Source organism: Pseudorasbora parva, chromosome 14, assembly GCF_024679245.1.
Source record: "Pseudorasbora parva isolate DD20220531a chromosome 14, ASM2467924v1, whole genome shotgun sequence".
NCBI lineage: Eukaryota > Metazoa > Chordata > Actinopteri > Cypriniformes > Gobionidae > Pseudorasbora > Pseudorasbora parva.
This window is the reverse complement of record NC_090185.1, coordinates 13,303,819-13,447,997: the sequence shown is the minus strand read 5'-3', so window position 1 is coordinate 13,447,997 and position 144,179 is coordinate 13,303,819. Positions and strand designations below refer to the sequence as shown.

General features: G+C 38.9%; 2 protein-coding genes, 2 long non-coding RNA genes and 1 pseudogene across 9 annotated transcripts; 3 read left to right on the top strand and 2 right to left on the bottom strand.

Moving 5' to 3' along the window:
- The first annotated feature begins 81,442 nt into the window (after positions 1–81,442).
- On the top strand, positions 81,443–88,154 carry LOC137040131 (uncharacterized). Of its 3 annotated transcripts, XR_010897858.1 has the most exons (6): positions 81,456–81,494; positions 81,948–82,009; positions 82,340–82,363; positions 82,546–82,610; positions 83,893–83,974; positions 87,894–88,154. It is a non-coding gene; the product is annotated as an uncharacterized lncRNA (long non-coding RNA). The 3 variants fall into 3 exon arrangements; XR_010897856.1 differs by having other exon boundaries at positions 81,443–81,494; positions 81,948–82,610; XR_010897857.1 differs by having other exon boundaries at positions 81,443–81,494; positions 81,948–82,610; positions 83,893–84,046.
- Positions 88,155–89,154: 1,000 nt separating this feature from the next.
- Positions 89,155–92,680, top strand: LOC137040130 (uncharacterized). The gene is made up of 4 exons (XR_010897855.1): positions 89,155–89,430; positions 89,588–89,697; positions 91,404–91,473; positions 92,635–92,680. It is a non-coding gene; the product is annotated as an uncharacterized lncRNA (long non-coding RNA).
- Positions 92,681–118,138: 25,458 nt separating this feature from the next.
- LOC137040125 (FAS-associated factor 1-like) lies at positions 118,139–122,414 on the top strand. Of its 4 annotated transcripts, none has more exons than XM_067415535.1 (10): positions 118,139–118,383; positions 118,534–118,587; positions 118,691–118,768; positions 118,851–118,898; positions 119,406–119,528; positions 119,842–120,015; positions 120,690–121,162; positions 121,239–121,551; positions 121,736–121,810; positions 122,248–122,414. In XM_067415535.1, exons 1-8 carry the CDS (start codon positions 118,153–118,155, stop codon positions 121,534–121,536), a joined length of 1,479 nt encoding a protein of 492 aa, XP_067271636.1. In that variant the 5' UTR covers positions 118,139–118,152; the 3' UTR covers positions 121,537–121,551; positions 121,736–121,810; positions 122,248–122,414. The 4 variants fall into 4 exon arrangements, with proteins under 4 accessions (XP_067271636.1, XP_067271635.1, XP_067271637.1 ...); XM_067415534.1 differs by having other exon boundaries at positions 121,632–121,810; XM_067415536.1 differs by lacking the exons at positions 121,736–121,810; positions 122,248–122,414 and having other exon boundaries at positions 120,991–121,162; positions 121,239–121,376.
- A 2,342-nt stretch (positions 122,415–124,756) lies between these two features.
- On the bottom strand, positions 124,757–130,988 carry LOC137040127 (uncharacterized). Its single transcript, XM_067415538.1, has 4 exons — positions 130,699–130,988; positions 130,113–130,348; positions 128,318–128,502; positions 124,757–126,403 (listed from the first exon to the last, which is right to left on the bottom strand). Exons 1-4 carry the CDS (start codon positions 130,946–130,948, stop codon positions 125,635–125,637), a joined length of 1,440 nt encoding a protein of 479 aa, XP_067271639.1. The 5' UTR covers positions 130,949–130,988; the 3' UTR covers positions 124,757–125,634.
- A 9,084-nt stretch (positions 130,989–140,072) lies between these two features.
- LOC137040819 (5S ribosomal RNA) lies at positions 140,073–140,189 on the bottom strand (annotated as a pseudogene).
- Between the last annotated feature and the right edge of the window lie 3,990 nt (positions 140,190–144,179).

Here is a 144,179-nt window from a genome sequence, read left to right as displayed (position 1 = left end):
GTCGTCAAGCTCAGTCTGAGCCTGCGCAGTTCGCTCAGCCATCAGGAAGTGAGTGCCTCTAGGTTGACTTCATTATTTCGCCGTTGACGTCAATGGGATCGCTCAGTCCATTTCTTTTACTGTCTATGGTGAAACCTGGGGACACGACTAAAATGTGTATTTTATGTAACACATTATGGATTTCTTTTTAAAAAAAATATGGAGTCACACAATGTCAAGAAAAAAAAGATTTCTGAAAGATTTTAATGATTATTTCATGATAACGTTTAGGTTTAGAAACCAGGAAATGTAACAAATCCTATTTTTTTGTGTGTGTGTTCTCAGTAGTTTATATTAATGTCTTAAATTATATTTAAAATTTGCAGTTAGATTAATGTTCAGGACACTTTGCTTAATAATAAAATGTATTTTAGGGTTAATTTTCATGCATATTTACATAGAATGTACTGGCGACAGAAATGTTACCCATTCAGGGAATGGATTATTTATATTCATTTATTTAGCATTTTCTCTTAAATCTAGTGAACAATACATATAACAATATCATATGTTAATAATAATAATAATAATAATATACAATATAATAGAGCCACTGTTTAAAATCTGTATTATTGCACACTGCACTTTAAATACTGCCAAATATGTTTAACAAGTTTGTTAAAATGGTATACAGTATGCAGTTATTCCATTATTAATATATCATGCTTCCTGTGCTAAATGTCTGAATGTTTGTATTTGCTCGTGTCCTGATATTGAACGTTTTTTGTCCACAGTCCACTTGCTTTTATTTTGTCACTGTTATGAAGGCTGCTCGGCTTCTAAAATTTCATAATAAAAGTCCTAGGCCCATAAAACACAGACCCTCCATTACACACAAACACAAGACCATCATTCAGAAAATGAAACACAGACTCATAAACTGTGAAATCTATTGATGAATCTGAAGCAGATTTCTGGCATTTATTAACGTTGAGCTCCTGCAGGTTTTGCTTCTGAAACATCAGGTGTGTGTTTCTCCTTTGACCTTTTGTGTTTGTGTTTCTTCCAGAAATCTGAAATGACGACGGTGGTTTATACATGTTTCAGCACAGATCAATGATCAAACTCCGTCATTCTGTTTCTTTATAAATCATACTGATCACTGTCCTGACATTTATACTGTAAATAAATCTAATATATATTTGTTGAATTAAATCATGCTTCTGGATTCCTTTAGTTTAGACTGATATCAATTTACACTTTTGGCCACAACTAAATATTTTCTCTGTTCATTAAATCATGAGAAACTCAAAAACATGGAATGTGTAGCAGGCATTTATATTTGAGTGAATTGATTATTGATAAGTGCAATAATCAAATAAAAGAGTTTTAATGAATATAAATCTGTATGTTTAAATCTTTTAATCATTATTATGTGTCTAACTTGAGCACAAACATTCAACACAATTATGGCAAAACAAGCTTTTATTTTCATAACACTCATCCACAATGAGAACAGAAAAAACTGCTGCGATAAATGCCAGAATGTATATTATAAAAAAGCAAAAGCTGAATGAATGAAATGTTCAGACAGTAAATCTATAACTCCTGTATGAACACAGAATATCAGAGCGATGTTAAGAGCGTTTAACACTTCGGCCCTTCAGTCACTTCACATTTATGACAGAGAGATGGATTTACTTAAAAAATATTGCGTTGTCCATTCTTACATGGTTCATTTACATATTTAAGCATGAATAATTTAATAAAAAACCAAAATGTGAAATGTGCAAGAGCATCAAATAAAACAGGCACACATGAATAAAGCATTTACACAATTCAGTTTGAAAATATTTCTGCAATATTCTGCAAAAGTGTAACAATCAAACCTTCTTATTTAACGTAACATGATAAATTACACCAAATCAGTCAAACTGACTCTTAAAAACAAGAAAACATCATCATCATCATCATCATCATCATCAGCAGCAGCATCATCATCATCATCATCAGTATCAGTGCAAACGGCAAACTGTTACATCACCTTCATAATGAATGAAAGCATGTTTCTGTATTTAAGATACATCACACTAACGTCTTCACTTATTAGTTGCACATCTCAAAAGCAAACACCACTCGACTAACACTGTTAATGTGTGTATTGTTACAGTGACTATGAAGCATCACTGTTGGCAGTCTCAGCATTCAAAGGAACGTTTGTTCCGTTCTTTTCCACATCTGTGAGAAAACACAAAGAATCACAGAAGTTAAACACAAAGAATCACAGAAGTTAAACACAGAAACAGAAACAGTCTTCAGTCTTCAGATAACACTGATGCATTTTAATGTACTGTATTAATAAATGACCGAATGAAGCCATATTAATATAAAGATTGAATGCGGAGTGTTATCAGCACAGAGTCAGGGCTTCTGCTGTAACCACACAGATTACTAAAACAATGAAGCTTTCTGTTAATTGTTCAATAAGGAGTGGCAGTGAAAAAAAAGAAAGAATCAAACGATATTATAGTAAACATGCCTTTCTTTCAAATTATAGATATTATAGAATATATTACATAAAGAATAAGATTAGCTCTTGAGCATCTTGTTATTTGTTTCTCAAATATATTACGAGGTTAATATCTGAATGAAGGTCAGTGTCTCTCAGAGAAAGTATTTGTTAAGCTCTTGAAAAGTTAAATTAAAATGAGATCATCATGAGAAGTCGTGTCCGTCTTTATATTTGTATTAATGTTGTTAATATTGTAATGATCTCTAAATGAATCATATCACACATCTTACAGTGTTTGTCCAAACTGGCCTGTATTATGATTTCCTTGCTGGAAACAAACACATATTTTAATCTTTTGTAAAACTTTAATTCAACGGCAGACATGAATATGAGAATAATAATAAACCATCTGACTGACATCGGCCAATCACAGTTCTTCTTGTCTATAATTGCTATAATGTGCCTCAAACTGATCTCAGATGTGTCGTGACTATCTTTAATAACGAGTAAATCATTATTTCATACTTAAAGCTCTTCCTGTATGAGTCTGGTCTCCTGTGAACAGAAGTACTGATAAACACCTGTGAGCTCCTTTACTTTTAGAAGGCGAATCAAGCCAGCCAATCAGATCAGATCTTATTGGCTGGAGAAATGCTTCTGCCAGTAATTTTAGTCGGTGCCGACACTGCTAAATAATCACAACAGACAAATATCTACATGATCTAACTTTAAACATTTGCTTTGTACCGTTCTGCTGTGTGAACTGTGTGTATCATGTTGCATTTAATTCATTATACAGTAATTTTATTATTCATATTTATTATTCTTGGCTAAAAGCTTATTTTATATTTAGTTGTAAGAAATGCATGACCTCTCTATCTCAGGATATGTCCAGAATATGAGACTATTTGCTCTTCAGTCTAAAGTTAAACAGCTCAAGATTATTGTTGTTTTTATTATATCTGTATTAATGTTGTCTTCATTATATCTGTATTAATGTTGTTTCTTTGTAATGTGTTCAATATATATTTAAAATATTTAATATCTTAATTGTAAATGAAGGAGGGCTCGTCATACAGAGACACAACACCTGGTGCTCATGCTGAGATCAGACTCTCATATCTGCAGTAACTGAGAGTTTTCTACAGACACAGAGATTCGGCTCACAGTAGATCAGTGTCTGCACTTCATCTGTCATTGTTCGACAGTATTCAGACTTCTCTCAGGTCTATTTCCATATTGTGTGAACTGTGGCAGATACTTACCCTTACGTCTTTCTAGATCAGAGATCTTGTGGCGATGGTAAATCACACCAGCAACTATAACTGCAGCAAACACCAGCAGCAGCAGACCAACAACAATCCCTGCTACAGCACCTGAAGACAGACCTGAGACTGGAGCTGGTTTATCTGGAACTGTAATGAAAAAGATAGACATTAGTGAGTGTGTGTGTGTGTCTGATCTATAACACACACTTATAAACATCAGCTCTATATAACCTGAGTGAAGAAGTTGTTAATGGTTAAAAGTTAACCCAGACATTTATTTTTCTGTTATGATCTGTTTCTTATCAAAATGTAACACAGATGCTGATACTGAAATATTTGATGTACTCACTCATGACAGTCACACTGATGCTCCTCTGAATGGAGTGTGTGCTACTGCTCATGTCCAGATGATAAACTCCAGAGTCTGTGGATCTGGAGCCACGGATGATGAGATCTCCAGATTCCCGATACAGCCACAGTCTGCCTTTGAATCTCTCATGACTGCTGTCATGTGTTAAGAGCTGATTGGCAATGGGACGATCTCCAAACTTCCACAGTATCAGATCATATCCCTGTTTTTCATTAAGACCAGTGCGTAAAATGATAGGTTCTCCCTCCCTCACTGACACTGTCTTCATTTCACCTGTCACAGCAACAAACACATATAAAGAACATATAATTAAACATATGAATAATTATTTTTTAAATCACAGTGTTCAGTGGTCAAATTAAAAAAATATCTTGCTTGGCAAACCATATGTTTGGATAAGAGTTGGCCTTGGTGGCAGAAAAATAGTGGTATGATGTGTAGGAAAAGGGGAACAAAATGATGTGTGTCAGCATCAATATTGATGCCATTGAGGCCTATTGATGCCTCATGCCTTGAACTTTTCTTGAGTATAGACTTGAGTAAAAGGTATACGAAGATGTCCGGCTACAGTAATTTTGGCCATTTACAGGAGTTCAATCCTTGACCAGTAACAGACCTGACAGTGAGTACGGGTCAGGAAACCTCACCACATTGCTAAAGGTTCGTTTATTTAGTGTATGTCAGTCTCTCTTCTGATGGCAAACCATTACAATTATCACAGAAGGCAACCGGATGATCCATGGTGTTAATATTTTGGTGCTCACATCTGACTGCTATAGAAGCTTGCGCGATACCCACAATTTTGAATATTCCTATCTAATATGATTTATGACCTGCAAGGTTGCCAGAATAATAATCATACATGGTGTGTTAATAGGCCAGAGGAGAACTGGCACCTCGACTGAGTCTGGTTTCTCTCAAGGTTTATTTTTCTCCATCATGCCCTGATGGAGTTTTGGTTCCTTGCCACTGTCGCCTTTGGCTTGGCTTGCTCAGGTGGGGACACTAAAAATATGATCAAAGTTATTCAACTAAATATACAAATTAAATCTATTAATTAGGACTTATTTAATTCTATAAACTAGCCAAATCAAAAAAAATTGTGCAATATTGTCCTGTTTAACACTGTGAAGCTGCTTTGAAACAATCATCATTGTAAAAGTGCTATATAAATCAAGTTGATTGATTGATTGAAGCTTGTTCCTGCCACAGAACTAAATAAATAAATAAATAATTGTGAGACATTAACTCACAATAACCTTTTTTATTATTCCATGACAGGAGCAGGCTTCTGACTTATAAACACCATCTGACTGTCACTGTCACTTTTGGTCACGATAGGCTCCGCCCACTGAACACATCATCTGTTCACTAACACCCGATGGCCTACAGAGCCACATTACAATATGAGATCAGTATTAGTTTACATTTGTACATTAAAAGAACAATCATTTTAAAGTAATAATTCCAAGGATCGGCATCTGATAAACAAATGGAACTGTTCGCTCTACAAAGCTTTTCTTAACCAATCTTTACCAGTCAATTTACAGCACAACAACTTCAAACACTGAAGAAAACATAAGAACTGATCAGAGACTTTAACGGTGTGTGTATTTTCTTTGAGTAGACTATGGTCCAGAGTATAGTGTCATTTCTATCATTTTTTATTTATGATTGATACATAAATATGATAATTATAGAATCAAAGAGAATCTTACAAATTTATAGAAAGTTTGAGCTACTCACCACTAACAGTAATATTGAGTTTCCTGTGTAAGATCATACTGCTGGTCTTGATCTCCACTTTATAATCTCCAGTCTGATTTCTTCGGATATTTCTGATGGTGAGATCTCGGGTCTCTTTATTCAGATCAATGTTACTCCAGCTCTCGTCATCAGAGCCATTTAACCCATCAGTGCGGAAGACCACATCTTTAAACTTCCACTGCATCACATCATCACTCTGTTTATCAGTAACACCAGTGTGAAGAGTGACAGAATCTCCCTCAGTCACTGACACTGACTTCGCTCCATCTGTCTCAACAACAAACACATGAAGAAAAGAAACAGAAACAGTTTAACAGAGTTCAAGCTTATAATGCTGCAAGGTCTAGAAGTCTGAGACCACAATAAAAATCTGTCATTCAAAACCTTTAGATGGCTGATGGCACACAATTGACCAATTTCAACAACACTCTGTCAAAATAATGTATAATATAATATAATATAATACTTTGACTGTGAAGTGTATTAATTTGGAGTGAGCGATGCAGGGGGACTGACTTTACTTGATTAGATATTGCTCACAGCTTTATTATTTATTTATAGTTTGTGATCTCTTACAGACATTTAAATTCTTTCATCATTTACTCACCCTCAAGTTGTTCCAAACCTGTATGTTTTTGTTGTTGTTGTTGTTGTTCTGCTGAACACTCAAGAAAATACTTTGAAGAATGTTGGTAATCAGACAGTTGATGATGGACCCCATTGACTTCTACAGTAGGAAAAATAAATACTACAGAAGTCAATGGCAATCAGCGACTGTTTGGTTACAAACATTCTTCAAAATATAATTGTGTGTGTGTGTGTGTGTGTGTGTGTGTGTGTGTGTGTGTGTGTGTGTGTGTGTGTGTGTGTGTGTGTGTGTTCAGCAGAAGAAATAAAGTCATGCGTCTTTGGAGGGCGAGTAAATTATGGATTTTTTTTTTTCATTTTGGGTGAACTATCCATTTAAGTGGATTTAGCCCTTACTATAAGGAACTAATGTTGTTCTATATGGATACTGCTAGTCTGAAATCATGTTCAATCTATTCAGTGATATCATTTGCAAGTGTGTGGCACCTGTAGACTGGGTTTTTGCAGTAACAGGTTTTATCATTTTTAGCCATGATATCAGCTGTAATTGATGTGATATAACACTGTTTTTCAAAACATAATCATGTTTATTTGGCACCATGTGCAGTTAATGTTGAATATATTTTCTTTATCAAGCTATCATTGAAGAATCTGCGTTCACCTCATGCTGCAGGAGTGTGGTGAGGTGTAAGGTCTGTATTGACCAATGGATGGAGAACTCAAGGCTGTGCCCTAATGCAGATCATCACAGAAGCTGCAGGCCTATCAGTGTGCTTGAAGCTATAAGAGTTTTCATTAAACAGTATTATTATTTTTTCTCCACTTCCTGCAGTAACATTTGTTCAGTTAGTAAGGTTCAAGCAGGGTAAAGACAAAAAAAATGGATAAGACATCTTCAAAAGTTCAAAAACATTTCAGTTTTGTTTGCATTTGCAGAACAGAATAACTTTTTTTGTAGATTCTGTAACAGACTACATTGTGTAACAGACTACATCTATTCTGTAACAGACTACATCTATCAGTTCCTCCACTACATCTATACATTATTATTGGCTCAACACACAAATATCTTGAAGGCACCTTTTATCGAAATGATGAAGAAGCTTACAAAGGTGCTTGGAACAAGCTTAGGCAAGGCAAGGCAAGGCAAGGCAAGGCAAGTTTATTTATATAGCACATTTCATACACAATGGCAATTCAAAGTGCTTTACATAGAAAGGAATTAAAATAGGGATAAAAAAATGCATAAGAAAAAGAATACAATGTAAAGAGAATTAAAAATAATAAAATGATGATAACCAAAGAAAAGAACAGGTAAACTAAAACAGTTATAAAAAATTATTTAAAAAATGATGCATAGATAAGGAGCAATCAGTCGGACGTACAGTGCTCAGAGCTCATTCAGTAAATGCACAGCTGAACAGATGTGTTTTGAGTCTGGATTTGAATGTGGCTACTGTTGGAGCAAATCTGATCTGTTCAGGAAGCTGGTTCCAACTACGGCTGGCATAATAGCTAAAGGCAGACTCTCCTTGCTTTGAGTGAACTCTTGGTATTTCTATCTGACTTGATCCTGCTGATCTGAGTGATCTGTTGGGTTTGTATTTAATCAGCATATCTGCGATGTATTGAGGTCCTAGGTAATTGAGAGATTTATAAACAAGTAGTAGTACTTTAAAATCGATCCTAGATGTAACTGGAAGCCAGTGCAAAGACCTGAGGACTGGTTTGATATGGTCATATTTTCTGGTTCTGCTCAGAGTCCTGGCAGCAGCGTTCTGTATGAGCTGCAGCTGTCTAATGGTCTTTTTTGGAAGGCCGGTGAGAAGGCCATTACAATAGTCCACTGGTGATACTGGTGATGAAAGCATGAACCAGTTTCTTTAAGTCTTGCCTGAAAACAAAGCATCTAATTCTTGCAATATTTTTCAGATGATAGTAAGCTGATTTAGTTATTGCTTTGACATGACTACTGAAACTCAGGTCTGACTCCAAAATCACTCCAAGATTCCTGACTTGATTTTTTGTTATCAGACCTTTCACCTCAAGATATACGTTCACCTTGAGAATGTCATCTTTGTTTCCAAATGTAGTGATTTCGGTTTTGTCTTTGTTTAACTGAAGATAGTTTCGGCACATCCAGTTGTTAACTTCATCAATGCATTTGCACAGGGAGTCAATGGGGCTGTAGTCATTAGGTGACAGTGCTAAGTAGAGCTGGGTGTCATCAGTATAGCTGTGGTAAGCAATATTGTTCTTTTTCATTATTTGGCTCAGTGGCAGCATATACAGGTTAAACAGGAGTGGTGCTAGAATTGACCCTTGTGGGACTCCGCATGTCATGGACGTCCACTCAGACTTATGGTCAACTATACTCACATAATAACCTCTCCCTTCTAAGTATGATCTGAACCATCTGAGGACCATCCCAGAAAGCCCGAACCAGTTTTCCAGCCTCTCAAGAAGTATGTTGTGGTCAACAGTGTCGAATGCAGCACTGAGATTGAGTAGAACCAGAATTGATGTTTTGCCTGTATCAGTATTTAAGCGAATATCATTTATAATCTTTATGAGCGCTGTCTCTGTGCTGTGATGCGGTCGGAAACCAGATTGAAAATTGTCAAAGAATCCGTTTGAGTTTAAGAATTTGTTTAGTTGATTGAAAACAACTTTTTCAATGATTTTGCCTATGAAGGGGAGATTTGAGATTGGTCTGTAGTTGCTCAGTATGGAGTTATCCAGATTTCTCTTTTTCAGAAGAGGCTTAACTATTGCAGTTTTAAGGGCGGTTGGAAAAGTCCCATAGAGAAGTGAGGAGTTCACCACTTCTAGGAGATCTGCTTCCAAACAGTTAAACACACTTTTGAAGAAAGAAGTGGGGAGTGCGTCAAGGGCGCAGGTTGATGTTTTAAGATGCTGTACTGTGTCTTCTAAAATTTTACCATCAATTGTTTTGAAATCAGACATAGTAATTTTCTGAGGTTTTGGTCTGATCTGTCTGACCCCAGAGCAACTCAAGGATGTGCCGATTGCCTTTCTGATATTTTTGATTTTCTCTGAGAAGAAGGAAGCAAACTCGCTGCATTTGCTGTCTGAGAGCATTTCTCTGGGAATGTGACTCGGGGGGTTTGTTAGTCTGTCTACAGTAGCAAAAAGAGTGTGCGTGTTGTTTATATTTGTTTATAATATTTGAGAAGAAGGTCTGTCTAGCTTTGCCTAGTTCAACATTGAAAGCATGAAGGCTGTCTTTATAGATGTTATAATGGACTACAAGTTTTGTCTTCCGCCACTTTCGTTCACATTTTCTGCATTGTCTTTTCATTATTTGAACTGCTGTTGAGTTTCTCCATGGTGCCTTTTGTTTGCCACTCTTTTTCCTGACTTTCAGAGGGGCAATATCATCTATTACACTCTTAACTTTTGAGTTAAAGGAGTCAAGGAGAAAATCAACAGAGTCTGCAGATATGCTTGGTTTTAAGGTCGGAACACACCAAGCCGACACTGACCAACTAGTGGCGACGAAAGCAAACTGCTGAGTTGGCTCACGTTGGCTCACGTCGGCAGCTTCTTGGGTCCAAAGTTGCCCTGACACACCAAGCCGACGCTCAACATCCGACGGCCAAGTAGCACGTCCGTTCTGCGCCTGCGTCAGATGTAATACCTTTCCGTACAGGCTGGGGGCAGTAGTCTGTTTTCGTTATTCAGAGCGTGAAACCGGAAGAGGTATAAAAAAATAAAGCAGCCTAGAATCTCGTTCACCACACAGACGGATCCGTGCACATTTCAGAAATGTCTGATACGTTGCAAATGGCATTGACGTTGTCAGCCCTTGGTCTTCTACGTGTGGAAGAGGAAAGGAAGAAGCGGATGCGAAAAATACGAAGAAAGCGCACTAGATGGGTGAAACCGTGGATACGCGTTAGATTTGAGGTGCTCTCCTTCCTTTTTGTGTGAGGCTCTAGAAACTGCAGGCGGGTCAGGATCCATAGCTGCCTGCCAGTCTTCTGAGCTCCAGAACTTCCTGAGGGTCCAGGTTTCTTGTAACGCATGTACTGGGTTCGCAGTGAATCTCACCGCTTCTTGAGCTCTTTCTCTGAGGGACAAAGTAAAACAATTTAAGCATTAAGCTGAGTTATGTTAACTTCATGGCTATTTGTAATTTTAATTTCTGTTCTATTGTTAACTGGATGTATTCTAGATGACAGCACATTTCATTTTTATACAGTCACTAGAACACATTGCTGAATACTTTTTAAGGTCACTTTTGCAAAACTCCACACAGTTAGTACAACAGAAATCTATGAGGGCTAAACTGTGGATCATTTATCAGTGCTTTTGGACATGAAGACATGAATTAAGTGTTTTGATATCTAGTGCGTTTTGAAGGTGAAATTAACCGCTGTGCAAAGATGGAAGTTGGTTAATTGAACTGTGTGAAGAATTTTGCAAAGGGACCCAAGTAGTGTCCAACAACTTATTTTGGTAGACACACAACCTAACACATGCAGTTCTTAAAAAAAATAGACTACTGAAGAAGAAAAGAAGAAAAAAACTATTGCGAAAAGGGAAATCTTACCTGATATGACAAGTTTATTTGCCATCTCACGCCACATTTCAGCTTTCGCCACACGGTTGACATAACATTTTTCTGTAATGTCATACAAAGCCGGCCTTTCCTGGATCATGTTGATCAATTCATCCTCACTTGCCTCGGTCCACACAGCAATATCTTTTAACAATATTCACGTGTATTGGAATGAGGAAAATAAACAAATGAGACAGGCGTTCTGTGTGTTCCGTCTTGACTCCGTTGTTTACTTGCTTCGTCACTTCCGTTTTTATTTTCTCGTGCTCTGGTTCGCTAGCTGAACAGCCAATCAGAACGATCATATGTCCCGACTGCCCGACATGCGGCGACGCCGATTTAACATGTCGAATCGACTGAAAAACAGCCGACGAGGACCAACGGCAGCCGACGATGTGGAACCATGTGGAACACACCGAGGAAACTTAGTTGGCCGACGCACAAAAACTGCCCGACGGCCGATCGTCGGCTTGGTGTGTTCCGGCCTTTAGAGATAAAGCCTACATAAACAGCACATTAGTGTTCTCATTTAAGCATCTCTTTTTGACAGAGACAGATCTAACTTCAATGGCAGGAGAGATGGATATGTCAAAGAAAATACAGAAATGATCAGACAGTGCCACATCCTTAATAACAATCGATGAAATGTTTAGACCCTTACTGATAAGTAAATCTAGAGTGTGTCCACGATTGTGTGTGGGTCCATTTACATGCTGTGTCAAATCAAAAGTGTTAAGAACAGTCATGAGCTCTTTTGTTGTACTGGATTCAATATTGTCTATGTGAATGTTAAAATCCCCACCAATAGCAAAACAGTCAAACTCTGAGGAAATGATTGATAACAGTTCTGTAAGTTCCTCAATAAAGGCTGGAGAGTACTTTGGAGGCCTGTAAACAATGATAAGCAGGATGCGTGGAGCACCTTTTAACACAATACCCAGATATTCTAGAGACAAATATTCACCAAATGACACTTGCTTACATTGAAAGACATCTTTAAAAAGAGCAGCAACACCCCCACCTCTCCTAACTGCTCTGCAAACACTCATAAAAGTAAAGTTAGGAGGGGCTGCTTCATTTAGGACTGTTGCACTACAGTTTTCTTCTAACCACGTTTCATTTAGAAGCAAAAAATCTAGGTTGTTTGTGGTTATTAAGTCACTGACTAGGAATGATTTGTTCTTAAGTGAACAGATGTTTAAAAGTGCTAACTTAACAGTATTCATTTTTTCACCCACATTAGTCTTAGTTTGAGAAGTGACAGGCAGCAGATTATATTGGTTTGTTAAACGGCCTGACAAGGCCTTAGACTTTCTTTCACGTAACAGAACAGAGATAGAGAAAGAGGCAGGCACACTGGGTTCCCACTTGTTTTGTAAACATTTGATAAAGGTACTGTTATCATAGCGGGGACCCAAAACACATCACTGAGAGCTGGAATCAGTTGTTTTTGGTTCACCTACAACAGATGGCGGAGGGTGTGGGCCCTGGCGTTGTGACCGAAGAAATCTCACAGGAGGAGGGGGAGCTGGGCCCACAGGCTTTGGTGGTTGTGGGGCTCGACGCTTTTTGGTTGATATCTGGGGGCTCGCAGCAATTGAGTGTGATAGCCTAGTTCCAACAAAAATCAGTTCCTCCATTTTCTCTGAGAAGCCCAGATACGGGGATGCTGGAGAGAGGAATGACATGTCCGGTGAGAGGGGCTGTTGCTTTGGTGTTATCGGAAGCTGAAGTATGTTGTCCTGGCTTTGCTGTCCATTTTCGAGAAAGTCATCTTTGGCTGCTGAATCCTGGAGCAGTTCTAATCCATCACAGTCAGTCTGTGGTGAGCTCTGTGGGCAGGGCTCAGCTGGGAGTGTGTCCATGAGCAATTGTTGTGGCTGCGTGGTGTTATCATTGTCCTTTTGGGATGTGTCAACCAAATGTCCATTCAGGAGCTGAAATGAAGTCCTGTGGTCCTCCATACTCTGTATCAGGTTGAGTGGGTTAATTTGAGTGGTGCTGCTGATGGATATTATGGGATGGCTTGATGCAGCGCAGGAGATGCAATTAACTTGATCTTGACCCTTAAAGGTAGGGTAGGTAGGAAAGATCTAAAACACTTTTGTCCAAATTGTTTAAACTTTCTTTATATGTCAATACATAATTCAAATGTAAGTACTCTGAAAAAGATAGTATAAAAATCAAGTGACTCTAGACTGTTTAATCTGCAATAAGCACCGCTCATTATTTTCATTCGGGATGAAACAAATGATTGGCTTGGGCTACTGTCACTCTCTCTCGCTACCATGGCAACCACCACTTTCGCTACAGGTTCTGCCCACACATGCACGCACCCCTAGGAAGAGCAAAAGCATTCAAATTGCACGATGCCGGGTTTGGCAGTCAGCAAAGGCCAACAATGCAAAAAAAAAAAGGAAGACAGTAGGCCTACATGTAAAGGCAATGCACAAGAAGTATGGGCTCAAATTCCCGCCCATTGAATTGCAGTCAAGCATAAAATAATAATAAGCATGAATCAAAATTTTAAAAACGCATTTAAAAATATAACGCACAAAACTGAAGAATCAATGCAGAATCACAAACAATGCAGTCATAGAAATACAATAAGCGTGAGTCAAACATTTAAACAAGTTTAAAATTATATTGCTCAAAACTGAATCATGAATTCAAAATGATTTGACTCGCACACAAAAACAGTTTTCTGCTCTTATTTTCATTTTTTGTATGTCTGTGCTCTTTTCTCCTTTGCTCTTGTTTCTGCATTCTGCGCTTGCGTTTCCAAATGTTGCAGTTCGAGTTTCATGTAAATCAGGGGCGGGTCTTAGCATCACCATTGGTCCACTAGTTCTAGATTGGCAGCTCATACCGTAGCCAATCAATGGAAGAGGGAAGTTGACGTCACAGAGACTCGTCTCGTGCCGCTCAGTTCAGCCAGCCGCTGTTTACTTCAGTTACGAGTATAACACGCTCTCTATCACTGTATCAGCAAGGAAATGCATTATTTTATTGTTAAGAATATAATCTAAAGAATCTATTATTTTGTATTATAGATGTTTTAGGGTTCTCACAATTAAAGCAGTCAAATGAACGTGATCATGACTGGGTTCTTATGCTGCCTTCACGTGCTCTCTGAGTTTCCTAGGTAAAAATTGCACATGAAATTGCAAATTTTGAAACTTGAATGCACTTCAGAAGTCAGAATTCTAAAAATGTTCAATAGCATATGAAGGCAGCATTACTGACGCTTGGCTGGCCGCTCAGTTCAACTATAGAAAGCATTCTCTTAAACCTATTTAAATAAAAGGGTTATTGAGCTGTTTACACTGTCCTATACAATAAATGAGTATGTACAGCGACATGAAATACAAATGAATGCAAAAAGTGAGAAAATTAATGAAGAACAAACAAGTTTAAACTCTGTTTTCATTTTGATATACACATTTAAATAGGCCTATTCCAGTTTCATTAATGGCATATGCACTGAAATTACATAAAGTCATTACTCAGAATTTAAAAAAAAAATATATGAATTCAGATGTAGATTTTGTACATTTTTCCCTGTGACGCTGTATAGGTGGTATTTCCTCCACCTCTGGCGTTAGAGAACTGAACTGAGCGGCCAAGTGTCCGTGAGCACCCAGTCATGATCACGTTCATTTGACTGCTTTAATTGTGAGAAATCCCCCTAAAACATCTATAATACAAAATGATAGATTCCTAAGATTATAATAAAATAATGCATTTCCTTGCCGATACAGTGATAGAGAGCGCGTTATATGATAGATAGCCCCTGATAGATTGCATTAACGTATTTTTGCCACCGTTGTGTGTTTTAGATATGCGAGTACTATCGAATGCTTTGTGTTTCGCCATCGGTTTGGGTACACAATAGAACAACGGATTGGTGGGACAACGTGGTTCCAACTTTCACCGAAGCCCAGTGGATAAAGAATTTCCGGATGTCTAAGGATACTTTTCTGTACCTCTGTCGTCGATTGCAACCTCAACTGGAGAGACATGACACAAACTACCGACATTGTGTACCCATTCAAAAAACAATTGCTATTACACTGTGGAAACTTGCAACCAACTCAGAGTACAGAAGTATTTCTCATTTATTTGGAGTTGGAATTGCTATACTGTGTGTCACTGTGTACATGACTTCTGCTCATCTGTTGAGAAGGTACTCATGCAATAAGTTATTCAGTTACAAAACACCGAAAAGCTTAAAGAAATGGCAACGTATTTTGAGCGGCAATGGGGGTTGCCACAGTGTGTATAGGTGCAATTGATGGGTCACACATCCCCATGGACTGGAGGAGTACCACACAGAGTAATTCAATCAACAGAAAGGGCTGGCATTCGATCATCCTGCTGGCTGTCGTGGATGGAAGGGGTCTCTTTTGCAGAGCTCTCAAGTCTCACGCTTTGGGCGTGAGACACACGCATTTCAACCCGTTCACACGCTCACACGCCACACCTTGTATTTCTCATGCAGTGAAATCGCCAGGGTAACACACACTAAGTTGCGCACTATTAGAGGAATCAAGCGAGTTCCCCATAGAGTTCTGACGGTTCTGCTACGCACCAGTTAATCTAATAAAAATAGAGACCGAACAGCCAATCATAAAATAGATTTGCTGTATCTGGGTAAGATATAGATATTCCCTCCACCCAAGAACGTTTACGTTCAGATTCCAGCATCACATTCTGTGATTCACGCCACGGGCTCGCTCACTGAATCAAATGCTCGCTGAAGTACCGTTAGTTGGCAACTAGAAGCAACGATGACAGACGCAGAGACACAAACATAACGGTCTTAAGTTAAGTTTCTGACAGCACTTTGTGTTTTCTGTTCTTAATCCCTCAACAAAACTTAAAGGAAGCCTTGTGTGCTGGACTTTAAAACTTTGGTTTATACAAGGACTTTTATTTTGATACTTATTTCTGAGTTTCCCTTAGTTTTCTTATGACTTCCTGTTTAAAAGAGGAAGTAGGCCATATTTCTTGAGTGCTTGAGTTGTGCAAGGTGCTCCATGTGGTTGCAGACATCCAGCTTCATCATGCCTATCAGAGCCCTTTGAAATGCAATATCTGTAAGTGACTTTGTTATATTTTGTTTAGTGAGCATTGAGTACTTTATTGTTGTTTTTGTAATTTGGTGTGTTTTGTAACTTTTCTAGTATAGCATTTAATTCAGCATGTTTGTTACCTTTTCTACTCAAGTTTGTAAAGTATGAATCTATGGTTTTGTATATACAAGTTGTATTGGTGTTGATTATTTGGCTTGTGTGATGATTTATCTATTTTGTAAAACTTATTCTTGTGTATTTTCTCTTCTTTGTAGTTTCACACTTTTCATGATTAAACTTCATAAAACGCACCTTCGTGGAGTTTATTGTGGAAGTGTTTAGTGGCTGGATAGCTGGAACAATTAAAAGAGTGAGGTCAGTGACACCTTGTCTCAATCATGATTTGCATTAAAAGCATTTTGCTATCGTACGTTATTGCGCACTTAGTGAACATCTGTACTCTTCTGCACTCGTGAATGCGGTGATAGACAGCTGTCCTCATTCGACTGGTGTTCGGATGTGATTTTTTTTTTTTTTTTTTTTTTTTTTTTACTCACTTTCATTAATTAGTTTATTAAAAGGAACTCCATTATGTAAGATCATTTTCATCTAAGTAATTCCAAACATCACGAGGCAGACGACATTATGATCAAATACAGTCGAGTTAACACACTCCAAAGCAACACCCAGTGGATTTAGTTATAACTGCGAGATTTAGAGGGATTTATAATGGATTCACTGCATTTACGGCCAGTGAAGCAATATAGTAAAATTTCAATATTATTTTTATTTTTCGAATATTAATTACAGATCGAATATATTCGAGCTCACCCCTATTTATGGAAGCTGAAGTGTAGCGATATAAAATTTGCAATGCAATATGCAAAATGGCAATGCATTTCAGTATTTAAATTTATATTTTCCATACCATGAGTAGCCTGGATGCCAGCCGAACTTAGCCCTGCCCACAACATTTTTAGCAATTCGGTCTGGCATCGCTCCATAGAAGAGTAATTATCCCCGAACAGAAACTGTTCGGACCAATGAAATCATCAGGGCAGGCTTTAGACGATGACGGACAGATGATAAACAGTAACGTAATCATCACGTCATCAAAGGAGCTTGGATTATATTTACTCGAATCCTAAACAGAGAGCTTGTTTGTATATTCACCTTCATAATTTCTCTCAAAGATGATGATCATGTTGGGTAAGTACTCTGTGTATCATTCAATTATTTTATTTTTTTACAACACCGGCAAAGATCGTTTATTCCAGCGCGTGTGCAGACAGGGTTGCCAAGTTTTTACAACAAAATCCGCCAACTACCAGCCCTATACTTCTCGGGGAGTTCTCCGGGGGAAAAATGGCGTTTGGGGGGTAAAAATGTGTGTTATTTTGGCAAGGTTGCTACTAAAATTCGCACTCATTGGGTCTATCTATATATCACATAATAGTCGATTCAACCCGCGGACATAGAAAACGACCGCGGAAAAAAACGAGGACTTGGCAACACAGTGCAGCTCTGTCTTTTGACATTTGACAATGCGTCGCTTTGTTGCTCTGATTGGTTTGCTCCATTGGGCTGTGATTATGAGGCGTGTTTTAACCGAACCAGGAAAGACATCAATTGGACAGACCTTTGTATGTCTATCCAATTGATGTCTTTCCTGGTTTGGTTGAAACAAGCCTCATAATCACAGCCCAATAGAGCAGTTTCAGACTCATATTCTGACTAGAATTGAGTATGACCACGTCAGGCTATACCAAGAGTGCAACATTTGGAACAAAATGATCATTCAAATTGAATAATATAATTTACATTTGCTATTTCCTACACTAGTTTTAACATATAATTTAAACATAAATTGTATATTAATACTTTATATACGTTGCAAAATTAAAATTAAAATGTATTACAGAAATAATTAGATGTTTAACATTTATTAACAAAAATTGTAGCAAAATGATCATTTAAATGTTATTTTTCTAAATCGCATTTAAACTCCCATTTAAGATTATATATCCCGCAATGAATGTAGCAGAATTCAATGTGGAATTGAAAATGCAATCCGAAAATGCAAAACTCCATCTTGCTTAGGGCAACCAAAGAGCTAGAGCCGGCCCTGACGCTGTCATAAAGAGAGGAAAAAATAAAACCATACTGATATAGCAAACAATAATCATAGGCAGTTTGTCTAAGATTATTTGAGAGTAAAATAATCTCTGTTGTAAACCACAGCTCACTTCAGCGCGACCGTGCTCATGTTAAGGTGCCACCAACCTCTGGGCTGAAGGCCTCAAAAACCTGCTACCAACACCAATAAACAACACTAACCATTCTCTCTTTCTCACTCACACTCACACTCACACTCAAACACACTAATTAAATGCATATTTTTTTATTTGTACGAATTTGTGTCATTTTTCATATCAGACCCCCGTACCCAGCCAAACCCCGTTGCTGCCGCCACGGCCGAAATCTCACTCTGAACTCTGAACTGAGTTCAAAACTAGAGAGCCCTGCTTTTGGAATGTTTTTGTTGGCGTGCCGGGGAGCCTGCATGATGCCAGAGTGCTGCGTTTGTCAGGCTTGTGGGACCTAGTGGACAGGGGTTTGTTACTACCAGATGTAACACAGAAAATTTTTGGACATGATGTGGGATACTATTAGCCTAGAAATCTAGACGCAGCTAGACCCTAGTGGCAGCAAATCTAATCTGCCTGCGAGTGTCGTCTAGCAACTCTACCCTTCTGAGCTGTAATCGCCTAACTCTTGCCGGGCCAATCACATTGTGTATAGTCGGTGGGCGGGGCCATAATGACGACGGCCGAGTTGCGTTTGCGTGCTTCTAGTAAACACAGAAACTGGCGAACGGAGGTCTTTCGAATCAGCTTTGACCGCGACTCTGGAAGCCTTGGAATTAAGCTTTTCTCTGAGAAAAGAACAACAAACGGCACTGAAGTCATTCTTAAAAAGGGAAGATGTGTTCGGAGTTTTGACGACCGGATACGGCGAATGTTTAATCTATCAACAAGCTCCACTTCACCTTCGTTGCTCTGGTTGGTGTAGCGATATCCTATCGTGTGCAGAGGGAGTTTGAAAGACAACTGTTTATCCCGCCCCTCGGATTGAGCCCTGTCAATGGTGAGTTTCCAGACCAAACATCTTGATGTGGGTCTGGCTTGTCATGCTAGGGTACTATGTCCTTGGTGATGCAGCCTATCCTTTAAAGCTTAAACCTTTTACAGACATCAGATGACTGACACCCCAACAGCTTGTGTACAATCAGAAAATAAGCAGAGGTTGGTGGTTGAGACTGTTTTTGGCAGACTAAAGGGCAGATAGAGGGCATTGCTAAAATGAAATGACTGCAGTGTAGTGACTGGACCACATATATTAATAAATTAAATTAGCTCAATAGGGAATTATGGGGATTAATATTTGAATATTTATTATTAATCATAACTGGTTATGATCAAACAATAAATCTTCAAATCACCCAATAGGACATACCTAACCTAGGTATTTAAGCAATATAAATTTGGTTAACAACAATGGATTGCAATTAACGAATATATATTAAATCATTACAGAATAACCTTTAAAGAATTAATTCAAAACTCATCTGATCCGTTCTTTTAACGAACGATCAGTACAATCTCTTATCAACTCTCAAAGCTTTTATTCTTTCTACCCAAGTCTTCGGGAAGGTTACTCTTCTGGCCACAAAGAATAAACTTTCCGCGCTATTGGGATATTAGTTAAAGTATTCAAAGATACTCAGGAGAGCTGTAGCTAGATCTGAACATTAAAGTGACTTATGTCTTGTGAGCAGTAACAATGACAACAAGCAGCCATTATCGGGGCCAAGCGCAAAGAAGAAGACAAGACATGCCAGCATGGCTGGAAGTCTCAAGCCAACTGCAACAATGAGCCATTAAGGACCTATTAAGTTGATTTTAGGCAAAATAGCAGTCAAATTTTAAATACAGTCAATAATAATGGTTTAATGGTTTATCACTTTCGACCAATAGGTGTCACTGTTACGAAACTGATGTGGTTTAGTCAGATTGAGATGACAATGACACATGCAAAGTTTGGTGTCAATATGTCAAAGCATTGCAGAGATACAGCCTCAAGAGTAATTTTTGCATCATGGCTCAACTCTGTTGCAGTGGTATATGAAAACTGTTTTGTCTATCAATCCGAAATCCATAAGTATTTGTCAGCATGGTCTGAAGACGATACGGATCAATTTTGGTGAAAATCGGACAAACGGTCTAGGATGAGTTTGAAAAAGTAGATTTTTAACAAATAACAAGACGGAGCACAGATATGTTTGCAAAATATGGCAAAATTGGTATCTATCTTCTCGGCATGAGCCAATGAATGTATTATGACCAGTCTCATTACAATAGGCTAATTTAATCAAAAGTTATTAGCATTTTTGTACATTTTATTACAACTTTTGACCACAAGGTGGCGCTGCCCCGAAACTTTTTGAATATCTTCGGGACATAGAGCGGAAGACACATACCGAGTTTTGTAACGATACACTAGTGCATTCTTAAATTATAGCATTAGCATTTTAAACCGTAATACTGCATTGAAGTCAATGGGAATTTCATGTTTTGTTTTATTATAGCGCCACCAAGAGGCACAATCCCACCAATTTTTTTATGTGTCCTCGTAGTGAGCCCATACATATGTGTGTCAAGTTTGGTGAAAATATTTCATTTTGTTTTGGAGTTATAGACATTTATATGAAAAAACACGTAAAAAATGACTGACACCTGACTTTGATTGGATTTTACTACCCCTTACTATCAATATTTTGAGATTTGGGCATTAGCGTATAGCTATCGACCTATGTTTCCGAACTTCTGAGGCTGGTTTCGTCTCGATCGGACTAGCGGTTTCGAAGATATCAGCAAATGTTTTTTAAGCACTAAATTACAACTCTGCGCAAACCATATGCCGAAACCTGGCAAGTCTGGTATCGTTGGAGTCGGCAAGGATTCAGGAGACCAAAAAACACACTCCCATCAAAATATGTCAACCACACCCAAAGTTATAAGCGTTTGAAAAAAAAAATTCTCCACTAGGTGGCGCTGTTTCGAAACTTCTCAGGCTACTTCAGGGCATCGTGGTGATGACCCATACCAAGTTTCATAACAATCTGTTCATGCGTTCATAAAATACAGCATTTTTGCACATAATTCAAAATGGCCGACATCCAAAATGGCCGACATGGTAAAATTGGATATCAGTCGACTCGGCATGACGCCCTGAATCTAATGAGACCAATTTTATGATTTTTGGATAAACGGTTCAGAAGTTATAAGCCAAAATAGGCATTTTTCGTATCTCCGGACAGGTAGGTGGCGCTGCGCCGAAACGCTGCATGTTGCTTCAAGTCATGCTTGTGATGACATGTACCAAGGTTGGTTTGAATACGATAAAGCGTTGCGGAGATATAGCCTTTAGTGTGTTTTTGCAACCTCCACGTAAAATTTGTTTGTGCGTTTATTGAAAACGATTGGACGAATCAACTTGAATTCCATAACTTTTTGTCAACATGCTCTGAAGATGATCTGTTTCAATTTTCGTGAAAATCGGAGCAACGGCCTAGGAGGAGTTCGAAAAAGTAGGTTTTTCAGAAAATTCAAAATGGCGGGAAAATTTGCATACCGGAAAATGACATCATAGGGTGAAATCGAATCGGCTTGAGCCAAGGAATCCGATGAAAAAAGAATTTTGTTTCTAGCCCTTAGGGGTCAAAAGTTATAAGCATAAATATGAGTGAAACTTTGGACAGGTGGTGGCGCTAGAGGGATTGAGTTAGAGGCACCAAATTTGCTATAGTGACAGCTCAGACTGGCCTCTATGAGTGTGCCAAATTTCACAACTTTTTACCATACGGTTCTATGGGCTGCCAGAGACTCCTATGGCGGAAGAAGAAGAAGAAGAAGAAGAAGAAGCAGAATAATAAATATAGCTGCAAGCAGCCATTATCGGGGCCAAGCGCAAAGAAGAAGACAAGACATGCCAGCATGGCTGGAAGTCTCAAGCCAACTGCAACAATGAGCCATTAAGGACCTATTAAGTTGATTTTAGGCAAAATAGCAGTCAAATTTTAAATACAGTCAATAATAATGGTTTAATGGTTTATCACTTTCGACCAATAGGTGTCACTGTTACGAAACTGATGTGGTTTAGTCAGATTGAGATGACAATGACACATGCAAAGTTTGGTGTCAATATGTCAAAGCATTGCAGAGATACAGCCTCAAGAGTAATTTTTGCATCATGGCTCAACTCTGTTGCAGTGGTATATGAAAACTGTTTTGTCTATCAATCCGAAATCCATAACTATTTGTCAGCATGGTCTGAAGACGATACGGATCAATTTTGGTGAAAATCGGACAAACGGTCTAGGATGAGTTTGAAAAAGTAGGTTTTTAACAAATAACAAGACGGAGGACAGATAGGTTTGCAAAATATGGCACAATTGGTATCCATGTTCTCGGCATGAGCCATTGACTGTATTATGACCAGTTTCATTACAATGGGTTAATTTAATCAAAAGTTATTCGCATTTCTGTACATTTTATTACAACTTTTGACCACAAGGTGGCGCTACCCCGAAACTTTTTGAGTATCTTCAGGACATGGAGCGGAAGACACATACCGAGTTTTGTAACGATACGCTAATGCATTCTTAAATTATAGCATTAGCATTTTAAACCATAATACTGCATTGAAGTCAATGGGAATTTCATGTTTTGTTTTATTATAGCGCCACCAAGAGGCACAATCCCACCAATTTTTTTATGTGTCCTCATAGTGAGCCCATACATATGTGTGTCAAGTTTGGTGAAAATATCTCATTTTGTTTTGGAGTTATAGACATTTATATGAAAAAACACGTAAAAAAGGACTGACACCTGACTTTGATTGGATTTTACTACCCCTTACTATCAATATTTTGAGATTTGGGCATTAGCGTATAGCTATCGACCTATGTTTCCGAACTTCTGAGGCTGGTTTCGTCTCGATCGGACTAGCGGTTTCGAAGATATCAGCAAATGTTTTTTAAGCACTAAATTACAACTCTGCGCAAACCATATGCCGAAACCTGGCAAGTCTGGTATCGTTGGAGTCGGCAAGGATTCAGGAGACCAAAAAACACACTCCCATCAAAATATGTCAACCACACCCAAAGTTATAAGCGTTTGAAAAAAAAAATTCTCCACTAGGTGGCGCTGTTTCGAAACTTCTCAGGCTACTTCAGGGCATCGTGGTGATGACCCATACCAAGTTTCATAACAATCTGTTCATGCGTTCATAAAATACAGCATTTTTGCACATAATTCAAAATGGCCGACATCCAAAATGGCCGACATGGTAAAATTGGATATCAGTCGACTCGGCATGACGCCCTGAATCTAATGAGACCAATTTTATGATTTTTGGATAAACGGTTCAGAAGTTATAAGCCAAAATAGGCATTTTTCGTATCTCCGGACAGGTAGGTGGCGCTGCGCCGAAACGCTGCATGTTGCTTCAAGTCATGCTTGTGATGACATGTACCAAGGTTGGTTTGAATACGATAAAGCGTTGCGGAGATATAGCCTTTAGTGTGTTTTTGCAACCTCCACGTAAAATTTGTTTGTGCGTTTATTGGAAACGATTGGACGAATCAACTTGAATTCCATAACTTTTTGTCAACATGCTCTGAAGATGATCTGTTTCAATTTTCGTGAAAATCGGAGCAACGGCCTAGGAGGAGTTCGAAAAAGTAGGTTTTTCAGAAAATTCAAAATGGCGGGAAAATTTGCATACCGGAAAATGACATCATAGGGTGAAATCGAATCGGCTTGAGCCAAGGAATCCGATGAAAAAAGAATTTTGTTTCTAGCCCTTAGGGGTCAAAAGTTATAAGCATAAATATGAGTGAAACTTTGGACAGGTGGTGGCGCTAGAGGGATTGAGTTAGAGGCACCAAATTTGCTATAGTGACAGCTCAGACTGGCCTCTATGAGTGTGCCAAATTTCACAACTTTTTACCATACGGTTCTATGGGCTGCCAGAGACTCCTATGGCGGAAGAAGAAAAAGAAGAAGAAGAAGAAGAAGAAGAAGAAGAAGCAGAATAATAATAATAGGAACACTAACAATTTCAATAGGTGCCTCCGCACCTTCGGTGCTTGGCCCCTAAATATAGCTGCAAGCAGCCATTATCGGGGCCAAGCGCAAAGAAGAAGACAAGACATGCCAGCATGGCTGGAAGTCTCAAGCCAACTGCAACAATGAGCCATTAAGGACCTATTAAGTTGATTTTAGGCAAAATAGCAGTCAAATTTTAAATACAGTCAATAATAATGGTTTAATGGTTTATCACTTTCGACCAATAGGTGTCACTGTTACGAAACTGATGTGGTTTAGTCAGATTGAGATGACAATGACACATGCAAAGTTTGGTGTCAATATGTCAAAGCATTGCAGAGATACAGCCTCAAGAGTAATTTTTGCATCATGGCTCAACTCTGTTGCAGTGGTATATGAAAACTGTTTTGTCTATCAATCCGAAATCCATAACTATTTGTCAGCATGGTCTGAAGACGATACGGATCAATTTTGGTGAAAATCGGACAAACGGTCTAGGATGAGTTTGAAAAAGTAGATTTTTAACAAATAACAAGATGGAGCACAGATATGTTTGCAAAATATGGCAAAATTGGTATCTATCTTCTCGGCATGAGCCAATGAATGTATTATGACCAGTCTCATTACAATAGGCTAATTTAATCAAAAGTTATTAGCATTTTTGTACATTTTATTACAACTTTTGACCACAAGGTGGCGCTGCCCCGAAACTTTTTGAATATCTTCGGGACATAGAGCGGAAGACACATACCGAGTTTTGTAATGATACACTAGTGCATTCTTAAATTATAGCATTAGCATTTTAAACCGTAATACTGCATTGAAGTCAATGGGAATTTCATGTTTTGTTTTATTATAGCGCCACCAAGAGGCACAATCCCACCAATTTTTTTATGTGTCCTCGTAGTGAGCCCATACATATGTGTGTCAAGTTTGGTGAAAATATTTCATTTTGTTTTGGAGTTATAGACATTTATATGAAAAAACACGTAAAAAATGACTGACACCTGACTTTGATTGGATTTTACTACCCCTTACTATCAATATTTTGAGATTTGGGCATTAGCGTATAGCTATCGACCTATGTTTCCGAACTTCTGAGGCTGGTTTCGTCTCGATCGGACTAGCGGTTTCGAAGATATCAGCAAATGTTTTTTAAGCACTAAATTACAACTCTGCGCAAACCATATGCCGAAACCTGGCAAGTCTGGTATCGTTGGAGTCGGCAAGGATTCAGGAGACCAAAAAACACACTCCCATCAAAATATGTCAACCACACCCAAAGTTATAAGCGTTTGAAAAAAAAAATTCTCCACTAGGTGGCGCTGTTTCGAAACTTCTCAGGCTACTTCAGGGCATCGTGGTGATGACCCATACCAAGTTTCATAACAATCTGTTCATGCGTTCATAAAATACAGCATTTTTGCACATAATTCAAAATGGCCGACATCCAAAATGGCCGACATGGTAAAATTGGATATCAGTCGACTCGGCATGACGCCCTGAATCTAATGAGACCAATTTTATGATTTTTGGATAAACGGTTCAGAAGTTATAAGCCAAAATAGGCATTTTTCATATCTCCGGACAGGTAGGTGGCGCTGCGCCGAAACGCTGCATGTTGCTTCAAGTCATGCTTGTGATGACATGTACCAAGTTTGGTTTGAATACGATAAAGCGTTGCGGAGATATAGCCTTTAGTGTGTTTTTGCAACCTCCACGTAAAATTTGTTTGTGCGTTTATTGAAAACGATTGGACGAATCAACTTGAATTCCATAACTTTTTGTCAACATGCTCTGAAGATGATCTGTTTCAATTTTCGTGAAAATCGGAGCAACGGCCTAGGAGGAGTTCGAAAAAGTAGGTTTTTCAGAAAATTCAAAATGGCGGGAAAATTTGCATACCGGAAAATGACATCATAGGGTGAAATCGAATCGGCTTGAGCCAAGGAATCCGATGAAAAAAGAATTTTGTTTCTAGCCCTTAGGGGTCAAAAGTTATAAGCATAAATATGAGTGAAACTTTGGACAGGTGGTGGCGCTAGAGGGATTGAGTTAGAGGCACCAAATTTGCTATAGTGACAGCTCAGACTGGCCTCTATGAGTGTGCCAAATTTCACAACTTTTTACCATACGGTTCTATGGGCTGCCAGAGACTCCTATGGCGGAAGAAAAAGAAAAAGAAGAAGAAGAAGAAGCAGAATAATAATAATAGGAACACTAACAATTTCAATAGGTGCCTCCGCACCTTCGGTGCTTGGCCCCTAATAATAGGAACACTAACGATTTCAATAGGTGCCTCCGCACCTTCGGTGCTTGGCCCCTAATTTTCCCGCTCAGAATTCACCCTCTGGATTGGGTAAACTAACCCAGAATGGGTGTGGATTAATTGTCTTAAAAGACAAGTGGAAACATTTCTTTGGTCTCTTTTCTACTTGTCCTCAGACCTTCCCTATTGTCCTCTGAAGCCGGCTCACCCCCTGCCATGAGGCTTCGGCCCTCGGCTAGGAGGTGAAGCCAACATTGGTTGTTTCCTTTGAAGTCAGCGCGCTCCGCTACTCAGTCCTTGGACAAAGGCGGACAGGCACTGAACACCATCAAGGAACTTCCATAACTTCGAAGGAAACCTTCCTCTCCTTTGGCAACATTCACTTTCAAACTACCTTCAAACTTCCCACTGATCGGAGACCCGATTACTTGGAAGAACAGAGAGAGAGCGCTCCAGCTCACCGAACACTCTGAGGGGACTCACACGCATTCTTTTATACTCAACACAAAGCAACACATGCAAATATAAATTCCATCGAAATTTAGATGCGTTTAAGACTAGTAACCCTGTTTAAGGTGATATTGTTCTTTGCTGGCTCTCTGTAGTAATGTTTGTGAAATGCCATTCTGAACCCTTCCTTTCTCTTCTTTCTCCTTTCCTATTTCGCTACCTGTCATTATTCTGTATATACATGTATTCTTTACATAGTCTGTATGTATTCGTAGTATCAATTATTAAAACCATTGTATCCATGTTTAATTAGGGGCCAAGCACCGAAGGTGCGGAGGCACCTATTGAAATTGTTAGTGTTCCTATTATTAGGGGCCAAGCACCGAAGGTGCGGAGGCACCTATTGAAATCGTTAGTGTTCCTATTATTAGGGGCCAAGCACCGAAGGTGCGGAGGCACCTATTGAAATTGTTAGTGTTCCTATTATTAGGGGCCAAGCACCGAAGGTGCGGAGGCACCTATTGAAATTGTTAGTGTTCCTATTATTATTCTGCTTCTTCTTCTTCTTCTTCTTCCGCCATAGGAGTCTCTGGCAGCCCATAGAACCGTATGGTAAAAAGTTGTGAAATTTGGCACACTCATAGAGGCCAGTCTGAGCTGTCACTATAGCAAATTTGGTGCCTCTAACTCAATCCCTCTAGCGCCACCACCTGTCCAAAGTTTCACTCATATTTATGCTTATAACTTTTGACCCCTAAGGGCTAGAAACAAAATTCTTTTTTCATCGGATTCCTTGGCTCAAGCCGATTCGATTTCACCCTATGATGTCATTTTCCGGTATGCAAATTTTCCCGCCATTTTGAATTTTCTGAAAAACCTACTTTTTCGAACTCCTCCTAGGCCGTTGCTCCGATTTTCACGAAAATTGAAACAGATCATCTTCAGAGCATGTTGACAAAAAGTTATGGAATTCAAGTTGATTCGTCCAATCGTTTTCAATAAACGCACAAACAAATTTTACGTGGAGGTTGCAAAAACACACTAAAGGCTATATCTCCGCAACGCTTTATCGTATTCAAACCAACCTTGGTACATGTCATCACAAGCATGACTTAAAGCAACATGCAGCGTTTCGGCGCAGCGCCACCTACCTGTCCGGAGATACGAAAAATGCCTATTTTGGCTTATAACTTCTGAACCGTTTATCCAAAAATCATAAAATTGGTCTCATTAGATTCAGGGCGTCATGCCGAGTCGACTGATATCCAATTTTACCATGTCGGCCATTTTGGATGTCGGCCATTTTGAATTATGTGCAAAAATGCTGTATTTTATGAACGCATGAACAGATTGTTATGAAACTTGGTATGGGTCATCACCACGATGCCCTGAAGTAGCCTGAGAAGTTTCGAAACAGCGCCACCTAGTGGAGAATTTTTTTTTTCAAACGCTTATAACTTTGGGTGTGGTTGACATATTTTGATGGGAGTGTGTTTTTTGGTCTCCTGAATCCTTGCCGACTCCAACGATACCAGACTTGCCAGGTTTCGGCATATGGTTTGCGCAGAGTTGTAATTTAGTGCTTAAAAAACATTTGCTGATATCTTCGAAACCGCTAGTCCGATCGAGACGAAACCAGCCTCAGAAGTTCGGAAACATAGGTCGATAGCTATACGCTAATGCCCAAATCTCAAAATATTGATAGTAAGGGGTAGTAAAATCCAATCAAAGTCAGGTGTCAGTCATTTTTTACGTGTTTTTTCATATAAATGTCTATAACTCCAAAACAAAATGAAATATTTTCACCAAACTTGACACACATATGTATGGGCTCACTACGAGGACACATAAAAAAATTGGTGGGATTGTGCCTCTTGGTGGCGCTATAATAAAACAAAACATGAAATTCCCATTGACTTCAATGCAGTATTACGGTTTAAAATGCTAATGCTATAATTTAAGAATGCACTAGTGTATCATTACAAAACTCGGTATGTGTCTTCCGCTCTATGTCCCGAAGATATTCAAAAAGTTTCGGGGCAGCGCCACCTTGTGGTCAAAAGTTGTAATAAAATGTACAAAAATGCTAATAACTTTTGATTAAATTAGCCTATTGTAATGAGACTGGTCATAATACATTCATTGGCTCATGCCGAGAAGATAGATACCAATTTTGCCATATTTTGCAAACATATCTGTGCTCCATCTTGTTATTTGTTAAAAATCTACTTTTTCAAACTCATCCTAGACCGTTTGTCCGATTTTCACCAAAATTGATCCGTATCGTCTTCAGACCATGCTGACAAATAGTTATGGATTTCGGATTGATAGACAAAACAGTTTTCATATACCACTGCAACAGAGTTGAGCCATGATGCAAAAATGACTCTTGAGGCTGTATCTCTGCAATGCTTTGACATATTGACACCAAACTTTGCATGTGTCATTGTCATCTCAATCTGACTAAACCACATCAGTTTCGTAACAGTGACACCTATTGGTCGAAAGTGATAAACCATTAAACCATTATTATTGACTGGATTTAAAATTTGACTGCTATTTTGCCTAAAATCAACTTAATAGGTCCTTAATGGCTCATTGTTGCAGTTGGCTTGAGACTTCCAGCCATGCTGGCATGTCTTGTCTTCTTCTTTGCGCTTGGCCCCGATAATGGCTGCTTGCAGCTATATTTCTGCTTCTTCTTCTTCTTCTTCTTCTTCTTCCGCCATAGAAGTCTCTGGCAGCCCATAGAACCGTATGGTAAAAAGTTGTGAAATTTGGCACACTCATAGAGGCCAGTCTGAGCTGTCACTATAGCAAATTTGGTGCCTCTAACTCAATCCCTCTAGCGCCACCACCTGTCCAAAGTTTCACTCATATTTATGCTTATAACTTTTGACCCCTAAGGGCTAGAAACAAAATTCTTTTTTCATCGGATTCCTTGGCTCAAGCCGATTCGATTTCACCCTATGATGTCATTTTCCGTTATGCAAATTTTCCCGCCATTTTGAATTTTCTGAAAACCTACTTTTTCGAACTCCTCCTAGGCCGTTGCTCCGATTTTCACGAAAATTGAAACAGATCATCTGCAGAGCATGTTGACAAAAAGTTATGGAATTCAAGTTGATTCGTCAAATCGTTTTCAATAAACGCACAAACAAATTTTACGTAGAGGTTGCAAAAACACACTAAAGGCTATATCTCCGCAACGCTTTATCGTATTCAAACCAATCTTGGTACATGTCATCACAAGCATGACTTGAAGCTACGTGCAGTGTTTCGGCGCAGCGCCACCTACTGGTCCGGAGATACGAAAAATGCCTATTTTGGAATATAACTTCTGAACCGTTTATCCAAAAATCATAAAATTGGTCTCATTAGATTCAGGGCGTCATGCCGAGTCGACTGATATCCAATTTTACCATTTCGGCCATTTTGGATGTCGGCCATTTTGAATTATGTGCTAAAAGGCTGTATTTTATGAACGCATGAACGGATTGTTATGAAACTTGGTATGGGTCATCACCAAGATGCCCTGAAGTAGCCAGAGAAGTTTCGAAACAGCGCCACCTAGTGTAGATTTTTTTTTTTCAAACGCTTATAACTTTGGGTGTGGTTGACATATTTTGATTGGAGTGTGTTTTTTGGTCTCCTGAATCCTTGCCGAGTCCAACGATACCAGACTTGCCAGGTTTTGGCATATGGTTTGCGCAGCGTTGTAATTTAGCGCTTAAAAAACATTTGCTGATATCTTCGAAACTGCTAGTCCGATCGAGACGAAACCAGCCTCAGAAGTTCGGAAACATAGGTCGATAGCTATACGCTAATGCCCAAATCTCTAAATATTGATAGTAAGGGGTAGTAAAATCCAATCAAAGTCAGGTGTCAGTCATTATTTACGTGTTTTTTCATATAAATGTCTATAACTCCAAAACAAAATGAGATATTTTCACCAAACTTGACACACATATGTATGGGCTCACTATGAGGGCACATAAAAAAATTGGTGGGATTGTGCCTCTTGGTGACGCTATAATAAAACAAAACATGAAATTCCCATTGACTTCAATGCAGTATTATGGTTTAAAATGCTAATGCTATAATTTACGAATGCATTAGCGTATCGTTACAAAACTCGGTATGTGTCTTCCGCTCTATGTCCCGAAGGTACTCAAAATGTTTTGGGGCAGCGCCACCTTGTGGTCAAAAGTTGTAATAAAATGTACAGAAATGCGAATAACTTTTTATTAAATTAGCCTATTGTAATGAAACTGGTCATAATACATTCATTGGCTCATGCCGAGAACATGGATACCAATTTTGCCATATTTTGCAAACATATTTGTGCTCCATCTTGTTATTTGTTAAAAACCTACTTTTTCAAACTCATCCTAGACCGTTTGTCCGATTTTCACCAAAATTGAACCGTATCGTCTTCAGACCATGCCGACAAATAGTTATGGATTTCGTGTTGATAGACAAAAAAGTTTTCATATACCACTGCAACAGAGTTGAGCCATGATGCAAAAATGACTCTTGAGGCTGTATCTCTGCAATGCTTTGACATATTGACACCAAACTTTGCATGTGTCATTGTCATCTCAATCTGACTAAACCACATCAGTTTCGTAACAGTGACACCTATTGGTCGAAAGTGATAAACCATTAAACCATTATTATTGACTGTATTTAAAATTTGACTGCTATTTTGCCTAAAATCAACTTAATAGGTCCTTAATGGCTCATTGTTGCAGTTGGCTTGAGACTTCCAGCCATGCTGGCATGTCTTGTCTTCTTCTTTGCGCTTGATGACTGTATTTAAAATTGTACTGCTATTTTGCCAAAAATCGACCTAATAGGTCTTTAATGGCTCATTGTTGCAGTTGGTTTGACACTTCCAGCCATGCTGGCATGTCTTGTCTTCTTATTTGCGCTTGGCCCCGATAATTGCTGCTTGCAGCTATATTTAGGGGCCAAGCACCGAAGGTGCGGAGGCACCTATTGAAATCGTTAGTGTTCCTATTATTATTATTCTGCTTCTTCTTCTTCTTCTTCTTCTTCCGCCATAGGAGTCTCTGGCAGCCCATAGAACCGTATGGTAAAAAGTTGTGAAATTTGGCACACTCATAGAGGCCAGTCTGAGCTGTCACTATAGCAAATTTGGTGCCTCTAACTCAATCCCTCTAGCGCCACCACCTGTCCAAAGTTTCACTCATATTTATGCTTATAACTTTTGACCCCTAAGGGCTAGAAACAAAATTCTTTTTTCATCGGATTCCTTGGCTCAAGCCGATTCGATTTCACCCTATGATGTCATTTTCCGGTATGCAAATTTTCCCGCCATTTTGAATTTTCTGAAAAACCTACTTTTTCGAACTCCTCCTAGGCCGTTGCTCCGATTTTCACGAAAATTGAAACAGATCATCTTCAGAGCATGTTGACAAAAAGTTATGGAATTCAAGTTGATTCGTCCAATCGTTTTCAATAAACGCACAAACAAATTTTACGTGGAGGTTGCAAAAACACACTAAAGGCTATATCTCCGCAACGCTTTATCGTATTCAAACCAACCTTGGTACATGTCATCACAAGCATGACTTGAAGCAACATGCAGCGTTTCGGCGCAGCGCCACCTACCTGTCCGGAGATACGAAAAATGCCTTTTTTGGCTTATAACTTCTGAACCGTTTATCCAAAAATCATAAAATTGGTCTCATTAGATTCAGGGCGTCATGCCGAGTCGACTGATATCCAATTTTACCATGTCGGCCATTTTGGATGTCGGCCATTTTGAATTATGTGCAAAAATGCTGTATTTTATGAACGCATGAACAGATTGTTATGAAACTTGGTATGGGTCATCACCACGATGCCCTGAAGTAGCCTGAGAAGTTTCGAAACAGCGCCACCTAGTGGAGAATTTTTTTTTTCAAACGCTTATAACTTTGGGTGTGGTTGACATATTTTGATGGGAGTGTGTTTTTTGGTCTCCTGAATCCTTGCCGACTCCAACGATACCAGACTTGCCAGGTTTCGGCATATGGTTTGCGCAGAGTTGTAATTTAGTGCTTAAAAAACATTTGCTGATATCTTCGAAACCGCTAGTCCGATCGAGACGAAACCAGCCTCAGAAGTTCGGAAACATAGGTCGATAGCTATACGCTAATGCCCAAATCTCAAAATATTGATAGTAAGGGGTAGTAAAATCCAATCAAAGTCAGGTGTCAGTCATTTTTTACGTGTTTTTTCATATAAATGTCTATAACTCCAAAACAAAATGAAATATTTTCACCAAACTTGACACACATATGTATGGGCTCACTACGAGGACACATAAAAAAATTGGTGGGATTGTGCCTCTTGGTGGCGCTATAATAAAACAAAACATGAAATTCCCATTGACTTCAATGCAGTATTACGGTTTAAAATGCTAATGCTATAATTTAAGAATGCACTAGTGTATCATTACAAAACTCGGTATGTGTCTTCCGCTCTATGTCCCGAAGATATTCAAAAAGTTTCGGGGCAGCGCCACCTTGTGGTCAAAAGTTGTAATAAAATGTACAAAAATGCTAATAACTTTTGATTAAATTAGCCTATTGTAATGAGACTGGTCATAATACATTCATTGGCTCATGCCGAGAAGATAGATACCAATTTTGCCATATTTTGCAAACATATCTGTGCTCCATCTTGTTATTTGTTAAAAATCTACTTTTTCAAACTCATCCTAGACCGTTTGTCCGATTTTCACCAAAATTGATCCGTATCGTCTTCAGACCATGCTGACAAATAGTTATGGATTTCGGATTGATAGACAAAACAGTTTTCATATACCACTGCAACAGAGTTGAGCCATGATGCAAAAATTACTCTTGAGGCTGTATCTCTGCAATGCTTTGACATATTGACACCAAACTTTGCATGTGTCATTGTCATCTCAATCTGACTAAACCACATCAGTTTCGTAACAGTGACACCTATTGGTCGAAAGTGATAAACCATTAAACCATTATTATTGACTGTATTTAAAATTTGACTGCTATTTTGCCTAAAATCAACTTAATAGGTCCTTAATGGCTCATTGTTGCAGTTGGCTTGAGACTTCCAGCCATGCTGGCATGTCTTGTCTTCTTCTTTGCGCTTGGCCCCGATAATGGCTGCTTGCAGCTATATTTAGGGGCCAAGCACCGAAGGTGCGGAGGCACCTATTGAAATCGTTAGTGTTCCTATTATTAGGGGCCAAGCACCGAAGGTGCGGAGGCACCTATTGAAATCGTTAGTGTTCCTATTATTATTCTGCTTCTTCTTCTTCTTCTTCTTCCGCCATAGGAGTCTCTGGCAGCCCATAGAACCGTATGGTAAAAAGTTGTGAAATTTGGCACACTCATAGAGGCCAGTCTGACCTGTCACTATAGCAAATTTGGTGCCTCTAACTCAATCCCTCTAGCGCCACCACCTGTCCAAAGTTTCACTCATATTTATGCTTATAACTTTTGACCCCTAAGGGCTAGAAACAAAATTCTTTTTTCATCGGATTCCTTGGCTCAAGCCGATTCGATTTCACCCTATGATGTCATTTTCCGGTATGCAAATTTTCCCGCCATTTTGAATTTTCTGAAAAACCTACTTTTTCGAACTCCTCCTAGGCCGTTGCTCCGATTTTCACGAAAATTGAAACAGATCATCTTCAGAGCATGTTGACAAAAAGTTATGGAATTCAAGTTGATTCGTCCAATCGTTTTCAATAAACGCACAAACAAATTTTACGTGGAGGTTGCAAAAACACACTAAAGGCTATATCTCCGCAACGCTTTATCGTATTCAAACCAACCTTGGTACATGTCATCACAAGCATGACTTGAAGCAACATGCAGCGTTTCGGCGCAGCGCCACCTACCTGTCCGGAGATACGAAAAATGCCTATTTTGGCTTATAACTTCTGAACCGTTTATCCAAAAATCATAAAATTGGTCTCATTAGATTCAGGGCGTCATGCCGAGTCGACTGATATCCAATTTTACCATGTCGGCCATTTTGGATGTCGGCCATTTTGAATTATGTGCAAAAATGCTGTATTTTATGAACGCATGAACAGATTGTTATGAAACTTGGTATGGGTCATCACCACGATGCCCTGAAGTAGCCTGAGAAGTTTCGAAACAGCGCCACCTAGTGGAGAATTTTTTTTTTCAAACGCTTATAACTTTGGGTGTGGTTGACATATTTTGATGGGAGTGTGTTTTTTGGTCTCCTGAATCCTTGCCGACTCCAACGATACCAGACTTGCCAGGTTTCGGCATATGGTTTGCGCAGAGTTGTAATTTAGTGCTTAAAAAACATTTGCTGATATCTTCGAAACCGCTAGTCCGATCGAGACGAAACCAGCCTCAGAAGTTCGGAAACATAGGTCGATAGCTATACGCTAATGCCCAAATCTCAAAATATTGATAGTAAGGGGTAGTAAAATCCAATCAAAGTCAGGTGTCAGTCCTTTTTTACGTGTTTTTTCATATAAATGTCTATAACTCCAAAACAAAATGAGATATTTTCACCAAACTTGACACACATATGTATGGGCTCACTATGAGGACACATAAAAAAATTGGTGGGATTGTGCCTCTTGGTGGCGCTATAATAAAACAAAACATGAAATTCCCATTGACTTCAATGCAGTATTATGGTTTAAAATGCTAATGCTATAATTTACGAATGCATTAGCGTATCGTTACAAAACTCGGTATGTGTCTTCCGCTCCATGTCCTGAAGATACTCAAAAAGTTTCGGGGTAGCGCCACCTTGTGGTCAAAAGTTGTAATAAAATGTACAGAAATGCGAATAACTTTTGATTAAATTAACCCATTGTAATGAAACTGGTCATAATACAGTCAATGGCTCATGCCGAGAACATGGATACCAATTGTGCCATATTTTGCAAACCTATCTGTCCTCCGTCTTGTTATTTGTTAAAAACCTACTTTTTCAAACTCATCCTAGACCGTTTGTCCGATTTTCACCAAAATTGAACCGTATCGTCTTCAGACCATGCCGACAAATAGTTATGGATTTCATGTTGATAGACAAAACAGTTTTCATATACCACTGCAACAGAGTTGAGCCATGATGCAAAAATGACTCTTGAGGCTGTATCTCTGCAATGCTTTGACATATTGACACCAAACTTTGCATGTGTCATTGTCATCTCAATCTGACTAAACCACATCAGTTTCGTAACAGTGACACCTATTGGTCGAAAGTGATAAACCATTAAACCATTATTATTGACTGTATTTAAAATTTGACTGCTATTTTGCCTAAAATCAACTTAATAGGTCCTTAATGGCTCATTGTTGCAGTTGGCTTGAGACTTCCAGCCATGCTGGCATGTCTTGTCTTCTTCTTTGCGCTTGGCCCCGATAATGGCTGCTTGTTATTATTCTTCTTCTTTTTCCGCCATAGGAGTCTCTGGCAGCCCATAGAACCGTATGGTAAAAAGTTGTGAAATTTGGCACACTCATAGAGGCCAGTCTGAGCTGTCACTATAGCAAATTTGGTGCCTCTAACTCAATCCCTCTAGCGCCACCACCTGTCCAAAGTTTCACTCATATTTATGCTTATAACTTTTGACCCCTAAGGGCTAGAAACAAAATTCTTTTTTCATCGGATTCCTTGGCTCAAGCCGATTCGATTTCACCCTATGATGTCATTTTCCGGTATGCAAATTTTCCCGCCATTTTGAATTTTCTGAAAAACCTACTTTTTCGAACTCCTCCTAGGCCGTTGCTCCGATTTTCACGAAAATTGAAACAGATCATCTTCAGAGCATGTTGACAAAAAGTTATGGAATTCAAGTTGATTCGTCCAATCGTTTTCAATAAACGCACAAACAAATTTTACGTGGAGGTTGCAAAAACACACTAAAGGCTATATCTCCGCAACGCTTTATCGTATTCAAACCAACCTTGGTACATGTCATCACAAGCATGACTTGAAGCAACATGCAGCGTTTCGGCGCAGCGCCACCTACCTGTCCGGAGATACGAAAAATGCCTATTTTGGCTTATAACTTCTGAACCGTTTATCCAAAAATCATAAAATTGGTCTCATTAGATTCAGGGCGTCATGCCGAGTCGACTGATATCCAATTTTACCATGTCGGCCATTTTGGATGTCGGCCATTTTGAATTATGTGCAAAAATGCTGTATTTTATGAACGCATGAACAGATTGTTATGAAACTTGGTATGGGTCATCACCACGATGCCCTGAAGTAGCCTGAGAAGTTTCGAAACAGCGCCACCTAGTGGAGAATTTTTTTTTTCAAACGCTTATAACTTTGGGTGTGGTTGACATATTTTGATGGGAGTGTGTTTTTTGGTCTCCTGAATCCTTGCCGACTCCAACGATACCAGACTTGCCAGGTTTCGGCATATGGTTTGCGCAGAGTTGTAATTTAGTGCTTAAAAAACATTTGCTGATATCTTCGAAACCGCTAGTCCGATCGAGACGAAACCAGCCTCAGAAGTTCGGAAACATAGGTCCATAGCTATACGCTAATGCCCAAATCTCAAAATATTGATAGTAAGGGGTAGTAAAATCCAATCAAAGTCAGGTGTCAGTCCTTTTTTACGTGTTTTTTCATATAAATGTCTATAACTCCAAAACAAAATGAGATATTTTCACCAAACTTGACACACATATGTATGGGCTCACTATGAGGACACATAAAAAAATTGGTGGGATTGTGCCTCTTGGTGGCGCTATAATAAAACAAAACATGAAATTCCCATTGACTTCAATGCAGTATTATGGTTTAAAATGCTAATGCTATAATTTAAGAATGCATTAGCGTATCGTTACAAAACTCGGTATGTGTCTTCCGCTCCATGTCCTGAAGATACTCAAAAAGTTTCGGGGTAGCGCCACCTTGTGGTCAAAAGTTGTAATAAAATGTACAGAAATGCGAATAACTTTTGATTAAATTAACCCATTGTAATGAAACTGGTCATAATACAGTCAATGGCTCATGCCGAGAACATGGATACCAATTGTGCCATATTTTGCAAACCTATCTGTCCTCCGTCTTGTTATTTGTTAAAAACCTACTTTTTCAAACTCATCCTAGACCGTTTGTCCGATTTTCACCAAAATTGATCCGTATCGTCTTCAGACCATGCTGACAAATAGTTATGGATTTCGGATTGATAGACAAAACAGTTTTCATATACCACTGCAACAGAGTTGAGCCATGATGCAAAAATTACTCTTGAGGCTGTATCTCTGCAATGCTTTGACATATTGACACCAAACTTTGCATGTGTCATTGTCATCTCAATCTGACTAAACCACATCAGTTTCGTAACAGTGACACCTATTGGTCGAAAGTGATAAACCATTAAACCATTATTATTGACTGTATTTAAAATTTGACTGCTATTTTGCCTAAAATCAACTTAATAGGTCCTTAATGGCTCATTGTTGCAGTTGGCTTGAGACTTCCAGCCATGCTGGCATGTCTTGTCTTCTTCTTTGCGCTTGGCCCCGATAATGGCTGCTTGCAGCTATATTTAGGGGCCAAGCACCGAAGGTGCGGAGGCACCTATTGAAATCGTTAGTGTTCCTATTATTAGGGGCCAAGCACCGAAGGTGCGGAGGCACCTATTGAAATTGTTAGTGTTCCTATTATTATTATTCTGCTTCTTCTTCTTCTTTTTCTTTTTCTTCCGCCATAGGAGTCTCTGGCAGCCCATAGAACCGTATGGTAAAAAGTTGTGAAATTTGGCACACTCATAGAGGCCAGTCTGAGCTGTCACTATAGCAAATTTGGTGCCTCTAACTCAATCCCTCTAGCGCCACCACCTGTCCAAAGTTTCACTCATATTTATGCTTATAACTTTTGACCCCTAAGGGCTAGAAACAAAATTCTTTTTTCATCGGATTCCTTGGCTCAAGCCGATTCGATTTCACCCTATGATGTCATTTTCCGGTATGCAAATTTTCCCGCCATTTTGAATTTTCTGAAAAACCTACTTTTTCGAACTCCTCCTAGGCCGTTGCTCCGATTTTCACGAAAATTGAAACAGATCATCTTCAGAGCATGTTGACAAAAAGTTATGGAATTCAAGTTGATTCGTCCAATCGTTTTCAATAAACGCACAAACAAATTTTACGTGGAGGTTGCAAAAACACACTAAAGGCTATATCTCCGCAACGCTTTATCGTATTCAAACCAAACTTGGTACATGTCATCACAAGCATGACCTGAAGCAACATGCAGCGTTTCGGCGCAGCGCCACCTACTGGTCCGGAGATACGAAAAATGCATATTTTGGCTTATAACTTCTGAACCGTTTATCCAAAAATCATAAAATTGGTCTCATTAGATTCAGGGCGTCATGCCGAGTCGACTGATATCCAATTTTACCATGTCGGCCATTTTGGATGTCGGCCATTTTGAATTATGTGCAAAAATGCTGTATTTTATGAACGCATGAACAGATTGTTATGAAACTTGGTATGGGTCATCACCACGATGCCCTGAAGTAGCCTGAGAAGTTTCGAAACAGCGCCACCTAGTGGAGAATTTTTTTTTTCAAACGCTTATAACTTTGGGTGTGGTTGACATATTTTGATGGGAGTGTGTTTTTTGGTCTCCTGAATCCTTGCCGACTCCAACGATACCAGACTTGCCAGGTTTCGGCATATGGTTTGCGCAGAGTTGTAATTTAGTGCTTAAAAAACATTTGCTGATATCTTCGAAACCGCTAGTCCGATCGAGACGAAACCAGCCTCAGAAGTTCGGAAACATAGGTCGATAGCTATACGCTAATGCCCAAATCTCAAAATATTGATAGTAAGGGGTAGTAAAATCCAATCAAAGTCAGGTGTCAGTCCTTTTTTACGTGTTTTTTCATATAAATGTCTATAACTCCAAAACAAAATGAGATATTTTCACCAAACTTGACACACATATGTATGGGCTCACTATGAGGACACATAAAAAAATTGGTGGGATTGTGCCTCTTGGTGGCGCTATAATAAAACAAAACATGAAATTCCCATTGACTTCAATGCAGTATTATGGTTTAAAATGCTAATGCTATAATTTACGAATGCATTAGCGTATCGTTACAAAACTCGGTATGTGTCTTCCGCTCCATGTCCTGAAGATACTCAAAAAGTTTCGGGGTAGCGCCACCTTGTGGTCAAAAGTTGTAATAAAATGTACAGAAATGCGAATAACTTTTGATTAAATTAACCCATTGTAATGAAACTGGTCATAATACAGTCAATGGCTCATGCCGAGAACATGGATACCAATTGTGCCATATTTTGCAAACCTATCTGTCCTCCGTCTTGTTATTTGTTAAAAACCTACTTTTTCAAACTCATCCTAGACCGTTTGTCCGATTTTCACCAAAATTGAACCGTATCGTCTTTAGACCATGCCGACAAATAGTTATGGATTTCATGTTGATAGACAAAACAGTTTTCATATACCACTGCAACAGAGTTGAGCCATGATGCAAAAATTACTCTTGAGGCTGTATCTCTGCAATGCTTTGACATATTGACACCAAACTTTGCATGTGTCATTGTCATCTCAATCTGACTAAACCACATCAGTTTCGTAACAGTGACACCTATTGGTCGAAAGTGATAAACCATTAAACCATTATTATTGACTGTATTTAAAATTTGACTGCTATTTTGCCTAAAATCAACTTAATAGGTCCTTAATGGCTCATTGTTGCAGTTGGCTTGAGACTTCCAGCCATGCTGGCATGTCTTGTCTTCTTCTTTGCGCTTGGCCCCGATAATGGCTGCTTGCAGCTATATTTAGGGGCCAAGCACCGAAGGTGCGGAGGCACCTATTGAAATCGTTAGTGTTCCTATTATTATTATTCTTCTTCTTTTTCCGCCATAGGAGTCTCTGGCAGCCCATAGAACCGTATGGTAAAAAGTTGTGAAATTTGGCACACTCATAGAGGCCAGTCTGAGCTGTCACTATAGCAAATTTGGTGCCTCTAACTCAATCCCTCTAGCGCCACCACCTGTCCAAAGTTTCACTCATATTTATGCTTATAACTTTTGACCCCTAAGGGCTAGAAACAAAATTCTTTTTTCATCGGATTCCTTGGCTCAAGCCGATTCGATTTCACCCTATGATGTCATTTTCCGGTATGCAAATTTTCCCGCCATTTTGAATTTTCTGAAAAACCTACTTTTTCGAACTCCTCCTAGGCCGTTGCTCCGATTTTCACGAAAATTGAAACGGATCATCTTCAGAGCATGTTGACAAAAAGTTATGGAATTCAAGTTGATTCGTCCAATCGTTTTCAATAAACGCACAAACAAATTTTACGTGGAGGTTGCAAAAACACACTAAAGGCTATATCTCCGCAACGCTTTATCGTATTCAAACCAACCTTGGTACATGTCATCACAAGCATGACTTGAAGCAACATGCAGCGTTTCGGCGCAGCGCCACCTACCTGTCCGGAGATACGAAAAATGCCTATTTTGGCTTATAACTTCTGAACCGTTTATCCAAAAATCATAAAATTGGTCTCATTAGATTCAGGGCGTCATGCCGAGTCGACTGATATCCAATTTTACCATGTCGGCCATTTTGGATGTCGGCCATTTTGAATTATGTGCAAAAATGCTGTATTTTATGAACGCATGAACAGATTGTTATGAAACTTGGTATGGGTCATCACCACGATGCCCTGAAGTAGCCTGAGAAGTTTCGAAACAGCGCCACCTAGTGGAGAATTTTTTTTTTCAAACGCTTATAACTTTGGGTGTGGTTGACATATTTTGATGGGAGTGTGTTTTTTGGTCTCCTGAATCCTTGCCGACTCCAACGATACCAGACTTGCCAGGTTTCGGCATATGGTTTGCGCAGAGTTGTAATTTAGTGCTTAAAAAACATTTGCTGATATCTTCGAAACCGCTAGTCCGATCGAGACGAAACCAGCCTCAGAAGTTCGGAAACATAGGTCGATAGCTATACGCTAATGCCCAAATCTCAAAATATTGATAGTAAGGGGTAGTAAAATCCAATCAAAGTCAGGTGTCAGTCCTTTTTTACGTGTTTTTTCATATAAATGTCTATAACTCCAAAACAAAATGAGATATTTTCACCAAACTTGACACACATATGTATGGGCTCACTATGAGGACACATAAAAAAATTGGTGGGATTGTGCCTCTTGGTGGCGCTATAATAAAACAAAACATGAAATTCCCATTGACTTCAATGCAGTATTATGGTTTAAAATGCTAATGCTATAATTTAAGAATGCATTAGCGTATCGTTACAAAACTCGGTATGTGTCTTCCGCTCCATGTCCTGAAGATACTCAAAAAGTTTCGGGGTAGCGCCACCTTGTGGTCAAAAGTTGTAATAAAATGTACAGAAATGCGAATAACTTTTGATTAAATTAACCCATTGTAATGAAACTGGTCATAATACAGTCAATGGCTCATGCCGAGAACATGGATACCAATTGTGCCATATTTTGCAAACCTATCTGTCCTCCGTCTTGTTATTTGTTAAAAACCTACTTTTTCAAACTCATCCTAGACCGTTTGTCCGATTTTCACCAAAATTGATCCGTATCGTCTTCAGACCATGCTGACAAATAGTTATGGATTTCGGATTGATAGACAAAACAGTTTTCATATACCACTGCAACAGAGTTGAGCCATGATGCAAAAATTACTCTTGAGGCTGTATCTCTGCAATGCTTTGACATATTGACACCAAACTTTGCATGTGTCATTGTCATCTCAATCTGACTAAACCACATCAGTTTCGTAACAGTGACACCTATTGGTCGAAAGTGATAAACCATTAAACCATTATTATTGACTGTATTTAAAATTTGACTGCTATTTTGCCTAAAATCAACTTAATAGGTCCTTAATGGCTCATTGTTGCAGTTGGCTTGAGACTTCCAGCCATGCTGGCATGTCTTGTCTTCTTCTTTGCGCTTGGCCCCGATAATGGCTGCTTGTTATTATTAGGGGCCAAGCACCGAAGGTGCGGAGGCACCTATTGAAATCGTTAGTGTTCCTATTATTATTATTCTTCTTCTTTTTCCGCCATAGGAGTCTCTGGCAGCCCATAGAACCGTATGGTAAAAAGTTGTGAAATTTGGCACACTCATAGAGGCCAGTCTGAGCTGTCACTATAGCAAATTTGGTGCCTCTAACTCAATCCCTCTAGCGCCACCACCTGTCCAAAGTTTCACTCATATTTATGCTTATAACTTTTGACCCCTAAGGGCTAGAAACAAAATTCTTTTTTCATCGGATTCCTTGGCTCAAGCCGATTCGATTTCACCCTATGATGTCATTTTCCGGTATGCAAATTTTCCCGCCATTTTGAATTTTCTGAAAAACCTACTTTTTCGAACTCCTCCTAGGCCGTTGCTCCGATTTTCACGAAAATTGAAACAGATCATCTTCAGAGCATGTTGACAAAAAGTTATGGAATTCAAGTTGATTCGTCCAATCGTTTTCAATAAACGCACAAACAAATTTTACGTGGAGGTTGCAAAAACACACTAAAGGCTATATCTCCGCAACGCTTTATCGTATTCAAACCAACCTTGGTACATGTCATCACAAGCATGACTTGAAGCAACATGCAGCGTTTCGGCGCAGCGCCACCTACCTGTCCGGAGATACGAAAAATGCCTATTTTGGCTTATAACTTCTGAACCGTTTATCCAAAAATCATAAAATTGGTCTCATTAGATTCAGGGCATCATGCCGAGTCGACTGATATCCAATTTTACCATGTCGGCCATTTTGGATGTCGGCCATTTTGAATTATGTGCAAAAATGCTGTATTTTATGAACGCATGAACAGATTGTTATGAAACTTGGTATGGGTCATCACCACGATGCCCTGAAGTAGCCTGAGAAGTTTCGAAACAGCGCCACCTAGTGGAGAATTTTTTTTTTCAAACGCTTATAACTTTGGGTGTGGTTGACATATTTTGATGGGAGTGTGTTTTTTGGTCTCCTGAATCCTTGCCGACTCCAACGATACCAGACTTGCCAGGTTTCGGCATATGGTTTGCGCAGAGTTGTAATTTAGTGCTTAAAAAACATTTGCTGATATCTTCGAAACCGCTAGTCCGATCGAGACGAAACCAGCCTCAGAAGTTCGGAAACATAGGTCGATAGCTATACGCTAATGCCCAAATCTCAAAATATTGATAGTAAGGGGTAGTAAAATCCAATCAAAGTCAGGTGTCAGTCCTTTTTTACGTGTTTTTTCATATAAATGTCTATAACTCCAAAACAAAATGAGATATTTTCACCAAACTTGACACACATATGTATGGGCTCACTATGAGGACACATAAAAAAATTGGTGGGATTGTGCCTCTTGGTGGCGCTATAATAAAACAAAACATGAAATTCCCATTGACTTCAATGCAGTATTATGGTTTAAAATGCTAATGCTATAATTTAAGAATGCATTAGCGTATCGTTACAAAACTCGGTATGTGTCTTCCGCTCCATGTCCTGAAGATACTCAAAAAGTTTCGGGGTAGCGCCACCTTGTGGTCAAAAGTTGTAATAAAATGTACAGAAATGCGAATAACTTTTGATTAAATTAACCCATTGTAATGAAACTGGTCATAATACAGTCAATGGCTCATGCCGAGAACATGGATACCAATTGTGCCATATTTTGCAAACCTATCTGTCCTCCGTCTTGTTATTTGTTAAAAACCTACTTTTTCAAACTCATCCTAGACCGTTTGTCCGATTTTCACCAAAATTGATCCGTATCGTCTTCAGACCATGCTGACAAATAGTTATGGATTTCGGATTGATAGACAAAACAGTTTTCATATACCACTGCAACAGAGTTGAGCCATGATGCAAAAATTACTCTTGAGGCTGTATCTCTGCAATGCTTTGACATATTGACACCAAACTTTGCATGTGTCATTGTCATCTCAATCTGACTAAACCACATCAGTTTCGTAACAGTGACACCTATTGGTCGAAAGTGATAAACCATTAAACCATTATTATTGACTGTATTTAAAATTTGACTGCTATTTTGCCTAAAATCAACTTAATAGGTCCTTAATGGCTCATTGTTGCAGTTGGCTTGAGACTTCCAGCCATGCTGGCATGTCTTGTCTTCTTCTTTGCGCTTGGCCCCGATAATGGCTGCTTGCAGCTATATTTATTCTGCTTCTTCTTCTTCTTCTTCTTCCGCCATAGGAGTCTCTGGCAGCCCATAGAACCGTATGGTAAAAAGTTGTGAAATTTGGCACACTCATAGAGGCCAGTCTGAGCTGTCACTATAGCAAATTTGGTGCCTCTAACTCAATCCCTCTAGCGCCACCACCTGTCCAAAGTTTCACTCATATTTATGCTTATAACTTTTGACCCCTAAGGGCTAGAAACAAAATTCTTTTTTCATCGGATTCCTTGGCTCAAGCCGATTCGATTTCACCCTATGATGTCATTTTCCGGTATGCAAATTTTCCCGCCATTTTGAATTTTCTGAAAAACCTACTTTTTCGAACTCCTCCTAGGCCGTTGCTCCGATTTTCACGAAAATTGAAACAGATCATCTTCAGAGCATGTTGACAAAAAGTTATGGAATTCAAGTTGATTCGTCCAATCGTTTTCAATAAACGCACAAACAAATTTTACGTGGAGGTTGCAAAAACACACTAAAGGCTATATCTCCGCAACGCTTTATCGTATTCAAACCAACCTTGGTACATGTCATCACAAGCATGACTTGAAGCAACATGCAGCGTTTCGGCGCAGCGCCACCTACCTGTCCGGAGATACGAAAAATGCCTATTTTGGCTTATAACTTCTGAACCGTTTATCCAAAAATCATAAAATTGGTCTCATTAGATTCAGGGCGTCATGCCGAGTCGACTGATATCCAATTTTACCATGTCGGCCATTTTGGATGTCGGCCATTTTGAATTATGTGCAAAAATGCTGTATTTTATGAACGCATGAACAGATTGTTATGAAACTTGGTATGGGTCATCACCACGATGCCCTGAAGTAGCCTGAGAAGTTTCGAAACAGCGCCACCTAGTGGAGAATTTTTTTTTTCAAACGCTTATAACTTTGGGTGTGGTTGACATATTTTGATGGGAGTGTGTTTTTTGGTCTCCTGAATCCTTGCCGACTCCAACGATACCAGACTTGCCAGGTTTCGGCATATGGTTTGCGCAGAGTTGTAATTTAGTGCTTAAAAAACATTTGCTGATATCTTCGAAACCGCTAGTCCGATCGAGACGAAACCAGCCTCAGAAGTTCGGAAACATAGGTCGATAGCTATACGCTAATGCCCAAATCTCAAAATATTGATAGTAAGGGGTAGTAAAATCCAATCAAAGTCAGGTGTCAGTCATTTTTTACGTGTTTTTTCATATAAATGTCTATAACTCCAAAACAAAATGAAATATTTTCACCAAACTTGACACACATATGTATGGGCTCACTACGAGGACACATAAAAAAATTGGTGGGATTGTGCCTCTTGGTGGCGCTATAATAAAACAAAACATGAAATTCCCATTGACTTCAATGCAGTATTACGGTTTAAAATGCTAATGCTATAATTTAAGAATGCACTAGTGTATCGTTACAAAACTCGGTATGTGTCTTCCGCTCTATGTCCCGAAGATATTCAAAAAGTTTCGGGGCAGCGCCACCTTGTGGTCAAAAGTTGTAATAAAATGTACAAAAATGCTAATAACTTTTGATTAAATTAGCCTATTGTAATGAGACTGGTCATAATACATTCATTGGCTCATGCCGAGAAGATAGATACCAATTTTGCCATATTTTGCAAACATATCTGTGCTCCATCTTGTTATTTGTTAAAAATCTACTTTTTCAAACTCATCCTAGACCGTTTGTCCGATTTTCACCAAAATTGATCCGTATCGTCTTCAGACCATGCTGACAAATACTTATGGATTTCGGATTGATAGACAAAACAGTTTTCATATACCACTGCAACAGAGTTGAGCCATGATGCAAAAATTACTCTTGAGGCTGTATCTCTGCAATGCTTTGACATATTGACACCAAACTTTGCATGTGTCATTGTCATCTCAATCTGACTAAACCACATCAGTTTCGTAACAGTGACACCTATTGGTCGAAAGTGATAAACCATTAAACCATTATTATTGACTGTATTTAAAATTTGACTGCTATTTTGCCTAAAATCAACTTAATAGGTCCTTAATGGCTCATTGTTGCAGTTGGCTTGAGACTTCCAGCCATGCTGGCATGTCTTGTCTTCTTCTCTGCGCTTGGCCCCGATAATGGCTGCTTGCAGCTATATTTATTATTCTGCTTCTTCTTCTTCTTCTTCTTCCGCCATAGGAGTCTCTGGCAGCCCATAGAACCGTATGGTAAAAAGTTGTGAAATTTGGCACACTCATAGAGGCCAGTCTGAGCTGTCACTATAGCAAATTTGGTGCCTCTAACTCAATCCCTCTAGCGCCACCACCTGTCCAAAGTTTCACTCATATTTATGCTTATAACTTTTGACCCCTAAGGGCTAGAAACAAAATTCTTTTTTCATCGGATTCCTTGGCTCAAGCCGATTCGATTTCACCCTATGATGTCATTTTCCGGTATGCAAATTTTCCCGCCATTTTGAATTTTCTGAAAAACCTACTTTTTCGAACTCCTCCTAGGCCGTTGCTCCGATTTTCACGAAAATTGAAACAGATCATCTTCAGAGCATGTTGACAAAAAGTTATGGAATTCAAGTTGATTCGTCCAATCGTTTTCAATAAACGCACAAACAAATTTTACGTGGAGGTTGCAAAAACACACTAAAGGCTATATCTCCGCAACGCTTTATCGTATTCAAACCAACCTTGGTACATGTCATCACAAGCATGACTTGAAGCAACATGCAGCGTTTCGGCGCAGCGCCACCTACCTGTCCGGAGATACGAAAAATGCCTATTTTGGCTTATAACTTCTGAACCGTTTATCCAAAAATCATAAAATTGGTCTCATTAGATTCAGGGCGTCATGCCGAGTCGACTGATATCCAATTTTACCATGTCGGCCATTTTGGATGTCGGCCATTTTGAATTATGTGCAAAAATGCTGTATTTTATGAACGCATGAACGGATTGTTATGAAACTTGGTATGGGTCATCACCACGATGCCCTGAAGTAGCCTGAGAAGTTTCGAAACAGCGCCACCTAGTGGAGAATTTTTTTTTTCAAACGCTTATAACTTTGGGTGTGGTTGACATATTTTGATGGGAGTGTGTTTTTTGGTCTCCTGAATCCTTGCCGACTCCAACGATACCAGACTTGCCAGGTTTCGGCATATGGTTTGCGCAGAGTTGTAATTTAGTGCTTAAAAAACATTTGCTGATATCTTCGAAACCGCTAGTCCGATCGAGACGAAACCAGCCTCAGAAGTTCGGAAACATAGGTCGATAGCTATACGCTAATGCCCAAATCTCAAAATATTGATAGTAAGGGGTAGTAAAATCCAATCAAAGTCAGGTGTCAGTCCTTTTTTACGTGTTTTTTCATATAAATGTCTATAACTCCAAAACAAAATGAGATATTTTCACCAAACTTGACACACATATGTATGGGCTCACTATGAGGACACATAAAAAAATTGGTGGGATTGTGCCTCTTGGTGGCGCTATAATAAAACAAAACATGAAATTCCCATTGACTTCAATGCAGTATTATGGTTTAAAATGCTAATGCTATAATTTACGAATGCATTAGCGTATCGTTACAAAACTCGGTATGTGTCTTCCGCTCCATGTCCTGAAGATACTCAAAAAGTTTCGGGGTAGCGCCACTTTGTGGTCAAAAGTTGTAATAAAATGTACAAAAATGCTAATAACTTTTGATTAAATTAGCCTATTGTAATGAGACTGGTCATAATACATTCATTGGCTCATGCCGAGAAGATAGATACCAATTTTGCCATATTTTGCAAACATATCTGTGCTCCATCTTGTTATTTGTTAAAAATCTGCTTTTTCAAACTCATCCTAGACCGTTTGTCCGATTTTCACCAAAATTGATCCGTATCGTCTTCAGACCATGCTGACAAATACTTATGGATTTCGGATTGATAGACAAAACAGTTTTCATATACCACTGCAACAGAGTTGAGCCATGATGCAAAAATTACTCTTGAGGCTGTATCTCTGCAATGCTTTGACATATTGACACCAAACTTTGCATGTGTCATTGTCATCTCAATCTGACTAAACCACATCAGTTTCGTAACAGTGACACCTATTGGTCGAAAGTGATAAACCATTAAACCATTATTATTGACTGTATTTAAAATTTGACTGCTATTTTGCCTAAAATCAACTTAATAGGTCCTTAATGGCTCATTGTTGCAGTTGGCTTGAGACTTCCAGCCATGCTGGCATGTCTTGTCTTCTTCTTTGCGCTTGGCCCCGATAATGGCTGCTTGCAGCTATATTTAGGGGCCAAGCACCGAAGGTGCGGAGGCACCTATTGAAATCGTTAGTGTTCCTATTATTATTCTGCTTCTTCTTCTTCTTCTTCTTCCGCCATAGGAGTCTCTGGCAGCCCATAGAACCGTATGGTAAAAAGTTGTGAAATTTGGCACACTCATAGAGGCCAGTCTGAGCTGTCACTATAGCAAATTTGGTGCCTCTAACTCAATCCCTCTAGCGCCACCACCTGTCCAAAGTTTCACTCATATTTATGCTTATAACTTTTGACCCCTAAGGGCTAGAAACAAAATTCTTTTTTCATCGGATTCCTTGGCTCAAGCCGATTCGATTTCACCCTATGATGTCATTTTCCGGTATGCAAATTTTCCCGCCATTTTGAATTTTCTGAAAAACCTACTTTTTCGAACTCCTCCTAGGCCGTTGCTCCGATTTTCACGAAAATTGAAACAGATCATCTTCAGAGCATGTTGACAAAAAGTTATGGAATTCAAGTTGATTCGTCCAATCGTTTTCAATAAACGCACAAACAAATTTTACGTGGAGGTTGCAAAAACACACTAAAGGCTATATCTCCGCAACGCTTTATCGTATTCAAACCAAACTTGGTACATGTCATCACAAGCATGACCTGAAGCAACATGCAGCGTTTCGGCGCAGCGCCACCTACTGGTCCGGAGATACGAAAAATGCATATTTTGGCTTATAACTTCTGAACCGTTTATCCAAAAATCATAAAATTGGTCTCATTAGATTCAGGGCGTCATGCCGAGTCGACTGATATCCAATTTTACCATGTCGGCCATTTTGGATGTCGGCCATTTTGAATTATGTGCAAAAATGCTGTATTTTATGAACGCATGAACGGATTGTTACGAAACTTGGTATGGGTCATCACCACGATGCCCTGAAGTAGCCTGAGAAGTTTCGAAACAGCGCCACCTAGTGGAGAATTTTTTTTTTCAAACGCTTATAACTTTGGGTGTGGTTGACATATTTTGATGGGAGTGTGTTTTTTGGTCTCCTGAATCCTTGCCGACTCCAACGATACCAGACTTGCCAGGTTTCGGCATATGGTTTGCGCAGAGTTGTAATTTAGTGCTTAAAAAACATTTGCTGATATCTTCGAAACCGCTAGTCCGATCGAGACGAAACCAGCCTCAGAAGTTCGGAAACATAGGTCGATAGCTATACGCTAATGCCCAAATCTCAAAATATTGATAGTAAGGGGTAGTAAAATCCAATCAAAGTCAGGTGTCAGTCCTTTTTTACGTGTTTTTTCATATAAATGTCTATAACTCCAAAACAAAATGAGATATTTTCACCAAACTTGACACACATATGTATGGGCTCACTATGAGGACACATAAAAAAATTGGTGGGATTGTGCCTCTTGGTGGCGCTATAATAAAACAAAACATGAAATTCCCATTGACTTCAATGCAGTATTATGGTTTAAAATGCTAATGCTATAATTTAAGAATGCATTAGCGTATCGTTACAAAACTCGGTATGTGTCTTCCGCTCCATGTCCTGAAGATACTCAAAAAGTTTCGGGGTAGCGCCACCTTGTGGTCAAAAGTTGTAATAAAATGTACAGAAATGCGAATAACTTTTGATTAAATTAACCCATTGTAATGAAACTGGTCATAATACAGTCAATGGCTCATGCCGAGAACATGGATACCAATTGTGCCATATTTTGCAAACCTATCTGTCCTCCGTCTTGTTATTTGTTAAAAACCTACTTTTTCAAACTCATCCTAGACCGTTTGTCCGATTTTCACCAAAATTGATCCGTATCGTCTTCAGACCATGCTGACAAATAGTTATGGATTTCGGATTGATAGACAAAACAGTTTTCATATACCACTGCAACAGAGTTGAGCCATGATGCAAAAATTACTCTTGAGGCTGTATCTCTGCAATGCTTTGACATATTGACACCAAACTTTGCATGTGTCATTGTCATCTCAATCTGACTAAACCACATCAGTTTCGTAACAGTGACACCTATTGGTCGAAAGTGATAAACCATTAAACCATTATTATTGACTGTATTTAAAATTTGACTGCTATTTTGCCTAAAATCAACTTAATAGGTCCTTAATGGCTCATTGTTGCAGTTGGCTTGAGACTTCCAGCCATGCTGGCATGTCTTGTCTTCTTCTTTGCGCTTGGCCCCGATAATGGCTGCTTGCAGCTATATTTAGGGGCCAAGCACCGAAGGTGCGGAGGCACCTATTGAAATCGTTAGTGTTCCTATTATTATTCTGCTTCTTCTTCTTTTTCCGCCATAGGAGTCTCTGGCAGCCCATAGAACCGTATGGTAAAAAGTTGTGAAATTTGGCACACTCATAGAGGCCAGTCTGAGCTGTCACTATAGCAAATTTGGTGCCTCTAACTCAATCCCTCTAGCGCCACCACCTGTCCAAAGTTTCACTCATATTTATGCTTATAACTTTTGACCCCTAAGGGCTAGAAACAAAATTCTTTTTTCATCGGATTCCTTGGCTCAAGCCGATTCGATTTCACCCTATGATGTCATTTTCCGGTATGCAAATTTTCCCGCCATTTTGAATTTTCTGAAAAACCTACTTTTTCGAACTCCTCCTAGGCCGTTGCTCCGATTTTCACGAAAATTGAAACAGATCATCTTCAGAGCATGTTGACAAAAAGTTATGGAATTCAAGTTGATTCGTCCAATCGTTTTCAATAAACGCACAAACAAATTTTACGTGGAGGTTGCAAAAACACACTAAAGGCTATATCTCCGCAACGCTTTATCGTATTCAAACCAACCTTGGTACATGTCATCACAAGCATGACTTGAAGCAACATGCAGCGTTTCGGCGCAGCGCCACCTACCTGTCCGGAGATACGAAAAATGCCTATTTTGGCTTATAACTTCTGAACCGTTTATCCAAAAATCATAAAATTGGTCTCATTAGATTCAGGGCGTCATGCCGAGTCGACTGATATCCAATTTTACCATGTCGGCCATTTTGGATGTCGGCCATTTTGAATTATGTGCAAAAATGCTGTATTTTATGAACGCATGAACAGATTGTTATGAAACTTTGTATGGGTCATCACCACGATGCCCTGAAGTAGCCTGAGAAGTTTCGAAACAGCGCCACCTAGTGGAGAATTTTTTTTTTCAAACGCTTATAACTTTGGGTGTGGTTGACATATTTTGATGGGAGTGTGTTTTTTGGTCTCCTGAATCCTTGCCGACTCCAACGATACCAGACTTGCCAGGTTTCGGCATATGGTTTGCGCAGAGTTGTAATTTAGTGCTTAAAAAACATTTGCTGATATCTTCGAAACCGCTAGTCCGATCGAGACGAAACCAGCCTCAGAAGTTCGGAAACATAGGTCGATAGCTATACGCTAATGCCCAAATCTCAAAATATTGATAGTAAGGGGTAGTAAAATCCAATCAAAGTCAGGTGTCAGTCATTTTTTACGTGTTTTTTCATATAAATGTCTATAACTCCAAAACAAAATGAAATATTTTCACCAAACTTGACACACATATGTATGGGCTCACTACGAGGACACATAAAAAAATTGGTGGGATTGTGCCTCTTGGTGGCGCTATAATAAAACAAAACATGAAATTCCCATTGACTTCAATGCAGTATTACGGTTTAAAATGCTAATGCTATAATTTAAGAATGCACTAGTGTATCATTACAAAACTCGGTATGTGTCTTCCGCTCTATGTCCCGAACATATTCAAAAAGTTTCGGGGCAGCGCCACCTTGTGGTCAAAAGTTGTAATAAAATGTACAAAAATGCTAATAACTTTTGATTAAATTAGCCTATTGTAATGAGACTGGTCATAATACATTCATTGGCTCATGCCGAGAAGATAGATACCAATTTTGCCATATTTTGCAAACATATCTGTGCTCCATCTTGTTATTTGTTAAAAATCTACTTTTTCAAACTCATCCTAGACCGTTTGTCCGATTTTCACCAAAATTGATCCGTATCGTCTTCAGACCATGCTGACAAATAGTTATGGATTTCGGATTGATAGACAAAACAGTTTTCATATACCACTGCAACAGAGTTGAGCCATGATGCAAAAATTACTCTTGAGGCTGTATCTCTGCAATGCTTTGACATATTGACACCAAACTTTGCATGTGTCATTGTCATCTCAATCTGACTAAACCACATCAGTTTCGTAACAGTGACACCTATTGGTCGAAAGTGATAAACCATTAAACCATTATTATTGACTGTATTTAAAATTTGACTGCTATTTTGCCTAAAATCAACTTAATAGGTCCTTAATGGCTCATTGTTGCAGTTGGCTTGAGACTTCCAGCCATGCTGGCATGTCTTGTCTTCTTCTTTGCGCTTGGCCCCGATAATGGCTGCTTGCAGCTATATTTAGGGGCCAAGCACCGAAGGTGCGGAGGCACCTATTGAAATCGTTAGTGTTCCTATTATTATTATTCTGCTTCTTCTTCTTCTTCTTCTTCCGCCATAGGAGTCTCTGGCAGCCCATAGAACCGTGTGGTAAAAAGTTGTGAAATTTGGCACACTCATAGAGGCCAGTCTGAGCTGTCACTATAGCAAATTTGGTGCCTCTAACTCAATCCCTCTAGCGCCACCACCTGTCCAAAGTTTCACTCATATTTATGCTTATAACTTTTGACCCCTAAGGGCTAGAAACAAAATTCTTTTTTCATCGGATTCCTTGGCTCAAGCCGATTCGATTTCACCCTATGATGTCATTTTCCGGTATGCAAATTTTCCCGCCATTTTGAATTTTCTGAAAAACCTACTTTTTCGAACTCCTCCTAGGCCGTTGCTCCGATTTTCACGAAAATTGAAACAGATCATCTTCAGAGCATGTTGACAAAAAGTTATGGAATTCAAGTTGATTCGTCCAATCGTTTTCAATAAACGCACAAACAAATTTTACGTGGAGGTTGCAAAAACACACTAAAGGCTATATCTCCGCAACGCTTTATCGTATTCAAACCAACCTTGGTACATGTCATCACAAGCATGACTTGAAGCAACATGCAGCGTTTCGGCGCAGCGCCACCTACCTGTCCGGAGATACGAAAAATGCCTATTTTGGCTTATAACTTCTGAACCGTTTATCCAAAAATCATAAAATTGGTCTCATTAGATTCAGGGCGTCATGCCGAGTCGACTGATATCCAATTTTACCATGTCGGCCATTTTGGATGTCGGCCATTTTGAATTATGTGCAAAAATGCTGTATTTTATGAACGCATGAACAGATTGTTATGAAACTTGGTATGGGTCATCACCACGATGCCCTGAAGTAGCCTGAGAAGTTTCGAAACAGCGCCACCTAGTGGAGAATTTTTTTTTTCAAACGCTTATAACTTTGGGTGTGGTTGACATATTTTGATGGGAGTGTGTTTTTTGGTCTCCTGAATCCTTGCCGACTCCAACGATACCAGACTTGCCAGGTTTCGGCATATGGTTTGCGCAGAGTTGTAATTTAGTGCTTAAAAAACATTTGCTGATATCTTCGAAACCGCTAGTCCGATCGAGACGAAACCAGCCTCAGAAGTTCGGAAACATAGGTCGATAGCTATACGCTAATGCCCAAATCTCAAAATATTGATAGTAAGGGGTAGTAAAATCCAATCAAAGTCAGGTGTCAGTCATTTTTTACGTGTTTTTTCATATAAATGTCTATAACTCCAAAACAAAATGAAATATTTTCACCAAACTTGACACACATATGTATGGGCTCACTACGAGGACACATAAAAAAATTGGTGGGATTGTGCCTCTTGGTGGCGCTATAATAAAACAAAACATGAAATTCCCATTGACTTCAATGCAGTATTACGGTTTAAAATGCTAATGCTATAATTTAAGAATGCACTAGTGTATCATTACAAAACTCGGTATGTGTCTTCCGCTCTATGTCCCGAAGATATTCAAAAAGTTTCGGGGCAGCGCCACCTTGTGGTCAAAAGTTGTAATAAAATGTACAAAAATGCTAATAACTTTTGATTAAATTAGCCTATTGTAATGAGACTGGTCATAATACATTCATTGGCTCATGCCGAGAAGATAGATACCAATTTTGCCATATTTTGCAAACATATCTGTGCTCCATCTTGTTATTTGTTAAAAATCTACTTTTTCAAACTCATCCTAGACCGTTTGTCCGATTTTCACCAAAATTGATCCGTATCGTCTTCAGACCATGCTGACAAATACTTATGGATTTCGGATTGATAGACAAAACAGTTTTCATATACCACTGCAACAGAGTTGAGCCATGATGCAAAAATGACTCTTGAGGCTGTATCTCTGCAATGCTTTGACATATTGACACCAAACTTTGCATGTGTCATTGTCATCTCAATCTGACTAAACCACATCAGTTTCGTAACAGTGACACCTATTGGTCGAAAGTGATAAACCATTAAACCATTATTATTGACTGTATTTAAAATTTGACTGCTATTTTGCCTAAAATCAACTTAATAGGTCCTTAATGGCTCATTGTTGCAGTTGGCTTGAGACTTCCAGCCATGCTGGCATGTCTTGTCTTCTTCTTTGCGCTTGGCCCCGATAATGGCTGCTTGCAGCTATATTTAGGGGCCAAGCACCGAAGGTGCGGAGGCACCTATTGAAATCGTTAGTGTTCCTATTATTATTCTGCTTCTTCTTCTTCTTCTTCTTCCGCCATAGGAGTCTCTGGCAGCCCATAGAACCGTATGGTAAAAAGTTGTGAAATTTGGCACACTCATAGAGGCCAGTCTGAGCTGTCACTATAGCAAATTTGGTGCCTCTAACTCAATCCCTCTAGCGCCACCACCTGTCCAAAGTTTCACTCATATTTATGCTTATAACTTTTGACCCCTAAGGGCTAGAAACAAAATTCTTTTTTCATCGGATTCCTTGGCTCAAGCCGATTCGATTTCACCCTATGATGTCATTTTCCGGTATGCAAATTTTCCCGCCATTTTGAATTTTCTGAAAAACCTACTTTTTCGAACTCCTCCTAGGCCGTTGCTCCGATTTTCACGAAAATTGAAACAGATCATCTTCAGAGCATGTTGACAAAAAGTTATGGAATTCAAGTTGATTCGTCCAATCGTTTTCAATAAACGCACAAACAAATTTTACGTGGAGGTTGCAAAAACACACTAAAGGCTATATCTCCGCAACGCTTTATCGTATTCAAACCAACCTTGGTACATGTCATCACAAGCATGACTTGAAGCAACATGCAGCGTTTCGGCGCAGCGCCACCTACCTGTCCGGAGATATGAAAAATGCCTATTTTGGCTTATAACTTCTGAACCGTTTATCCAAAAATCATAAAATTGGTCTCATTAGATTCAGGGCGTCATGCCGAGTCGACTGATATCCAATTTTACCATGTCGGCCATTTTGGATGTCGGCCATTTTGAATTATGTGCAAAAATGCTGTATTTTATGAACGCATGAACAGATTGTTATGAAACTTGGTATGGGTCATCACCACGATGCCCTGAAGTAGCCTGAGAAGTTTCGAAACAGCGCCACCTAGTGGAGAATTTTTTTTTTCAAACGCTTATAACTTTGGGTGTGGTTGACATATTTTGATGGGAGTGTGTTTTTTGGTCTCCTGAATCCTTGCCGACTCCAACGATACCAGACTTGCCAGGTTTCGGCATATGGTTTGCGCAGAGTTGTAATTTAGCGCTTAAAAAACATTTGCTGATATCTTCGAAACCGCTAGTCCGATCGAGACGAAACCAGCCTCAGAAGTTCGGAAACATAGGTCGATAGCTATACGCTAATGCCCAAATCTCAAAATATTGATAGTAAGGGGTAGTAAAATCCAATCAAAGTCAGGTGTCAGTCATTTTTTACGTGTTTTTTCATATAAATGTCTATAACTCCAAAACAAAATGAAATATTTTCACCAAACTTGACACACATATGTATGGGCTCACTACGAGGACACATAAAAAAATTGGTGGGATTGTGCCTCTTGGTGGCGCTATAATAAAACAAAACATGAAATTCCCATTGACTTCAATGCAGTATTACGGTTTAAAATGCTAATGCTATAATTTAAGAATGCACTAGTGTATCGTTACAAAACTCGGTATGTGTCTTCCGCTCTATGTCCCGAAGATATTCAAAAAGTTTCGGGGCAGCGCCACCTTGTGGTCAAAAGTTGTAATAAAATGTACAAAAATGCTAATAACTTTTGATTAAATTAGCCTATTGTAATGAGACTGGTCATAATACATTCATTGGCTCATGCCGAGAAGATAGATACCAATTTTGCCATATTTTGCAAACATATCTGTGCTCCATCTTGTTATTTGTTAAAAATCTACTTTTTCAAACTCATCCTAGACCGTTTGTCCGATTTTCACCAAAATTGATCCGTATCGTCTTCAGACCATGCTGACAAATAGTTATGGATTTCGGATTGATAGACAAAACAGTTTTCATATACCACTGCAACAGAGTTGAGCCATGATGCAAAAATTACTCTTGAGGCTGTATCTCTGCAATGCTTTGACATATTGACACCAAACTTTGCATGTGTCATTGTCATCTCAATCTGACTAAACCACATCAGTTTCGTAACAGTGACACCTATTGGTCGAAAGTGATAAACCATTAAACCATTATTATTGACTGTATTTAAAATTTGACTGCTATTTTGCCTAAAATCAACTTAATAGGTCCTTAATGGCTCATTGTTGCAGTTGGCTTGAGACTTCCAGCCATGCTGGCATGTCTTGTCTTCTTCTTTGCGCTTGGCCCCGATAATGGCTGCTTGCAGCTATATTTAGGGGCCAAGCACCGAAGGTGCGGAGGCACCTATTGAAATCGTTAGTGTTCCTATTATTATTCTGCTTCTTCTTCTTCTTCTTCTTCCGCCATAGGAGTCTCTGGCAGCCCATAGAACCGTATGGTAAAAAGTTGTGAAATTTGGCACACTCATAGAGGCCAGTCTGAGCTGTCACTATAGCAAATTTGGTGCCTCTAACTCAATCCCTCTAGCGCCACCACCTGTCCAAAGTTTCACTCATATTTATGCTTATAACTTTTGACCCCTAAGGGCTAGAAACAAAATTCTTTTTTCATCGGATTCCTTGGCTCAAGCCGATTCGATTTCACCCTATGATGTCATTTTCCGGTATGCAAATTTTCCCGCCATTTTGAATTTTCTGAAAAACCTACTTTTTCGAACTCCTCCTAGGCCGTTGCTCCGATTTTCACGAAAATTGAAACAGATCATCTTCAGAGCATGTTGACAAAAAGTTATGGAATTCAAGTTGATTCGTCCAATCGTTTTCAATAAACGCACAAACAAATTTTACGTGGAGGTTGCAAAAACACACTAAAGGCTATATCTCCGCAACGCTTTATCGTATTCAAACCAACCTTGGTACATGTCATCACAAGCATGACTTGAAGCAACATGCAGCGTTTCGGCGCAGCGCCACCTACCTGTCCGGAGATATGAAAAATGCCTATTTTGGCTTATAACTTCTGAACCGTTTATCCAAAAATCATAAAATTGGTCTCATTAGATTCAGGGCGTCATGCCGAGTCGACTGATATCCAATTTTACCATGTCGGCCATTTTGGATGTCGGCCATTTTGAATTATGTGCAAAAATGCTGTATTTTATGAACGCATGAACAGATTGTTATGAAACTTGGTATGGGTCATCACCACGATGCCCTGAAGTAGCCTGAGAAGTTTCGAAACAGCGCCACCTAGTGGAGAATTTTTTTTTTCAAACGCTTATAACTTTGGGTGTGGTTGACATATTTTGATGGGAGTGTGTTTTTTGGTCTCCTGAATCCTTGCCGACTCCAACGATACCAGACTTGCCAGGTTTCGGCATATGGTTTGCGCAGAGTTGTAATTTAGTGCTTAAAAAACATTTGCTGATATCTTCGAAACCGCTAGTCCGATCGAGACGAAACCAGCCTCAGAAGTTCGGAAACATAGGTCGATAGCTATACGCTAATGCCCAAATCTCAAAATATTGATAGTAAGGGGTAGTAAAATCCAATCAAAGTCAGGTGTCAGTCATTTTTTACGTGTTTTTTCATATAAATGTCTATAACTCCAAAACAAAATGAAATATTTTCACCAAACTTGACACACATATGTATGGGCTCACTACGAGGACACATAAAAAAATTGGTGGGATTGTGCCTCTTGGTGGCGCTATAATAAAACAAAACATGAAATTCCCATTGACTTCAATGCAGTATTACGGTTTAAAATGCTAATGCTATAATTTAAGAATGCACTAGTGTATCATTACAAAACTCGGTATGTGTCTTCCGCTCTATGTCCCGAAGATATTCAAAAAGTTTCGGGGCAGCGCCACCTTGTGGTCAAAAGTTGTAATAAAATGTACAAAAATGCTAATAACTTTTGATTAAATTAGCCTATTGTAATGAGACTGGTCATAATACATTCATTGGCTCATGCCGAGAAGATAGATACCAATTTTGCCATATTTTGCAAACATATCTGTGCTCCATCTTGTTATTTGTTAAAAATCTACTTTTTCAAACTCATCCTAGACCGTTTGTCCGATTTTCACCAAAATTGATCCGTATCGTCTTCAGACCATGCTGACAAATAGTTATGGATTTCGGATTGATAGACAAAACAGTTTTCATATACCACTGCAACAGAGTTGAGCCATGATGCAAAAATTACTCTTGAGGCTGTATCTCTGCAATGCTTTGACATATTGACACCAAACTTTGCATGTGTCATTGTCATCTCAATCTGACTAAACCACATCAGTTTCGTAACAGTGACACCTATTGGTCGAAAGTGATAAACCATTAAACCATTATTATTGACTGTATTTAAAATTTGACTGCTATTTTGCCTAAAATCAACTTAATAGGTCCTTAATGGCTCATTGTTGCAGTTGGCTTGAGACTTCCAGCCATGCTGGCATGTCTTGTCTTCTTCTTTGCGCTTGGCCCCGATAATGGCTGCTTGCAGCTATATTTATTATTCTGCTTCTTCTTCTTCTTCTTCTTCTTCCGCCATAGGAGTCTCTGGCAGCCCATAGAACCGTATGGTAAAAAGTTGTGAAATTTGGCACACTCATAGAGGCCAGTCTGAGCTGTCACTATAGCAAATTTGGTGCCTCTAACTCAATCCCTCTAGCGCCACCACCTGTCCAAAGTTTCACTCATATTTATGCTTATAACTTTTGACCCCTAAGGGCTAGAAACAAAATTCTTTTTTCATCGGATTCCTTGGCTCAAGCCAATTCGATTTCACCCTATGATGTCATTTTCCGGTATGCAAATTTTCCCGCCATTTTGAATTTTCTGAAAAACCTACTTTTTCAAACTCCTCCTAGGCCGTTGCTCCGATTTTCACGAAAATTGAAACAGATCATCTTCAGAGCATGTTGACAAAAAGTTATGGAATTCAAGTTGATTCGTCCAATCGTTTTCAATAAACGCACAAACAAATTTTACGTGGAGGTTGCAAAAACACACTAAAGGCTATATCTCCGCAACGCTTTATCGTATTCAAACCAACCTTGGTACATGTCATCACAAGCATGACTTGAAGCAACATGCAGCGTTTCGGCGCAGCGCCACCTACCTGTCCGGAGATACGAAAAATGCCTATTTTGGCTTATAACTTCTGAACCGTTTATCCAAAAATCATAAAATTGGTCTCATTAGATTCAGGGCGTCATGCCGAGTCGACTGATATCCAATTTTACCATGTCGGCCATTTTGGATGTCGGCCATTTTGAATTATGTGCAAAAATGCTGTATTTTATGAACGCATGAACAGATTGTTATGAAACTTGGTATGGGTCATCACCACGATGCCCTGAAGTAGCCTGAGAAGTTTCGAAACAGCGCCACCTAGTGGAGAATTTTTTTTTTCAAACGCTTATAACTTTGGGTGTGGTTGACATATTTTGATGGGAGTGTGTTTTTTGGTCTCCTGAATCCTTGCCGACTCCAACGATACCAGACTTGCCAGGTTTCGGCATATGGTTTGCGCAGAGTTGTAATTTAGTGCTTAAAAAACATTTGCTGATATCTTCGAAACCGCTAGTCCGATCGAGACGAAACCAGCCTCAGAAGTTCGGAAACATAGGTCGATAGCTATACGCTAATGCCCAAATCTCAAAATATTGATAGTAAGGGGTAGTAAAATCCAATCAAAGTCAGGTGTCAGTCATTTTTTACGTGTTTTTTCATATAAATGTCTATAACTCCAAAACAAAATGAAATATTTTCACCAAACTTGACACACATATGTATGGGCTCACTACGAGGACACATAAAAAAATTGGTGGGATTGTGCCTCTTGTTGGCGCTATAATAAAACAAAACATGAAATTCCCATTGACTTCAATGCAGTATTACGGTTTAAAATGCTAATGCTATAATTTAAGAATGCACTAGTGTATCATTACAAAACTCGGTATGTGTCTTCCGCTCTATGTCCCGAAGATATTCAAAAAGTTTCGGGGCAGCGCCACCTTGTGGTCAAAAGTTGTAATAAAATGTACAAAAATGCTAATAACTTTTGATTAAATTAGCCTATTGTAATGAGACTGGTCATAATACATTCATTGGCTCATGCCGAGAAGATAGATACCAATTTTGCCATATTTTGCAAACATATCTGTGCTCCATCTTGTTATTTGTTAAAAATCTACTTTTTCAAACTCATCCTAGACCGTTTGTCCGATTTTCACCAAAATTGATCCGTATCGTCTTCAGACCATGCTGACAAATACTTATGGATTTCGGATTGATAGACAAAACAGTTTTCATATACCACTGCAACAGAGTTGAGCCATGATGCAAAAATTACTCTTGAGGCTGTATCTCTGCAATGCTTTGACATATTGACACCAAACTTTGCATGTGTCATTGTCATCTCAATCTGACTAAACCACATCAGTTTCGTAACAGTGACACCTATTGGTCGAAAGTGATAAACCATTAAACCATTATTATTGACTGTATTTAAAATTTGACTGCTATTTTGCCTAAAATCAACTTAATAGGCCCTTAATGGCTCATTGTTGCAGTTGGCTTGAGACTTCCAGCCATGCTGGCATGTCTTGTCTTCTTCTTTGCGCTTGGCCCCGATAATGGCTGCTTGCAGCTATATTTCTCTTTGTCTCTGTTTACGACCTACTTTGCATGTTTTATCAGGTGTCGTAAAGGGTGTCGATTTCATACAGTTTTACTCCAAAGTTTGCTAAACGTATTAATGATACATTTCATAATCCTATTCTGTGCATCGTTGATTAAGAAAAAGAGAGAGGAATATTTAGATATCAAACACGTTATGGTTGGGAGATATTAAAGCAGAGATACATTCTTACACAGGAATACAAGCATTTCAAATGAACTTACATTGTTTATACATCATGACTATGTGGGTATGACATATGGAGCATACATACACACAATGATACATCATATACAGTCTAGAATAGTCTTAATTAAAACTTCATAAGGAAAGTGTGTGTGTGTTTGTGCTTCGGTGTCTCTCTGTCTGAAAGAATGTGAGGGGGGGAACAGGGTTCAAGTCATGTGACCAGATAACAATCTGATTGAAGTTGTCACAGTTTTCCAAAGATGCTGCCTGTCTCATTTCAATTCGGTCACAAACCTGTTTAAGGTGTCACTTGCCCAGACTCGTTGGCATCGGGCCCCTAATTTATATGTGGCTAAAAGCTATCCACCCTAAACATCAGAATTGACTCATCTCTGATCCTGATGAGAGAGACTCCAGACGCTACAGCAGTACACACAAGGTCAAGTCCCTGGTGATAGCATGTGTTCTGCATAACCTCTGCGAAATGAATGGTGACGAGTTCAGAGAAGAATGGGTTACGAGTACTTTAAACCACCCTGACGGAGCTCTGTCATCCACTGTAGAAGCTGAGGGTCTTGACGCATGTACAGGTCTATTGAAGTTTTTGGCTACAATGTAGTAACACAAGTTATAGAGATGAAGAGGTTTTTTTTTTTTTTATTATTGGAAAAATAACTTTTAAAGGCTGCAATTAACCTTTTCTATGCTGTATACACCTGCTGTACATTGTTTAAGGTGTACCACTTTATTTTAATACATTTTTTTACTGCTGCATCATGGTTTGTTTTTTCGTTATTGTTCTGTTAACAGTCAACCCCCATTTGGGCAGAGAGAGCATTTATGCTTTTAAAATGATTTCCACTCATCTGTCCTTGTGACAACACACAAAACCAAGGTATCAGATTTAGATTTGTAAATATATTATAGAAATATTTTCAAATACATTACACATTTTTATATAATAAAGCCACGTTGTATTTTTAGCATTTCTTTTTACATGGCTTTGTCATAAACATAAAATGTCATTAGTGACTTATCAGATTGTTAAACACATTAACTACACTTTGCATATTTTAATGTGCACTTTCATCCGGTTTAAATATTAAGATTAATGGGGTTTAAAATGGAAAAATAGCCAGTCACTATTTCCTGCATTATAAATAAAATTAGAACATGGTAAAAAAACAGTATGTGTATTTTTACATGTTGTACTACATATTGTAGCATATAGTTAATTATATAGTGTGTGCTGAAGGTTAACTTCTAAACCAGCACTTCAAACTTTACCATCCGTGCTAAAATTATCATGAAAATCAAGAGACACTTTTAGGAATATGACATTTTACACAAATTCAACTTTATTTTACACAAATTAGATCTTACAAATTTTAAATAAAATAAGTGTGCAAAGACAAACAATTACTACAGCAATAAAATACAAATGTGAAAGGAACAATATGAAACAAAAGTGTATTTTTCAGTGACTGGACAAACTGTCCAAGACCTGTGGCAAAACTATACAATATAGAAAATAGTGTTTTTAAAGTGCAATCAGAGACGGTGGGTGTAAAATCAAGCGGCTGGTCTTTGTGCTATTGAAAGACTGGACAAACTGTCCAAGAACCGACAGAAACCCAGCCTGAAAGTCCCTCTGTTGCCGTCTGCTTTCTTCTGCTTCCGACTGCAGGAATGCCTCCTCTTCTCTCTCTCCACAGCCTGGCTCTCAAGTAACAGCTGCATATATTGGTCACGCTGTTCTTGTCCACGCTGCAGGACGGCCCGGTTAGCATCCTCCATGTCCCTCAGTGCATCAAGAAAGGCACAATCCCTTTTCCTTTTCCCTAAGTAGAACAGTAAGTGTACAGAAACACATAGCAATAAATACACAAGCAAATCATAATTCAATAATATCATAATATTACTAATAATCAGTTAATTATTTAAAGTGTTTCCACCACAAAATCTTCATTGAACAAAAGAGGATAGTAGTGGAGTATTTTTAGTAGAGTATGTACTTTATTGGTGTTCTTTATTGGAATTTTTTTACCCGGGTACAATGTTTAATTGGGTTACTATGATTAATAAAATTAAGAGTTAAATGTAAAAATACAACAACTTTTATTTATGAAATGTAGTGCAGTAAAAAGTATGACATTATATATTATGCTTTGGAATGTAGTGAAGTAAAAGTTTTCCAAAGAAAAACACTGATAAAGTATATACTTGAAAAATGTGCCCAGCTTGCACATTTTTATCATGGGCAATTTTTAGTTTGCAAGCAAAAACAACGCAATGACTCTAAACCATTAAGGACTACAAATCAGTAACAGGACAGTTTTTAAATACATATTTTTTGTCAGCTTTATACCTCGGCGTGTGTGCGTTTCGGCAGAAGACATGGGATGAGGGCTACTGGTGATAGCAGGGGTCTCCGTTGCCTGCAATTCATTGGGGCCCACTCGTTACGTCTGGAAAAACAAGTTACAAAACAAGTTACTGCAACGTGTTTAAACACTGCAAAGAGTTTAATAGATGATATCTATATATGATATTTACCTTCAACCCACTGGTCCTCGGATTCCTGGATGGTTTCCAACAGCGCAGTAGCTGAGTAATTTGTTACTGCTGCACCAGAAAAGGCCGGCCTGTGTCTCAACAACGCGTCCAGGCATTCATACCACTTGTTGGTACGCCGATCGGAACCGCTCCGGTTGTTATGATCCTTTAATTTTTTGTAATCCTGTTTTAATTTTTGTTTAATTTTTTAATGTTTTAACTTTCAACTCTCTGCACTGTTTCCCAGTGTGAACAATGCCCAGCTCGCATAACTGACTCTATCTTCAGATATACCTTTTCATTCCGTGACGCCGTTTCCAGTTCCCGCTGGATGTCCTCCTCCGCATACACGCTCAATAAAGCCTGAACCTCATTTTAGGTCCAGCGGTCGTATTTTTTATTAAACTCCATTGTTGCAAACAAAATATTTACTGAACGGAGAAGACACCTCGCAAAAGACGTTTAAAAATGGCGGTTGACATAAAATGCTGTGTGAGCTCAACCAATCAGCATGTTCAGTGCCCAAGTCCCACCCCCGAAATTTCCAGAACTTTGAAAAAGTACCACCTCGCGAGCAGGGCCGTTTTGAGGGGTAAATATTTACCCGGAACTTCATTTAGACCCTAGTTCCTGCGGTCGAAACACACCGGCTGCCTCCCCAAAGTTCCTGGTTCCTGGGTAAAGTTCCTGAGGTTGAAATGCGGCATTAGCCATTAGTAGAGATGATAAATGCTCAATATGTTTAGCTTAAGTTGATCGCTGTCCTGTTGAATTGCGCAAAATTTAACTTTAGATAACAAAATGCATGTGTAAAAGCTAGTACACTGCATCCAGGAACTTTTTTTAGAACTAAGTTAGCTTTAGCTGCTACTAATCAACAATGCTTTCATCATGGAAACTCTTACATGCAAAACACAGTATATGTTATGAATCTCACAGGAAATTCATCATCATCACAGTATAACTGATGTTATTGAAAAAAAACATGATGCTACCCGTTTTTAGCTTTGCCTTATAAATATAACTAGCTCATTACCAAATCAAACAAAAATATATTTTAAACTTTACCATTCTAGCTTGATAGTGAGTACTAAAAGACATCTTATTTGTTTATATTCCTACTGATAAAGTTCGATTTTTTTTTTTTTTTTATTACATGTGATCCTGACATGATGTCACTACATGCACTCCTCTCGTCTGAGGTAAATAATGCTTCTTCCAGCTGAGCGGTCGGTGAGGCGCGCTCATGTATTTTGAGGGTGTGGCTTTGGAAAGAGCCCAGAAGGGAGAAGGTAGAGTGAATGGAAATAATGAGCTGTCTTTAAAACAGTCGTGAGAGGTCTACAGACACTCAATTTGTATACTTTATTTTTTGGAGTACTTACATTTTAATTATGTATTGATATATATAAAAAAAGTTTAAACAAATTTGGGGAAAAAAGTTAACCAATTCTTACCTACCCTACCTTTAAGAAACTTAAATTAATGCGGTCACAAAAAAAAATCTGCTTCAAATTGAATAATTAAATAAATTGCTAATAACACCATTGAAATAAAAACTTAAAGGGTGTACAAATACTAAACATTTATAATTTATCTATTATAACCAATGTTGTTTTGGTCATTTTTCCATTAATCAAGGGAGAAGGGGGTTAATGAAGGCTTTCTGAAGGGAATCGATGGGCTTGTGTAAAAAAAATATATGTTAGAAATAGGGCCAGGACTTTAACGCGTTAATTAAGATTAATTACGCAAAAAAATAAATAACCTAATTTTAGCCGCACTTATTTTTGCACCGCGGAACGTTTTTCAATGAATGAGTTTTGACGGACCGATTATACTGAAACACCAACTAGCGCTCACGAGTCACGACAACAACAAACCTGAACAAAGTGAACATGAACGAAGAAGCTGATGAGACCGCTTTGCTTCGCCCTGTGGATGGGAAATTTTGTTTTAAAAAAACGAAAGGATGGCTGTGAGAGCCCGTCCCGGAACAGAAAATCTGTAGCGCGTTCTGACGGACTGATATCAGAGTTGCCACTTCCTGTAGACTGATGTGACGACAGGTCCACTTGTGTGCTCCTGACATTGTTTAATGTTGTGCGTTCATGCAACTAATGTGAGTAATCATGTGAGAGAATGTTTAGTCTACACTTTGTAGCTGTTATTATGAATGTCAGATGTTTAGCGAATTATTGTGATTATGCAAATGACGATCGCGGGTGTGATTGCGGATTGACGCTAATCCGATTAGCCGCGTTAGGATGATCATGCAGTTTGTTATATGCTGCATCATGCCGTATATTGATGTTTATATTGCTATATAATGTTTAACAACAGCTAACATTTGAGTATTCATTGTGATGACTGTTTCACCCATTTATTATAACTTTGTGAGGTATTTTGTAGTGAATATGTACAGACATATTGTATTCATATTAGTTTCCTTTATTATTTGTTTACAGACCACAACATAACATTCCATATATTTCTACCATCCTCACATTGTAAATGGATGTCACTAACTGCCTGACAAATGTTGTTAAAGAGAAGTTTGAAGAGGATACTTCTCCCGTGCCTGATTTTCTTACCGGAATCACTGTCCATAATTGTCCGTCAGCAGAACTGAAAATTAATTAAGGTTGCTAAAGGTGCTACCCCGCAACATTTGGTCCTTCGAGCCGGAGCTGGCAATGGTAAACATTATGGACACTGCAGCTAGCGATGCATCAGAGACTGTGGATAGACCCAAGAGACAGAGTAAACTGCCTTCCTATCTGGGTGACTATGAGGTTGGCAACATGCCTCTTTTGGACCCTCCTCCAATCGCTTCTTCTCGCTGTCACAGGCAACATAAGAGCCAATAGAGGAAAACGTCCCATAGTAAAGCCAGCTCTCGATCCAGATCCAGTTGTCATTCCATCATATCTGGTGTTCATGCTACATCTGCACTCATGAACAGCCAGGCAGCCATAGTGGAGGAGAGATTAAAACAGCGGCAGTATGACAACCTCCTTCAACAGATAGAGGATGACACACTAGCAGAAATAGAGTACCAGAGACTACAAACCCAAGCAAAAGAGGCTAAACACGCTCAAGAAGAGGCTTTCAGAGCAAAAGAAGCCTTATCTAACCAGTTAGAACGACGACGCAAGTTGAAAAAAGCGGAAACTGATTTAGAAGTGGCCAAGCTGGTGAGTTCCTTGCTCAGCCAGGATCCAAGTTTGACAAATACGGAGCCCCAAGCATCGCCAGACACGACTGGGCCACCATCGCAGTTCCCTCATGCCAGCTCAGCCCACTCATCCATATTTCAACAGTCGCCTTGCCCCTCACCATCCATGATGCAACCCACACGGACAGTTCCAGAGGCACAGAGCACATTAAGGGTCCCACACACAGTTCAGTCAACACCCAAGCCAACTATGCCAGCACGAGTATCAGATCTCACATTGCAATTGTCTTCATGTGTAGTCAATCAAGTCCAAGGAAGACCACAAGCCGCATATTCAGGAGAGAGCATGCCACCTGCCACACAGCAGCCCAGCCCTGTCTCAATGCCACTACCTCAACTCAACCCCATTCAACCAGCAGCAACCCAATTTGCAATACCGCACACAGATAGGCTTCTGATATCGCAGACTGTGCTCCCTGTTGCACCCATTGCATCGACCTCAAATGCAAATACTCTGTTACCAAGCCAGGTAGCCCCCCGTATTCAGCCTTTTTCAAGCCTTTCCCATCAGAGAGTGACAGTCTCATCTAACACATCCACCGGCCCTCAACCCTGTCTGCTTCCACCTGTTCCCCAAACTGGTAACATGCCTCAACCCGGAACAGAGCTTCTGATGGCAGCAGCCTACGGTATCCCTCGGCCCACATTACCAGTGTTTGAGAGTGGCACAGAAAGTGGCTTTGCATTGTTGAAATTGGCTTTAGACAATCTATTAAGCTACCATACCCACATCAGCGAGCAGTACAAATACCAAGTGCTATTGAGTCACCTTAAGTTTGCTAGTGCTCAGCAGTTGGCTAAAGCATATATGCACCACCCACAACCATACACCGCTGCTTTGCAAGCGTTGCAGGAGAAATATGGCCAGCCCAGACAGCTTGTACAATCAGAGCTAGGTGCCATCATGAACACTCCACCACTCAGAATGGGTGAGACCAATGCTTTCGACTCATTCGCCTTATCCGTCCAATCCTTGGTGGGCATGCTGAGGACGCTGGAGGGACAAAATGGATATGAGCTTATGTGTGGTTCTCACGTGGATCGCCTTCTGGGCAAGATGCCACCCGCTTACAGAGACAGCTTTGTAGAGTACTGTCTAAGTCATGGTATCCTTCAAACTGGCACAGATAGAACTTACACTCTCCCCGACTTAGCGTCTTGGTTACAAACAAAGTCACAAGCAAAGTGCATTTCTAGCCGAGCTGCTGCAGTGTTTCAGTCCGACACAGCAAAGTCATCAGGGAAAATTAAAGCCACTCCATATCATCGAGAGCGTTCAACACCAGTACTTCTGACCTCCGAGAAATCTGTCAAGCCCTCAGAAACAGAACAGGTTAAAGCCATTCCCAAGCCTTATTGTCAACAGAGATCATTATCTCAATTCCTGTGATAAATTCAAGAGGTTGACCACCACCCAGATCGTCACTTGGATCACAGAAGGTAAACGCTGTTGGAAATGTGGTCGCAATCATTCAGTGGACTCCTGTAACCTCAAGCGGCCATGTAAAGTCTGCAAAGAACTGCACCTTACTGTCCTACATGACTCTGTTAAAGATGCTTCAAGAGCTGTGCTTATGGTGAGTTTGCCATCCACTCAAATCTACCTTGACAGACCTAACCGCTCGCAGAAGGTTATGCTTAAAGTGGTCAAAGTTCTCTTGCACAGTGGTGGGCAAACAATGGAAGCACATGCTGTTCTTGATGACGGATCTGAAAGAACTATCATCCTTCCTTCTGTAATTCAGCAACTTGGGCTATGTGGAGATGCAGAGGTTCTCCCTCTACAGACAATCCAACAGAGTCATACCAAACTTGAGGGGTCCACAGTAACCTTAGAGGTTTCTCTCATCACTAAACCGACGGAGAGGTATATCATCCGCAATGCCTTTACAGCCTCTGGTCTATGTCTTGCTGAACACAATTACCCAGTGGCAGCACTGCAGAAAGAATATCGCCACCTGAAAGGTCTGGCACTACAACCCGTAGACAGAGTTAAACCCTTGCTACTCAGAGGGTCTGATATGCCACACCTCCTGACTCCTACTCAGCCAGTACGCAGAGGAACATTGGGTGGTCCTGTTGTCATATGTACAAGGCTTGGTTGGGTACTGCAAGGCCCAATGTGTCCGATTCAGCCCCCTAGAGGTCAACAACAATGCCTGCACATTATGACATCTCCGCCACGTGATGAGCTATATCAGCATGTGGAGCAATTATGGCAAATTGACACCTTGCCATACAACGAAAAGCTGATCACAAGATCAAAGCAGGACCAACACTGCTACAACCTCTTACAGTTGGCTATGGTCAGAGTGAACGTGGACAGTGTTCAGCGGTATGCTACCCCATTGCTAAGGCGTACTCCTATCACCTTGCTCCGTACAGGCAAAGAGGCAGTGCTCCCCAGTCTCAGCAACATTGAGAGGAAGCTGGCCAAGAACCCTGAGCAAACTCAGACCTACTGCTCTGAAATTCAAAAGCTTGAATCTGCAGGGTACATTGTGAAAATATCTTCAGAAGAGGCAGACAGGTCAACAGAGTCCTGGTTCATTCCGCACCATATGGTGCATCATAACGGGAAAGATCGAATAGTCTTCAACTGTTCCTTCCAGTACCATGGTCAAAGTTTGAATGAACAACTCCTTCCTAGGCGACACTGGGGCCATCTTTGCTAGGCGTCATACTGAGGTTCAGACAACATGCCATTGCAGTGAGTGGGGACATCAAGGGCATGTTCCACAAGGTACGTCTGTTAGCCGGTGACAAGTCAGTACTGCGATTTATATGGAGGAACATGGATAGGGAAGCTGACCCAGACATCTACGAGTGGCAGGTACTTCCCTTTGGTACGACCTGCAGCCCGTGTTGCGCCATTTATGCCCTTCAGTTTCATGCCCAGGAACACAAAGACACCATGGCTGGCTTAGTTGACAATGTGGAGAACTCGTTTTATGTCGACAACTGCCTTCACAGTACTACAGACCAGGGTGAGGCCAAAGCCATAATGGATGGACTGCGTCAGTCTTTGCTCAAGGGAGGCTTCGAGATCAGACAATGGGCATGCAATATCCCATCAGTTCTCAGGCACCTTCCATCAGAAGCCAGGTCAGCTAGTAGCGAGTGCTGGTTGTCTCAGAGTAGCACAGACATGCAAGAACCTACCCTTGGCCTACAATGGAATTGCCTTGACGACACCCTTGGGTATAAGAACCGCTTAGAAGAGCCTGTTCAGCCCACTATGAGAAACCTTTATAAGACGTTGGCAAGCCAGTATGACCCACTGGGATTTATCATCCCATTCACCACCAGGGCTAAGACTCTTATCCAGGATCTCTGGAAACAAAACCTCAGCTGGGATGACCCTATCGAATCCCTATATCTGCGTGAGAAATGGTCAATGTGGGTTGCAGAGCTTTCCATTATTACCGAACTACAATTCCCTCGGCATTATGCGTTTGGCGGTGCTGACACTCCTTCCACGGTTAGGGAGTTACATGTCTTTTGTGACGCCTCAGAGAGGGTATATGGGTCCCTGGCCTACCTTCGGAGCACAGATGAGAGTGAGAAGGTCCATATTGCCTTTGTCCTGGCTCGATCCAGAGTGGCTCCCCGTAAATGTCTATCTATGCCCCGCCTAGAGTTGTGCGCTGCACTTTCTGGAGCTCAGATGGCCAAAGTGATACAGACTGAACTTACCATTCCCATTCATCAAGTCACATATTGGACAGATTCCACTACTGTGTTGCATTGGTTGATATCAGAGTCATGCAGATACTAGGTCTTTGTGGGGTCTAGAATAGCCGAGATTCAGACTTTAACAGATGTTACCAGGTGGAGGTATGTTGACTCTGCTCGAAATCCAGCAGACCATATCACCCGAGGTCTCACATTGGCAAAATTAGCAGGACCACACCAGTGGAGATCTGGGCCATCCTTCCTAACTGAATCACAAGATATGTGGCCGCTGACACCCAACACAGATATTGAACCTGACCTGTGTGAGATGAAAAGAGCATCCTTCATGGGAGCAATTACTGTCATTCCCAGTTCAGTACCTTCAGACCTCAGTCAATTCAGAACTTGGAAGGAGCAAGTTCAAGCTACTGTCGAGTCCGCCGAAGGGGCGGCCAACACTGACACACCTTGTGAAGCCATAAAGGCAGAGAAGCTCCTCTTAGCACAGGCACAGCTTGATTCATTCCCGGACGAATTCAAAGCATTGAAGGCTGGACAGTCCATTCCACCAGACAGCTGCCTGAGTTCTCTTGCCCCAGAGTATGATAAAGACACTGAGCTTATCCGGGTAGGTGGGCGACTTCGCCGTGCTGAAACCCTGGATTCAGAGATCATTCACCCAATTGTCTTAGATCCCCAACATCATATCACAAAGCTACTCATCCAAGATGTGGATCAACAGCTCCATCATTCTGGTGCAGAGCGAGTTCTGGCTGAGCTACACCGTAGATACTGGGTGCTTAGAGGCCGCGAAGCTGTACGCAAACACCAACATTCATGTCAGGACTGCCAGTTTTGGCGTGCTAAGCCACAGACCCCACAGATGGTGGATCTTCCTCCCTGTCGGCTACGTCTCTTCAAGCCACCATTCTACTCCACCGGCACAGACTGCTTTGGTCCATTTCATGTAAAAATAGGACGTCGTCAGGAAAAGAGATGGGGGATCTTATACAAGTGCTTAACAACCAGATGTTTACATGTCAATCTCCTTGAACACCTGGACACAGATGCCCTTCTCCTTTCTTTGCGACGTTTCATAGCCCGACGAGGAAAGCCTTTTGAGATACTCTGTGACAATGGCACTAACTTTACTGGAGGTAATCACGAGTTGAAGGACACCTTTAGTTGAATGGCTCCTGAACTTCAGGTACAGCTGGCTAAACAGCAGATCCAGTTTTGCTTTAACCCACCTAGTGCCCCGCACTTCGGCGGAACATGGGAGCGAGAAGTGAATTCCATTAAGACAGCCTTGCAAGTCATTCTTCGGGAACAATCTGTGCCTGAACCTGTCATGCAAACATTGCTAGTGGAGGTTGAAGGCATACTCAATTCCAAGCCACTTGGCTATGTCTCATCGGACATTGCAGACCTGGATCCTGTGACTCCCAACCTGTTACTCATGGGACGCCATGATGCTTCATTGCCGCAAGTCCTTTATGACTCCAACGAACTCTTGGGGAAACGCAGGTGGCGACATAGCCAGGTATTGGCCGATCAGTTCTGGAGTGCTTTCACCCGCTGCTACTTACCAGAACTACAAGGTAGACAGAAATGGAGAACGGATGGCAAAGAGATAGCAGTGGGACAAGTGGTACTGCTAATCGATCATCAACTCCCACGAGCGTTGTGGCCTGTGGGTACTGTAACAGAGACCTATGCAGGAGCTGATGGGAGAATTCGGACAGCCAAAGTCCAAGTAAGAGACAAGATGTACACACGCCCTGTCGTGAAACTAATACAACTTCCCGAAATGACAGATGATACAGATCCTTCGAACGGCCTTTCTTAAGAAATACAATTATCCTGACTGATAATTGGGGGCGGCTGTGTGAGAGAGCCTGTCCCGGAACAGAAAATCTCTAGCGCGTTCTGACGGACTGATATCAGAGTTGCAACTTCCTGTAGACTGATGTGACGACAGCTCCACCTGTGTGCTCCTGACATTTTTCAATGTTGTGCGTTCATGCAACTAATGTGAGTAATCATGTGAGAGAATGTTTAGTCTACACTTTGTAGCTGTTATTATGAATGTGAGATGTTTAGCGAATTATTGTGATTATGCAAATGACGATCGCGGGTGTGATCGCGGATTGACGCTAATCCGATTAGCCGCGTTAGGATAAACATGCAGTTTGTTATATGCTGCATCATGCCGTATATTGATGTTTATATTGCTATATAATGTTTAACAACAGCTAACATTTCAGTATTCATTGTGATGACTTTTACCCATTTATTATTACTTTGTGAGGTATTTTGTAGTGAATATGTACAGACATATTGTATTCATATTGCCTGATTCTTACCGGAATCACTGTCCATAATTGTCCGTCAGCAGAACTGAAAATTAATTAAGGTTGCTAAAGGTGCTACCCCGCAACAATGGAAGCGTCGACAAGAGCATGGTTGTGTGCAAGCTATACAACAAGGAATTTGCGTATCACCGCAGCACATCGAGCCTCAAATATCACAAATATGCTTTTGCTACACTTAATGGCAAACATTGCGCTGGTCTGCTGGACTGAAATAAATAAACAATATTTTGTTGATTAAGCTTATGTATTCTGTCATTATTCAATGGTATACTAAAAATACATGTGAAAAATTACTTCTCATTGTTCTCAGGTCAAATATTTATATGCAATTAATTTCGATTAATTAATTACAAAGCCTCTAATTAATTAGATTTTTTTTTTTTAATTGAGTCCCGGCCCTAGTTAAAAGTAAATCCGTATTCAACTTACAAAAAAGCGCAGACATAGCGTAAGCATTTTGAACTGCGAGAGGGTTTACTTTTTCTTCATACGCTGAAAGGCCAAAGTCTAGCCTGGTTTTACCAGACTCTCGTACATTACATTTGTACGTAGAGTCTGGCCACTCTCCATTGACAAGGGTTTATTTCCGCGAAGGCGGGCACCCTGTTGAGGTTTAAAACTATTGGATCTGCCCTGAGTCACTCTCGATCTGCCATAACCAATCGCTATCGTTTGGTCGTGACGTATGTCATGCGCCCTTCGCCTGTTTCACTCCGAAATCCGACAAAATAAAAGTGCACTTGTGCATGCCACCTCAGTGATAAAACTATAGGATAAAACCTAAAACTCGTGCATTCGGATTGTGATTTATTCACGCCACGGTGGACAGGAGAGCTTTGTGACCGGGAACGCGGCGCTCACGCGGTCCGTAACATCATTGTATGCTGTAAATAAAATGTCATATGCTTGGTATGATAATAAATGCTGCTATAAATAACGGACCAATTCAAATGTTTAAATGCTTTTATTTTAATTTGTTTGAGCGGTGATGAAATGTATTGCTCTTCTAAATACTTGCCAGCATTTTAAGGAAATACAAGTCTAGAAATGCATCCAAATAACAGCAAAGCAACCGTATGGTGTTCTGCAGTGGTCAAAAATGAACAGTGAATACACTGTTACAAACAGTACATACTGTGAATACACTGTTACAAACATACAAACAGTGAATTTAGAAGTGATATATTGTTGAAAACTCAAGAGATGTGGATTCGGACAGCTGTTACATCAACACAACCTTGCGTTTGTCAAAAGCAGTCGGTAACTCGGCCAGGGGTTTTTACGTGGGTGGTGAGAGATGGACGGCAATAAAATAACTGACAAGTCCCTGTAACTTAAATGATGGCAATACCTTCCGACCCCACGAGAAACAGTTACCGTCCGAATAGCTTCAGCCAACTCCTTCATCACTAACAAAGCGATCTGGAAAATCAAACTTTTCCCGAATTTACCCTGTTGGAGGGCCACAACATCATGGCCACCAATAAACCCCAGCAAAGACTGTTATTGCTCCGGCTTTAACTTCTGGATGTTCGGCAGCGGTGCCACAATGCAATGAATGGTTTAGTTTGCATCAAATAGTTTGCAACCGCCATTACTGAACTACAATACATCTCAAACTAGCGCTCGACATCAACGTCATCGTTCTCAGCCACTCCCTCTGTTCGCTGATTGGACAAGTACAACTTTGTTCGGAGAAAACCTAAGACTACACAGCAGTCCGAGACGTACTACTGAAGGAAAATGAAAATTGAGCGGAAGTACGTAGGAGGGCAGAGCCAGGCAAGCCAAAGTCTGCCATTCACCGTCAATATAAAGCTAGGATTATTAGCCAGGACATATTTTAATATAACACTGATTGTATTTGTCTGAAAAAAGAATCTCATATACACCTTTAAGTTGCAGCTTATTTTAGTCAGCTCACCTTTCCTTATTTTGTATTTATTTTTATATTATACTATATTTTTATAATCAGGTTTTGTTCATGTAGCTCCTGTTCTGCTGTCATCACAGTAACAGAGACACAACAAATACTGAGACTGATTAAGTCATTTTTCTTCAATCAATCTGCAATGACATATAATGAAAAAATATATTTTTACTATTAGACCCAAAAACAATGCTTTTGAGTCTTTTATTTTATTGACACTCCTGAATGCTGTTTTTCCATTGAAAAATTTAAATTTTAAAATGTTTTTGCATAATATAATTAAGTTATTTAATATAAAAACATTGATTAAAGGAGCATAGAATCAGTCTTCTGCAATCAGAAAAAACTTAAAGGATAACATCTATTGCATCGTGAAGCTTCATCCATCGTCAGTCTTAAAGGAACTGTATGTAAGAAATGAATTTCAATTAATCATAAAATGGCCCTGATATAGACATTAAGAAATCATGTTCATTTCAAATACTTCTATCACTGACAACAGTAGTCCAGCCAGAATATTGTCATTTAAAAGTTGTTGTTGGAGCCCTCAGCTGATGTTGATGTTGACATGTTGTGTTTTGGCCTGAAGCTCCGCCCTCCACCTAATGGACCAATCACAAAGTCAGTAGTGTTTCACATCCGGGTTGCCAGCTCTGCTCTAGTTACCACAGCTGCAGCTACAAATGTTCCTGCTGACCCTGCAGCCTATCTGGCAACCTCGAGTCAGGGGGAGGGAGAGAGGGGATACACCTGCAGTACCAGTTTTGGAAATCTTACATACACTTCCTTTAATACAACAACATTGAATAAAGGAGCTCAGAATCAGTCTTCTGCAGTTCAGCCAATCAGAAAACATCTTAGAGGATGAAATCTATTGCATCGTGAAGCTTCATCCATCATCAGTCTTAATCAATGCGTCTCATTCTACACTGCATTAAATCTAAATAAGCATGCCACCCTATAACAATAACTCAAATGTTTGTGAGTTTTGTTGCTGTTGTTTAACCATCCCCTTCATATCATATACAGGGAAAATAGAGAAAAGAAAGAAATCTAAAATAGTGACATGATTAGATTAAACAAAACAGTAATTTAACACAATATAACTTTATATGGTCATTTATATCCCTTTTGTTTCTTCTTTTTAAAGTTGTGAAAATAACTTTGGATTCCTCTTTATTGTAAACTCTGAAGCAGTAAGGTTCTGTCAACAGATAAGATTTCCTTTACACATATTTCAATTTGTACAAATTATTCTCTTAACTTACACTCATAGCAGTTTTTTTATTTTTTATTTACAAAAACAACAACAGGTTTTGGAGGGTAAACCTGTGATTATGTCACATCATCTAAATAGTTCTCAGAAAATGAATGTAGATTTTAATCCTGTTATCAGAGTGTAAGACTTGAGTGACTCACCGCGGACAGTGACACTGAAGATCTCAAACATCTCAGTTCTGCTCCTGATCTTTAGTGTATAGACTCCAGTATGGTTAGTTCTGATGTTTGTGATGGTCAGAGATCCAGTCTGTTTGTCCAGCTCCAGTCTGCCTCTGAATTCCACATTATCACCATCAGATGTAGAGAATATTCCAACTGCTTTATTCATGTGAGCTATCCTTTCATCACCAAACCACCACTCAGCTGTATCTTTTTCTGGTATTTCAGCAGAAGGTTTTAGAGTGACAGAATCTCCCTCCATCACTGACACTGTCACGTCAGCTTTCTCAACACCAAACACACCTGGTGGAAAAAAATAATGAATTCTTGACCAATCCTTTTTTTATGCAGTGTTAGCGGGAATTTACAGGTTTTTTTCACTATTGTACTGAAGTGTTCTCTCTGTGGCTGACACAGACAGATGGAGAATCCAGAACTGAGTCTGTGTCACTGATGCTGTGCCGTTATTTCATTTTTATAGATATGGTTTCATACCATATGCTTTCATACTCTAAACATGCTTTTTAATGGTCATTTTTCCAATACCAATTTTAAAAAACGATTTACCATAAAACCACACTTTACACTAATTTACGACTGAGCTTGATCTCCTAACACATCATTTTGTGCAGCCACCTGGTACATTTAAGAAATAAACTAGTTACATGTAAGGATATCGTCATAAACATACATCAATTTCATACTTACAGTGTTGTCTCCTGAAACCTAAACCTGATGTGACTTGTAATTTCAGTGTAAATTGTGAAAAAGTATATGTTGTATGCTGTATGTGGAATATAATATGCAACAAAACACAAAAACACACAAAATAAATAAATAAATAAATACATACATAAATACACACATACATAAATAAATACATTAAAATAAAAGTCCAGCCTGAAAGCACTGGATTAAAAAGAAATCAATATTTCTTATATTCCTTATATATCAATATTCCAGTAATTCTTAAAAGGTTACATTTTCCTTATGGAATAGCATTATTCAGATAATTTAAATCCATAAAGAAGGTTTTAAAGTGATTCACAGATATAGAGGAGACCAGGGGTGTATTCCAGAGAGCAAGCTTAACTGATTTACCCAAAACTTGCTCACTTGAGGTATATATTATCCGGGATAAGTTCAGACAACTCAGAGTATGTTCCCAGTTTAACACACAAGAGATTCTCAACAGAGTGACGAATCAAAGTACACCATACTTATTCCTTCTTCTTCTTTTGTTCAGTTGTGATTTACATAACCTACTTTGTGCACATCGCCAAAAAAAAACTTATTAAAAAAAAAAAAAAAAAAATTATATATATATATATTTTTTAATAAGTCATCTTTATTAACTGAGAATAAGAATTATATTGTTTGTTTGATGCTAATGAATTGATTGCAGATCCATGTGTGAGATGACAAAATAAATAATAAATATATTTTAATTGAATTAACATTTAAACATTACCTTGTTATAATAGTGCTTTAGAATTCATTTATAATATTGTATATTATACAACTGTAACTTTATAACAAATGTATAAATATTAATATAATTATATAATGCATCTGAATATCTCTTAATCAAACTAACCCTGGATCATGAGCGTCTCTTGTGCAGGTTATGTTCAGAGTTGCTATGGCTACTTATATCCTGAAAGAAAGTTACCTGCGTTTTTGGAGCTGAAAGTTGAGGTTATTCGGTTACTAACCATTAAACATACCCGGGTATGTCGCATAACCTGCTTTCTGGAATACTCCCTGAGAGTGTTGTAATATCGACTGAGTTTGAACACCATCAGTTTAACCACTTATGCATGACCAGCATCCTCAGATGACAGTAGTTGTGAGACACAAAAATATAGCCATAATTTACACAAAAAAAAGGGTTAGAGGTAGAAGAAGATCTGCAAATGTTTTTGCGAGTGAAAACAAATGAATATATAGGCCTACACGTATAAAAAACACCGCAAAGTAATAACGAAAACGTTTTTAAGTAGGCCTAATCCATATTAATATAGGTCAAACTTTCAGTGACATCTGACTGAATAAATGATAAGAAGTTTTTAATGTGTATCTCTCATTCTGAGCCGCACCCTACCGACCGACAGATGAGGAGACACTGAGAGACACTTTTATGACTAAAAAGACGTACTTGTGCTTTTTATTTTATATTGCCCTAAAATAGTAGCCAATGGGCCTGGGCCTGATTTATCACAACGTCTATTTGTAGAGAAGTAATACAAGTTTGTTAAGAAACAATGGTACGAGCAAATTAGATGACAACAAATGCATATTTTCTGTTTCCGGTTTATATTGAAACCGAAAGAGTTCAAATAATGTAAATGAATGTGACTCACCGTCCACGAGCAATAAAGCCCAAAGAAAGAAAAAAATGTTCATCATACTGATGTCGTTTTTGGCCGGCTTTCAGTCGGAATAAATATCGTGATTTAGGATAATGGTGATGATGGGCTCGTATCAAACTGCTCAGGTCACGTTATTTCCGCGAACGAGTGAGTTACGTCATACTATTTCAAAGCGGCCCACACTATGGCAAGCCGTTTTAGCATTAAATACACCTTCCCATACTAGTATCGCAAGCCATTTTCGCATTTCAACCTTTGTCTGACTGGTATTGGTGCCAATACTTCTGACTATCTATAAATATATTTAAAGATAGTAACAATTGTATTTCGACTAGTGATAATTATAATTCGACTAGTCAGAATGACAATTAGAGATTTGCAATTATATTTCCCAGATAGCACACATACGTCTGGCCGACGTCGGCCCCAGAGCGGACGTCGGCCTCCAAATCATAACATCGAATAAGTATGGCATACGCGAATATCGCTTTATTTCCAGCTCGTCGGCTTTGGGTCGGCCCAATATACTGGAGGCCGATGCTGTGTTTATCTGTTGTTTGCTCATGATGCCCATTCATCTCTTTGCCACCAACCCGAGAGAAAGACGAAGCGACGCGACGCCATCTGTGGGTTTTAGGTAAATTTTCACTTGAGGAAATCAGAAAAAAAAACAGGCAGTTTGTAATCGCAGTTTTCACTCCAAGAATTCCTCACAGTTTTTAGTCAGAAATGGTGCATACTTTTGTGCCAAAGTTTTTTGAGTTGCCAAACTGTCTGAACATTTGTCATCATCTGATAAATAAACTGACTGTTCATTAAATTGGTAATGTACGTGTTTATTTACGTAATGCTGCTGCGTGACTTTGACGGGCGTGCGTCAAACACTGGAAGTTACCATGGAAACGGGCCGGAGTTTGCAGCAAGCCAGCAAGAGCACAGTAACGGACACGCTCCTGTTATTTTCGCTGCTTTCAGGTAAGTTTAGTCCATAAACATTACACAAATAATATAAAACTGTTCCGTACACGTTTCTTACTGTAATTGACACGCTTCTGTCGAATATTTACTTTATTAAAATTGTTCAGTGTCTTTGAAAAAGTCCGTTAGCATCTCAACCGTTTTTTATTAGCAGTTTGCTAATATACTTTAGCTCTAATGAAAGTGAGTTTTTAATCACGTCTTTATGTGCAGAAGAGAGGCTTTGATAGTTTTTTTTTAGGTTTGCTGGTAGTCTGTCAATGGGTTATTGGAAGTGAGCTAATTTATTTAACCTAACTTCACTATAAGTTAATGTTATTACAGGAAACGCCAAAATCAAATGAAATGATCTTTCACGGTAAAAAAACAACAACAACAACCTAAATTACATTTAATGTTTAATTATTTAATACCAATTACGTTCAATTTTTTTTTCCCCTGTGATTTCAGTAAAAAAAATAATAATACAACAACGGAGGCAAAGGATGGTCCCATGGGCTGCTGACAGAAGGGTAAAATCTCATTAGATCTTTAGTATTTTTTCTACAAAAGGTAACACTTTAGTAAGGTGAACAATTCTTAGCTTGCACATTTGCTGTTTATTAGTATTATTAGGCACATATTAATGCATGACCTTATACTACAACATCCCTAAATTCTTCCTGGTATCTAACTAAACTTAAACGCTACAACAACTACCTTACTATCTATTAAGCAGTAAATTATGAATTTGAGGCAAAAGTTAAGTGAATGTTTCCCATACCAAAGTGTTACCATACTAAATATTTTACCTACATCACCATGCATGTTATTTTCTTTTGCAAAATTATTTTTTATTACAGTTTGCAAGGTTCTGACAACCACACGTAAGTAACACTGAGCAATGTAAAATGAAGTAAGCCTAAAACAAATTATGTTAAGAAATTATTGTATGTATACTCTGCATATTCTACTTTCTCTTATCTGCGTTCCACCTCTGCTCTAGCTTGTTTCCTTCTAATAAGCCTGACATTATATAGGCTCTGTGATAAATTGTTTATGTTCCTAGATTCTTCCATGCTGATGGCCTGCACTCCTGTTGAAGAAAATCTCAGGCTAAAAACTAGATGACTGGTAAGCAAAACCTCAAAAATTATACTACTGTTTAAAAGTTGGGGGTCTGTACATTTTAAAAACATTAACTCCATGTTGTTACAGTAAGACCGTCTGAAAAGCCTTTAGGGTAAAATAATCAGCAAAATTAGACAAGGTGACAAATGTAATGTGTTATAGTTTGTATTTATGATCAACTATTATGATAACAGGATGTTATGGTCATTAATATTAATTAGGGCCAGGACTTTAACGCGTTAATTAAGATTAATTAATTACGTGACTTTACCGCGTTAATTAATTACGCAAAAAAAAAAAAATTTTTTACCACACTTATTTTTGCACCGCGGAACGTTTTTCAATGAATGAGTTTCGACGGACCGATTATACTGGAACACCAAGTAGCGCTCGCTCCGGAGTCACGACAACAACAAACCATGGGTGCTTCTCAATCAGCTCCCTAGTTCAGTAGTCAGGGCACTGATCAGGGAGTCAGCCCATTGACTTATGTCCTGATCAGTGCCCTGACTAGTGAACTAGGGAGCTGATTGAGATGCAGGGCATGAGTGAACATGAACGAAGAAGCTGATGAGACTGCTTTGCTTGGCCCCGTGGATGGGAAATTTTGTTTTAAAAAACAAAAGAATGGAAGCGTCGTCAAGAGCATGGTAGTGTGCAAGCTATACAACAAGGAATTAGCGTATCACCGCAGCACATCGAGCCTCAAATATCACAAATATGCTTTTGCTAAACTTAATGGCAAACATTGCACTGGTCCGCTGGACTGAAATAAATAAACAATATTTTGTTGATTAAGCTTATGTATTCAGTCATTATTCAATGGTATACTAAAAATACATGTGAAAAATTACTTCTCATTGTTCTCAGGTCAAATATTTATATGCAATTAAAATGCGATTAATTTCGATTAATTAATTACAAAGCCTCAAATTAATTAGATACATTTTTTTAATCGAGTCCCGGCCCTAATATTAATATATTTTCTCTAGGTCTCTAGGTTTTGAGTTACATTTCTGAGACACCATACTACAGTGCCCCACTATTTGTATGTATATTTTACTGATAAATTATTAAATACTTTTACTAAATACTTAAATACTTTAAATGCTGACTGTGGTTCAGGCGGTCAACAACTTTAGGCATTTAAGTTATTTTTCAGCGTACTCACTGCTCATACTATTAGCCTCTAAAATGTTTGAATTATATAACAATACAGTGTATTGTAAAGGGTAAAGATATATCATTAGAGTTCTTACAGTTATTGCTGTGCTCTTATTACCAGATCAGATATAAAGCCCAGCGTTTGGTGCTGAGATTCTTCAGGACAAGGCCTTGATGACATCTACAATTAGTACATGAAGATGGTGAGATCCCCAATAGCTGCCAGTATCCCAGATCAAAAGACTGAAAACAACAGGCTTCAATCTGTATTAAAGGTATAGTTCACTCAAAAATTAGACGGTGCTGTTTATCTGCTGGGCTTCCGAGATGTAGGTGTGTTTATTTCTTCAGTAGAACACAAATGAAGATTTTTAACTCAGCTGTTGCTCATATAATGCATGTCAATGGGGTGTATTTCTATGAGAGTAAAAAACACAAAGACTTAGGAATCCATATTAAACACAGCGGCACGTGGTGACACATTGATGTCTTAAGACACAAAACGATCACTTTCTGTGAGAATTTTTTACCTCATATCAGACGAATCTCATCTAGTATTCCCAACGCCATTAGTTCCATCTAAGAAGGTCAAAACCCGGTGCGATCATAGATATATGCCTTATTAGTGCCTCGAAGGATCGGTCGAATGAGGCATCTACGTTCGCGCCGGGATTTTGACCTACTCATCCTAAATGAGATTCGTCTTATATGAGGTAAAAAAATAACAAATACAGTTGTGTTTATCACAGAAACCGATCGTTTCGATGTGTCGCCACGAGCCAAAGGGTTTAATATGGATTAATATCGCTCGTATAATGCATGTCAATACACCCCATTGACATGCATTATACGAGCAACGGTTGAGTTAAAAATCTTCATTTGAGTTAAAAATCTTCATCTGAGTTCTACTGAAAAAACAAACACACCTACATCTCAGATGCCCTGCGGGTCAGCAGATAAACATCACATTTGCATTTTTGGGTGAACTATCCCTTTAATTTATTTTGATGGGTTTAATGTTACATTGTTAGTCTGGAAAATACACTCAAAAACAAAGCTATTGAACGAACTTAAATTAAGGAAAACTTTTCCACAAAATTGAATTACATTTTTCAAAATCTAATGGAATTATCTGTTATAATCTTGTTATATGAATTTAATGGGTTAGTTCACCCAAAAATGAAAAATCTCACTACAGTGGTTCTACACTAATTTTATGAAGCGATGAGAATAGTTTTTGTCCGCCAAAAAAAGCTAAATAACGACTTATATAGTGATGGCTGATTTCAAAACACCGCTTCCTTAAGCTTCGAACCGTTATGAATCAGTATCGAATCATGATTCGGATCGTCAAAGTCACGTGATTTCAGCAGTTTGGCGATTTGACACGCAATCCGAATCATGAATCGATATGCTCGGATGCTTCAGGAAGAAGTGTTTTAAAATCACCCATCACTATAGAAGTCATTATTTAGTAGGGATGCACCAAATTTTCGGCTTTCTGCCAAAAGACTTTCATCACCGAAACAATATGGCCGAACTATATAATATGGGTTATAACTTGAAAATTATGCTTTGTTTATTAAATTATCCTGTCGATGGATACACGTACTGGCTCCTCAGTTATACACTACAACAACAGTGATAATAAAAGAAAAACCAGTCATTTTCACCTTCATCACCCGCGTGTAGAGCCAGAAGACACGAATGAGAACTCTAGCGCGCTTTGAGAAGATCTGTCTCTGTGCATCATCCGAGAGCGCGCACGTCTCACAGCTCGCAAATATTGAGTTCTCTTACAAGTCTTGCGCTTAAACGGACAAACTCGCACAAGAAATATGTCAACATGTTCATCTTGATGAGTATCCTAGCAGATAATCATCAAGACCCCCCCAAACCTGCAACTGTCTACGTTTCGACCGCGATCTAAAGTTCCGAGAAGATTAGGCAAATTAGTCCGGTGATGTAACCTACTGCGCGACTGCTCCTCCATCAGTGTCGAACAGAAATCATTTTTGTGTACACCGATTGAAAGATTTAGTGGACTGTCTACATGAGCCGTTATCTAAACTGATCTGGTGTTTACATGTGATGACTTTCAATCGCAATCATTTTGTCACATGCAGTTTGTCTGCCGCATCAAAAATGTCAACGCTGTTTTCTCCAGCAGCTGGAGTGTGTTTACTGTAGCCATAGCAACTCTTAACGGCCACCAGGACTAATACAGTATTATTTATAGCTATTTTATTTGTTGTAAAGTGTAATAATCATCTCAGAAAAAAAATCTTCTGTCAGGTGCAGTTAAAGTAAAAACTGCCTGGGGCAATATACTCTGTGTCATTATTCCAACATTATCTTCATAACTTACGAAATAAAAAGTTTACCCCTCAGAAAAATTAACTATTCTCTCTTGTCAACATGAGCGCGGCGCGCGCTGTCACGTCATGTAAGAACGCACACTTAAAAGTAATCGGTCAGGTCGTTTACATGGTGAAAAAAAATTAATAACGAGTATGGAAGAGATTCAAGCTGTGCTGCTTTTGCTGGTTATGACAGAAAAGAGCACTAATATGCAGATTCAGCAGCATATTCAGAAAGATTGTAAAGCTAGATTTAAAATGACAATGTATATTATTATCAGCTATTACGGACATTGCACGTGAGATGGCTGAGACGAACGCGCGGTTGAAATAAAATGCTGCGTGAGCTCAACCAATCAGCATGTTCAGCGCCCAAGTCCCACCCTCGAAAGTTCCTGAACTTTGAAAAAGTACTACCTTACTTACTACTTTACTATCATAAAATGATTATAGAGCCGCTGTAGTGAGATGGGCTTTGTAACGCCGTCTTTAGTGCCTTTATGGGTCTTGAGAGAGGAAATGACATTGGTGTCAATGAAGGCCTTTCTGAGCCATCTGATATATATTTTTATATGTATTTAATTGCTTTTTTTACATCTTGGCCAGGGGACTACAGATGAAAAATAGCCTTTTAGCTAATTCTGGCTTTTTTAACCATGTTTGTTCATGTGTTTTATGAAATTGCACTGTCCCCTTTCAAATAAACCATTAAATCAAATCAAATCATCGGATTTCAACACTAATATCTTCATCTGTGTGTGAAGATGAGCGGAGGTCTGACTGGTGTCCAACCACATGAGGAATTATGACAGAATTTATTGGGTTAATTTTGGGTGAAGTAACTCTTTAACTCTATATCGCACACCCCACCCACACCACAGGTTTAAATGATGGTGGTGCGCACTGCAGCCTCACTTCACCGCTCTAAGGCCGGAGACACACTGCAAGCGTGGCGTTTCTGCTGCGTGCCAGCCGCGGGGCGGCTGCCTGGCGTTTTCTCTGTCTTTGCACACCAAGCGTGTCTGGCGCCTCTGCTGCTGGGAAGCCCTATACTTCATGTTAAATATAAATATATTGCCTATTGATACAGCAAAGACAACGTCGGCAGTAGCCTATTGACCATACATATCTATGGTATTGACGGCAAAATAGGCTACAGAATATTTCGTTCTGTTTACTACAGGTTTACTATTTCAAAATCGATAATTATGTTGTTTTTTTATTATTACAAGTAGGCCTATATCTGCATTTATGTTAACCTAAAGACTTTCAAACATGAAAATGCCATTTATTAATATGTATTCGTGTCAAAATGGCATATAAACATCTTTTCCTATGCTATTTTGCCTAGAAACGCTTCCAACACGCTCGCGTGTCGCGTGAAAAATAGGCGTCTCTTCTATTTGAAGCATGCACGCGTTTTCCGCGCGGCTCGGACTTGTTTCAATATTATATTGAGAATTGTGACATCCCTAATAGGGATAGATTTCCAGTTTAGTTATGTAATTATTTATATTTTACATTAATCATTCATTTTGTATAAAAATTAAATAGAGAAGAAAATGTGACAATGTCACTGCTTGTCACAAATTGCCAAAATTAATGGAATATTCAGAGTGCAAGACAAAACCGTGCCTTTTGTGCAATATTATGCTGCAAATATTGTATATTGAGCTAAAGTTAAATTGAACCTTGTATGATAATTTGTGTAACCAGATTCAAAACTTTGTAATGAGTATGAACTGTACTATTTTTGTTACAGGTTCTCTGGGAATCCCCAGTTGAAGGCATGAAGACATCAAATGTTGGCCTGGACATATGTACCAACAGTCCACCACACTGACCTCTGCTTTTGCATGGATGGCTGATTGCTACCCTGTTCTGTGAGGGTATTATTATAGAAAAACTGAACACCTGTGACAGTGGGATTTGTAGTTGTAAAGAATAGTCACACATCAGTGCACTTAGGGTGCTTTCACATCTCTTGTTCAGTTAATTTGGTCCGAACCAAGGCCAAACAATTAAATAATACAGCCTGTCCTCCTCCGAAATACGACCATATAGGTCGTATGTGCATGCAGCGTATTACGACCTATAGTCACGTTTTAAAATGAAGCGCCCTCTAGCTGTCTGATTAATAATGACAGTCTCGTTTGTCGGGTGTGTCGTCATCAAATGAACTTTGACCGTCGTTGTCAATAAAAAAATGAGATGAGAGGAAGGAGTCACCCTGAACTTTGTAATCCAGGTGGGTTTTATTTTGTTCTTTTTAAATTATCATTCTGATTGTCTGCAATTCATGTGTAAGTGCAGTATGATGTTTACAAATCAGTTGCAAATGCCACCGAACGAACGCGATTTTACCATAGTAACGTTGTTGCTCAATCCTGTTAGTAAAAGCCAGGTGACCACAAAGCTTACCATGTTTTTACCACAGCAACTGTGGTTTCACTGTGTACTATTTGAAAAGCATAACACAACACTTACTATTGTTTTACCTCAGTATCCATAGTTTTACTGTAGTATTTGTTGTTAAAACATGGTACCATACCATGATTTTAACACAGTAACTGTTTTTTCTGTGTACTATTTGTATTTAAGCACTATGACTACAACACTTACCATGGTTTCACTACAGTAATGTAGTTGTACTGTGGTACGTGTAGCTAAAGCACAGTAACCATGGATCTTACCATGGTTTTACCTCAGTAATCATAGTTTTGCTGTGGTGTTTGTAGTTAAACAGTAACCAAAACATATACCATCGTTTTTACCACAATAACCAGAGTTTTACTGTGGTATTTGTCATTAAAAAACTGTAATCACGACACTTACCATGCTTTTAAAGCAGTAACCATAGTTTTTTTCTGTGGTAGCTGTAGTAAAAAAGCATAGTAACACAAAATTTTCAATATTTATGTTATTGTATTGTTATTGTTAATATTTTTCTGTCTTCCAGTTTCTTCAGATCACCTGCTCCTCCTTCTCCATCTCCCACAACAACCTTAAATACAACAGTTATTTTAAGAAGCCATTTCTTGCAAAAGATCACTAACTGTCTGTCTGTCAGCTTTTTTTCTGAACAGTATTTTGTAAATCATCTACACATATCTTGGCATATTTTTGTTATTTTCATATTTTCTACACATTCTTGGCAAAACTCAAAATCTAATTTTGACCAGTTTTATCAGAAAGCTGCTAGTATTAACAGGGAACTTGAACTCAAAGCTCCCAATGCTGATCTTGAAGAAGCTGCAATGGAGGCTGAACAAGTCCTTTAAAGGTTCAGCCCTTCACAGGTAAAGGTGAACACATTTAGCTTTAACAGATTTGTTTTTAAGGAATGTATCTTTATTATATGTTATTAACTTTCCTTAAAGTCCTTCCTCTTATATATATTGGTCACAGATCATTTTTAACACTGCCTCAACATGTATATATTTCTCTTTGATTCAGCTGAAAAGGAAGTGATGTCAAGGGCTTGTTTAACCTGTCTTGTTCGTGGAGTGGGATGAATTTGGCGGTTTATGGAGAAGACGAAAAGAAAAGAAGAAAAAGCTGAAACGGTAAATATTTCCAGTGGTATGTCTGTTTTTGTCGTAACCCTTGATTGAACATCACTGCATTTACATTTCGCACTGCATTGGAGGTTTCTTAGGCCCTGTCCACACGAAGCCAGCGGTTTCCTAATCCGATCTTTTTTTCCCCTCGCTTCAAGAAATATCTGCGTCCACACGAGATTAAGAAAACGGACTAAAAACGATGTAGTTTGCATGCTAGGCCAGTGTGTGGCGCTGTAATTCTGCCGCAGAAATACACTAAAAACGGAGAAGAAGAGTTGTGGCTAGAAGGGGTATAGCAGTGGTCGGAGGTGAGGCAAAATCTCACAATAAAATAACAATAAGTACATTTGCTACTTAACAGATGTGTTTTATTAATGCCTACACCTACCCCAACCCAAAACATACCCTTACAATAATGCAGATACGTTAATTAAATGACGCAAAATTGATGTGCGCATGCCCAGTGCCCATAGTTGTATCCCTTAACTCTTTCCCCGTGCTGGACGTAGTGTGATGACATCACCGTTTCAGAAAATATACGGATTCGCTGTACACACGAAAACAGAAGATGATCATTTTCAGATTTATCCACTTTGGGACCCGGTTTCAAAAAATATCGGATTCATGCTTCTAAAACGCCGGATCCGTGTGGACGAAACGCTGATACGGTACAAAATTTATACGTATACAGCTAAACGCGTCTCCGTGTGGACCGGGCCTTAAACTTTACATATCACACTGCTCCATCAGTAAGAACCTAATAAAGCACGGTTAGTCAAACTCGGTCCTGGAGGGCCACTGTCCTGTAGAGTTTAGCTCCAACCCTAATCAAACACACCTTCCTGTGATTTTCTAGTGATCCTGAATCTAGCTTGCTCAGGTGTGTTTGATCAGGGCTGGAGCTAAACTCTGCAGGATCGTGGCCCTCCAGGACAGAGTTTGAGGAACACTGTAAAAAGTGTCATGTCAACGTAGTAGTAGTTCACACAGATTGTTTATATATGTAAATACGCAATACACCTTACGTCTTTTGCAATGTCTCGTGCATGACATAACATTATAAAAAGTCGGGGCTCAAGTTAAAATCATTTCAACTTCTCATCTCAAGACCTTGCGGGTTATTTTCCCATTCCACTGCCCGCGACTCGCGTTTTTCAAAGCAAACACGCTTTCTGTGTGAAAAAGGCCATGATTCATTGTCTCGCTATCACCAGAACAAGCTCAATTTAAGATTGAACATTGGTCTGGGGAGTCTGCTCAGTATTTTCTACTGCACAAGAGGCATGATCAATGGGCCTAATTCAAATGACTTCGTTTGCAATTGATAGTCCATCAAACAATCAGACCACAAGAGGCGTGAGCAATAAGCATCGACCTATCGCTTCTCTATCCGTCATGGTGTTAAATCCACCAATAGCCCACCTGGTGGATAAGCCAGTCTGTGATTGGTTTCCGCAAAAGTGTGTAACAGAAGCAGTAGAAATGAATGTGCAGGTTTCCAGACTGAGCTGCAAGGTGAAATCAAACCACTGGCAGATCGGCCTGGGTTTATCCAGTCTACATACTTCATACAACCGCAATAGGAATATTAGAAAATGTCTGCAATTTTAAGTGATAAAGCTTTATAAAGTCAGGATTCTGATTGATTGTCAATGTTTTTATTGTTTCTCATTTATTTTAATAAAATTATCTTCCATCCTGTCTTGCAGGTTTTCTCATGGATTGGTTATTCTCTATCAGCTCTCTGCATTATCAAACCCAATGGCCCCTTTGCTAACAGTAATCACTCACTCACTCACTCACTCACTCACTCACTCACTCACTCACTCACTCACTCACTCACTCACTCGCTCACTCACGCACTCACTCGCTCATACACTCGCTCACTCGCTCACTCACTCACTCACTCACACACATACACACACACGCTCATACACTCAATCACTTGCTCATACACTCGCTCATACACTCGCTCACTCACTCACACACACACACTCACTCACACACACACACACACACGCTCATACACTCACACACTCGCTCATACACTCACTCGCTCATACACACACACACACACACACACACACACGCTCATACACTCACACACTCGCTCATACACTCGCTCATACACTCACTCACTCACTCGCTTACTCACTCGCTCACTCACTCACACACACACACGTTCATACACTCATACACTCACTCGCTCACTCAGACACACTCACTCGCTCACTCAGACACACTCACTCGCTCACTCACACCACACACACACACACACTCGCTCACTCACACACACACACACTCGCTCATACACTCACACACTCACTCACTCACACACTCGCTCATACACTCACTCACTTACACATTCACACTCACACACTCGCTCATACACTCACTCACTCACTCACACACTCGCTCATAGACTCACTCACTCACTCACTCACTCACTCACACACACACTCGCTCACACACACACACACACACTCACACACTCGCTCATACACTCATTCACACACTCGCTCATGCACTCACTCACTCACACACTCGCTCATACACTCACTCACTCGCTCATTCCCTCACTCGCTCATACACTCACTCACACACTCGCTCATAGACTCACTCACTCGCTCACTCACTCATTCCTTCACTCGCTCATACACACACTCGCTCACTCACTCACTCACTCACTCACTCACTCACTCACTCACTCACTCACTCACTCTCTCACACACACACACACACACACACACACACACACACACACACACACACACACACACACACACACACACACACACACACACACACACACACAAAAACACTTTCTGCAAACTTCTGCTTATAGCATCTCTACTTGTATTAATTTCTCCTCTACAGTGAACAGTCCAAAATTATAAGCAATTTTTTTTGTTTTTTGTTTTTTTCTTCTTTTCTTTATAGTGGCACAATCTGGAGAAGTACCTGGGTTACAGAGGATGCTGTGCTGGGCACTTATGTTTCTCTTTAAACAGTTTGACATATCAATAAACATTGTGAAATGACAAAATGTGTGCATTCATTGTTTTGTTTTTTGTTTTTTACTTTTAACTTTTTTTTTTTATTCTTATAATTAAACTAGTAGAGTTAAGAAAGGCAAAAGGTTTTCAGGAAACACAGTGATTAAATGTATACTGTAAATACACTATAAATACACTGTAAATATTACATAAGCACTTTATTTAAATATTAGCTGCACTTATCTTTGGTCTTATCTTTAGATTAGTTGTTTTTTGTAAAACAAAGGACATTTTTTTTTTTATGTTTATTTGTCATACAGTATACAACTGCAGAATGTTTGAACTTAAAAGTTGTGCATTAATTAATAGTTGGGTAATGCATACAATGGAAACCATTAGGCCCTTGCTTGGGGTGAAAAAAATCACTATAATCAACAAATCTATTGCTGCATCAGGTAAACCCCCCAAATGCAATCTGTCATTTTAGTTGTATTATATTTAATGGGGACAAATACATGTTTAACTGATAATCTGTTTATTCATCACAAGCCCCTGAAAGAACCTGTCATAAAATACCATATATGGGCAAGGAAGTGTGACGCATCTCCTCAACTGAGTTGTCATTGGCTTTGACATTTTCCGGCACCGACAGGACTGGTTGTGGTTGGACAATCTTTAAACCCGTATTAAAAAAAAGTTAATGTTGCAAAGTACGTTTTGTTGTTATTATTACGTCAGTAATGCATTCAGTTAACAATGCGGTGTTGCTATGTTGTGAGAAATTACCTCTTTACCAAGATCCTAACCCTAACCCTAAGTGCAACTTCACTGAACTACAAACTAAGACAATGGCGTTCCATCGATATAGTGACAGAGGCTTATGGGTAATGCAGTTTAAAACGTGTAAGAAAGAAATTGGAACCATTACTATCTTTTAAGAGCAAAGGGATATCTAATCATGTTCATTGTGTAAACCTCTATGAGATATTTGAGAGGCAGGCTGAATTTGGTATTTTACTTGAGCATTTAAAAACAAAAACCTTTATATCACCTTTTGATAGATAGATAGATAGATAGATAGATAGATAGATAGATAGATAGATAGACAGACAGACAGACAGACAGACAGACAGACAGACAGACAGACAGACAGACAGACAGACAGACAGACAGACAGACAGACAGACAGATAGATAGATAGATAGATAGATAGATAGATAGATAGATAGATAGATAGATAGATAGATAGATAGATAGATAGATAGATAGATAGATGGATGGATGGATTTGAAAACGGTGACCAACATTATTTAGTTGTCATACAAATTTTCTTTTTGAATCTATCATCAGACTTTGATGCTCTTCTAGGGGACTATACTTGGCCCCTGGGGATGGCAGGGCAGTAAAACACACACAGATGTATACTTATCATGGACATGTGTGAAGTGTCACATTTATATTGTCTTTTAAACGACTTTCAATCTTTAATTCAGTCATAGTTAACAACAGAACGAGAATATACCCCCAAAGTTATCAAATGCATATATAGAACATGCTTCTCAATGTATTTAACTAGAACAAGAATACAGTGTTAACAATAAACGAAGACATCTATTTAAACAACCAATACACCTTGTGACACTTCATTGTACTATGTGCATGCTCATCTTGCTTGTAGTTCAGGGGTCCATGTTGATCTTTCTCTGGTGCATCACCCTCAGTGTGAAGTGTCTGTAACAATATAGCCGATACAATCTCTTCAAATGCATCTTTCAACCTTCCCTTCACTGTAATTTGTCATATTTACTGTATTCGACTCAGCATCTAGGCAGCATCTATATGCAGTGGTTACATTCTAGCAAATTATTGTCCTAAATGACATTAATATGACTAAATGTTCATGTCTCAATTAAACCAATCATGGTCATTTTATGTATTTATTTATTTTAAATTGTGTATTTATTTATTTTAAATTGTGTATTTAATAAACACCATGCTTAATACAGAATATCAACCATACTTTATCCAAAACTTTACTGGACAATACAGCTAATGTTACATATAAAGACATGTCATTTAAGAGAAATAAAAATGGGTTATGTTAAAACCATATGATGTTTATTAGTTCACAAATGAAGCTGCCACACAAATTCATGCATTGTGAAATCACATCCAGTTTCCTTTTCATTATCAGAGCTATACTGGTTTTATTCCTCTTGCTTGGCTGTCCATATCTCTAAACAATTTGCAATTGTTATCCATCATTGTACAGAACAAATGTTGAACAAAAGACGTGACCGATTCAAATAAAATCCCTTTATTGTCACAATACCATGAACACAAGTGTACAGTTGATGAAATTATTTTGTGCAAACTCCGCAGCATGACAGTATGGATGACAAGTATAGAACACATATACAGTATTAACAATGTACACATAAGGGACTCGATACAGGTAGAGAGAGAACAATATACGGTACAATATTATACTATACAGAGAGCACTAAATGAAAACAATAATAAACACAATAATTACAGTATACATATACCACTGTCGCCTTTTTCAACTAAATATTCAAATAAATTTTCAACTAAATTACTGATCTACCTGCATTGTCACTATATGATAATTAGTTTTCTTCAGAGCGGCTGTATAACCAAATCAAATTCTGTAGCATAATTTTTTTGTGTTAACACTGTGAAGCTGCTTCGAAACAATCAGCATTGTAAAAAGCGATATATAAATAAAGGTGACTTGACCATTGCAATGCAGCATGAATTAGTGCAAATATATTGTTAGGGTGCAGTATACTACTGAGTCAGAGTCCAGTCAGTGTAACTGATGGAGAGCAGTGCATATGAGGTGTGCTGTGTGTGGTGTTACTGGTACGAGTTCAGTAGTCCGATTGCCTGGGAAAAGAACTCGTCTCGCAGTCTGCTGGTGCAGGTTCTGCAAGAACGTCTGCCTGATGGTGATGGTGAGAGCAGGCCATGGCTCGGGTGGCTGGAGTCTGATGATCCTTTGGGCTTTCCTCACACACCACCTGGTGTAGCTGTCCTGGAGGGAGGGAAGCTCACCTCCAACAATGTTCTGTGCAGTTCGTACCACTCTCTGCAGAGCTTTGCAGTTGAGGGTGGTGCAGTTCCTGCCAGGATGCTTTCCACAGTGCATGTGTAACTGATTTTAGGGTTTTGGGGCTCACACTGAACTTCCTCAGCTATCTGAGGAAGAAAAGACACTGATGAGCCTTCTTTAGCACTGCATCAGTGTAGATGGGCCATGTGTGGTCACTGATCACTGGAGATATGAACACAGAGCTCAAATAGTTCCTCAGCTCTACTGATGCAGTGTAGCTTTTTCTCAACCAGGGGATGAAGACCTAACATAAGAAAACATGTATTTAGGAGGTGGTAAATAAATAAACAATATATTGTATTATTTATACGCATTGTATTTATATTATATATATATATATATAGGAGGTTGTTGGAGGTATGGGCCAAAATAATTCTTTCACAACTGTCTCTAACTGATGATTTAACTGATGACTTGGTGCCTACAGATTCCCCCCGTCAACAAAGACTATATCTGGCCTTAAAGCCGCTTCTCTTTAGTCTGGGCCATACAAACTGACCAACTGTGTAAAGACTGACCTGACCATTGTGTGTGTTCAATGCCAGGTAGCAGCTCCTCTACTTCTTGATGTACTATTTCTGTACAAGTAGAAAATGAGAACATAATACAAGCAGTCATAACAAATCAGTAATCTATTGAAAACTCTTTAGTACATATGTACAAAATGCATATTTCTTTATCAACTGGCTTTATCCTCCTTCAAACAATCAGAGAAAATAATAAGTCAATAATAATTCTAGAAAAAAAAAGAGTTTTGTTGAATAACTTGTGACTGTGAATAACAGGTGTCTCACAATATTAAGTAATTTCCTGCCCAAATTACAAAGATAATGGCACAGCTGATTTGCTCATTCTATAAAAAAGATTTATAAGTGAAAAATGATAACTGCTGACTTGAACAGTCCTTTGAGAGATCAACATCAAATGCTCTCCTACATATAATTGCATTGCTTGAATACAGACATACCAATGGAAATGTGGACCTTTTCGTCATTCTGTCTTTTCTCTTCGGGCACAAGCTGGCCATGTTCATTCTTCATCCCCAACAGGACTGGTTTGGATTGCTGTAAGCAGTTAAGAGGCATTTTTACACCAAGGAACAAGTCCACACAGCAGCTATATAACATTTAATGACACAGAGGAACAATATTGTTGGAATCATTTAAAAATATTTTTCCAGCTGATAAAAAATAAAAAACTTGACAGCCAATTAGATCACTTAAAATGGCAGACAACATAACCACAGCACATGCTTATAATAAACAGAAATGTATTGTCCGTGGGTGTTGATGTTAAAATAGTTATCATTATAGTTATTGGTCTTGGTGTGAACAAACTTAAATGATCTGATGTGTCATGTGATATGTTAAACTATTATTTCTAGACTCTTGCTTCTTAAACAGATGTGTTCAATAAAAAAAAACATTGAGAAAAAAGGCAGACGTGTGTATGAGGTGTGTGCAGATATCATGTACTGTTGGAACGGAAGAAACATTTCCCATTTGTAAAGGTTAATATAGAATAAAATGGACTTAATATAAAATGTCTGATATAAACTGTCTGACTACTTACAAGGGACACAATCGGCACGAGACTTGAGACAATAGCCAATGACAGCAGCAGGAATAAAGCCATAGAAGTTTGCTTGTCCAATATCTTATGAATTTGCTGACTTGGTAAATTGTATGAAGTATGTAGACTGGATAAACCCAGGCCGATCTGCCAGCGATTTGATTTCACCTTGCAGCTCAGTCTGGAAACCTGCACATTCATTTCTACTGCTTCTGTTACACACTTTTGCGGAAACCAATCACAGACTGGCTTATCCACCAGGTGGGCTATTGGTGGATTTAACACCATGACGGATAGAGAAGCGATAGGTCGATGCTTATTGCTCACGCCTCTTGTGGTCTGATTGTTTGATGGACTATCAATTGCAAACGAAGTCATTTGAATTAGGCCCATTGATCATGCCTCTTGTGCAGTAGAAAATACTGAGCAGACTCCCCAGACCAATGTTCAATCTTAAATTGAGCTTGTTCTGGTGATAGCGAGACAATGAATCATGGCCTTTTTCACACAGAAAGCGTGTTTGCTTTGAAAAACGCGAGTCGCGGGCAGTGGAATGGGAAAATAACCCGCAAGGTCTTGAGATGAGAAGTTGAAATGATTTTAACTTGAGCCCCGACTTTTTATAATGTTATGTCATGCACGAGACATTGCAAAAGACGTAAGGTGTATTGCGTATTTACATATATAAACAATCTGTGTGAACTACTACTACGTTGACATGACACTTTTTACAGTGTTCCTCAAACTCTGTCCTGGAGGGCCACGATCCTGCAGAGTTTAGCTCCAGCCCTGATCAAACACACCTGAGCAAGCTAGATTCAGGATCACTAGAAAATCACAGGAAGGTGTGTTTGATTAGGGTTGGAGCTAAACTCTACAGGACAGTGGCCCTCCAGGACCGAGTTTGACTAACCGTGCTTTATTAGGTTCTTACTGATGGAGCAGTGTGATATGTAAAGTTTAAGGCCCGGTCCACACGGAGACGCGTTTAGCTGTATACGTATAAATTTTGTACCGTATCAGCGTTTCGTCCACACGGATCCGGCGTTTTAGAAGCATGAATCCGATATTTTTTGAAACCGGGTCCCAAAGTGGATAAATCTGAAAATGATCATCTTCTGTTTTCGTGTGTACAGCGAATCCGTATATTTTCTGAAACGGTGATGTCATCACACTACGTCCAGCACGGGGAAAGAGTTAAGGGATACAACTATGGGCACTGGGCATGCGCACATCAATTTTGCGTCATTTAATTAACGTATCTGCATTATTGTAAGGGTATGTTTTGGGTTGGGGTAGGTGTAGGCATTAATAAAACACATCTGTTAAGTAGCAAATGTACTTATTGTTATTTTATTGTGAGATTTTGCCTCACCTCCGACCACTGCTATACCCCTTCTAGCCACAACTCTTCTTCTCCGTTTTTAGTGTATTTCTGCGGCAGAATTACAGCGCCACACACTGGCCTAGCATGCAAACTACATCGTTTTTAGTCCGTTTTCTTAATCTCGTGTGGACGCAGATATTTCTTGAAGCGAGGGGAAAAAAAGATCGGATTAGGAAACCGCTGGCTTCGTGTGGACAGGGCCTAAGAAACCTCCAATGCAGTGCGAAATGTAAATGCAGTGATGTTCAATCAAGGGTTACGACAAAAACAGACATACCACTGGAAATATTTACCGTTTCAGCTTTTTCTTCTTTTCTTTTCGTCTTCTCCATAAACCGCCAAATTCATCCCACTCCACGAACAAGACAGGTTAAACAAGCCCTTGACATCACTTCCTTTTCAGCTGAATCAAAGAGAAATATATACATGTTGAGGCAGTGTTAAAAATGATCTGTGACCAATATATATAAGAGGAAGGACTTTAAGGAAAGTTAATAACATATAATAAAGATACATTCCTTAAAAACAAATCTGTTAAAGCTAAATGTGTTCACCTTTACCTGTGAAGGGCTGAACCTTTAAAGGACTTGTTCAGCCTCCATTGCAGCTTCTTCAAGATCAGCATTGGGAGCTTTGAGTTCAAGTTCCCTGTTAATACTAGCAGCTTTCTGATAAAACTGGTCAAAATTAGATTTTGAGTTTTGCCAAGAATGTGTAGAAAATATGAAAATAACAAAAATATGCCAAGATATGTGTAGATGATTTACAAAATACTGTTCAGAAAAAAAGCTGACAGACAGACAGTTAGTGATCTTTTGCAAGAAATGGCTTCTTAAAATAACTGTTGTATTTAAGGTTGTTGTGGGAGATGGAGAAGGAGGAGCAGGTGATCTGAAGAAACTGGAAGACAGAAAAATATTAACAATAACAATACAATAACATAAATATTGAAAATTTTGTGTTACTATGCTTTTTTACTACAGCTACCACAGAAAAAAACTATGGTTACTGCTTTAAAAGCATGGTAAGTGTCGTGATTACAGTTTTTTAATGACAAATACCACAGTAAAACTCTGGTTATTGTGGTAAAAACGATGGTATATGTTTTGGTTACTGTTTAACTACAAACACCACAGCAAAACTATGATTACTGAGGTAAAACCATGGTAAGATCCATGGTTACTGTGCTTTAGCTACACGTACCACAGTACAACTACATTACTGTAGTGAAACCATGGTAAGTGTTGTAGTCATAGTGCTTAAATACAAATAGTACACAGAAAAAACAGTTACTGTGTTAAAATCATGGTATGGTACCATGTTTTAACAACAAATACTACAGTAAAACTATGGATACTGAGGTAAAACAATAGTAAGTGTTGTGTTATGCTTTTCAAATAGTACACAGTGAAACCACAGTTGCTGTGGTAAAAACATGGTAAGCTTTGTGGTCACCTGGCTTTTACTAACAGGATTGAGCAACAACGTTACTATGGTAAAATCGCGTTCGTTCGGTGGCATTTGCAACTGATTTGTAAACATCATACTGCACTTACACATGAATTGCAGACAATCAGAATGATAATTTAAAAAGAACAAAATAAAACCCACCTGGATTACAAAGTTCAGGGTGACTCCTTCCTCTCATCTCATTTTTTTATTGACAACGACGGTCAAAGTTCATTTGATGACGACACACCCGACAAACGAGACTGTCATTATTAATCAGACAGCTAGAGGGCGCTTCATTTTAAAACGTGACTATAGGTCGTAATACGCTGCATGCACATACGACCTATATGGTCGTATTTCGGAGGAGGACAGGCTGCTTAATACAGCACAGGATAGTTAAAAACATAATAATGAACATTGACTCCCAGTCTTTATTAACCCTTTTTTCATGGTTTTCTCAAACGAATTACAAAAAAAAGAAAAAAGAACTAAGATTATTATATCATATTTCTAATAGGGGCTCATTGTAATGCAGTGTTACAACCACGCACCCCACCTGCTCCCCTGGGATTTAAACCACAATTTCTGTCTTCTGCTGTTTAGATCATCATTAAAGAACAATATAAACTGTTAAATAACAGATAGGCCTAGAAGATTATAATAATATTAGATTTGTCTTATTTTAAATGAACACTAAAAACAGATGAAAAATAAATGTAAGAGATATTTACTTTTGCTACACTCTAAAAGGAGATGTGTTAAAATTGACACAACATGTGTAACACAAGAGTGTGCTCAATAAATGTAGCATTTAACACAGAAATTGTGTCATCGTGTCAGCAGTTCGTAGTCGAGTACAGAACGCATGTGCACAAAATACAATGTTTCAAACTCTATGACTTTATCCACTCAATTGTTCACAGTTTAACACCTCACCGATAATACTGCTTTTGAGAGAAGTTCATGAAGAGAAAACAGTTAACAGAGTTTGCATTTTAAATTAAAATGTAGCAACTGATAAAAAAAGTTTATATTAATAACTTTTATTTGTATAGGCCTGTTTGTTTGAAAACATAAACAATGCATACACTCCACAATGATGGTGTTTGTCGAGCACTTTATAACATGCTGTGTTGAAAACAACACAACGAAATGAGTTTAAAATTGACACACGTTGTGTAGATTTTAACACATGTAGTGTGTGTGCTCAGGGACGACACATTTAGTGTTGATTTTAACACATTTAATGTATGTGCTCGGACAACACATGTTGTGTTTCTTTAACACATATTTGTGTTACCTGTAACTCAACTAATGTGTTATTCCTCCTACACAGAAGTGTGTTGCACTAATGTGTTATAATTACACCACGTGTGTCAGATGTGTTACATGTGACTGTATTTGCCATCTGAGTTATTTCCTGTAATTGGGTGAACATACATATTGTTAATTTGTGTTTAGTCCAGTGACGTTTAATAAAGAGTTTAATAGAGTTTGTTTGTTTGAACATTTTATAACTTGGATGTTTTAGACATCATGAATCTACACACACACACAAGCTCTGAATGAGATTATCAGAGGTTTAGATGCTGATGATTTATTGAATGTTGATTTGAAGTCTCCAGAATCAAGATTAGTGGCTCCTTTATTTAATCTCTTGACCCTTTACTTGTCTTTTAATTCTTCTCTGGTTGCTGTAACTGTATTGTAAGTTCATTTGTTATGGCAAAAGAAAATATGATCAGATGTTTCTTGATGATGTCAAGATCTGGTCAAGTTTTTGAGAATATGGATGGTGTTTATTGATTTCATTTATATGCTGTTAGTTATAATGGTCTTGTGAAACTTCATCATGATATCCAAGATCCATCTTGATATATACAATGTTTTGCATAGACCAGGGGTTTTCAAACTTTATGATGCCAAGGACCCCCAAATATGATGAACCTTTATGAGGGACCCCCTTAAATCCATCTATATATTCTTTATGTATGAAAAAACATTGAAACTGTTAGATAAATAGTAAGTGTGACATTTTAAATAGAACATTGTTTCCTAAATTAAATCGCCTATACTTTACGTTGGACGTATAAACCTGAAGAACATGTTCAATAAAAAATTATAGGCAACTTTCACAATAAGCAGCTATGTATCGCATTAAGAATACTGCTCTACAAACTCAGTGAGCGAGATAAAGGGGACTATAGTGAGAAAAACTCACTAGAAAAATACAAAGCAAACATATACAATTCTGAAAAGTATGTATATGGCAAACAATGAAATAAACGTTTAGAAATAAAACAGTTAGACTGTTCGGTAGACTTTATTCATTTTTGCTTTGTCTTTTAAATTAGGCTATCTCAAATTTTTCTGGGGACCCCAGTTTGAAAACCCCTGCCATAGACTGTAACATCCTGTACACACATTTTGAATATCTGAAAACAAATGTGCAAATAATGACAACATTATTATAGAAATATTATATATGGTAACTTCTCAGATATCTAACAAATGCATGTGATGTGATGACAACATTATCATCTGATCAAAAAAGCCGGTGGTCGGGCAGAGGGTTAAAGATAGCCTAGGCCTACATTTATAATGCAAAAGCTTTATACTTAAGATAAATAAAAATATAAAATATAAGCTTTTGCAGCATTATAAATGTGTATACTTTAACTTCATCCATCCTTGCTGAATAAGCTTCCCCAAAAAATTCTATTATTTTTTTACTTTCTATTCATAATAATCCTGACAATAAATTATACACAACTGTTTTCATCATTGATAATAATAAATGTTTGAGCTCAAATCCTCACATGAGAATGATGAGTGAAGGATCATGTGACACTGAGACTGGAGTAACGGTGATACATTCAGCTTTGATCACAGAAATGGTTTAAAATGTATTCAAATAGAAAAAAAGGTTATTTTATAATATAAAAATATTCCAAAATATTGTTTTTGCTGTATTTTGGATCAAATAAATGCAGCGCCTTAGTAAGCAGAAGAACTTCTCACAAAAACTATCAAAATAGTAGGATACAGTTTCCAAATTTTGATGAATATATCCAGGCGTTTATCCACGCGTACGTTATCCAGGCGTTTATCCACGCGTACGTTATCCAGGCGTTTATCCACGCGTACGTTATTCAGACGCAAAGTAAAAAAATATAATTTCTCACATACGTCGCCGCCACGCCGCCGCGCACTTTGAGCGCAGCTCCGACACGTGACCGTGACGTCTAACGTCTCGAATCCTACGTCTGACGCCTGAATCCTATGGGATTTTGGCCAGACGGCTGGCGAGCGTATACACGTTAGTTCTCCTCTCAGTTTGCTTAGCAATCTACTTATTTTGTATAAACCACCCCTCATACCCCTCATAACCAGCTGCCGAAATTGTATGCCGCACTACAGAGATCGCCTCGGAAACGCACGTCCGCTTTAGCGACCCAGCCTGGCTCAAACAGCAGTGATGCGTTCAATCTCACCAACCCAGCGGTTTGTCTCAGGTCATCCGTTTTCTCTCTCTCTTTATTTCATTCTTTCTTTCTCCCCCCTTTTTTTTGCATTTTGCCTCCTTATATACCCACGTTTCCTATTTCCGGTTAATTTATTTCCCTCCTCCATCCGGCCACACAACAGGAAAACACACCTCTTTTTCCTCGTACTGCCACAAGGTAGTTCTATGTAAATTAGTAGTATCTGAAAAAGGAATGCATATTGAGATGCATTTGTGATCGGAGAGAGGCGATGGAATAATATTAGAGGATACATTATTTAAATCTCTAGAGATAAGCCACATATCAATACGAGACTGGTGTGAAAGAGAATTATTACTCCAAGTAAATATATTTTGAGAAGGATGAGTATCTCGCCAGCAATCAACTAAAGAAAAATGTTGCATAAACATCTTACAAAGTACAAATTTGAATTATCAGGAGACTTTGGGGGCCATCTGTCTAAGATGTTATCTAACGTCACATTAAAATCTCCTCCAAAAACTAAAAAGGAATTTGGGTATTTAGTTAACAATTTCAACACAAGTTCTTCCACTTGATCAAAAAGTTTTTCGTTTTTTTGTTGTTGATTAAATCCATAAATATTAACAATAACATATCTAACATTTGAAATTTCCATTACAAGATATAAGGTCCACTTGGGTCATAATCAGAGCAAAGAATCTTCCCATTAAAACGGTTTCTAAGAATACAAACGCCAGCTGAATTACTTGTTCCATGAGCCATCCATAAATCTGATCCCCACTGAGATCTCCAAAAATTATAATCCTCTTTGGTTGAGTGACATTCTTGCAGCAAGCAAAAATCTGAATTAAATTGTTTAAGATATAGAAAAACCGCTTTCCTTTTAGTCAGGTTTCTTAACCCTCTAGTGTTAAAAGAATTTAAAGATAGAGACATAAAACGAGAAAAGAAGTCTATAGGCCTTGGGCGTCATGACGTCATTACTTGGCGTGGCGGCCATGTTGATGGCCTCCTGTACTACTACTCGGACTACTGCGCACTGTTTATAGATGTACTCCCTCTCAGTCGTGTGTCTTAATTTGATTATTTTGGCGTTATTTCAACTATGGTAAACCGTTGCTGCATTTTGGGGTGTAACAGCGCAACACATAATCACCATGGGAAATGTCGAAAATGGATTAACTTTCCACCGCTTTCATGCTTGGAGGCGCAACCACGGACAAGAAGTAATAACAGTACGATGTGCAAAAAGCAAGAATTGTCACACAATCAGATGTTTTTTTAGTGTTTATTTGCAAGTAGTGCAACCTGATAACACAGAAATGTGGAATGGTTCAAGGTAAAAGGTTGCAAATAAAAAATGAACACAGAAAACGGAGTGCAAGTTGTTGCACTTTATATAACGGAGCGCACTTTATATAACAATAATAAATACACTTTTTAAAAAATAAATTCTTTCAATTCTATATAAGCTAATAAATAAGTATCTATAAAATAACAAAAGACACAGAAAATGGAGTGCAAATTATAAATATAGTAAACAATAACATTGCAATAACAAATAAAAACGGAGGCAGAGCAATTTCTTATATAATAAAAATAGTAATAATAATATATACGTTTCGGATATATAGACTTTATTTCGATAGTCCACTTTAAACATTCTACTAACTATGTACGTTTTCAACAGCATGTCAACTAACACTAATTAGAGTATTAACTGTACTGTTAGTAGACTGGTAGGTTATGGTTATATGTGTTGGGGTTCGGGTTAGTAGAATAAGTTGAATTTTAGTTGCAAAGTTACTTATAGTCAGTAGAATGTCTGTTGGGGACCAACAAAATAAAGTTTTCGTCGTCGTCGGTGCTCCGCTCTTTCTTTGGAAATTCATGTGGATCCAAAACTTTAATAGTTCCGATTTTGTCTCTATAGCGGTCCCTGCCTTCCCTATTTAACGTATCCTGGTAAATTCCACATCCCTTTCAGGATTTTAACATGTTTTGTCTTTCTCCCAACTCTGCTTCTCCTCATTCGACTTGCTGTATGTTTACATTCGCGAGGCCATCAACATGGCCGCGACGTCCCAGAATGCAACGCGGCGCCTAAGCCCTATTATAAAGGTAGATTAAACAAGTCTCAGAAAATGTGTAATAACAAATATACACAGAACGATGAGAACAGCAAACTCTGTGCCAATGCAAATAATGTTGTTCAATCTCAAGGGCAGGCTATAAAAAAATAAAAATAAAAAGAGTAATTGTAGTAATCCCACATTTAGTAGTATATGCATAATAATCGAGGTAGTCTTCAAAGTAGTCTTCCTTGGTTTTATCCGTGAGCAACGAGTTGTTTTTTCCTCTTCTTTTTTCTCCCTTCTTCTTCAGAACAGATTTTTTAGATTAGATTGAACTCAAAAGATAAAATAACTAAATAAATAAAGTCCGCTGAAGAGAAAATAATCAGAAAAATAAAATAAATTCTCAGTTAAACAATCTGTTAGCTTACGCTCTCAGTAGGCTATACCACGAAAGGAGATTCGAATATCCAAATCAGGTACATAAAGTTTCACGCTGGAGGGTATATTTCGACTCCTTCAACAAAGGCCCTACCACCAATAAAGTAAGCGCGTTTATTGTCTTGTCTTGCTTTTTCCACTGCTGGCCATAGTTTGTTTCTCCTCTCTTTATCTGCTGGGGACAAATCCTCTGATATTTTCAGTTTATTTTCCCTGAGAAAAGCCGACTCCTTTGCTGCACGCCACACGGCGTCGCGGTAGAAACGGGAGGTAAACTGGAAACTAATCCCTCTGTTTTTGTTCGGTTGTTTGCGACCAAGTCGGTGTACAGAGTCTGAAAGAACTGTAGGGTAATAGGAATGGATCAGGTAAAGTGAGAGTGTGGTGAGCAAACAGTGTCTCGGTCAGAAGACGTCAGGTAATATGGAGTGATGAATTAAGCAGGGAGAAGGCAAGGGTTGTAACAACACCAGTCACATTTATTTCAGGTTGACTTTGGTTCAATGCATTTTCTGTGTGCTGCAGAAGTGAATAAAGAAATAATACAATTAGTGACAGCGGTCAATCAACACAAATTACACAATTATACAAATGAACATAGGAAATGTGAGTTTACAAATCACAACTAAACAGACTTGAAACAATGCAAACAGACTTCCCACAAGGCTCATGGCACATGTCTGGCAAACAAAGAAATCAATCAACAGTGCACATCTTCACAGAGGGACAGTAAATCATAATAATAGATTGACTCGCGTTAATTCAGAAAGACGCACACAGTATGCATCAAAGTGCTGGTAGAGAGTGCAAAGAATGAGCCAAAGGGTTCACAATCAATTTATAGACAACAGGTGAGGCGGGCGTGGTCAGGTGGCAGGTGGCAAAGTATTCTTAAAAGAGTGAAATGGACTAAAAAGGGAATGGAATGACAGGAGTCTTTTCATAGCCGCCCCGGAATTGGGATCAATTCCTCCTGGGAAAAAGACTCACTCCTCTGTCAACTCAGGAAGCGCCATCTGACGTGACACTGGTCTCGTGTAAATCCGACTGCCAACTTGGACGTCCACTGACCGGACACGTCGATCTCTACCGGTCGTGACGGTTGTAACACGCCCTGTGGGCCAAGAGGCCCGAGGCAGTTGTGGGTCAAAGATCAGAACAGTCTTCCCTACTTCAAGATTCTGGACTTCCCTTAGCCACTTTCCTCTGGGTTGTAAGTTAGGCAAATAGTCACGAATGAACCGTGTCCAGAAGTGGTCAGCCAAAATCTGGCTATGACGCCACTTCCTTTGCCCAAGGAACTTACTGTTGACAAACATGGCTTGTGGCAGAGAGGCATCCCGCCGCCCCATCAGGAGCAAATTGGGAGTAATCGGATCAGGATCTGCACCGTTTGAGGAAAGGTAACCTAGAGGCTTTGAATTCATAATGCCTTCTACCTCGATCAGGACAGTTTGAAGAACAACTTCGGAGGTGGTCTGCTTGCCAAGAATCACTTGCAGGGCATTCTTAACTGATCTGATTTCACGCTCCCAGACTCCACCGAAATGTGGAGCCCATGGTGGATTGAAGTTAAATGAAATCTGCTGGGTAGCCAAGTGTTCCTGGAGCATGGGTTCCGTCGCCTGGAAGCTTTTACTCAATTCTCTGTCTCCAGCACGGAAGTTTGTTCCTCTGTCTGCCCAGATCTCTAAAGGCTTGCCACGGCATGATATGAAGCGACGGAGAGCTAGGAGAAAGGCATCAACATCCAAACTTCCGAGCAAGTCAAGGTGTAAGCAACGGGTGGTTAAGCACTTAAAGATGATTCCCCATCGCTTTCCTGTTCTACGGCCCTGGTAGATAACAAAGGGTCCAAAGCAATCTACCCCGGTTGACCAGAATGGTGGTTTAAAAAGACGCAGCCTTACCGGGGGCAGATCAGCCATCTTCGGAACTTCAGGAGAGGATTTCCATCTCTGACACTCCCGGCAGCTGTGCTGATGTTTACGGATGGCTGGTCTTCCTCCTACGATCCAATACTTGCGTCTCAATTCTCCAAAGACTCTCTCTGGGCCCGGATGCAGCAGGGACTCATCATAGGTCTTAATGATGAGCTGCGTAGTTGGATGCTTCGGGTCCAGAATAATTGGGTGAATGATGTCGGGTTCCAGGTCCTGGGATCGACGTAGTCTTCCTCCCACTCTCATCAGACCCACATCTGAATCCAGTTCAGGAGACAATGAGAGGAGACGACTTTGCCTATGAAGAGGTTTTCCTTTCTGGAGAGCATTAAGTTCGTCAGGGAAACATGACGCCTGGGCTTGCTGTAAGATTAAGGTTTCGGCTGTGGCTCCTATGGAGACTTTGTCAGCCTGAGTTCGTGCCTGCTCTGTGGCGGCGATGAAGTCACTCCAGTTTTGATACTGAGAGACGTCTGGCAATGTACTGGTCGCAGCAGAAACATTCAGGCACAGAGCAGCTTTCTTCACTTCAGGGCTGTCTGTGAGTGGTGATGGGTGGGCAACACCAGGGGCAACAGGCCAGCAATTTTCCGGCTTATGCAAAAAGGATGGCCCGGTCGTCCAGCAGTTGGGACGAGCCAAATCACATAGTTTCTTGCCTCTGTGGTTCATTAGAACCTGGTACTTATATTGTTCAGAAAGGTGAGCATGGATATCTAACAGGTTCTCCAATGCCATATTAAGCAGAACAAAATCACTTTCTCTTCCACTCTCAAAATAAGGCAGTTTTGGCTTGGGGATGCCAAAAGCAGTAGCTACTAACAGCTCCATGATACTGGATCCCTCTGAGGTCCCTTCAATGGGCCTTGGCAAGGAAAGAGGTGCAGGTATTACAGGAACTGGATCTGAGGGTCTTTGACTCTGGGCAGGACGAGGTGCAGTCCGCACTAAATGGAGGAATGAAGAAGGTGAGGGAGTCGCCTGCTCTGGACTGGACGTCGGAACCACTGAGTGGCTCCCTTGTACAGGATGGAGAGTCTCAGACTGACTCACAGCATGGACAGGCTGAGGTAAGGATTGAAACGAAGAGGTGGTTGGCTGATTCACGGGAACGGGTTCGGAGCCAGATGTTTGAGGACTAACAAAAGGAGCTTCCTGCTCTGGAAACAGGTCAACCGGCTCACCTGAATCCAAAACTCTGGAGCTCATTGAAAAAGGAGCAAGCTCTTGAGGTGGCAAAGCAGTTGGATGTTCTGTGGTCACTTCTCCGGTGAATGAGGTTATTAGTCGAGCCTCTTCCAATTCTCGTTGAACTCTCCGCAGTCGTCGCTGTAGAGTCAGAGATCGGGACATCCTCTCTCGCTCCGTAAAAGCGGCCCGTGCTTGCCTATCCAACCTCTCTAGCTCCATCAAAGCTGCTTGTGCTTGCCTGTCCAGTTCTTGAGCCCGGTCATCTAGAGCTTGTTCCTCCTGGATTTGACTTTGGATCTCTTGCAGTTCTCCCAATTTCCTTCTCTCCTCAATCATGGCTGCTTGTATAGGAGTGAGCTCCACTTGGTGGCTCTTGCACGAGCTTCGAGAACTTCCACTACCATAAGTGTAAGTATAAGAAGTGGCCTTCTTTGACCTTGGTAATGACTCCTGCTTATCCCTCTTACCTCTAGATCTATGAGGTCTCCCCTCTCCCTGCGAGGGTGGAGCTAGTTGTTGAACTGAATACTCCTCCCCTGATTTGGGCTGGACATAATCTTGGGTGATTTCTTCTTCCTCCACTTCTCCCTCCTCTGCTGCTGTTGTGTTAGGAGATGGTTTTGTTGCTTGACTGTGATGAGGTAGGCTCTTAGGCTTACTAGAGGCTTTCACAACTGGAGCTGATAAGCCATAGCGGTCAGGTTGATGCCTCTCTCGCCTGGATAAGGTGCTACGGGTTTTGACTGGAAGAGCCTTTTCCAACCCCAACTCTTTTTCATCTTTCCCATCCATACCAATGCCTGCCATGGTATCTCTCACTTAGTCTCCGGCTTGAAGGACCATTGAAAGAATTGTAGGGTAATAGGAATGGATCAGGTAAAGTGAGAGTGTGGTGAGCAAACAGTGTCTTGGTCAGAAGACGTCAGGTAATATGGAGTGATGAATTAAGCAGGGAGAAGGCAAGGGTTGTAACAACACCAGTCACATTTATTTCAGGTTGACTTTGGTTCAATGCATTTTCTGTGTGCTGCAGAAGTGAATAAAGAAATAATACAATTAGTGACAGCGGTCAATCAACACAAATTACACAATTATACAAATGAACATAGGAAATGTGAGTTTACAAATCACAACTAAACAGACTTGAAACAATGCAAACAGACTTCCCACAAGGCTCATGGCACATGTCTGGCAAACAAAGAAATCAATCAACAGTGCACATGTTCACAGAGGGACAGTAAATCATAATGATAAATTGACTCACGTTAATTCAGAAAGACGCACACAGTATGCATCAAAGTGCTGGTAGAGAGTGCAAAGAATGAGCCAAAGGGTTCACAATCAATTTATAGACAACAGGTGAGGCGGGCGTGGTCAGGTGGCAGGTGGCAAAGTATTCTTAAAAGAGTGAAATGGACTAAAAAGGGAATGGAATGACAGGAGTCTTTTCAGAGTCAATGGCGCTTGGAAGTTTGTCCTTGTCTTCTGGTAGGAGTTGCTGACACACCTGGATGACCGATTCCCGAACATTTTCTCTGTCCTTCTCTGGGATGCCATAAATGCGTAACTTCCAACGTTGCGAATAGCTCTCCAGATGTGCCAGTCTTCTCTCTTGCTCAGTGGTAGCCTGCTCCACTTTACCCACCTTGGACTCTACCGCTCCGTACTTGATTTTCAGACTGTTAACTTCCTCACTCATGAATTCGATAGCTTCCTTGACACTTGTGATTTGTTTGGTATTTTCATGTATTACCTCCTTCATGCTGGTAATCGCGCGTGTATTCTCTTCTATCATGTTTTCCAGAGAATCAGACCAAGTATTTATTAATTGCGAGAGTCCACCGAGTTGCGAGAGAACATCAGCAATGTCATAACTTACGGTCTTCCGTTGTTTGGTAGCAGGAGATTTGCATGGAGTGTCTGGCAGAGCAGGAAATTCCTCCTCGCATAACATGAAATCATCAAAATCAGGATTTATCTTGCTGTAGTCATGAAGAATGTCTTTTACAAGACTTCCGAAAGCTTGGTCTTTACCAGTTTTAATGGCAGTGTTAACGTTTGCCTGAGGAGCGCTCTTGCTTTTCCTTTTTTCGGATTTGCCCATTGTGTCACTCTCTTGTAAAACAGTATTTGTTAACTAACTGATATTATGAATTGAAAGAGAGTGGCAGAGTCTTTTTTAATTGCACTATAAACCAATAATACTATTTGAGTTCGCGGAGCTCATCAATTCACATGTTGCTAGAGCGCCATCTTGAACCGCCACATCACGGTTGTTTAAACCAATAAGCATTAAGCTCTGTCGTCAGCAAGTCGTTTCCCATCATGCTTTTGGTCAGCGCAGTCGGTGGAGAGCAACTGTATCGCAAGCCATTTTAGCATTTAAACCTTTGTCTGACTATCTATAAATATATTTAAAGATAGTAACAATTGTATTTTGACTAGTGATAATTATAATTCGACTAGTCAAAATGAAAATTAGAGATATCTGCAATTATAATTGCACTAGTAAGAAATCTGATTCGAGATATCTCTAAATACATTTTGACTAGTCAAAACTCTATTAAAGATATCTGTAATGACGTCAGAGATATCTTTAATAGACGCGTCACACATACGCAAAGGTAATTAGAGATATCGACTAGTCACAACTCTATTTTAAGATATCTGAATTGTACCCGCTCCTAGTCAAATCTGCGCTGTTGTGTAGGTTTGTGACGTGAGGAAATTTTCCACCAATAATCGACGAGTGACAACATTTGGATGCATATAATTAAATGTCTCCAGCAGACCCAGTCAAAAACATTTAAGAATGATTTTAAAAAGATTACAGCTTAATAAATGTTTAAATAACATTGACATGATGTAGCTACTGATTACATTGATTAGTACATTGCGTTGTGTTTACTCGTGTCGTAAAGGTAATAATCCACAAGGTGGGAGTGGTATGGCAAGCCGTTTTAGCATTAAATACACCTTCGCATACTAGTCATAAATCAGTTTTGACTAGTCATAATTCCAGTTCCAGATATCTCCTCTGCAATTTTGACTAGTCGTTATTGCAATTAAGATATCTACAACGTGATTGTGACTAGTCATAATATTGATTGAAGATATCTACAATGTTAATTTGACTAGTCATAATATACATTCAAGATATCTATAATGCTATTTTGACTAGTCACATTCTTCCATTGACTTCCATTGGAAAATATTTCCAGATATCTTCAAATGAGTTTTGACTAGTAGAAATTGTAATTAAAGATATCTTTAATTGATTTAATACTAGGCATAATTCTAATTAGAGATATCTCAAATTACAATTGCACTAGTCATAATTAAATTAGAGATATCTCTAACTGAATTATTACTAGTAAAAATTATAATTAGAGATATCTCTAACTGGTTTTTGACTAGTCATAATCACATTTAAGATATCTTTAATTCATCAAATTTAAAGATATCTAAAATACATTTGTAGATATCTGCAAATAATTTATTACTAGTCAAATTATAATTGAAGATATCTTGAATTGGATTTTTGTCTAGGCAAAACTTAATACGAGATATCTTGAATTGGAATTCTTCCTAGTCAAAACTCATTTAAAGATATCTGCAATTTAATTATAGATATCTCTGTCTGATTTTTGACTAGAAAGATCTTTCTTTGGAGATATTATGGGAGGCCGTTTCAGCATAAAAACGTTCCAGCCTTACTCGTCGTAATTATATTTTTACTAGTAACAATTCAATTAAAGAGCTCTATAATTCAATTTTTACTAGTAACAATTATGATTGTAGAGCTCTCTAATTGTATTATTACTAGTAACAATTATGATTATAGAGCTCTCTAATTCAATTGTTTCTAGTAACAATTCCAATTAGAGAGCTCTACAATTCATTTATTACTAGTCATATGTCTCCATTGACTTCCATTCATTTTTATTTATAGAGCTCTGTAATTCAATTGTTACTAGTAACAATTGGGATTATAGAGCTCTCTAATTGAATTGTTACTAGTAACAATTCAATTAGAGAGCTCTATAATTTAATTATTACTAGTAACAATTGCAATTAGAGAGCTCTACAATTGAATTGTTACTAGTACAAATTGAATTACAGAGCTCTGCCATAGCAATTCTTACTAGTAACAATTGCATTACAGAGCTCTGTATTCGGAGAGATATCATTATGCTAATCGTGCCTTATGCATATTCAACTGGGCTATATAAACAGGCAGGCGGGAAATTTTGGCGCCAGTCGACGACATGGAAGTGCACGGTGGAGAGTCAGGGCAGCAGTCTACAATATCTGCCTTTGATCGCGTTTTAAGTGCAGTTTCCCGTGTGCGCCAAGAGTTACAGCGGGCAGGGGAACCTAACATTTTGTCCTCAACGAGGCAGCTGTTCCGTAGATCCCGAAGTGAAGGTATGCAAAATCACTAAATGAGTCTCATGATTAATGTTACTAGAGATGCACCAATTGACCCGGGACCTGGGGGTAAGGACAGAGAGGCGAGAGAAATGTAGACGGGAGCAGGAGGAGCTAGCGAACGAGAGAGGGTAGAAAGGGAAAATTTTACAGATTTTTTTTTAATCAAGCAAATGCAATCTTGGTGAGCATTAGAGACCTTTTTCAAAGAACTGTACCAAAACCAAACTTTTGAACATTATTGTATGTTTGAGGTTTTACTTACTAGTCACATGGTTCATAATGCCAGGGTTAGTTCATCCCAAAATGAAAAATATCCCATGATTTACTCACCCCCAAGCCATCCCTAGGTTCTTCAGGCGAACACAATCAGAGTTATATTTAAAAATGTCCTGGCTAATCCTATAATGGCAGTGAATGCTTCATTTTTAAAGTCCATAAAAGTGCATCTATCCATCATATAATTGCGCCACACAGCTCCAGGGGTTAATAAAGGTCATCTGAAGCAAAGTGGCATGTTTGTGTGAGAAAAATATCCATTTTTAAAACTTTATAGACTAAAATAACTAGCTTCCAGTGGTCAGCAATGTGCGAGTCGACTTGCGTTAAAAAGAATAACCCTTGACGCATGCGTATTGACGAACGCAGAAGTACAGAAATTAGAGCAAAACAAAACATAGCATCGGGAGGGGGGCTTGTCACCCTTTTTAGCGCAAGTCGACTTGCCTAGCCTACCGCTTATCACCAAGCAATATTCACTGCCATTATAAAGCTTAGAAGAGCCAGGACATTTCTTTATATAACTCTGATTGTGTTCGTCTGAAAGAATAATGTCATATAACTTACACATAGGATGGCTTGCAGGTGAGTAAATCCTCACCATTTAAGAGATGTTGTCCGACAGGAGATCTGCTCCAACTCTGCTAACTTTACAGTGCAGGCTGCAGGGCATCAGCATGAAAGTATCAACAATTTATCAGAGCCAAATATATAAATCATACAACGCCAGGTTTATTAAAAGGAAAGAAGCTACAGCAAAGGTTAAATGCAGAAAAGAGAAAGAATAGGTTAAAATATTGTTAAAAATGGACAAGGTTAATCAATCACCTTTTTCAGTTCACCTGTGTTTTCTACTTCTCTTTCAGCAGCTTCCTTCAGAAATGTTGGACACTTGGGAGCTTCACCTCTGTTGTACAGGGGTTATTTTGTCCCTTCTGAAAATCACAGAACATTTTATTATATGTTAACACGTTTTTTTTCGCGCTCTGTGTTAATGTTAAGTTAATGTAAGTGACTTCGTCGATTAACAACAAACACATAACGTTAACGTTAGTTCAATTAATTAGCCACCTTCAATGACCCATTCAATTCCCAGAAGAAAAACTTTATAAAACTATCAAAACCTCTCATTTACACATGTGATTCAAAGCCTAAACAAGAGATTAACTTTATAGAGTTAACGTTAGCCTCGTTAACTTAACTTACTGTTTGGAAAACGGTTGATGTGCTTACGGACTTTTTTCCAAAGACTCTACATTTCTATAAAGTAAATATTCTACAGAACAGAAGCGTGTCAATGACACATAAGAAATGTCAGGAAAATGTCAGTAACAGTTGTGTGTAATATTTGTGTAACTTTAAAGACAACTCACCTGAACGTATAGTGAAAACAACAACGACAGAGGGAGTTTTGCGGCTTGTCAGTTGTGTTGCTGCACCGTTTCCATGGCAACTCCGCGCCGCTCCAGTGTTTGACACATCAACACACCACATCAACACACCACGTCAAAGTCACGCAGCAAGAATTACATAAAAATCAAAAATAATAAATAATGAATTTAGAACTAATTTTGAAGTTCTATGACCCGCTCAGATGCAAAATGCCACTCCTGACACTGCACGTGATAGTGGGACAATTGTGGCATTTTTTTTTGTTAGATTTTTTATTGTTTTTGCCAATACGATTTGCAAACATGGTGGATTCATTTAAAAAATATTTGATGAATTAAGTAAATGTCCCATATAAATCAAAATGGCATACATTTGATAATACTTGTAAATTAATAATGCAATTTGGAAAGTTATGAAGACCAGTGGGCCACGTCGCTACAACATTCTCCGTGGGATAAACACGCGACGTCTTTTGAGGACGTGCCCATAACGTTTCTGCAACTTTAGTCAAGATTTTAAAAAAATGGAACTTTACCACAACGTCCTTACAACGTTCTCTGTGGGATAAACTAGCGACGTCTTTTGAGGACGTGCCCATGACGTTTCTGGAACGTTAGCCAAGATTCTAAAACAATAGAACTTTACCACGACGTCCTTACAACGTTCTCTGTGGGATAAACTAGCGACGTCTTTTGAGGACGTTCCCACAACGTTTCTGGAACGTTAGCCAAATTTTTTAAAAATGGAACTTTACCACAACGTCCTCACAACGTTGTCATAAAGTAATGTCACGCTGACCAAATGACGACTAACTGACGACGTTGTCACAACGTACTGTGTTTGCTGGGTAGTTGGCTTAGCAGCGCGCGCCTTTGTCTCTCGTCCGTTCTTCGACGCGCTTGTCGTTGTGCTATTCTTTGAAACGACAGAGCCTTTAAACCTTTTTTAGCCACTTTTCCACTGGCCAGCGCGAGCACCGAGGCTGAAATCATGCCTGCGGCACTTCTGTAAAATCCGCAATAAACACGTAGGCCTACGCCTTCACTGGACTATGTCACATAATATCCAAATGAACACCAGCAAGAGGGAGATGAATTGAAGTACTGAATTGAAGGAAAATGAAGTAAATCGCTATACAAAAATATATCAGAAGCTGGCATTTAGTATTTAATTACTAACCTGGGCATCACACCCGACTATTGAATGACCACGAACAGGTAATAACTTGCATTTTTCATGCGTTAATGTATCACGCCTTTTTTTCCTTTTCCTTTTTTGTTTTATTGTATTTGGGGGGGGGGGGGGGTAACGCAAGCGTTACTGGAAATGTACCGAGTAAAATATTACTGAAAATTGATTAGTAATGCCTTACACTACTGCGTTACAGCAAAAAGTAATAAGTTACTGTAATGTATTACTTTTGTAATGCGTTACTCCCAACACTGGTAATAAAGTGTATTATAATGCAGTGCTGATTGACATAGAATACAATCTAATACAATCTAGAATACAATACAATTTTACATTTGATTACTTTATTCAATTTCTGTACTTTTCTGCAGGTCACAAGGCCTGTACATTATTATTTAATGTACACATGAGTGAGGTCGAGTTAAACATTCTAGTTTGAATTTTATTTTTCGGTTTTCGGCTTCGGTTTCTTCTTTTTTTGTTTCGGCCAAGAATTTTGATTTCGGTGCGTCCCTACTGACAATGTTCTGCTCGGTGTGTTGTCAACACGTTTCAAAGATGCCAAAACTAATAGTTTCATTCTTGGGACTAAAAACCATAAAACTGGAAGCCATAAAAGACCACAAATCATTGTGAAAATGTCAGTATTTCATTGAGACTTGAGATTAAATAAACTGCTTAAGTATTGTAGAGCTTGTAGTATTACTTTGTTAAAAACAAAAAAGTGGCTGGTAAAAACATTGAGTGGTAGACTTTAAAAAAAAGTTTATTTCCATCCCTGGCGAGCGCCGCCTACGGGTGACGTCATGTATTTTGCGAAATGCGCAGTTAGGTAATGTGTCGCCCTCCATACGTTGTAAAACAGATATAAATATAAACAATACAAAATTGGCCTCCGATATAGATTTTAAGTCTACATTCGACTACAACTGTTTATTAAATGTTTGTTGCCGATTAGAACTTGAAGTGCGATGAGGTCTTAAATTATTTTGAGAAGGTCTTTAAAAAGTCTTAAAAAGGTATTGAAATTAACTTCAAGATTCCTGCATATACCCTGCTAAAGGACACGTCAACCTGTTTTAAAATTTTAAAATCTCTGATTCATCACTGTATTTGGTGCCCAAACATACTCCTGAAACGCACAAAAATAAGTACAAAATGACAGCTGTAATGGAGGTGTTTGATGATTATGTAATTGTTTCACCTGTAATTGCAATCCCAATTAGTTTCTCAATTAATTGAGCAGACCTAATGACTTGTTTGGTTATGTAACAATATCAGCAACAATCAGTTTACTTCTTTGTTAACTCTTGTTGTCAACACTTAAGCTGTAGCCTTTCTGTTATTCTCTAAAATTGTATATAATGATTATGATATTTACCTCAATGTTGTCCACACCAGTTTTATTTATATCTGTCAGATTTCTTTTATCCTGGAACATGCCTAAACTCAGAATCTTTTTAATAGGGAGGCCAGTGCATGAAATGGAGCAACAAAAGTTTTCCATAATTCAGCTCAATTGGAGTCTAGCTGAATTTAACCATTATATTTGTCAGTGCTACCCACAAGTGAGCCTGAACTTGGTAGGCTTTGAATTGGCCAGAGCTGACAGAGGCAAGAAACTACAAAAAGTTCATGTTGCCTCTGTTATGGAGCTCAAGATGGCCATTGGAAAGAGCAGATTGTATCTCATACCATTGGCTGAGGTGTATCAGGTATGTCAAGCTATATAAAGGTGCTATTATAATTTCACTGTAAAAAAGTTTTCTTTGTTTTTACTTTTTTATCTTGACTAGTAAAGTCAAGGTGATTATACCGTAGCCTATATACTGTTTACAGTGTTTTCAATGGCAATATTTTTTTAGGAATCAGGATCACCAGAACCAGAGGACCCTAGACGATACACAAACATCACAGAGGTACAGAACATTATTTTAAAGTTTATAAGTAAGTTGTGTAGGTTTGCATAGCATTAGTTAAGAATAGCCTTCTTCTATTTAAATTTAATTTTTTTATTTGCAGACCATTGAGGAACGTAGGGCTTTGCGTCAGCAGCAAGATGATGAATTTAATGCGTCTTTACTGGCAGACAGAGAAAGAGTATGTATTTATATATATGTATTTAAATAAATTTGCTGTTCATTTTTTAAGAGAAATCAGTCAACTAAATTTGCTATGATAGGAGATGAGACGTCAGATTTTAGAGACCCAAGAAGAAAGACGGCTTCAGGTAAATGGCTTCCATTAATCTTTTTATTTGATTGATCCTTTCTAACTCTTTTCCCACCATTGTCAAGTTATTTTGTCAATTAGAAGAAAATGCAATGACGAGTTTTTATGGCAAGCGGTATTCCCGCTATTGCCCACTCATCCAACTGAACACACCGAAGCAAATGCAGTAAAATTGTGTTTTGATAATGACTCTAAATCCGATCTCTAACAATAGTCATTTACAAAAATGCAATTATCTCAGCTTTTTGTTCAAAATGTGGTATTTTTGAAGAAACCTACCCATATTTTAGAGGTGATAAAAAGAGAAAAAATAAAGATAGGATAAAACAGGGTTGTTGTTTTTTAAAGCAGAGGGTCTGTTCTTTTCATATGATATATAGTGTTTATATATTTAAAGATATTACTTTTTTTCTTTTTTTTTCTTTCTTTTTTAACACTGGTGGGTAAAGAGTTATTGTATTTATTGAAATGTCCAAAAAATAATAATAATTATGATTTGCAAAAGGTAATTCAAGAAAGACGACAAAGGATCTCCTTCCCAGAGCCTTCTGATGGTGTTCCTCTTAGGTTTAAATTTCCAAATGGACAGTTAAAAACCAGAAGATTTCTTCTGTCAGAATCAATTCAGGTGATTTTTCTGTTGCTACATTACATGCTATTTACAGTTCCTAACTAAAATTATAACCAACTTCTCTTCTTTATTGAGTAAATCAGTGTGAAACAACTTATTTAATGAGGAAATACTGCAGGGCGGGATTTGATTTTGTCCACAAAGAGTAATTTTGAATGCAGATAGTGGGCAATGCAAACTAAATAAACCATGTAAACCCACTTATGTTTCATGTAAGTGACAGGTTACAGAGGGGAGGGAATAAAACTATTGTCCATTTTGATTTTATGCTAACTTTAAATGTATACTGTTTGAATGTATTTTCTTCCAGAGGTTGTTTGATTTTGTTGGGCAAGACAACTCATCCACTGAAATATTTTCCATAAGAGAAGCAACATCAGGTGTTCAGATAGGCAGCAATACCATGTCAGGATCAATTGAAGACCATAACATAACGGGTTTCTCAACTCTTTACATTATGTGGACTGCTTCACCTGAAGAAGAGGTAAAACATTTGTTTATCATATTTGTAGTGTCTGTGACACTGATTAGTCAAAATGTGACAGCAATATGAAATATGCATTAATGAATAAGAAAATTTATATCATGCAAACTGTATAGACCGCGAATGCAGGAGAATGCGGCGTAAAGTGAGTGGCATCAGTTAGTGTGTTGTCAAGCAAGGAGAGCGAGCGGTAGCAGTGTCTGTGAGGGGGAAAAAAGATCACGGTTCGCGGCTGGTCTTGGAGCCCGAAACAGGAAAAGTGTAACATCTTATATCAAACTTTTATAACCTATTAAGTCAGAAACAACGTAATTCATTTGATGAATCCTCAAGTCCGATTTTATATATCCTTGAGACTCGAGTCCAAGTACGAGTCATCAGATCGCGAGTCCAAGTCGAGTCACGAGTCCAGAGAACGGAGTCTCGAGTCCAGAGGATAAGGACTCGAGTCCGAGTCCAGGACTCGAGTACTCCATCACTGGTTTGTAAATATAATGGAAAAATGGCAAGTGCTTTTCAATTCATTATGGTCGTCTTTAATATATAAATGCACATACTTTTTTCTTCTCTTTTAAAAAAGTCCTGACTAACAATGCCATTTTAGTTGCATTTTAAAGCAACCTTTAAATCATAGTAAATTAACCCAGCTTTTACTTTCCATCACGCATCACCAGGTACCACCTCACATGCAGATGACCTCTTCTACTTCACCTCCACAGACATCTGCTACTTCAATCACAAACCCTAATGCCTCCTCGCCTCCACACACATCTGCTGCTTTGTCCACAAATTCTGATGCTCCTTTACCTCCATGCATGTCTGCTTCCTCACCTCCACGCACATCTGCTCCATCCGCACTCTTGGATACTCCCTCACCTCCACGCACATCTGCTCCATCCGCACTCTCGGATACTCCCTCACCTCCACGCACATCTGCTCCTTTACCCACACTTTCTTATGGTACCTTACCTCCAGGCACATCTGCTGTCTCACCTTACTTTACTTACCAAGATGATCAGTGGTCTCCTGCACCTTCACCTTCTGGATCTCCTGAAATTTCTGGTTCTCATTGGTCTCCTTCTCCTACATCTCCCAGCTGGTCTCCTATATCTGTTCCAACTACAACACTGGAAAATGATTGCACTGAGTATGTTTTTTAAAATGTTTGTTTTGTATTTCTTGCTGTTACAAATAACTTATTGCAGAATTTTTTCCCTTTACAGAACTCAACTGAAAAGTATTTTGATAAAGCTAGTCAGCAGAGTTGATTTCACTAGCTGTCCTACCACCAATCAAATTAATGTGTCCAGAGACAGAATTTTTCATGGGAGTGTTCAAGCATTCAAACGCCGCCGATTTGATCCTGCTGCAAAATTAGACATTGTTTTTGTTGACAATGAGGGTGTCTCGGAGGGGGCTGTAGATGAAGGAGGACCTTCTCGAGAATATTTCCGGTTACTGATGAAAGACATACAGCAGTCAAAAATCTTTGAAGGACCTGAACAAAAAAAAAACAGTTGACCCTTGATACACATGGTAAGCATTTCAAACTTTTAACTGTTTGTTCAATTAATTGTTTAAAAAAATAAAAATAAAAATTGTATTTTTTGTTTCAGCACTAGACACTGGGTTATATAAATTGATTGGCATGATGATATCAGTCTGCATTGTTCATGGAGGTGTTGGCCCACATTTCTTTTCCAAACTACTTTTCACACAGCTGTGTGGGAAGAACACTCAACCTGCAGTCTTCGAAGACATTGGAGACTACTCTTTGAAAGAGAAATTACTCAAGGTAATCTGTTAAAGGGATAGTTCACCCAAAAATGAAAATTCTGTCATCTACTCACTCTCATGTTGTTACCAACCCGCATAAATTTCTTTCTTCTGATGAACACAAAGGAAGATATTTTGAGAAATGTTTGTAACCAAACCGTTCATGGACCCCATTTACTTCCAGAGTATTCCTTTTTTCCTACTATGGAAGTGGATGGGGTCCACAAACGGTTTGGATACAAACATTTCTCAAAATATCTTCCTTTGTGTTCATTAGAAGAAAGAAATGTATGCGGGTTGGTAACAATGCGAGAGTGAGTAAATGATGACAGAATTTTCATTGTTGGGTGAACTATAACTTTAAGGTTGTAATAGCACAGACTGCACAAACAGATTCCCTTTTCAGGGCTATATTTATTTTTTATGCAGCTGTTTTTTAGTGACTGTTTGTTTTAGATAAAAGCAGCAGAGACTGTTCAGAAGGCTAACAGTGCCATAAGTGAAGCAGCGGACAGCCTCAGTATCATAGGAGCAATTCGAATTGTAACATCGCTGGACGAAAGAGATTCCTTGGTCCAGTCTGCCTTGGATTTCTATACTAATGGACGTACATATGCTGCACTGACACAGTAAGTGATTGCTTTTCAAGCAAGAAGTATGTAAAAGTGCTGACTGGTTTACAAAGAACTGATCATTAATTATGAGCATGTGCAATTATTATATGTATGGATTGTGTATTTATAGTGTGGATATTCAGACAGGATTTAAGTTAAGCCAGGACTAAAACAGACTAGAGTTTTTGCAAACATACCTTACAAAAACATTACGGGTGTGCATCTTGAAACAAAACAATGGTACAGCTATTTTAAGATATGTCAGTGCAAACTGCTTTTATTAAAGACCGCTCAAACAAACATTTTAGTTGATGATTATAACAACTAAAGCCTAGTTCAGACTGCACGATTTTCAAACTCGTCGGGTCACTGCTCTATTCACACTGCATGACTATCTGGGGTATCATTCAGTCACTGCTGTGTTCACACTGCACGATGGTTTGACGACAGAGGAGTTCACACTGCATGACTGAACAAGAGGAAGAATCGCCGACAACTCTGTCTCTCTCCGGTGCGCAAACTACGTTTCCCAAACACACGTGCGATGTGACGAGTAAACAACGCGAGATCACACGTGCGTCAGACCGGAGTTCTCGCGCGAGACTTGGAATAGTTATTAAAAATGATAAACTGCACAAAGTTTGCTTCAAATTGTATGTGCGCTGATTTGTGGAGAAAAAGAAAAAAGATTATGGCGGAAGAAATTGTTGGAGAGACAGAGGGAGCCAGGATTGTGTTCTGCAAAGACAGTTTAAGGGTAAATAAATAATTTTGTAATGCGCTGCTGCTGTGGCTGGATGTGCAAATGTTTGGGCTTTGTTTCTGTTTGATAGAATTGTAAATATATCTATTAAAATACTGAAATTCTGCTTTATAACTCCTCCCTGAACCTCCTGCTGCCCTGTATCTCACTCTCTCATTGGCTGTCTGTGTAATTTTCAGTCAGAACACTGTTCACACAGCAGGAGTTTCAATCGCCGACAGGTCCAGATATTTAGCATGCCAAATATCTCACCGGCGTCGGCGACTCGTCGGCGATTCTCTCTGATCGCGTCTTTGATCATTCATACTGCGTGATTGTCACTCGCGTGCACGAGCACCGATTTGCCTGTGATCTCGGGCATTTGTCGGCGATTTCACAAAACCTGTCGGCGACTCAAAATCGGGGCAAAAATCGGGCAGTGTGAACTAGGCTTAAGGAAAATCCCAAATTCAGTATCTCACAAAATTAGAATATTGTGAAAATGTTCAATATTGAAGACACCTGATGCCACACTCTAATCAGCTAATTAACTGTGACACCTGCAAGGGCCTTTAAATGATCTCTCAAGGCGGGCGTACACTGTGCGATTTTTGCTGTCGTACGAACTCGCAGACGATTTTTTTTTCTCGGGAGAAATCGCGTGGACATCGTGGATGCTCATATGGTCGCGGCTCGCACCGTGTGAGAGGAAATACGAGACGAGCCGAGCACGTTAAGAGCACCTCCCGACCTTACGATCATTTTTAAAAATGTTTAAAAAGTTCGGGGAGTCGGCCCGATTTTTACCAGCATATGGCTGTCCGCTATTGCCAAATCATGCACAAGCATGTCACATATAGGCTCAGTCTATGACTATTATTAGCTCAGTGGCTTCAAACATAGGCTACTGCGTTCACACACACACACACACACACACACACTTTTTCTCTCACGTGCACTCTTCTTTTTCCCTCTGGTTGTTTCGGTTAAAAGGAATGGCTGTGCTCTGCTTTTCAACAAATCATTTGCACACAGTTTTTCTTTATTTTTTGTATCTGAAGCTATAGCAGCAACATTGAAAGCTCCGGTGTCTGTGACACGAAAACTTGTGTGATCACGGCCGGCTCGCGGTGCAAACAGTCGTGCCGTGTACCAGCTGATTTTATGCGATGATCAAATTAAATGACTCGTAGCGTCTGCAATATCTCACGACCTTCCGAGTGTCCGAATTCGCACAGTGTACGCCCGCCATCAGTCTAGTTCTGTACGCTACACAATTAGGTGGAATATCTTTGCATAATGGTAACCAAATTTTAAGACGATTGCATAAAACTTTGTGCTTTTAGTTCTTGGGCCTTATTAATAGGCATTTCTAAATGTATCCTTTTATCAAGCGATTTATGCTGAATTCAAGTAACAAATATATCAGTACAGGTAAATGAGTTTCCTAGTGATCAAACCAATGAATTTATTGCTGCTCAAGCAAGGCTCTACCAATTAAGCTACAGGATATAACGGCATATAATAAATGTATGCATCTAAATCATGTTAATTATTATTAAAAAAATGTTTTACATATTTCAGGAAGGTTTACAAGCCTTAAGGAGGAGATTAGGAGCAACCCCAGTGTTTTTGAAAACCTCTTCACAAATCCTAAAAAGCCACTTTTTGCAAACGATCTGTCATCCTTATTTGAAGTGTGTTTCTCTCCAGTCGGAAGCACTAGACGGCAGCAGGAGAATGAGACCATCTGCTTCTGGAGAGACTGGCTCATAGATGTCAAAGGCAAGCATTTTATTAGAACTACATGTCTATTTAGGAAAGTACATCATTTTGAACAATCTGTGCCCCATGTACATTTTTTTTTTTAATTATTATTGTTTGCAGAGGGAGAATGCAGTCCCCTGACAATAGAGCTGGTCCTTGCATTTGCATCTGGTGCATCAGCTGTGCCTCCACTAGGCTTTTCTCCACGTCCCCAAATCCAATTTCTGCATGGCAGCACAGACTACAAAAGAATTTATCCAGAGGCCAATACATGTGCAATTATATTAAGACTTCCCCTTCACAACAGCTATGAATTATTTAGAACATACATGACTGAGGGCATACTGCAGGCTCCAACATTTGGAGTTGCTTAGAGTGACACAGAAAATGCCAAATGAGTTTGTTTGAAGAATTTCACAAGCAATTTGTTTCTAGAAAATAGGTCTGTTTAATATTCAGTTCAAATTTTTTCTGCAGAATTCAATGTTCATTTTTGCTACATAGCGTGTTTTATAAACTTCCTAAAAGATCATTCTCAAGGTGCACAAAGCATTTTTGCTTAATAAACTGTGTTAATGCTGAAACTGATTGTTTTTTTTTTGTTGTTGTTTTTTTGACAATGACAAACAACTAGTATTTGACTATGGTTACCATTAGTAAGAAAGAACAGTTTTAAAGTAAGTCCAGTGCTTGTTGAATGTTCTAGCACCAGTGTTCAACCTACTGCAGAAGTCTGGTAATTTCCCTGCAGCAGGTCAAGTACTTCTCCTTTAAGTCGGTAATTTCTGTTGATGTGTTCTTAAGTATTTCCCATTGTTCATGAGTCAAGTTAACTTGTGGTGGCTGGACTATTACAGCTCTGTCAAGGTCATCTTGGTTGACTTCAAGCTGATTAAGCTGGATCCCATAACGCCCCAGCATAGCCTCCAGGTTCTCATTGTACAAGTCTTGGCTAAAAACATTGTTGATGGCTGTTGTGTCTTGTTGACGGTTGGCAACCATACCTTCTAGCCATAGCTGGTTAGGGGTATGATTTCTCTCTGTTCTCAGATTGTGATTGTTCCATGCTGACCTAAAAGTGTCCAGTCTTTCCTGAATGACTGGGAGGTAAACTTGTTGTAGTGAACATCTGTGTATGTCATCATTTGGATCCAGCAATTGATCTTCCTCAAAGGAATAGAACAGATGGTAAAAATGCTGAATCACCTGCAAAAACACATCCCGCCAGAGTCTTTCAATGCGTTGGTTGTGCACGGATCTTCCTGTGATGTGGCTCCTTCGTTCAGCTCCATAAATTAAATTCATAAGCAGGGCAACCAAAGTGTTTTCACCGCCACTGTCTGACCTTACTCTCGATGGAAGGCCATACTGAAAAGTTGCTCCAACAAAATTGGCCAACACTGTAAAAGCTGTGTTATCAAGACTTGCTCTTAAAAAAGTAATGACCCGCGAGTGTCCATCTATTCCTCCATGTGTCACTATTCCCCATCTATGTTGGTACAGGAAAAAAAGACAGCTTAGCAAAAACTTTATATGCAGGCCTGGTTTCACCAAAAAGGCTTACCTAAAGCCAGGAGTATGCTTAGTTAAATTAAGACGTTTAAGCATCTTTTTTAAACACGCCGTAGAAAATAAACATTACTGGTATCTATCTTGAGACAAATCAATGGCATTGGCATATTAAGATCTGTCAGTGCAAGTTATTTTCAATTAAAAAAGCTTAAACGTGCTTTAGTCTAGGACAAGCCTTAAGCCCTTTCTGTGATCTCTTATATAAAAACACCTGATTCAGCTCATCAGCTTCCTCCAAGAATGTTGGAGATGTCTCGTTAATTAGCACACTAATGCCGCGTTCCAGGCAACCTGTAACCTGTAAAGGAAGTAGAAGGTTGGAAAAACACAGGTTACAGGTTGTCTGGAAAGCATACTCCCATTTCCGAGTCGTGGTTTTGAAGTCGTGATTTACGGGCTCAACCTGCCTGGGACCCAGCATAAGCTGAGGAGTTAAATCAGGTGCACTGCATGAAAAGTGGGATTTTCGTCAGTAAGCGGCACTGTAGATTGTCGTGGAAGATCAGGTTTACGACTGTACACGGCAGTTTGCAGGCGACACCGAAAACTGCCGTGAATTGTCAGAAATTGACGTGGGCCTTGCTTGGCAGTTGTCCCCCCCAAGACCCCCCTTCCCTTAACTCCAGGGGAGGCTTTAACATGTAAATGAACATGCTGTGAGCTATACAAATGCAAATCAGGGTAGCAGGAGTTTTAACCCATGTGACATTTTTCTAAAAGGTATGAACTTCCTTCTAAGAAAATCTCTTAGATAGATCAGGCTCAGTATAGCCTAATTGTAAAATCTTAAACTTAAGCTTGAATTTATATATTTGATGAAAGTATTCTAGATTATTTATTGTGTGTCATTTGCAATCAGTCCCCGTGAATTCAGTGCGACTCGCAATTTTGACCAATCACCGCAACTTTTACCAATCATTGCGGTCTCCTGCTAATAAGCGGCGTCATACATCAGCAAACTTTATATATCATATATCATTGCCTGTCAAAATTAACGTGTTAACGCAAATTAATTTTAACGGCACTACACACACATATATATATATGTGTGTGTGTGTGTGTGTGTGTGTGTGTGTGTGTGTGTGTGTGTGTGTGTGTATATATATATATATATATACAGGGGTTGACATTAACTTTTTTGCTCACCGGCCACCGTGGCTAGTGGTTTTCCAAAGTTACTAGCCACTCAGCATTTTCACTGGCCACAATTTTGCTGTTTGGAAATTACATTGTATATGTTTAAAGTTGACTTTGGCATATATAAATTACTTGATTTTGAATCATTTTACTTTATTTAGAAGATTTAAAACCCTTTCAAACTTTCAAATGCAGAATGACCCCCCAAATCTTGTATATCAGCTGGGATGTGCAGGTGGGCAAGGGGCAATATAATAGATTATAATAGAATATAATAGGCTAATATGAGAAAGGTAATATGACAGGCTATGAGTTATTTTAGTTAGGATATATATATATATATATATGAAAATATATATATATATATATATATATATATATATATATATATATATATATATATATATATATATATATATATATATATATATATATATAAGAAAATCTCTAAAACGTGCTAGGATTGGAAGGGATGCCACAACAACTTGCTAAATGAAACATTTAAATAAGGCTACATTGCACTATTTGACAATAAACGTTAAATAACTAACAACTTTGAAAGAACAAATTTAGCATTTAAGCATGGTGTTTTATTAGATAATATAAGTTAGTTAGAATGTAACAGAAGTGTAGTTCAGACTATTTAAACAGAATAATTAATTTCAGTGTGTAAGCACAACAGTTAAGCCATTACCTTATTAGACGCATATGCCCATCGATGTGCCAAAGACTGTTTGGAAATGGGACAAAGTACGTCCGTCTTGAAACAGCACAGCTCCACCGCTCAGCTGCTGCTGCTGGGTTCACTTTACTGAGCATGCTGCGGACACGTCGTCTCTGTACATTTATACCTTCAGCTGACAGGTATGCTTGCATCATCTGTTTTAACACAGAAAGTTAGTTGACTATAAATAGTGATGTTACACATGGTGGCTATGTTAACTTACATCATAAACACTGGTGGTGGTTTAAGGAGATTTGCCCCTTCAATGTAAAGCACTATATAAATCGAACAAATTATTATTATTATTATTAAACAGCACTGTGACTGCAGTGGAGTCATTCAGGTTCCTGAGCACCATCATCTCTCAGGACCTAAAGAGGGACAATCACACTGACTCCACTGCGAAAATGGCTTAGAAGAGACTGTACTTCCTTCGTCAGCTGAAGAAGTTCAACCTGCCACAGGTGCTGCTGACACAGTTTTACTCAGCTGTTATTGAGCTCTCTGCACTTCTATAATTGTTTAGTTTGGGTCAGCCAAAAATTAACTTTTTCACGATATACTTAGAATAATGACCAGCACCTGTATATACATATACAGGTCCTTCTCAAAAGGATTGCCGACCAAGTTTTGAGTGCATAACTGAATGTAATTATTTGAAGCTTGACCTTTTTTTGTATTAAAAACACTTCTTTTATTGGTCGGAAGAAATATGATAATTTTTTAAGATAGGAATATTGGGTTTTCATGAGCTGTATGCAAAACAGAAGAGATGGCTGACCGCACACTGAATCCAAAAAAGACTAGAAAGTCTAAGAAACTATATCTGGAGCTGGAGCACTGAGGATAGCAATCTGCTGAAACGTTTGCTCATGCTCCTCTGTTTTTAACGCACTTGCACTTTGCAAGTTATTGCACTATGCAATTGAAAAAATAAAAATGATATAGTTTCTTAGACTTTTTAGTCTTTTTTGGATTCAGTGTGCGGTCAGCCATCTCTTCTGTTTTGCTTAAGTCTACCCTTCTCTGGCTCTACGCACCTGAAAGAAAAAGAATCTTTCCTATGAAGAGCGCAACAACCTTCTTTGATTCATGAGCTGTATGCCAAAATCATCAGTATTAAAACAATTAAAGACCTGAAATATTTCAGTTGGTGTGCAATGAATCTAATATATATATGTATATATATATATATATATATATATATATATATATATATATATATATATATATATATATATATATATATATATATATATATATATATATATATATATATATATATATGTTTTATCATTACATTATGGAAAGTAATGAACTTTATCACAATATGCTAATTTTTTGAGAAGGACCTGTACATTCTATTCATTCTGCTGTATATACAATACAAATCTGCATGTCTTCAGTTGCATGCAGATCTATAACACATTAGTATTACTATTTATTTACTTATTTGTTATTACTAACTTTCTTAGTTTTACTTACTAAAATGTTCTTTCTTCATTTCTTATTTCATATGTATGTATGTACCAAGAGCTCCTAAAAACCACAACAAATTACTTGTGTGCTTGTGCACACCTGGCAAATAAATCTCATTCTGATTCTGATCAAGAAGAATTAGAATCTGATACTCTAATGATGAGTCCAAGGTAGGTATACATTATAAACATGGATGCAATTTTACAGAATATCTCGTAAAGTTACTCTGTATTTTAAAATAAATAACAATATTTGACACGTCATAATGTAGAGAATCCAGACATACCTTATAGCCTGATTTAGGATACTGCTGATGAAGCCGTTGTACATGTTGCTCTAGAACATTGTCATCAATCTGTGTAAATTGATCCCTCCTTCGTATTCCTAGAGCCTGCAGTTTGTGGTACATGTACGAGGTTGAGCATCCGAGCATCCTTGCCATGGCCTTTGCTTTAAAACCATGCTTTAACAACAGCACCAATTGTTCCCGTGTCACGTTCAAGCTGGGTCTACCCCTTGAACCTATTGTAAAAACAAATATTATGGAAGTAGTGATGATGAAGAAGATACTTTGATAAATGATTGTAAGCACACAGCTGATTGTAACCATTTACTTCCATAAATTTACTTCCAAGTATTGTGATAAATGAACTCTATTGCGTTTGTTTTCCTACTATGACAATCAATGGCTTCATTCATTAAAATATCTTTTTGTGTTTATCAGGAAAAAAATCATACAGCATACAACAACCATACAAACAACAGGAGAAAACTATGACAGCATTCTTATTATTGGGTGAACTATTCCTTTAAAATTAAACAACTTAAACACAGAAATATACAGAGGTCCCTATACTGACAGTTTGACTTACCTGTTCGTATGACTGGTGCTGAGATCGAGACAGCTTGTTGATGTCTGGACGTAATGGCGGCCTGTAATGCCACTAGACTCTCAAGAACTTCCCTGTATTGATCAGGTTCATTGTGGCTGATTCTTTGGACATTATTAAGCAATGAGTCAATGACTCGTGAATCATTAGCATTGCAGTTCCCTCGAAGATAATTTATTTTAATGGATAAAACCTTTCTTCGGACTGCATTCATTACAGCCAATGCATCCATTATTAAGTAGACAATCTTACTCCCTTCACATACTTTTCAGCATGCCGCCATCTTCTTCTTCTTCTGTTTTTTTTTAATTATTATTTTATTGTGGGTACCACCAACGTTAGTTTTCGCCACCTGCTGTATTGGAGTGTGGACCAGAGTTTACCCAATCCATAATTGAGAAAAAAACGAGTTCCGACATCGATTAATAAATAATAACGTTTCTTACATTTTAAAAACACGTTAAAAAAAATCTGTGATTTGTAAAGAACAAACAAAAAAAACAAAAAAAAAACAAGTGTTTAAACAATAAAAAAACTAGTGGCTAAAAAGTAGGCCTACAGGAATTTGGTAATGTACGTTTCATTTTATTATGGAAAGGTAAAATGCCCTATTGTGGGACATTTTTTGCATTTAAGACTTCTGTGACATTGCGATTTGAAGCCAAAACATTAAATTCAAACACAATACCATGTATGTCTAATAAAATAAAAAGAGAAAATGCAGAGAACACATTCATAAAATAAATTATATTAGTGCTCTTAGTGAACGTTGTCTAAAAAAATCTGGTGTTTCATTATGTGGGACACTGAAAAATCTATGATAAAAGTCCAAAATCAATGATAATCATGATAGGAATAGTAATTATATTGATAATAATAATGATCATAATAATAAAAAGGTCTGAAAAGGCAAAAATCTATGATAATGATGATAGTAATAATGATAATGAAAATCGTCTAGTAATTCTCTTGGTTATGGATGGATTGATTGATAATTGAACATCATCAGACAAATAATACAATATGATAGCTTTTATGCATTTATTACAAAGACATTAGCCAACTATTTTCATAGGCTAGGTTATTATATATAATAAATATTTTTATATATAAAAGAGTTAAGTGCACAGTCAGAATTCCTCACAGTTCTCGTGTTCATTTTACTTAACAACAAACGCATGCTACCACAACAGGCATAAGCTTATTTGAAGGCAAAATATACAATTTTGCAACTTGGGAAAAAATAAATAAATAAATAAATTAAAAAATTAAACTTTAGGCTAGATTTAACCTCGAGTCACAATTTATAAAAAAGTTTAAGACTATTTGGCCTAATGTTTTCTGTTTTACTAAACAACAAACACGATCATTCTATTATTGCATAACAATACACTGTAATATTTAAAATTAATTTATACTCCTTAATATCAAGTTTGTCAAAACACTTTGGGTGAAGATTGCTACAGTCTCATATGACTGGACATTTGAGAGGTTATGTGATTTTAATGACATGGCCCCACATCTTCATATAATCCATAGTTTTACAGACATTAATATATTTATGCGGGACCTACAAACACTAAACCTTAGGTGTCCCACATTAGGCACATTTAGGGCATTTCACCCTATATTATATCCAGTGATATGAAGTGTTCTTGGCTCTTAGCTTTACCAATATACAAAGGTGAATGAATATAACGACTAAATATAGGCTTTCATCTCAGGCATCATCTTAATTTTGCTTTAATGTGAACATGATTCATCTGTTACCTAAGTCTGTAAAATATTTTGGGATACTTTAGAACCACGCTACAGGGCTTTTATTTTGAAACGCACTTTTGTAGGCGGAAAATCTGCAATCTGTTTTGCATCTCATGAATAGGAGTTTCTACTAGTAATAATACAATTATAGAGCTCTGTAATTAGAATTGTTACTAGTAAGAATTGAATTAAAGAGCTCTCTAATTCAGTTTTTACTAGTAACAATTGAATTAGAGAGCTCTCTAGTGGAATTGTAGAGCTCTGCAATTGGATTATTACTAGTAACAATTGAATTATAGAGCTCTCTAATTGAATTCTTACTAGTAATAAATGAATTGTAGAGCTCTCTAATTGGAATTGTTACTAGTTAAAACTGAATTATAGAGCTCTACAATTCATTTATTACTAGTAAGAATTCAATTGCAGAGCTCTATAATACAATTAGAGAGCTCTACAATCATAATTGTTACTAGTAAAAATTGAATTATAGAGCTCTTTAATTGAATTGTTACTAGTAAAAATATAATTACGACGAGTAAGGCTGGAACGTTTTTATGCTGAAACGGCCTCCCATACTAATTAGAATTATGCCTAGTATTAAATCAATTAAAGATATCTTTAATTACAATTTCTACTAGTCAAAACTCATTTGAAGACATCTGGAAATATTTTCCAATGGAAGTCAATGGAAGAATGTGACTAGTCAAAATAGCATTATAGATATCTTGAATGTATATTATGACTAGTCGAATTAACATTGTAGATATCTTCAATCCATATTATGACTAGTCACAATCACGTTGTAGATATCTGGAACTGGAATTATGACTAGTCAAAACTGATTTATGACTAGTATGCGAAGGTGTATTTAATGCTAAAACGGCTTGCCATAAGCAGGTACAATTCAGATATCTTAAAATAGAGTTGTGACTAGTCGATATCTCTAATTATCTTTGCGTATGTGTGACGCGTCTATTGAAGATATCTATGACGTCATTACAGATATCTTTAATAGAGTTTTGACTAGTCAAAATGTGTTTAGAGATATCTCGAATCAGATTTCTTGCTAGTGCAATTATAATTGCAGATATCTCTAATTGTCATTTTGACTAGTCGAATTATAATTATCACTAGTCAAAATACAATTGTTACTATCTTTAAATATATTTATAGATAGTCAAACAAAGGTTTAAATGCTAAAATGGCTTGCGATACACATTCTTCCATTGACTTCCATTGGAAAATATTTCCAGATATCTTCAAATGAGTTTTGACTAGTAGAAATTGTAATTAAAGATATATTTGCACTTCTTGGAGATTTGCGAAATCGTAAGTTACGTCATTGGATATATCCCCAATGCGCCCCCATATATTTTTTATATAGAAACCAGTTTGATTGTTCATTTGAATTTATTTCTCTCACACATATTGATAAATGTATACATTTATTAATTTTATATTTTAATAAAGAAACAAGTTTGATTTTTCACTTAGATTTATTTCTCTAAAATAAACACACACTCACTCACCTTCTGTAACACATACAAGCTCCCATATATACTGTACCAGCTCAGAATTATATTTTTTTTAAAGGCCTAAAGTAAACGTTATAACTCCAGGTCATTCCAGCATCTTACATTACCCTATCAGGCTTGCAACTGGGACTGGGGAGCTAAAATCCTTTAAAAAGAACGGTTTTGCAGAGCTTCTTGCGTATGCTTGCACTCTGTAACTCCAAGGTAGTTCATTTTGCGATGTGGTGAAGTCTTACTTTGTGAAATACAGACACCACAAATGACACAAGCATGAAATGATAATGATGTATAAATTGTAAAATAACCAAAATTATTGTTCAATCTTACATGTGAAATGTAATCCCATGCGATCTGGTATTAATATTGCGTTATTGCAACCGTAAGCTGCATAAAATACAGGCATAATTGCTCGCTCTCCATTGACTCTGAATGCTAGCGTTGAGTGGAGAGACCCAACCAATATGGCGGCGACGCTGGATCACGCTCCAGCACATCATGGTACGTCATCAGCACATCTACGTCATAGATATCCATAATAAGGGCTAGATATCTTACGATGGAGTCACCATCGTCATCACCGGCGGCCATCTTGTCACAGGCAGGCTTTCTGTTGGGCTCTGTGGAACCTGATGTAAGATGAGTGATCTGTATGAACATAAATACTTTTATCTTGCTGAAATCTTGACGGATTTACAAATGGTTTGGTTTCTTACAAACATTATTAACATGGCTACAAATCTGGATGCTTTAACATGCTGAAATTGCAGCTTTTCGTTTCGATAAACGACTGAATCGTGCAGCTTGTGTATCACGGCTAACTTACGTGCACGTTATCAAGGCTGAGACCACAATCAAGCTGTTCAATTATATAGGTTTATTGACACCAATAACGATTTTATGACAACCAATCTTTTGTCTCATTAACAAAAGATTAGTTTGCATGTTTTTTGTTTAATAAAAAAAAAAAAAAAAATTATATATATATACGCATATATATATATATATATATATATATATATATATATATATATATATATATATATATATATATATATATATATATATATATATATATATATATATATACATACATACATACATACATACATACATACATATATATATTTTTTTTTTCTTCTTCTTTTCTTTTTTTTTAATTATAATAGTGATATTCTTATTATAAAAGCGTATAATAAGGGGCCATATACCATATATATATACATATATATATATATATATCCCCAAACTCTTTCCACAAAGTTGGGAGCATCCTTTCACTGGATATATATATCTATCCAGTGAAATAGATATATATCTATTGCGACATTTTTCTGGGGCTGGGGCGGGGGCTGGGGCGACATTTTTTTCCCCAGGATGGTAGGGGAAGGTACCGACTTTTTTGTCTATGATTGGCTAGAAGGGCTCTCCTCCGATTGGTTATACATCTCACGTTCATGGCAGCCTGTTAGCTAGTCTGTTTTTATTGTCTTTACAACAGAAGTAAACGAAGTCAATCCAACCTAGCCCACACACACACACACAAGTTTGTTTTGTGACATATGGGGACATTCCCAGGGCGTATTGATTTTTATACTGTAAAAACCGTATTTTCTATCCCCTTACACTACCCCTGCCTCTAAACCTACCCATCACAGGAACCATTATGCATTTTTACTTTCTAAAAAAAAAATCATCCTGTATTATTTATAGTCCTAAGCATTTTGAAAAGTAGGGACATGGCCAGTGTCCTCATATTTCACCCTCTCCTTATAATACCTATACCCATGTCATCATGGTCATTATACACATTTGTGTCCTCATGTGTCACAAAACATGCACACACACACAATTACTATTATGTTTAACATGCACTAAAATTGTATATTACTAATACTAGCAAGTTTATGCAATGTTAGGTTCACAATAAATAAAATCTGTCATATTTGAATCATACTGTGGTGTCTCTTCTATAAAATTGGTCTCTTTTATGAAATTGGCTATTGAACTATCGTGACCGGGGATGGTTGAAACACTTTTTGTTTAAGCATCAGTAACAGTGGTTGTTTATGCAAGATGTCTCAAAGTTTGATAGTAGCCACATTTGTCTACTACATAACTAAATTGGACATGTAGGCCTATTACACAATCACATATTATGTGAGTTAATGTCAAATACAAAGAGTTCCGTTGTTACAATCTACCCCACTACTGGGATGAGTTGTAACTGCAGCAAGCCTCCAGTTTCTGTTTAAGCCAAAACGGAAGTGACTTAAACTGCAATTCATCGACAGGCTTCAGAATGGAGCAAAATGTAATTGAGCCCCAAGTTAAAATATCCAATTTTACAGCAGGAAAAAAAAAAGTTTACAGCTGGTACAAATTGTTTTTTGTTTTGTTTTGTTTTTTGGGTCTATACAGCTATTTTGCCCTTCATAACAACTGTGAGGGGGGTGAATGTCAAACTCATTCGTTTACATTAAATAAAGCCTTAAAGTTCTGCATAATTAAGCTAGGGCGTTGTCACTTTGATTGACATGTGGATAGCCATGTATCCGCTGTCTGTTAGTCATTTTCACCTCACCATTTTCTGTTTTCTAGGTGTGACGTGTGATGACGCACTGCCAAGATGGCAACAACTTCACGCTCAAGAACTGCTCTTCAGAATCCTATGTCACGGACACTACATCTATATATTTTTTTCACTCTATTGTGTAAGCTGAGGACTGATGTAACACTGAGAGGCCATTTACTGAAATAACACCCAAACCATAGCCTGACAAGCCAGACCTACATCAAGATGTTTGGTCTGGAAACTTACCATAGACAGGACTCAATCCGAAGGGCGGGATAAACGGTTGTCTTTCAAACTCCCTCTGCACACGATAGGATAGCACTACAACCAACCAGAGCAACGAAGGTGAAGCAGAGCTCGTTGATAGATTAAACATTCACCGTATCCGGTCGGCAAAACTCCAAACACATCTTCCCTTTTTAAGAATGACTTCAGTGCCGTTCTTTGTTCTTTTCTCAGAGAAAAGCTTAACTCCAAGTCTTCCAGAGTCGCGGTCAAAGCTGATTCGAAAGACCGCCGTTCGCCAGTTTCTGTGTTTACTAGAAGCACGTGTCACGGAGTGGCTTAAAATGGCGGAACTTAAAATGGCGGAACCTAAAATGGCGGAAATTGTCCGCCCGGACCATTGTCCATGGAACACACGATCAGTTCCGGTAACTCCGGGCAGCGAAAAGAGTGTGTTATTGGGAGCAGGTGTGTGCATGGATGTGGCGATCGATGGTTGGGCAAATTAGAGCAAAGGAGGCATATAAAGAAGGTACTGGGAGAACAGGGGAAGGAGAGTTGATTCGGGCAAGGAGGGAGTTGATCCCTGCAAAGGGTGGAGTGATCCCGGCAAACGGGGGCGGGGGGGGTGAAGTTGATTCGGGCCAACGCTGCAGGGTGAGCGCAGTTGATTTGGGCGATCGCGGTGGGTGAGACGGAGCGACCGGTGGATCAGAGGGACGTCCCGAGGCGGATGATACAGACCGGGCGAAGCGAGAATGAAGTATTGGGCTGAAGAAAACATGAGCTAAGTGTTGGAAGCATTCATGGTTGAAACCACTGTGTTGATATGTATTGTTACTGCCTTGGAGAAATTGTTTACATTAAGAAGGCATTGGGAATGTATTGAAAAGAGGAAGGAGCGTGTGGAAAGATCGTGGTCTTGACGTTTTCATATGGTCATCTTTTGCACTGATCCGTTCTACTACCCAGGACTTGTCTCCCGGCCCAATGTGGTGATCCTGACCCTAATTCACCGTGAGTGTGTGTGGAGTGCAGTGGGTGAGTCTTTCCTTTGATGTGTGTCCACCGAAGAATTATCAAACGTTGTCAGCGATCCCTCTCTAGGTCGAAGAGAAAGCCCTGTATCAGAGGAAGCACTAAGGCCGACTTCTGCCTGACTACGGATCTGTGAGTTGAAACAAAGAGCCCAGTGTACTGTTCTGTATACTCACCCGTATGCCCAAAGCTAAGAGCCCAGTGTACCGCCTGTATACTCACCTGTATGCCCAGAGCTAAGAGCCCAGTGTACCGCCTGTATACTCACCTGTATGCCCAGAGCTAAGAGCCCAGTGTACCGCCTGTATACTCACCTGTATGCCCAGAGCTAAGAGCCCAGTGTACCGCCTGTATACTCACCTGTACGCCCAGAGCTAAGAGCCCAGTGTACCGCCTGTATACTCACCTGTATGCCCAGAGCTAAGAGCCCAGTGTACCGCCTGTATACTCACCTGTATGCCCAGAGCTAAGAGCCCAGTGTACCGCCTGTATACTCACCTGTATGCCCAGAGCTAAGAGCCCAGTGTACCGCCTGTATACTCACCTGTATGCCCAGAGCTAAGAGCCCAGTGTACCGCCTGTATACTCACCTGTATGCCCAGAGCTAAGAGCCCAGTGTACTGTCCTGTATACTCACCTGCACGTCCAAAGCTAAGAGCCCAGTGTATGGTCCTGTATACTCACCTGTATGCCCAGAGCTAAGAGCCCAGTGTACCGCCTGTATACTCACCTGTATGCCCAGAGCTAAGAGCCCAGTGTACCGCCTGTATACTCACCTGTATGCCCAGAGCTAAGAGCCCAGTGTACTGTCCTGTATACTCACCTGCACGTCCAAAGCTAAGAGCCCAGTGTATGGTCCTGTATACTCACCTGTATGCCCAGAGCTAAGAGCCCAGTGTACCGCCTGTATACTCACCTGTATGCCCAGAGCTAAGAGCCCAGTGTACTGTCCTGTATACTCACCTGCACGTCCAAAGCTAAGAGCCCAGTGTATGGTCCTGTATACTCACCTGCATGCCCAAAGCTAAGAGCCCAGTGTACCACCTGTACACTCACCTGTAAACCTAGGCGTGAACGACGACGAGAGAGAGAGAGCTGGGAAGATCTGTCGAAAACCAGGAGCGACTCGAGAAACCAAGGCCCCAGTCCTGGAGGACTGGTGTTTCCCTTTTTAGTATCCCCTCCCCCTTCCCCTCTTCATAAATCTTTTTTAAAGATAAATAAATATTGGTTCTTAACTTACCCTCGTACTCGTCCGTCTGGTCATTGGGGTGTTTCTGGGACCTCCTCGGGGTGGAAACTAAGGGAGGAGCGGGACTCGCGCTAAAGTGGCGGTCCGCTCCGGCCTGTGACACACGCAAGCGCAGCTCTGCTGTCATTATGGCCCCGCCCGCCGACTCTATACACGACGTGATTGGCCCGGCGAGTTTGGCGTTTACAGCTCAGAAGGGTATTGAGAGTTGCTAGACGACACTCATGGCAGATTAGATTTGCTGACGCTAGGGTGCGTCTAGATTTCTAGGCTATCCACACTATCCAATTTTTACATAAACATCATTAAAGAACAAAGAGAATTAAGCTGCAAGCAGCGATGATGGGACCAAGCCGGTGCCACTATGACCGCAAGCCACACCCATGATGTTATTTAAATATAGAAGAAATTTTTTATGTCATAGGATATAATAGGTCACTTTCAAATATGTGCAAAGTTATCTTTTGCAGCTCAAAATTGCGTAAGTCCAGAAGGCCAGTATTTAATTCAAGGTCTTTTTATAATAATTAATAATAATTTGTTCAATTTATATAGCGCTTTTCAAGGCACTCAAAGCGCTTTACATTGAAGGGGGAACCTCAACCACCACCAATGTGCAACATCCACCTGGATGATGGGACGGCAGCCATATTGCGCCAGAACGCACACCAGCTGATTGGTGGAGAGGAGACCGAGTGATTAAGCCAATCAGGAGAGGGGGATTATTAGGAGGTCATGATGGACAGAGGGGCCAATGGGCAAAATTTTTCCAGGATGCCGGGGTTACACCCCTACTCTTTATCGAAGGACATCCAGGGATTTTTAATGACCACAGAGAGTCAGGACTTCGGTTTCACGTCTCATCCGAAGGACGGTGCTCTTTGTCAGTATAGTGTCTCCATCACTATACTGGGGTGTTAGGACCCACACAGACCACAGGGTGAGCGCCCCCTGCTGGCCTCACTAACACCTCTACCAGCAGCTACCTGGTTTTCCCAGATGGTCTCCCATCCAGGTACTGACCAGGCTCAGCCCTGCTTAGCTTCAGTGGGAAACCAGTCTTGGGTTACAGGGTGATATGGCTGCTGGTTTATATTTGATTAACACAATTATTAAACTAATTATATAAAACTATATTGTCAGTGCCTTACAAATGAAATTGAAACCACATTAACTGCAGTTGGCGCTGCTATGACAACAAACCACAACAGTCACATCTATGAGAACAACTGGCAGCAGGAAGTGTGTCACTTTCAAAAGGCTTTGAAATCACCATCTTATTTTTAACCGATTGACTTCAAACTTCGTATAACTAGAATATATTATTTAGTATATATATAATTAGTATATTTATTCCATGACTAAAAATGCCAACCTTCAGCTCATACAATACAAAACTCTTCATAGAACACACTACACTGGGGAAAGGTTAGCTAAAATGGGATTCACATCAGAAATTTGCTCATCCTGCTCACAAAACTGTCCGGACACCTATATCCATCCCACATGGCACTGCCCACCCATTAAACCCTTTTGAAAAGAAGTCACTGAATCCCTATCCCGCCTCCTGGGCTGCCACATCCCATTATCTCCCCTACTCTGTCTACGTGATCTATCAACTCTCAATCAGGAAATAACAAACAAACGGATGCCTCTTGTAGCCTTAGCCATTGCCAAGAAAACTATCTTTCTGAACTGGAAATCCCGAAACATTATTCACATAACACATTGGAAAAACTTGCTCATAGACTACATTTCCCTAGAACATTCTTCACCTCTTTACAACTGTATATCAGAACCACAACACCCCAGATCAGACCTTATTCAACTATTACAAATCAGACAGCACACTCATCTTGATTCATCACCCAATTTTTTTTTTTTTGTACCACTACTGTTATTATTATCATTATTATTAATATTATCTATTATTGATATTACTATTGCCGTCAGCACAATTGATCACCATCTTTAGTATCATTATTGTTATATATAAATATTGACACTTATTAAAAATGATCATCATTATTAATAAACATGCTACTACTATTTAAAGGTGCACTATGCAACTTTCCGTCCACTGGAGGGCGCCTATTCTAAACAAAGGCGTAGTTTGATGACGCCAAGTGTGAGCGCAGTATCTTGGGACATGTGGTCTTCACCTCACAGCCGGTGGAAAATAGGACTCGGGCAGAAATCACGTTCATGGATATGGTTCTTACGTTACTGTAGTGTAAAACAGAGCAGGACCGAGTGTTGTGGACCTGAGCACGGCCGCTGGAGCGATTGTTACACAAACACACGGCTCGCAAGCACCGGGACTTTTATTATGACGGGACACAGTCGTCGGGCGCGCACTTCCGCTTTTTCCGGTCAGGTAAAGCAGCTCTGTTCATCAGATCAGATACATTTAAGTGTGTTTAAAATTATGTTATGACGTTACTCTGTGCGTTCGCCCGGCGCTGCTGTGACACTTGTTCACACTGCTAAGAGAAAAACGCTTCTGCAGAATAAAACGGAGGGTAACGCAGATATGACGCGACTGACAGGCGACTCGCTCAGACTCTATGCTGAAACGTCCCGGTCCTTAGCAATTTTCTCACAAATTACAAATAGTTGGAAACATCTGAGATATTGTAAGTACTCAACTGAACAAAATATATTTACATTTACATTTAATCATTTAGCAGACGCTTTTATCCAAAATGACTTACAAAAAAGGGTAGAGCAATAGAAGCAACGAAACAAACAAGGCCAACAACCTGTAAGAGCTGTAAGAAATCTCAATTAATTAGCACAGTACACAACATGTTTTTTTTTTATTATTATTTTTTTTTATGGCCAGCTACAACAAATACTCACGTACGGAAAATGCCGAACACTGGATTTCTGAAATATATAACACTGGCCTAGTGTTTTTTTGATATTTTACTGCAAAAATACTACATAGTTCACCTTTAAATACTTCAACTATTGTTTGTCAATTCTGCTTATTTTTGTTTTATTGCTGTTACTATTACTGTTGTTGTTTTTTGTTGTTGTTGTTGTTTACATGCTATTACCATTTAAATACTTCTACTATTATCTGTCAGTTCTGCTTATTTTTGTTTTATTGCTGTTACTATTACTGTTTTGTGTGTGTTCTGTGTTTACCCTGTTGTGTTGTGTTCTGTGTTTACTCTGTTTAGCAGATATAAAGCTGGTAAGCACTTCTTAATATTGTAAATATTGTTGCCATGGCAACACATCAAACTATACCATTCTTTTTCGATGATTTGAGACTCTTAAAATGCTTCAAATTACATGAAACTCAACACACACATCAGATATGCTGTCCAGTAGATATGGGCAAAGACTTGAAAACAGGCATGGTGGAGGAGCTCAGTAGCGCCATCTTTTGTCAAAAGTGGGGGGGGTTAGTTTTATCTTCAGTCACCAAACTCTGTATATATAATATATTGTTCTCTTTGAGCCGGACAACTTTCTAATTTACAGTCATTAGCACCGACCAACAGGAAGTCAGATATTTAGGGCTTGAGGGCCTTTGCCCTTGAGGGAAGTCAGATATTTAGGGCTTATTGTAATTGCTCAGTCCATCATTCTTCTTCTCACAAATTAATAACATTTTTGAGCCTAAACACGCATGCAAACTCATGAAACTTTGCACACGCATAAGAAGTGGTGAAAATATACATCTGTATGATGTATGAAAATTCGGTAGACGCATTCAACACCCAAATACCTACATCAGAAGAACCAACAGGAAGTGAGATATTTTGAATTTTCTTTGGTAAATTGGTGCAGTTTTTGCCATTGCCAGACGTTGTACTTTAACAAACTCCTCCTAGAGATTGAATCATATCAACATCATATTTGCACAGCCTAATCTAAAGGCCTTTGTGGTGTTAAATTGTGAAGATCTTGAGTTTTCCCTGAAGGGTGTGTCCGTGGTGGCCTCACAAATTTTACTGTTTCGCTTTGACACAGGAAGTTGTTGTAACTCAGGCATACAATGTCCGATCTGCCTCAAACTTCACATGTTTGACAAGAGTCCTGGCCTGAAGACATCTACATTCCAATATTCAGTCAAAGTTATAGCGCCACCAACTGGCAGCAGGATGTGTCACTTTTTGAAAATGTTTTGAATCACTGTTCTATTTTCACCCAATTTATTTCAAACTTCATCATATAATGTGAAAACATGACAGACATAGACATAATAATTGACTCCTGATATTTTATATATTGTTGCCATGGTAAAGTGTCAAAGTTTAATTAATTTTCCTTTTGGGTGTTTTTAAAACATAGCATGCTTGAAATTGCGTGTGTGTGTGTGTGTGTGTGTGTGTGTGTGTGTGTGTGTGTGTGTGTGTGTGTGTGTGTGTGTGTGTGTGTGTGTGTGTGTGTGTTCTGGCTTTACAGAAGGTCATGTGCTGTGTTTGAAAAGATCACTTGACACATATGTAATTATTTTCTGATATAAATCAAATTGATCTCATTGAAACTCAATTTAAGATTGAACATTGGACTGGGGAGTCTGCTCTGTATTTTCTACTGCACAAGAGGCATGATCAACGAGCATTATTCAAATGACTGTACACGATTGGATAGTCCTTCAACCAATCAGACCAAAAGAGGCGTGATCAATGAGTAACAACCCATTGCTTCTCTATCTGTCATCATGTTAAACCCACCAATAGTGTGTCAGGTGGATAAGCCAGTCTGTGATTGGTTCCCGCAAAAATGTAACAGAAGCAGTAGAAATGAACACACAAGTTTTCAGACTTAGCCTAGAAATCTAGACGCACCCTAGAGGCAGCAAATTTAATCTGCCCGCGAGTGTCGTCTAGGAACTCTCAATACCCTTCTGAGCTGTATTCCTCACAATCTGGACGGGCCAATCACATTGTGTATAGAGTCGGTGGGCAGGGCCATAATGACGACGGCCGAGTTGCGTTTGCGTGCTTCTAGTAAACACAGAAACTGGCGAACGGCAGTCTTTCGAATCAGCTTTGACCGCGACTCTGGAAGACTTGGAGTTAAGCTTTTCTCTGAGAAAAGAACAAAGAACGGCACTGAA

Coding starts and splice junctions, on each gene's coding strand:
- LOC137040125 (XM_067415535.1), top strand. CDS start 118,153: ATGGAGCAACAAAAGTTTTCCATAATTCAGCTCAATTGGAGTCTAGCT. Junction 118,588..118,690: donor GATACACAAACATCACAGAG/GTACAGAACATT, acceptor TTTTATTTGCAG/ACCATTGAGGAACGTAGGGC. Junction 118,899..119,405: donor AAGAAGAAAGACGGCTTCAG/GTAAATGGCTTC, acceptor GATTTGCAAAAG/GTAATTCAAGAAAGACGACA.
- LOC137040127 (XM_067415538.1), bottom strand. CDS start 130,948: ATGGATGCATTGGCTGTAATGAATGCAGTCCGAAGAAAGGTTTTATCC. Junction 130,349..130,698: donor AGCACCAGTCATACGAACAG/GTAAGTCAAACT, acceptor TTTTTACAATAG/GTTCAAGGGGTAGACCCAGC. Junction 126,404..128,317: donor GGGCATATGCGTCTAATAAG/GTAATGGCTTAA, acceptor GTACCAACATAG/ATGGGGAATAGTGACACATG.